At 48.0% G+C, this 144179-nt stretch overlaps 1 protein-coding gene across 5 annotated transcripts; it reads right to left on the reverse strand.

The window, feature by feature from the left end:
* Positions 1-50380: 50380 nt before the first annotated feature.
* Positions 50381-115992, reverse strand: SYT6 (synaptotagmin 6). 5 transcript variants are annotated; one of them, XM_055402917.2, is made up of 7 exons: positions 115667-115992; positions 102477-102825; positions 100574-101129; positions 62485-62605; positions 57607-57778; positions 56274-56424; positions 50381-50452 (listed from the first exon to the last, which is right to left on the reverse strand). In XM_055402917.2, the coding sequence occupies exons 1-7, from the start codon at positions 115827-115829 to the stop codon at positions 50381-50383; spliced, it is 1584 nt and encodes a 527-aa protein (XP_055258892.1). In that variant the 5' UTR covers positions 115830-115992. The 5 variants fall into 5 exon arrangements, with proteins under 5 accessions (XP_055258892.1, XP_088691012.1, XP_088691015.1 ...); XM_088834886.1 differs by lacking the exon at positions 115667-115992 and adding an exon at positions 114416-114751 and having other exon boundaries at positions 102477-102742; XM_088834888.1 differs by lacking the exon at positions 50381-50452 and adding an exon at positions 52486-52503 and having other exon boundaries at positions 56295-56424; positions 115667-115829.
* Between the last annotated feature and the right edge of the window lie 28187 nt (positions 115993-144179).

The following is a 144179-nucleotide window of genomic DNA, read 5'->3' on the forward strand; positions in this document are numbered from 1 at the left end:
CTCCAGTATCCTTGCCTGGAGAATCCCATGGACAGAGGAGCCTGGCAGACTACAGTCCTGGGTTGCAAAGAGTCAGAAACAACTTAGTGACTGAGCACAGGCACATACAATAGGCTGTTCTAAGCTTACTTAACCCACATAGCAATCCCACAAAAAGGCACTATGGGGAGATCAAAGGATGAAGAAGCTCATGAGACTTGCTTAGGGTCATTCTACTAGCAAGTTGTGAAAGCAGGATCCATCTTGGGCTGTGTGAATCTGGACCTCAACTCTCAAACCCCATACTGAACCAGTACAAGGAGACAGAAGCAAAGTGGTTGCAACTCCAATGCTCAGGGTCTTGCCAGCTCTGGATCCCTTTGGTAAAGGTAAAGAACTGCTTCAACTGCCATCAGAAACATGACTCAACAGCCTGGCAAAGGCTGGTCAGGAAAGGGTGAGTCCACACTACAGTGGTCATCTGACACCCTGGGTGACAGCTTTGATTACCCAAGCAGAGAGGATGACCAGATGGCAAGTAATTCCCCTGCCACTTGGAGGTTTGGAGGGAACTGTTGCATGGATTGTAGGGCTGGACCCAAGCTGGTGATGGTGATGCCAGTTTGACACATCACAAGGCAGCTACCAGGACAGCTGTGACAATGCCCTGGATAGCAGAGACCACAAGAGAGCTGAGCTTATCTCAGCACCCATCTGCCTACTAAGTCAATACTCAGCAGCTGCATGTGGCAGAAACAGGCCAGGGCTGAGGAGGCAGGCCTTCCAGAGGTTAGAGCCACAGACCCCTGGAGAAGAGAGGTGAAGGGCCTTTGTTCATTCATTCATCCAATCAGAAATGGTCATTGAGCAAGTACTAGAAGCCAGGCACTGTGGTGGATGGCGAAGATCCAGGACCTGGTTTCTGTCCTCAAGGTTTGAATAGTACAGATAGACAAACAAGCAAAATTCAACTGAGTATGACAAGTGGGAGCAAGTGTACTAGCTTGGCGTGGGGAGAGGTCAGTCTTCTGGTTTCGGAAAAAGTGGTGTTCAAGCTAATATCTGAAAGTGGGCAGGGGTGAGGCTGGCATAGGCTGGGGGTGGGGGTGGGCTGGGCTGGGCATAGAGGCAGGAAGGTGAACTTTCCAGGTGGAACAAATAGCATGTATCAAGGTCCATGGGTGAAACTGAACTTGGGCAACCTAGTAATTTCTGGTTGAAAGCTGATGTCAGGAGAGGTGAGCCAAAGCAATGCCATGTAGACTTTGTCACAGTGTGGACTTGAAGCCATGAAGAGACTGTTAAGAGTCTCTAGAAAGGAACAGGAAGATCAGAACTGTACTTAACAAGGTCATTCTGGCTAAGGTGTGGAGGGTAGTCTGGATGGAGACCAGTTAGGGGACTTGTGAAGTTTTCCAAGCAAGAGATGATGTTGCTGCAACCCTGTGTAGGACACCCCAAAATCAGGGGAGAAATGTCTGTAGGTGGTTTGACCTTCCTTTCCCAGTGTCCAGGGATCAAGGCACTGTCCACAGGTGCCAACATGGGTGGCTGCAGAGTTTACAAGCAGAACAGCTCAAGGTACCCACAATGAGTGAGGTGATTTGGAAGAAGGTTCTGGAAGAGACCAAAAATTTCATCACATGTGGAAGAGGTGTCAAAACAGATACTCTTGGGCTAAAGCTAAGTAGCTTAGTCTGCTGTCCAAGCAGACAGGAAGGGCAGGCAGATCTCCAGGATGAGAACAGACTCCCCTGTGGGACCATCTCTAAGGGTAGGAGGGGTCAGAGAGCCATGGAACTGAGGGTGTGGTGGTTTCAGGGAATCCCAGGGCTAATAACCTCTGTCTTCTCTATGTGAGGATGTAGTGAAAAGGATGTAGAAGATCTGTAAGCCCAGCAGAGAGAGAGCATTAGGAACTGAAGCAGATGGTACCTTGATCTTGGACTTCCTAGCTTCAAGAAGTATGAGAAATAAATTTCTATTTTTCAAGCCACCCATTATAAGAGCCAGATGACTGAGACAGGATGGGTATCTGTCCTTGGTCCAATCAGCCATTGCGCAGGGAGGCAGGCAGAGCTGTGAGGTACAAAAGAGCCATCAGAGTCCAATGGCAGGAAAGCTCCCTTTGGAGGGGCTATGAGCTATGGGAGAACAGATGCCAGAGCAAAGCCTCTCTATCATTATTTTGGCCATGCTGTGTGGCACTTGTGAACTTAGTTCTCTGACCAGGAATTGAACCTCCACCCCCTTCATTGGGAGCATGGAGTCTTAACCACTGGACCTCCAGGGAAGTCCCTAGTTTTGGATCTTGTAGCAGATAGCTGTGGTGTCTTGAATCACATCCCTTGAACCACCTCTGATTTCAGTTGCTGTAGGGGTTGGTGGTTCTGAAACCATACTCCTTTCTGGGTGGGACTCAAACCCATCCAAAACACGAACCTACGGGCTGGGACTTGAACCCATAATCCCTGACTTAGGAGGGGACTTGCACAGTGTCTTTTAATTGAAACTGCTCACATGGTATCAGGACATACTGAAGTTCAGGTCCTTTTGTCTCAGCACAGAAAGAATTCAGCAATAGAAAAGTAGCAGACAAAGAGTTTATTAACATAGGATATTTGTGAGAGAGACAGCCAGGCTAGCAATGGAGTGTAGCAGCCCTGAGAACAAAGAGGGCTACATTTTTGTAATTAAAGAAAAAGTGGGAGGGAGAAGATCACCTTCTTCCTCATCATTGGACAGATGTCAAGGCTTACATCATTAGTTCCTCCTTTGGCCCTGCATGACTTAACTGGGACTGCCATGGTGCTATTTAAATCATGTATATTAGCAAAAAGGTGGTAACATACTAAAATAGGGTAATTCATCTCAGGTTTCGTTATAATATCCCCTTTCACCTCGTTTCTTTCCCCTTTCACCCATATTTCTGTCTTGGCTACACACAGAAGTGCTATTAACTCCCTGACTTCGTGTAACAAAATTCAGACCCCATATCTACTGGGTGGTGTTTTAACACTCTGTGTTTGAGGCTTGAGTGTGTCTGGCATTGGATACACCTAGTCTTCCTTCAAGGTAGTGTAGGTTGTTGCTAGGTTACTGGATTCTTTTCTTCAGTGGTCGTTAACCTACAACAGTCGCCCAAACTCCCTTCAAATTCCCTTTCTGTCCTTAATCCCCTAGTGGGATTTCTAAGCTGACTTTAATTATCCTCTATCCATATCAGTTCTATGCAAGCTCAGGCTCACAAATCAACAACTGGTTCCACACAGACCCACTCCACCTGCTGCCTCTGAGCATCTCTGAGGCCACTGGAGCTGCTCCAGTTGAGGAGGGGTGGGTGGTAGATACACTTTGGGACAACCTCATGCAATGGAGGGGGCTGGAGCCCAGGTAGGTAAGTGTTTTATCCTCCTGTCTTTTAGGTGGACAATTCTGGGACTGACCCAGTAAGCATCTCAGGGGTCTCTGCAGAGCTGAGCCCCGTTGCCTTTGGCAGATGTGTCCTATGGCACCTCACATTGGTTTGCTCCCTTTATCTCTTTGCTCCTGCTCCCTCACTCCTACTCGCTACGGTTTAACACACTATCTGCACCCAAGTCTCAGTCTTCAACTCAGTTCTCAGAGAACCCCACTGAGATTTATTCTGAAGACAATAGGGAGCCCTTGATGTATTTTTTTGTTTTTTTCCTTTCTGATAGTAGTCCTGTAATGAATTCTGGGCACTCTGCTGGGCAGGGAGGATACAAATATAATACATCATAGTCCTTGTACTTGAGGGGCTCTTGACCACCCCTTCCTCCTATAAACTTTTCAGTGTTTTTATTTCCATGGTCTCATTTGGCCCTCTCAGCAAACTTCTAGGGAAATAGTGCCAGCATCATTATTCCCACCTTATAGAAAAAGCAAAAGGAGACAGAAAAAGGTTAAAGCAGTTTACAAGGTCACACAGTGAGCAGGTGGCCTTTGAAACAATGAAAATCTATGGCTGGGTATATAGATGATCACAGATACTCTGAGAAAGTAACATTAAAAGTGACACATTTGCTATAATTTAATTATTTGCTTGCCTTCATTATATTTTCTTCACATTCCCCGTTTCTCCTCCACTTTCCAAATATTGTACTGGCTTTTAATCAGTGCTATATAATTTCCCCTGTGAAACTAGGTCAATGTACAACGTGTTAACATAGCTTTCCTTTTACAGTTTAAACAACATTTTAGTAAAATTGAAACTTAAAAGAAGAAGGGAAAGAAAACCCTTTGACTGCCGTTGCATAATTTTAAGCAGGTCGACAAGATTGGATTTGCATTTTAGAAAGACAAATGTGAGGGCAAGATGGAGGAGAGAGTGGAAGGGCAAGATTCTATTGTACTTTCCCGCCCCTGGTGGTTTTATCCCTTCCCGTGGCTTTAAATAACATCTTTATACTGATGACTCATACATTTATTTCTCCAGTCCCTACTTCTCTTCTGGGTTTCAGATTGACATACCCAGCCCCCTAGCCGACGTCTCTACTGAAATGTCTCACAGGGGCTCATACATAACACATCCAGGATGAAACCCTTAGATTTCCATTCTTCCCTGAAACTGTCCCTTTTATAGCATTTCATATCTTGGTTAGTGGCTCCAGAAACTCTGTTCAAGCCAGAAACCTGACTGTCATCCCAGTTCTCTTCTCTCTCACCCTCTGTATCTCGTCAATTAGCAACTCTGGCAATTTATGTATTTCCCGAATACGTCTCAGATCCATCTACCAGGATGGTGGCCCATCCTGGCCACCATCATCTTTTGCCTAGACTATGGTTGTAGCCTCCGAACACTTATCTCTCTTTCCACTCTCTTTCCTATTGAGACAGGGTGATGGAGTGGGGACAGTTTTCCTTATCACTGGCTTCATGTTTCCATGTGGTGGCACCTTCATTAGATGAACAGCCCTGGTTTCTTTCAGTGATCTGAGAGGTGAGTGTATTTTTTGCACGTGCATGGTTTAGCTTCCTTGCAGAATAATCTGCCTCCCTCAGGGAGGCTGTATTGGTTTTCTAATGCTGTGTAGCAAATTACCACAAATTGAGCAGCTTAAAATAACAACATAGCTGTATTATGGCTGCTCCAATGAATTTCCTTTCCACTTAAAATATTTTGGATTTTCTTTCACTTACAACATTGACACAAGCAGTTTCAGGGTCCATCTTGGTGGAAGTGTTAGGTGTCAACTGGGTACCTTATTTTTGTTAGAAACTCAGGGCAATCTGAGCTAGAGACAAAGACTTGGGGGGCAACAGGAGCTGAAGCCAGTGGCGTGGACATGCATCTAGGAAGGAGGTGCACCCAGGAAGAAGTACACGCTGACAGGAGACAACGGTGGCGGAATGAATCTGAGCAACAGTGTGGCTTGTGAGCTGGGTGAGTAAGAAGAACCTGTGGAGGAGAATAAGAATGATCAGCCAGAGAGTTAGGGGGAAAACCAGTAGTAGGTGAGGGGAAGGGAAGGGTTAGGGAGGTGAAGTGAGGAGAAGGTATCAGGAGAGACTAGAGCCTCAGATGCTGGAGAGGTTTCAGGGATGATAAGAATGGTATATAATCCATATACTTAGCAACTAGGAGGCTGCAAGAAATTTTGGACAAAGATAATTACAGAGGGCAGAGAGTAAAGGGGAGGAAGGCAGTGGAGGCAGTAAAGGTAGACTTATTTCTCCAAAAGTTTGGTCGTGAAATGAAGGAGGGAGCTGGTAAGAGGCTTGCAGGAGTTGTTTCTAAGCCACATGCCTTTGGAGTCCACCTTTCCAGTAGTCCCAAGATAGCATGGCGTCCCAGGTAGTGCTAGTGGTAAAGAACTTGCCTGCCAATGTAAGAGACACAGGTTTGATCCCCGGGTCAGGAAGATCCCCTGGAGGAGGGCATGCAACCCATTCCGGTATTCTAGACTGGAGAATCCCATGGACAGAGGAGCCTGGCAGGCTGTGGTTCATAGGGTTGCAAAGAGTCATTCAAGATAGCATGAATTACCTAATCATATGTGATAATTTTTTTTTCTTGCTAGTTAACTAGTAGGTGAGTTCTTCTACCTAAAATTAATAATCCTGATGAAACAACGAGCTTGAGAAAATTGATGAAGATATGAAATAGTAATCATGGAGGAAGGGAGAGGGCTTTGAAATAATACAACAGTGAAGATATGTAAGTGTGGTTTGTTGTTGAAGGAACAGAACCAATAGACAGAAAGAAAGTGAAGTCGCTCAGTTGTGTCTGACTCTTTGCAACCCCATGGACAGTAGCCTGCACCAGGCTCCTCCATCCGTGGGATTTTGTAGGCAAGAGTACTGGAGTGGGTTGCCATTTCCTTCTCCAGGGAATCTTCCCGACCCAGGGATCGAACCCTGGTCTCCCACATTGTAGACAGAGGGTTGAAGATAAAAGTACTGGCTGATGGAATGGTGCTGTTGAGAGGAGGAAGGAGAAGTGGGATCTAAGGTGGAAGCGGCAGGGTTTGCCTAGGACAGGGGGAGGGATGTCACTATCACTGACTCACAGCGAAGGCAGCGGAGGTGGCTATGAAGCAAGGTAAGTGGCATGGCTGTTGTGAGGTTCAGTTCAGTTCAGTTCAGTTCAGTCGCCCAGTCATGTCCGACTCTCCACAACCCCATGAATCACAGCACGCCAGGCCTCCCTGTCCATCACCAACTCCCGGAGTTCACTCAAACTCATGTCCACAGAGTCGGTGATGCCATCCAGCCATCTCATTCTCCGTCGTCCCCTTCTCCTCCCGCCCCCAACCTTTCCCAGCATCAGAGTCTTTTCCAGTGAGTCAACTCGTCGCATGAGTGGTCAAAGTATTGCAGTCTCAGCTTTAGCATCAGTCCTTCCAATGAACACCCAGGATTGATCTCCCTTAGAATGGACTGGTTGGATCTCCTTGCGGTACAAGGGACTCTCAAGAGTCTTCTCCAACACCACAGTTCAAAAGCATCGATTCTTCGGCGATCAGCTTTCTTCACAGTCCAACTCTCACATCCATACATGACCACGGGAAAAACCATAGCCTTGACTAGACGGACCTTTGTTGGCAAAGCAATGTCTCTGCTTTTTAATATACTATCAAGGTTGGTCATAACTTTCCTTCCAAGGAGTAAGCGTCTTTTAATTTCATGGCTGCAATCAGCATCTGCAGTGATTTTGGAGCCCCAAAAAATAAAGTCTGACACTGTTTCCACTGTTTTTCCATCTATTTCCCATGAAGTGATGGGACCAGATGCCATGATCTTTGTTTTCTGAATGTTGAGCTTCAAGCCAACCTTTTCACTCTCCTCTTTCACTTTCATCAAGAGGCTTTTGAGTTCCTCTTCACTTTCTGCCATAAGGGTAGTGTCATCTGCATGTCTGAGGTTATTGATATTTCTCCCGGCAATCTTGATTCCAGCTTGTGCTTCTTCCAGCCCAGCGTTCCTCATGATGTACTCTGCATGTAAGTTAAATAGGCAAGGTGACAATATACAGCCTTGACGTACTCCTTTTCCTATTTGGAACCAGTCTGTTGTTCCATGTCCAGTTCTGACTGTTGCTTCCTGACCTGCATACAGGTTTCTCAAGAGACAGGTCAGGTGGTCTGGTATTCCCATCTCTTTCAGAATTTTCCACAGTTTATTGTGATCCACACAGTCAAAGGCTTTGGCATAGTCAATGAAGCAGAAATAGATGTTTTTCTGGAACTCTCTTGCTTTCTCCATGATCCAGCGGATGCTGGCAATTTGATCTCTGGTACCTCTGCCTTTTCTAAAACCTGCTTGTTGAGAGGTGGAAGACGCCAATCCCAACTCTCCGCTGAGGAGGAAGTAAGGCTGCTGCTCAATCTCGAGAGAATAATGTGACAAAGGATGTGGAGTATACATTTGTTATGTTATGGTTCCCTGGTTCCTTTTTCAAATTTTCTCTCTTTTTTGAAACAATTTCACACTGACAGGAGTTGCAAGTACAGTCTGAAGAAACTTTTTTTTTTTCTGATTTATTTGAGAGGAAGTTGCTGATATGGTACCTCATCACCTTCACATTCTTTATTATTTTCTACAAAAAGAATATTGTCTTATATAACTACAATAATACCTTCAAAACAGAAGAACTCAGGTAGATACTTTATTACCATCTAATTCTCAGACCCTGTTCAAGTTTTATTGATTGTTCCAATAGTGTTCATTAGAGCAAAAGGATTCAACTGAGGGTCATCAGTTCAGTTCAGTCGCTCAGTTGTGTCCGACTCTTTGAGACCCCATGAATCGCAACACACCAGGCCTCCCTGTCCATCATCAACTCCTGGAGTTTACCCAAACTCATGTCTGTCGAGTCGGTGATGCCATCCAGCCATCTCATCCTCTGTCATCCCCTTCTCCTCCTGCCCCTAATCCCTCCCAGCATCAGGGTCTTTTCCAGTGAGTCAACTCTTCGCATGAGGTGGCCAAAGTATTGGATTTTCAGCTTCAGCATCAGTCCTTCCAATGAACACCCAGGACTGATCTCCTTTAGGATGGACTGGTTGGATCTCCTTGCAGTCCAAGGGACTCTCATTTCCTTCTCCAGGGAATCTTCTTCTTCTCCAGGGAATCAAGAGTCTTCTTCTCCAACACCACAGTTCAAAAGCATCAATTCTTCAGCGCTCAGCTTTCTTCACAGTCCAACTCTCACATCCATACATGACCACTGGAAAAACCATAGCCTTGACTAGACGGACTTTTGCTGACCAAGTAATGTCTCTGCTTTTTAATATGCTATCTAGGTTGGTCATAACTTTCCTTACAAGGAATAAGCGTCTTTTAATTTCAGCATCTGCAGTGATTTTGGAGCTCAAAAAAATAAAGTCTGACACTGTTTCCACTGTTTCCTCATCTATTTCCCATGAAGTGATGGGACCAGATGCCATGATCTTCGTTTTCTGAATGTTGAGCTTTAAGCCAACTTTTTCACTCTCCTCTTTCACTTTCGTCAAGAGGCTTTTTAGTTCCTCTTCACTTTCTGCCATAAGGGTGCTGTCATCTGCATATCTGAGGATATTGATATTTCTCCCGGCAATCTTGATTCCAGCTTCTGCTTCTTCCAGCCCATAGTTTGTGTTGTCATGCCTCTTTCATGTCTTAATCTGGAAGACTTTCCTCAGTCTTTCCTTGGTGTTCATGACCTTAGCACTTTTGAAGATTACAGGCCAGTTATTTTGTAGACATTTCTTCTACTGGGTTTATCTGCTGTTTCTTCATTATTGCATTAGGTTTGAAACTTTGGTACTCATATCACGGAAGTGATGCTATGTTACTCTCCTTGCACCTTACCAGGTGGCACAAGATTTCTGTTTGTTCCACTGTTGTTGGGACTAACTTTAATCACTGAATTAAGGTGCTGTCTACCAGCCCTCTCCACTATAAAATTATTCTTTATTACTTTTGTAATTAATATTTTGTGAGGCGGTACTTAGAGACTATGTAATTATCTCCTTCCTTATCAAACTTTCAATTTATTCTTATTTTTCATATCAATGGTGACTCATTATTTTCTATTTTAATTAAAGGGTTATAATGTGTTACTCTGATATTATTTTCCCCCAGATTCTGTCATTGTGAGCCCCTTTAAACTGACTTCTGTGAGTTTTTTGGGACACATCTCCATCATTCTTTCAACATTTCCTTTCTTTTTGGAAAAACAGAATGTCCTGGGCTCAACTTATAGTTTCCCTGTCCCAGTTATGTGCTATGGACTGAACTGTGGCCCCAAAATTCATATGTTGAAGGCTTAACCCTGAAAGTGAGTATATTTGGACATAGGGTCTATGAGGAAGTAATTAAGGTTACAGGAGATCAGCAAGTGAAAGAGGAGAGTGAAAAAGTTGGCTTAAAACTTAACATTAAGAAAACAAAGATCACGGCATCTGGTCCCATCACTTCATGGGAAATAGATGGAGAAACAGTCGAAACAGTGAGAGACTATTTTTTGGGGCTTCAAAATCACTGTAGATGGTGACTGCAGCCATGAAATTAAAAGACGCTTACTCCTTGGGAGAAAAGTTATGACCAACCTAGACAGCATATTAAAAAGCAGAGATATCACTTTGACAACAAAGGTCTACCTAGTCAAGGTTATGGTTTTTCCAGTAGTCATGTATGGATGTGAGAATTATAGTCCGTATAATTCAAGTTACACAGAATTTCTTTATAGAAATTTCTTTCTTTATTTCTTTATAGTCATAAAGAAAGCTGAGCACCGAAGAACTGATGCTTTTGAACTGTGGTGTTGGAGAAGACTCTTGAGAATCCCTTGGACTGCAAAGAGATCCAACCAGTCCATTCTAAAGGAGATCAGTCCTGGGTGTTCATTGGAAAGACTGATGTTGAAGCTGAAACTCCAATACTTTGGCCACCCGATGTGAAGAGCTGACTCATTTGAAAAGACCCTGATCCTGGGAAAGATTGAAAGTGGGAGGAGAAGGGATGACAGAGGATGAGATGGTTGGATGGCATCACTGACTTAAGGACATGAGTTTGAGTAAGCTCTGGGAGTTGGTGATGAACAGGGAGGCCTGGCGTGTTGCAGTCCATGGGGTCGCAAAGAGTCGGACACGACTGAGTGACTGAACTGAACTGAGATCATCAATGTGGGGTCTTGATCTTATCATATTAAGTAGGGACACCAGAGAGCTTCCTTTCTTTCTCTCTGCCATCTGAGGACACAGTGAGAAGGCAGCCTTCTGCAAATCAAGAAGAAAGACATTATAGGAAATGAAACAGTCACCTTGATCTTGGACTTCTTCTAGCCTCCAGGACTAGAAGAAAATACACTTTTGTTGTTTAAGCTACCCAGTCTCTCATATTTTGTTATGGCAGCCCAGGCAGACTACCATATCGTGGAATTAGCTGTTCCTCTGAGAAGGTCTAGCTTTTCCCTGGAGAATGGTATTTAGAAGTCGCTATCTGGGTGCTGCGGGTGCTAATCACACTGGAGGTGTCACTATTCTCTCAGGACACTGGGCTCGAGGATTCCTGTATGTGCTCATATGCATGTGTGTTTGTGTGTGTACACATATTTACGTATGTATTTGTTTCTCTATTTATGTTGAAAACAATGAATTCACACCAATCCTTCCATTTCAAGTCTCAAACCACAGTGTTGATTCTAGTTTTCCCCCTTTTCATGTTTGTAACTCCCACCTGCAACAGTGAGAAACCTAGCTCCATTATGCTTAATATTAATTAGCTTATTCGGTCAATTTTCCTCTATGTAGCCAGTCTCCTACTGCTGCTCCCTCCACAGCAAGGATCCCTTTCTCACCCCTTCTAGGCTCTGATACCCAGTGCTGAATCACTGCAACTGCAGTAAATATCCTTCTCATTTCTCTCAGGCTCTAAGGCCTCTGCCCGAGATCAACTTCTTACGCGAAAGCGCCCTTTAACAAGTTTCAACATCCTGTACTGGGTTGTACCCCCACAAGCTTGCCATCCTCAGCCTCTTGGACTCTGACACTCTCTCCTGCATGGACACCTCCTTCCTTACCCTGCTCAGGCTCCATTATTCTGCGTCACCCACCTCCCCTTGCTGATGTTCTCCTCACACCACTCAGGCCCTTACACTCTGCACTGGATCCCCGATTTCATCCCTGGTGTAGAAAACTTCACCTGAGTTGGGCTCTGACATCCCACTCCGAGACACCACAGCTACTTCCCCTCCTCTAGAGCAGATGCTAAATTTATCTGGTCCAACTATTGGCTTTTGGATTGAATTGTTCTGGAGGGAAGAGGAGTGGAAAGAGAAAAAAGAACTCCTCATCAACGGATGTGATTGTATATCTGTGGGAATAAACTAACAGATGGCCTATAATATGGAAATAAAGAATTTGGGAACACCCCAAAGTCCACTCAAGGTGTTATGGGAGGAATCCCAGGGAGGTAGGCCAAAATGTGATAGTAATTTAGTGGATAGTAATCTAGTAATGAGATTCTAATCATCGCACCCATTTTGAGACAAATCTGTATACACTGAAGGGGATTGGTTGGGTTCAAACCTGGCTGCTTTGGGTATTCTCTGCACACAGCAAAACTTCCTAAAAATCCTTGTATCACCCCACTCATTATGGTCTTCACAAATCTCTTCTCACTCTCCTTCCAGAATGTTCCAGCCCATCTGGCACCTCCTTTATTCTTCTCTATTCCAACCTCCTTCCTCTTGCCTTCTGAGTCTCTCTCTCTCTTTTTTTTACTGGTGCTTCTTATAAAATAAATCTGATTAGTTTTTACCTTCTCCATTCCATTCATCCCTTAAAAAAAAGTAGAGGAATTTTCCTTAGAACATAGAGGTAGGAATGATTGTGAATTCACTAACATTTATATCTCCATGTAAATGTGATGACTTGAAGGACTTCCCTGGTGGTGTAGTGGCTGACTCCGTGTTCCTCATGCAGGGGACCTGGGTTTCATCCTTGGTCAGGAAACTAGATTCCACATGCCGCAACTAAAGATCCCATGTGCCACAATGAAGATGTGGAACAGCCATATAAATAAATGAATAAATATTTTTAAGAATAAAATACGATGACTTTATCAGTTAAGGTTTTTTGGATACAAATAACCAAAACCAATTCAAACCAATTAAGTTAAAAGGAGAACTTATTACATCCATTTACGGAATCAAAAGAAAAGTTGATGAATGGGGTTCCTAAAAAGGTAAGAAAAAGTGTAGCTCTAGGGTCTTCACATCATATATTTGTGATTTTTCCTCCACTGTGACCCACTGAAGAGGACCAAAAGTCCTGAAACCTTTCAGTAATTCCCAGTTTCTAGAGGATAAAGGTATTACATGAATTATCACTGCATTAATAAAATTGCAAGGGGGAATATGCATGCATATGCATATATAGAGGCGTGACAATATTAACTGAATTATGTATAGGCCTAAGTATTGAAAGATGATAGGCCTAAAAGATCACTACACACAACAATCACAATAAACTAAGCTGGTAATTATAAAGCTAAACAATCAAGAAGCCAAAATTTACAGTAATTTATAATGAATGTAATTTATAATTAATGCTCAAAATAATTAAGCTATCAAAACCCACAGTCAATTCAAAACAACACTGATGAAGCACTAACAAGTGCCATTATTCCAAATAATTCCAGCTCGCTGTGCGCCTGCTCCATGAGAGCATCTCCTCATTGCCAACTTGGCCCGGCAGACAGCTTTCTCAGTGGAACATCAAATTAGAGTTCTATTTTACAACAGTCACTTTAGCTTGCGGACCCTACATTTTAGTGATCCACAGTGACCCATTCAGTAGATTATTAGAGAAGAGTCCCTCATTATATACAGAATTTATGGCACTGAATAGAAATGTCATTTGCACATAAGAATAGAAGCAAGGCCTTGCATTCTGGGAAGGTTTGAGGCTCACCCATAGTACTTTGGGAGTCACTGCTGTGGAAACCTATCATGATTTCCAGCAACTAACAGCACACTCATCTTCCTTGGATCAAAATCTCCAAATCTCAGCTGGCCCAGCTCGAGCCAGCTTGAGCCCAGTCTCCAGCTCTTGGGGTTGGGATGGTGGGGAGGGGAGAAGAGGGAGCAGGATCTCTTCATGGGAACATGTTTTGTTTGCCTGCCCTGTGAATGTGGAGGGCAGTTCCCATAGAAAAGGAGCTCTGCAGATGATAGCACCCACTAAATCACAGTGCTAACAACGAATACTGGATGAAACTTATACCATACAAATGCAGAGGCAATTGGAGTCTTTACTTTGTCTCCAGCTTCTGTATAGCTGGAAGAAAAACCTTGATTCAGTTCAATCCAGGCAACAATGTAAACAATACCTCCAGGAAATAATCTCTCTGTGTGAAAATGCTCAGTTTCTCCCAGATTTTGGAAACTTTTGTCTCCCCACCCAACTGCCCCCTTAGAATCACGTGGTGGTGTCCCTGGTTCCTGAGTCTCCAGGGCTGTTTCTTTGTGGTCCTGGTCGCCGCTTGCTCTGCTAAATCTAGCAGCTGGACGGTTTGTGATGTGGTCCCTTTCAGGCTGGCAGGGCCCTGGCTAACTCAGCCTTCCCTTAGTGCTCCTGGGCTGGTGGAGGTCCCTTTGAGTTTCTATCATGTCCGTCACCTGGCTCCCCAACCCTGATGGTCTGTTCATAGTCTTCTCCAGACCTTCATTCTGCCTGACACGGCTGCTTGTCCTCATTGTCTATGCTTTGCCTCATAAAGTCTTTATGTCCTTAGTGCTTTTCATTTTCTGGATGTTTGAGGAGGTCAGTCCCAACAGCTGGGTGTGTGTGTGTGTGTGTGTTTTGTGGGGTATATGAGTGTAGGGTGTGTGTGATGAGAGGGGGAAGTCATCTCCTTTCTCTATCTCTCACTTCCTCTTCCCATAACGCCTCAGGACTGAAAGGAAAGCCTTCCCTCATTTTCTCTGTCATGCCCCTCGTCTACCACAGAGAGAACTTTGCGGCTTCACTGACACTCTAAGAACTGGTTCTTGTTACACTGGAGAGGAAGATAAGAGAACTTTGAAAGTGATAGCCTATGTTTATTGAATACTCGTTATATTCCAGACACTTTCTAACTACTTAAATGTATTACAGAGCTTCTTATCTAAAAGGAAGACAAGGGACTTCCCTGGTGGTCCCGTGGCTAAGACTCATCACTCCAATGCAGGGGACCTTGATTCGATCCTTCGTCAGAGAACTAGATCCTACATGCCACAATGAACAGTTTGCATGCCACTATTAAAGATCCCATATGCTGCCATGAAGACGAAGATCCTGCATGACCCAGCAAAGACCTGGCACGGCCAAATAAAATAAATAAATATTTAACAAACAAAAAACAAATTCAATTGGTTGAATATGTGCTTTGTGTGTATTAGCTTAAATTCTTATAACAATCTTCTGAGGAAGATACCAAGTCACAGAGAAATTCAGTAACTTTCTTAAGGTCACACAACTGGTAAATGGTAGAACCTGGATTTGAATCCAGATGTTATGCCTCTGAATCTGTCATTTTAGTTAATTGGCAATTCTAACTTTTAAGATAATAGCCTGGATCTAAAGATTAGTGTCTTGCTGAGAAATCTCATTTTAAATGTCCATCACAGAATATTAATTCTTAATTTCTTTTTGCATTTTTCTGCAACAATTTACTCTCGCCCCAGGCAGATACTTGGGGCTAAGTAAAGGGAAAATCATATCCTCTGAAAGGTGAAAGAGAAAAGCACATTAATAATTTTACAAAACATTCACTTCTTATCACCATCACCATCATTATAACAATACTAATAGCTCGATAAAGGACAGAAATGGTATGGACCTAACAGAAGCAGAAGATATTAAGAAGAGGTGGCAAGAATACACAGAAGAACTGTACAAAAAAGATCTTCCCGACCAAGATAGTCACGATAACGTGATCACTGACCTAGAGCCAGACGTCTTGGAATGTGAAGTCAAGTGGGCCTTAGAAAGCATCACTACTAACAAAGCTAGTGGAGGTGATGGAATTCAAGTTGAGCTATTACAAGTCTTGAAAGATGATGCTGTGAAAGTGCTGCACTCAATATGCCAGCAGATTTGGAAAACTCAGCAGTGGCCACAGGACTGGAAGAGGTCAGTCTTCATTCCAATCCCAAAGAAAGGCAATGCCAAAGAATGCTCAAACTACCGGACAATTGCCCTCATCTCACACGCTAGCAAAGTCATGCTCAAAATTCTCCAAGCCAGGCTTCAGCAATATGTAAACCGTGAACTCCCAGATGTTCAAGCAGGTTTTAGAAAAGGCAGAGGCACCAGAGATCAAATTGCCAACATCCGCTTGATCATGGAGAAAGCAAGAGAGTTTCAGAAAAACATCTATTTCTGCTTCATTGACTATGCCAAAGCCTTTGACTGTGTGGATCACAATAAACTGTGGAACATTCTGAAAGAGATGGGAATCCCAGACCACCTGACCTGCCTCTTGAGAAACCTGTATGCAGGTCAGGAAGCAACAGTTAGAACTGGACATGGAACAACAGACTGGTTCCAAATAGGAAAAGGTGTACGTCAAGGTTGTATATTGTCACCTTGCTTATTTAACTTATATGCAGAGTACATCATGAGGAATGCTGGGCTGGAAGAAGCACAAGCTGGAATCAAGATTGCTGGGAGAAATATCAATAACCTCAGATATGCAGATGACACTACCCTTATGGCAGAAAGTGAAGAGGAACTCAAAAGCCTCTTGATGAAAGTGAAAGAGGAGAGTGAAAAGGTTGGTTTGAAGCTCAACATTCAGAAAACAAAGATCATGGCATCTGGTCCCATCACTTCATGGGAAATAGATGGGGAAACAGTGGAAACAGTGTCAGACTTTGTTTTTTGGGCTCCAAAATCACTGCAGATGCTGATTGCAGCCATGAAATTAAAAGACGCTTGCTCCTTGGAAGGAAAGTTATGACCAACCTTGATAGTATATTAAAAAGCAGAGACATTACTTTGCCAACCAAGGTCCGTCTAGTCAAGGCAATGGTTTTTCCCGTGGTCATGTATGGTTGTGAGAGTTGGACTGTGAAGAAGGCTGATCGCCGAAGAATCGATGCTTTTGAACTGTGGTGTTGGAGAAGACTCTTGAGAGTCCCTTATACTGCAAGGAGATCCAACCAGTCCATTCTAAAGGAGATCAATCCTAGATGTTCATTGGAGGGACTGATGCTAAAGCTGAAACTGCAATACTTTGGCCACCTCATGCGACGAGTTGACTCACTGGAAAAGACTCTGATGCTGGGAAAGGTTGGGGGCGGGAGGAGAAGGGGACGACGGAGAATGAGATGGCTGGATGGCATCACCGACTCTGTGGACATGAGTTTGAGTGTACTCCGGGAGTTGGTGATGGACAGGGAGGCCTGGCGTGCTGTGATTCATGGGGTCGCGGAGAGTCGGACACGACTGAGCGACTGAACTGAACTGAATAACTTAGAAGTGTAGAAATAAGAAGGTAACAGTGGCAAATATGGATGGTACCCATCTGAACACTGTGTAGGGAAAGGAGCTCTTGACCAAGTAGACTTTACTGCTAAGATCTTCTTGACAAGGCTACTTCTTTCTTTTTTAATCTCTGAGGTTATTATATTACTTTCAGTTAGAACAGACAAGGCCATCAAACAATGTTTATGTGAAATCACCTTCCAAGCCCTGTCAAGGAAAATCCACGCTTTTCCCTCCCGATCCCCATGCTTCCCATTTGAGCTTCTTAGGATCAGTGGATGAAACTTGCCATGAAACAGTTGACAAAGATACTTCTTATGCCTTGAGGGGTCCTCAAGCTATTAGTACTTAGCTGAGAGACATGCCCCAAGGTATGAGACCTCCTAGAGCTGCTAGGGGGTCTAGCTAGCCAAGGGATTTCCTGGGCATGTGGCCTCTCAAGTTTCTCATCCACAGAGAGAAGAGGCACCAGTTAGGTACACTCAGGTCTCTGGCCTGCTTGACAGTTGTATGGTAACTAAACAGATGAGTACCCTATCCGGGCGAGCTTGGTTCACATAAGCTTCCCCGGGCAGAGATCCTCTCTTTGGTGGAAAAATCAAATTTTTGAACCAGGAAGGTTGAGGACAAGACATGGAGATTGGTATTAACCAAGACCAGTGCCCTCTTATGGGACTAACCTGGGCAGCCAGGCATTCCTCGGGGTTACCTTTCCTGACTCGGTCTGAGTCTGGGTTTTGCGGAAAGAGGAACCTGAGACAAAGGCTTCAATGTGAGATTCTTTTGGCAAGTGGAAACCAGAGCGTGTGAGTGAGGATCAGAGGGTGTGAAGGAAGGATGGAGAGAGCTATTTCAAAGGCCTACGTCAGAAAGTGGGCTCCTTCCTGGTTGCCTAATTGTGTGGGACTGTCTGAGAATTCTGTCTGGAGGAAAGAAAGAAAAAGCATTTCCCCACCGGTTCCCATCCCTCTCTGGTCTGAGACGTTCGTCCCTCCACCCAATTAGCCAAGTGTTGATTCTCCAGCTCATTCAAGTTCCCCTCTTTGCAGGTGAGAAGTCCTGTCTGGGGTGCAGGCAGTGCTAACAGCCTGAAGGTGGTCCAGCCCATTGAGGCCTGACTCCTGCCTACAGAGAGCTCAGAAAGGCCAAGAGGATCTGAAGAGGTGTGTCTGCAGTGCCTGCTTCTTCAAACAGCCACAACCAGCAGCACGATCTCAGGAGGGTCATTTCAGCCCGTCTGGCTTTAGTTTCTTCATCTATAAGGTGGGAGGGAAGGGAGGTGGGGCAGTAACCTCAGTCATTAAGGCCCCTTTTGGTTTCAACATTCTGCAGAGAACAAACCTTCCAAGTGGGACCTGAGGAGAAAGGATGAGCCAGATACGAGACTAGCAGGAAGGAGCAGGCTTCCTAGGGAAGGCATGACTTGGGGGCTAAGTGAAGGAGGTGCGGCTGAGGTAGGAGATATGAGAGGCTTCCATGATGCGGGAACCAGGAGCACTCGGTCTGTGTAGAACAGCTGGTCATTTGGGGATGGAGTGGAGACGAGGTGTTGAAGGCATGTGGTGTGACGACAAGAGCGTATGAGGACCCGGGGTCTGATTCCAGCTCTGCCTCTGGCCAGCTGTGACCTTGGGCAAGTCAAGCACCGGGTCCCAGGTCCTCATCTGCAAAGTGAAGAAGGTATTTCAAGGCTGTCAGGGGCTTGGGTAAGTCTGAGTGGAGGGGCCTCAAAAGGTAAAGCTAGCGCTTGGCAGCTAACCCAGGTATAGGGTGAATGTGCCCTTTCTAGCCCCACAGAACAAGAAGAGGAAACCTCTCCTGATGGAGAAGTCAGACATTGAATTCTGAGACCCCCTAATGGAACAATAGCAGGATTTCTAAATAGTGAAGACCTTGAGGGGAGGCTGGACTAACTAACAGCTGGCATGAGGGAGGTGAGTCTGGGATTAGTTGGGCTCAGATATCTGGCTGGGGTCATCATCTGGGCACCACTCTGCTGGCAAGAGGACTTTATGCAAGCAAGATGGGCTTTTGTCAGTCCTTCAGGAGGTTACTGAGACATGATGGTAGGCCGCTACTGAGAACCAAAGGTTCAAGCTCCTCCCACAATGTAGATGTGTTGTTAGGGTGCAGCTATCTAATCAGACGCCATAGTTATCTGTACCGAGGCCCATAGCATGAGCTCTAGCCCAAAGAACATAAGTAGAAATGAAATGTGTCAGTTCTCAGCAGCAGAGATTGATTATCAGCTGTGCCTTTCCCCGTCTCTTCCCTTCCACAGCAGCCTTGGAGGCTGCATGGTACAGATGGCAGCATTACGACAGGGAAGGGCTTGGATCCCCGAGTCACTGCCTGGAGGACAGGTGCTCAGCAACATCCTCATCGGACTCTTCACTGGCAAGAAATAAACTTGCATTGTATGTGTTCCATCACATTTGAGGGTTGTTGTCATGGCAGCTATCCTGTCCTATCTAGTACAACTATCCTAGAAACTTCCAATGAGCTCCAAAGCAGACACTCAGTTATTTGTGTATCTACAACTTGGGAAACCTAAGGATGAGCCCCTTGATAAGTCTTGGATGATATTTATTTTAAAATACCTAGGGCATGCTTGCTACACGCCAGATCTCTTTCTGTATTTGGGGATACAATGTCAGGATGACAAAATTCACAATCTTTTGAGGCTTACATGTGGAAGGAAAGTCATGACCAACACAGCATATTAAAAAGCAGAGACATTACTTTGCCAGCAAAGGTCCATCTAGTCAAGGCGATGGTTTTTCCAGCGGTCATGTATGGATGTGAGAGTTGGACTATAAAGAAGGCTGAGTGCCAAAGAATTGATGCTTTTGAACTGTGGTGTTGGAGAAGGCTCTTGAGAGTCCCTTGGACTGAAGGAGATCCAACCAGTCCATCCTAAAGGAAATCAGTCCTGGGTGTTCATTGGAGGGACTGATGTTGAAGCTGAAACTCCAATACTTTGGCCACACGATGTGAAGAGCTGACTCATTTGAAAAGACCCTGATGCTGGGAAAGATTGAGGGCAGGAGGAGAAGGGGACGACAGAGGATGAGATGGTTGGATGGCATTGCCGACTCAATGGACATGGGTTTGGGTGGACTCCGAGTGTTGGTGATGGACAGGGAGGCCTGGTGTGCTGCGGTTCATGGGGTCGCAAAGAGTCGGACACGACTGAGCGACTGAACTGAACTGTCAGCGGAGGGAGACAGATATCAAGAGGATGTGATAAATGCATGACTATAGGAGCAAGGGGCTTCCCTGATAGTTGAGTTGGTAAAGAATCTGCCTGCAATGCAGGAGACCCTGATTCGATTCCGGGTTGGGAAGATCAGCTGGAGAAGGGATACACTACCCACTCTGGTATTCTTGGGCTTCCCTTGTGGCTCAGCTGGTAAAGAATCCACCTGCAATGCTGAAGACCTGGGTTTGATCCCTGGAGGGGGAAATGCCCTGGAGAAGGGAAAGATAACCCACTCCAGTATTCTGGCCTGGAGAATCCCATGGACCATATAGTCCATGGGGTTGCAAAGAGTTGGACACAACTGAGTGACTATTAAACTTTTATAGGAGCAAAGTAAATTCAGTGGTGGTGATCTTTCCTGAAGTGGAAATGTGGGCATCTCCTAGGACTGTTCTGCTTATTCCCAAGTTATAGACAATCCTTTGGTCACTTTATGTTATAAAAACAGCCTTAATTTTTAAAAATTTATTTTTAATTGGAGGATAGTTGTTTTACAATGTTGTGTTGATTTCTGCTATACAACAATGCAAATCAGCCATAAGTATACATATGATTCCTCCCTCTTGAACCTCCCTCCCCATTCCAGCCCTCCTGGTTGTCGCAGAGCACTGGGTTGAGCTCCCTGTGCTATACAGCAGCTTCCCACTAGCTATCCATTTTACATATGGTAATATGTGGGCTTCCCTGGTGGCTCAGAGGTTAAAGCCTCTGCCTCCAATGCGGGAGACCCGGGTTCGATCCCTGGGTCGGGAAGATCCCCTGGAGAAGGAAATGGTAACCCACTCCAGTATTCTTGCCTGGAGAATCCCATGGACGGAGAAGCCTGGTAGGCTACAGTCCACGGGGTCGCAAAGAGTCGGACACGACTGAGCGACTGAACGGAACGGAACGGAATATGTGTTTCAATGCTACTCTCTGAATTCATCCTACTCTCTCCTCTCCCTGATGTGTCCACAAGTCTGTCCTCTATGTCTGTGTCTCTATTCCTGCCCCGCAAATAGGTTCATCAGCATCGTTTTTCTAGGTTCCATATATGTGGTGGTGCTGCTGCTGCTGCTAAGTCACTTCAATCGTGTCCGACTCTGTGTGACCCCATAGACGGAAGCCCACCAGGCTCCCCCATCCCTGGGATTCTCCAGGCAAGAACACTGGAGTGGGTTGCCATTTCCTTCTCCAATGTGTGAAAGTGAAAAGTGAAAGTGAAGTCACTCAGTCGTGTCCAACCCTTAGCGACCCCACGGACTGCAGCCTACCAGGCTCCTCCATCCATGGGATTCTCCAGGCAAGAACATTGGAGGGGGTTGCCATTTCCTTCTCCAATGTGTGAAAGTGAAAATGAAAGTGAAGTTGCTCAGTCGTGTCCGACTCTTAGAGACCCCACGGACTGTAGCCTAGCAGGCTCCTCCATCCATGGGATTTTCTAGGCAAGAATACTGGAGTGGCTTGCCATTGCCTTCTCCGTCCATATATGTGCATTAATATACAATATTTGTTTTTCTTTTTCTGACTTCACTTTTTATCACAGGCTTGAAAACTGGGATATCTGGTGCAAGATAATGGTTGAAGTGAAGTGAAGTGAAAGTTGTTCAGCCATGTCTGACTCTTTGGGACCTCATGGAATTCTCCAGGGCAGAATACTGGAGTGGGTAGTTGTTCCCTTCTCCAGTAGATATCCCCAACCCAGGGATCGAACGCAAGTCTCCCTCACTGCAGGCGAATTCTTTACCAGCTTAGCCACAAGGGAAACCCACTGGAGTGGATGGCCTATCCCTGCTCAAGCGGATCTTCCCCACCCAGGAATAGAACTGGGGTCTCCTGCATTGCAGCAGTTTCTTTACCAACTGAGCTATTAGCATTAAAGTCTCCAATTTCATCCAAAGGTTGAATTAAAGACCCTGAATTTTGGCCTGTTTCTGGCTTCCCCTTCTAGGGAAAAGGAGTGACGTAGCCAGCTTCTGCTTTCTCTTAATACATTTTCTTCCCCATCTCGCCTCTTCCTGGCTAGTATTTTGCTCTTTTCAGTGGGGTGAGGGGGAGAGGGAGCATGTGGTAAGGGGTTGGGGCAGTTCTTACTAGACTGGGAGATTCTGTGTTCTTTAGGCCAGATAGATACTTAAAACTGACTCTTTCTTTGGAGATTCCAAGCACTGGAATCCTTTGGCTCAGGTAAATGCATCTCAATTGTGAAGTTTAATTGATTTTTCTCTCTTGATCCCTAGAAACCTGGCCTTCTCTTCCAGCTTCTTGCTGCTGGAATCACTAAATCCTCTGGGGGACCCCACTGGGCAGAAGAACCCAAGACAACACTTCTTTGATTTTTCTCACCTGGTTCATATTGGTCCCTAAGAAACACTCAAGCATCTCATATGCCAGCAGGCTCTGGAAGCATAGGCTGAAGCCAGTTCAGCACCCTCCACCCTGTTTTCCCAGGCTCACTACTTGGGTTTTCTTGGGTGAGAGTCGGGCACAAGTCCAATATCTAGCACTCCTCCTCCTCTCTTGCCGACCTGAGAGAACACAGAGTAAACCCTCTAACTGGTCCCCTAAAGCCCTCTCTCCAGGCTTGAAGGAGACAGCACTCCCCACCCGATCCCTTCCACTTGGGTGGAAGGAGTTGGTTCTCTCATGAAATCAACAATTCCTTCCAATGAAAGCCTCTGTAAATCCCTCCTTCTACATTTTCTCACCTCTTTTCTATTTTCGTGATCTGGCTGACAGGACCAACAATCATGGAGATGTCCTTGGCCATTTGCTTTGTAGATTTTTTTAGAAATTTATTTATTTGTGCTGAGTCTTTGCTGCTGCGTGCGGGCTCTGTCTAGTTGCAGCGAGCAGGGGCTACTCTCGAGCTGTGGTGCACAGGCTTCTCTCATTGTGGTGGCTTCTCTCCTGGAGCACAGGCTCTAGGCACGCAGGCTTTAGCAATTGTGGCTCACAGACTTCGTTGTCTTGGATTAGGGATCAGACCCACATCCCCTGCATTGGCAGGTGGATTCTTCACCAGGGAAGCCCTCCTTTGTAAATTTTGCCTATGGTTATCTAGCTTAGATATTTCACATCTGTTCTTCCTTGGTCTTTTGGTAGAAATTTCTATTTTAATATCTTGTTACACAGGTGAACAAACAAATTAAAGGGAAGATAGTTTCAGAATGTAATAAGCTGCATGAAGAAATGAAAAGGGGGTGATGTGATAGAGGGTGGCCTGGGGGAAGAAGAACTCATTTAGAATGTGTGATCTGGGAAGGCAGCTATCTGTGAGGATGTGGCAAGCTGAGCTGTGACCTAAAGGACAAGCAGCCAGTTCTTCCAAGATGTGGGGGTGTGGGGAGTGAGGGAGGGTAAAGGATTTCAGGCAGCAGGAACAGCCGGCACAGAACCCCAGGTGGGAACAGGTTTGGTGTGTTCAAGGAAGGCCACGGGCTGGGAGTGAATGGAGCAAGTGATGGAGAGGACATTGGAGAAGTGAGCAGGCCAGATCGTGCAGGGCCGTGGGCTTGATGAGGGTCTTGGGTTTGTTTTAACTGTGCAGGGAAGTTGTTGCAGTGTTGTGAGCAGGAAATGACCTGATCTGATCTATATTTTAAACATCAATCAGTGATATGGAAGGAAAGAAGTGGAGGGAGATATAGAAAAAAACCAACCTTACAGGCCTAATGAGACTCTGTATAGATCTGCTCTGAATCCTGTTCAAATAAATTGTGAAAAGAGAACTTTGAGACAACCCATGAAATTTGAATACAGATGGTCTCAGATGATACTAAGTAATTACAGTTAGTTTGGCTGAGTGGGATAATAGCATGATTCTTACAAGAAATTCTGTATTCATCCGAGATGCACAATGCACAGGTGTTTATGGGTGATGTGCTATGCTATCTGAGATTTACTCAGTCATATTCCACACACACACACACACAAACAGAACAACAAAAAGCCCAGGGCTTCATTATATTATGTTCTCTACTTGCTGCTGCTGCTGCTGCTAAGTCACTTCAGTTGTGTCCGACTCTGTGACCCCATAGACGGAAGCCCACCAGGCTCCCCCATCCATGGGATTTTCTAGGCAAGAACACTGGAGTGGGTTGCCATTTCCTTCTCCAATGTGTGAAAGTGAAAAGTGAAAGCGAAGTCGCTCAGTCGTGTCCGACCCTTAGCGACCTTAGGTATCTTTTTAAAAAGGCATATGATATCACTCTTCTGTGGAATCTAAAAAATGACAGAAAAGAACTAATTTACAGAACAGAAACAGACTCACAGACATAGAAAACAGACACGGTTACCAAAGGGGAAAGTAGTGGGGATAAAGTAGGGATCTGGGATTAACAGATACATACTATATATATATATATATAAAATAAACAACAAGAGTCCAGTGTATAGCACAGGGAACTAAATTCAATACCTTGTAATAGCCTATAATGGAGAAAGAATCTGAAAAAGAATACACTATACCATATATATATGTATATATATACACATGATTGAATCACTTTGCTGTATACCTGAAACCTTGTAAATCAACCATACTTCAAAAACACTGGGGAGAGGGACTTCTCTGGTGGGATAGTGGATAAGAATCTGCCTACCAATGCAGGGAATATAGGTTCAATCCATGGTCTGGGAAGATCCCACATGCTGCGGAGCAACAAAACCCATGTGCCACAACTACTGAGCCTGCGTGCTGCAACTACTGAAGCCTGAAGCCTAAAGCCTGTGCTCTGCAACAAGAGAAGCCACCAAGGTGAGAAGCCCGTGCACCGCAGCAAAGAGTAGCTCGGCACAACTAGAGGAAGCCCGCACAGCAACAAAGGCCCAGTGCCACCAAACATACATACATAGGATCTAAGGAAAAATAAAGGTCACTGGAAGAAGTTACTTTCCCTTAGGAGTTGCGGTTCTACCCTTTAGGTAAAACCCTTGTTTTATCCTCTCCTGGAAGAAATTATTTTTTCCACACTAGGCCATTCCATAGTGCATTTCTGCAGTGAAACCCAGAAACACAGACCTCACATTTACTCTTGGTGAGATCAAGGGTGCAAACATCTGTTTAGCCGCTCAAACCACTGTGTCAGCATTGAGGGAGCTTTAACACAGCCACAAGTACTGGTCCCAGCAAAGGAACTCCTGACTGTCTGTGATCTGCCCAGAGGCAAAGCTATTTGTGGGTGGCTCCTTGTTTTTGGTGTCGTCCTTTTCTTTTTCCTTTCTGTACAACTGGTAAGACAAATGGAGATGCTCATCTGTCACTACAGATCCATCAGTGGCTTGGATTTCCTGGATGTAATCTTGTTTAATGGAGCCAGGTCTTTTATTGCCTAAGATTTTTCTTCCCTATGTATACAGCATTGTTGTTGCTGTTGCTAATGTACTCTGATGTCCTGGCACTAAAATATACAAAATACACACACATTCTCTCACACACACATACATGCACAGAGTGCTTTTATTGCTCATCAAGAGTGGAGGCTCTGCCTAGCTTGGTGTTCTGTGATGACCTAGATGGGTGGGATGGGGGCGGGGCTCAAGGGGAGGGGCTATATATACATATAATTATGACTGACTTGCATTATTGTATGAAAGAGACCAGCACAGCATTGTAAAGATATTATCCTCCAATAAGAAAGATGTCATACCATTAAAAAAAAAGAGTGGAGGCTCTGAATGACGCTTAGTATGCAATTGAGTTAGGCAGGCCTCATCCCTCATAGGCAGCAGCTGCTTGGCCTGTTTTGTATTCTACCATCCTCCCTGATCCTTGATTTCCTCCCTCGGCTTGGCCTACCCTGTCATGTTGTTCTCTAGAAAAATCAGGTCACCCTGTACCCAACTTTCCCCAGTCAATGATTTTTAGCTGCTTACTGAGCTTGTTGTGTTGCATCCGATCCTTGCTCAGCCCAGCCCTGTGTGCTACCATTAGAGAACACTATAAATCACCTCTTGAGGACTATAATATCCACCCTAATGGTTAGAACACAAGGTCGCCCTCTCCCTTGTGTCCAAGTAGCAGTTGTAAGCTCCTGGAATAGGTTCCTCATTGCCTCCTGAACAACTTCAGTGTCTCCTGAGTTGGGGTCTTAAATCTCACTCCTCATCACATAGTTTTCCTTAGAACAGGCCCATTTGGGAGCTTTTTCTGCTACCAGAGTTTGGCATCTCCTCTCCAGCTGTCACTTACGGGATTTCCCCAGTGGGAATGATCCCTAACCACCTGCCATCAGGCAAGTCACTTATATTTGAATCATATTTCCTTCTTATGCAAATAAGAGTAACATTCCTTTCTTCCTTCTCTCTTCTTTTTAAAAATAATTTAAAAAACTTTATTTATTTTTGGTTGCTTCGAGGGAGCTTTCTCTAGTTGTGGCAGGTGGGGCTACTCTTTGTTTGGGGCACGGGCTTCTCATTGCGATGGATTCTCTTGTTGTGGAGCATGGGCTCTAGGCCCGTGGGCTTCAGTAGTTGTGGCACTCCGGCTTAGTTGCTCTGCGGCATGTGAAATCCTCCCAGAACAGGGATTGAACCCATGTCCCCTGCATTGGATGGCAGATTCTTATATGCTGTACCACCAGCATATAAGGGAGTCTTCTTCCTTCTTTTGTGATATTGTGCCAGGGCTGGCGGCATTTGCTGGGATGATCTGAGACAGGACTTGTGGCTATCCTTTACAAAATATAAGACCCTGCACTAAAACTAGCAATCACTGTAATAACCAAGAAGCCTTTCTAGGAGGTGGGAAGTGTATATACAGCAGTAGCTGTAAGTCTTTTTAATTCAACAAAGCCTGTATTGAGTATGTGCCAAGCACAATGATCAGTAAGACAGAGTCCCTGCCTAAGAAACTTAAAATCTTACGTCGTATACAGGCAAGAAAACAGGTGCTCACAATTCAGAGTGATAAGAGCTTTGGTAATACTAAGTCCTTTATGCAAATACACAGAAAACACATCTAACCTAGACTAAGAGACCTCAGAGAAGACCTTCTGGAAGAGGTGTGGGGGACATGCAAGCTGAACCAAAAGAGAGACTGGAAGACAGTGGCTCAGTGTGGCTCTGAGAGTGAAGGCCAGTGGTAAGGCTAGAGAGGTAGGCAGAACTAGATCATGGGGGCTTTGGAACATTAGGGTGCTACTGAAAGGTTTTAAGAGTGATGTGACCAGATTTGTCTAAAAGCCATCTGAAGAATATTTTGGAAAAAGAGAAGACTGAATGAGGAAGATCAGTTAATAGGCTGCAAGGATAAGCTAGCTAAGAGATTATAACAGCACTATCTAAGATAATGCTGGAAGGTTGAAAAGAAGTAGGTGGATTCAAGAGATCTTTGGGTAAAAGTCCATAAAATTTGATGCTGAATTAGATATGAGGGTTAGAATAGAAGAGATAGTAAAGGGTAGCACCTTTATTTCTAGCTTGAAGAGCTGTATGGATGGTGGTGCCATTCACTCAGGTCAAGATCATAGAAGGAGGATGGCCATATTGAAAAATTATAATTTCAGTTTGGGCTGTGACTCACTTTCAGGGTCTTTGGAGTCCATGTAGAGACAGAGATAGTATTTGCATGTTCTGATATGATGCTTGGCTCCTTCTAAATCCAGGAAAGGACAGAATTACACAGTACATGGTACTTAAATGGCTGCTGATGCTGGCTCGACACAGGATTTAGCAGAGACTACACTAGCTGATCCCTGGGAGGAGGAAATGGCAATCCATTCCAGTATTCTTGTCTGGAAAATCCTATGGACAGAAGAGTCTGGCAGGCTACAGTCCATGGTGTCGCAAAGAGTCATACACGACTGAGCGACTGAGCAGGCACGCATGCACACTGGATGACCAGCAACTCTGTGTGTGTAGTCCGGCTCAAACAAATGAGTTATGCCAATCAGACTTTGTCTGGAGAGTTTCAACCAAGCCACTGAGCACAGAAGGTCACGAATGGACATTGGTGTTCGAAGGTCTTGTGGAATCAGGGGCTATGGTAGCAGCCATGTAAGTTGCTAAGAGGGAAGTGAATTAGCCTCCCATCGTCTTCCTGAAAGGCCTGAAAAGAGAGGAGGATAGAACAGACACAGATTGATGAAAACCTGGATGTCATGTCACCACCCCTGAGATAGACATACAGAGACAGAGAGGGTGCCGAGTTTATTTTCTAATTTTTACTTCCAGTTTCCTTGAGCTTGCTGTCCTTGCACTTTCGCTCCTTTAGTTTCTCTCTTTCTCTGCACACACACACACAAACATGTATATGTACACACACATGTACACACATATACATATAAATTATTGTGTTAAATAAACATATCATGTCCATTGAGTTGGTGATGCTATCTAATTATATCATCCTCTGTCTCCCCCTTCTCCTGCCCTCAACCTTTCCCAGCATCAGAGTCTTTTCCAGTGAGTCGGCTCTTTGCATCAGGAGGCTAAAGTATTGGAACTTCAGCTTCAGCATCAGTCCTTCCAATGAATATTCAGATACCTTTTAGGATTGACTGGTTTGATATCCTTGCAGTCCAAGGGACTCTCAAGAGTCTTCTCCAGCACCGCAATTCTAACGTATCACTTCTTTGGTGCTCAGCCTTCTTTATGGTCCAATTCTCACATCCATACATGACTACTGGAAAAACCATAGCTGTGGTTATATGGACCCTTGTCAGCAAAATGATGTCTCTGCTTTTAAATATGCTGTGTAGGTTTGTCATAGCTTTCCTTCCAAGGAACAAGTGTTTTTTTAATTTCATAGTGAAGGACAGAAAAGCCTGGTGTGCTGCAGTCCATGGAGTCACAAAAAAGTTGGTCATGACTTAGTGACTGAACAACAAACAACAAAACATATTTAAAATTTTTACTTTAGTTCTTTTAAAAGTACACAACCAAAAAAGTTGTAATTAGAATGGAAATTGGTACCAGGAATGGCATTTCAAAGTGCTAGAACCTTAAGGCTTGAGGTTTGAAACTAGCTATGGTATCACTGGAATGAGATATAATACAAATTTTTTTTTTCATTCAGGATAGGAAGCTTGCAGTCTGTGATTTTTTGGTGGAAAAATAGCTAATTAAGTTGTCACCTACTATCGCTTGAGACCCAGACCACAGGCACACCAAAGGTAAAGCTTTGGGAGGCTTGATGCCTGAATGTAAGGATAATGAAGCAAATTATTTACTGCTTGTCACCTTAGATAACAGCCAGCAGCAAAGACGTTTATGACCAGAATGTCTGTCTATGAGCAAATAAGAAAAGCAGGGTGATTATGTAATGCTGGTGTAGGAAGCCCATTTTGCCTGTAGCTGGAGCTGTCTGATTACTTAGAGTCAAGTCCAGAAACTAATGGGCCCTGCCAGACTTTGGTCTGGTCCTAATTTTCTGTCTCATTGAGTTTCTAGTGCCAAAGTTAAAAGCTCTGATTGACAAAGATGGATGTTCAGGCCATTGGGGAAGAATTATTTGGGAGGAGAAGGAGTTGCTGGGGAAGATGACATCCCCACAAGCTCCCCCTAGGCATTTCCCACTCTGCCTTCTCCAAGAAGAACCCTCCCACCAAGCGGCCAGTCTCACAGCCAGAGTTGGAATTTAGCTTAGAAAAGACGTATCTTGTGTTTTTCAGCTACATCCCTTCTGTACCATGTGACATCAACCATTAAAAGAAGGATTGTCAGATTGAAGAACTAACAACCCTGTGTTCTAAAGAATAGAAGATGTATGAGCCTGGTCCTCAGGATTCATTTAGGATGTTAAGTATAGGCAGTGTCTTGAGGACATTGGCCTTCTTGTGTCAGCTACGGGTCCCTGTTGCTTTGGGATCTGATAGGATTTAATATATGCTTGGGTTTCCCAGGTGACTCACTGCATGAAGAATCTGCCTGCAGGGCAGAAGATTCAGGGGACACGTGTTCAATCCCAGGGTTGGGAAGATCCCCTGGAATAGAGTATGCAACCCACTCCAGTATTCTTGCCTGGAGAACCCCATGGACAGAGGAGCCTGGTGGGCTACAGTCAACAGGGTCGCAAAGACTCAGACGTGACTGAAGCAACTGAGAGCACACACACACGCAGGCACACACACACGCAGGCACACACACACGCAGGCACACACGCTTAGACCAGCAGTCACAGTGTGATTCTTGTCCTAGAGATTGCTTTCTTCCTCTGTTTTGCTAAGTGAATAATTTTTCCCCCTGCTTTCATCCTGTTTTTGCTCCTTTGTTGGATATTAGGGAAATGGCAGAGGTTATATATACCATTTAGTTCATAGACTGTGAGAAAGTGAGCAGTCTTATTTGGACATGATCTCACAGAAAAAGAAGAGGAAGAGACAGAAGCTGAATATTATAGATTCTGAGGTAAGCAAGCAATCTTTGAGACAGCCTACTGATACTCTGGATGAGGAGCAGAGAGTGACTTCATGTTGCTTCTGTTGAGGTGATGTATGATTTGTAGCTGTAAATGTGATCAAGTTAGATGACAGCAGCTTTGAAAATGTTCGAATAGGGCAAAGATTCTGTGTACCAGGCAGGCAAACACAAGAATGAAATTGACAGGCCTTTGTTATTTGTCCTGTCCAATGATGCTGGAAGGGACAGCTCTATCTGTCCCATGATTTCCTCCCTCTATAGTGTCACAGCTCCTGGCCCTGTGCGGGACACCTAACCTCGGGCAGCCAGTCCTGTGACTTTGGATTGAGTGGATATGCTCATTCAAGCAGACTCTCTCTCCCAACACTTGAACAAGGATTCATGGACTCTATTGCCCTCTAGCATGGGCTCTGGAGTTGGGTCCTGTACTCTTGGGGGTTAAGGAGTGGGCAGAGAAAGGTGAAGGGGTATCAGATGATAACAGAATAGACCCTGGAGAGCGGGAGACAGAATTGTTGCTTCTGTTCCTAATGAGTTCCTCCTGACTTCAGTTCCAGATCTTCACATTTCTGACAATGGTTTATTTTCTGTCATTGGAATTCACTGGATTTCTGCTTCCTTAAAGTCAATTCCAAACTGTAACAGAAATCTAGAGTTTGGGAGACAGATCTGGGTGGAGATGTGATTTTCAGGCCCTCCACATTTCTATGGAACCAAGACTCAGTGAGAGATGAAACCACCTAAGAAAGGTATAGAGGGAAACAGAAAATGTTGCTATTTTAATCATTTTAAATAGTTTACTTGCTGTTAAACACACTAGCACAGAGGTAAAGAATCTGCCTGCCAGCGCAGGAGACGTAAGAAACTCGGGTTCAGGCCCTGGGTTGGGAAGATTCCCTAGAGAAGGGCATGGCAACCCACTCCAGTATTTTTGCCTGGATAATCCCATGGACAGAGGAGCCTGGCAGGCTACAGTCCATGCAGCTGCAAAGAGTTGGACGTGATTTAGAGACTGAGCAGGTACACAGGCAAGTGCTTTATTTTCCGAGAGTTGGACTGTAAAGAAAGCTGATCGCCGAAGAATTGATGCTTTTGAACTGTGGTGCTGGAGAAGACTCTTGAGAGTCCCTTGGACTGCAAGGAGATCCAACCAGTCCATTCTAAGGGAGATCCTGGGTGTTCATTGGAAGGACTGATGCTAAAGCTGAAACTCCAATACTTTGGCCACCTCATGCGACAAGTTGACTCACTGGAAAAGACTCTGATGCTGGGAAAGGTTGGGGGCGGGAGGAGAAGGGGACGATGGAGAATGAGATGGCTGGATGGCATCACCGACTCGATGGACATGAGTTTGAGTGAACTCCGGGAGTTGGTGATGGACAGGGAGGCCTGGCGTGCTGTGATTCATGGGGTCGTGGAGAGTCGGACATGACTGAGCGACTGAACTGAACTGAAACAATTCTGTGAGACAGCTGTTAGTATTAATATAGTTTTATAAGTAAGGAAAGGTGATAATAAGAGTTGAATCACCTTGTCCAGGTCACACAGCCTATAGCAATAGCAGTGGTGGGCCCTGTCTTCTGACCGATCTGATTTTAATCCCCCATTAGGAACAGATAGGGATCCACAGAGCCAAGCTATTTGGTCTGGGCTGGAATCCAGGGGAATCATTCTCCCCTGAGGTGGGTACCACTGTTCACCTGCTCTTTGCAGAGAAGCTGCTAAGACAGTAAATGAAATAAGGGATGTTTTTCCCTGGAGCCCCTCGTTTCCCTTTGTAGGTTTCCTCCTCCCTGGTCCCCATGGCCAGCCGGCTGCTCTCTAGAGCCTTTGAGGAAGACCACTGATCCCCCATCACAGGAGGAGGGAGGGGCCTGTGCTCCAAAATTATCCCTCCCTGGGACCAAACCTGAGTCTCTAGTGTCTTCTGCACTAGCAGGAAGATTCTTGACCTCTGCGCTAGTGTCTTTAACAGCAAGCTATTTAAAATGATCAAAATAGCAACATTTTCTGTTTCCCTCTATACCTTTCCTAGGTGGTTAGGACTCCACCCTTTTACTTCAGGGGGTGCAGGCTGGATCCCTGGTTAGGGAACTAAAATTCCACATGCCCCGCAGCCAAAAAAACCCAACAAACTTATCCTTCCCGAGGTCAATTCCCAGTCTCTCAGAGCTGTGTTTAATGCCGTCACATTTTACTAGTTGGGGGTCAGTAGTGGGGAGAGATGGAAAACGGTATATTTTGGACAAAGGGTTAGTTTGGGAAATCCTGAGTTAAATAAACACAGAGATTTCTTAACCACACTTCTTCTCAGAGTGTTAAATGTGTTAATGTGCATCTGCCCAAGGGGCATATTACGGGAAGAATTTCCTAAACCTACTTGACCACAGAACACTTCCGAATGTGGTCGTTTTCTAGTGGGGCAGGAGAGAAAGATATTGTGGAGGAATGTGTGTGCATGTGCTCAGTCGATTAGTTGTGTCCAACTCTTTACGACCCTATAGACTGCAGCAGGCCAGGCTTCTCTGTTCATGGGATTCTCCAGGCAAGGATACTGGAGTGGTTTGCCATTTCCTCCTCCAGGGGATCTTCCTGACCCGGGGATAGAACCCAAGTCTCCTGCATTGGCAGGCAGATTCTTTACCACTGAGCCATGTGGAGGTGGGACACCTCAAATTCTCCTCCAAGGTAAACAACCATTTCTCTCTATTTGCAAACTACTGGCCTTGACCAGAAATCTCCCGACTGCAGTGTGTATTTGTGTCTATACACTCATGCAGGCAGACAGAATTCCTGATTATCAGCTCAAAGGTAGGAACCAGATTGATTTTTATAACTTAGCTCTTAAGGTCTTCCATCCTCTAATATTTGCTTGAGTCCTCTTGAGGACTCGGTGTGGACTTGCTATTAAATAAGGCGAAGCCTGCCTCACAGGGTGTGGGTGTGAGTGGTTCTGGCTGGTTGGAGTGGAGCAGGGCGGGGCAGAAGAGCTTTTCATTCTAAAAAGGCCTGGAAGGAGACCAGGCAAGGTCAGAGGACACCTTGACCCTTGCCACTGGCCCTGACCCCTTGGGGACCCTTTCTTTGGTCTGCCCTACCTACTGAGGATGAGTCCGGAGGAGCCTTGCAGAAAACTGCTCTCAAACTGACACCCTCTGTTTATTTTTGCACCCCTAATTACCCTTTCAACTTGCTCTGATTTATTTTTAGAGGTTTCCCATCCACCTCATTAACAGTTGATAAAAGCTCCTGTCTCATATTTCTACCGTTTATACCCTTAATTAAACACCGTGGCCTTTGTTATCTCTGAATACCGGCCTTGTTAGAATTTAAATGGGATGACTCCTAGCTATGGCCTTACTGATTTTAAGCATTCCCTCCTCTTCCTACAACCCTTTTGTGTGCCCCCTGGGGTTGTCTAGAGCCCTGTCTCCCCAGGGTTCTCTCTGTTCCCTTTGGTTATTCTTTTTCATAACCAAGGACTGAACTTGTAAAAGCAGAAGGCTTGAGATTCTGGCTGCCCTGTTTTGTGTTTCCCTTTTGTTGATTTTTTTGTGGGGGCATCCTTCGGCTCCTTCTTCCACCCTCACCTAAATTATGAGGAAAGAGGTTGGTTGGGATTTTTTCAAGCTTTGCCATCCAATGTGTAAACAAAACAGCCGATGCTTAATTAAATGCACACCAGGACTCAGATCCCTGATCTTCCACCTGCTGATCCTCTCATCTCATCAGAAAAGTGCTGCCTAATTACCTTCTCCTGCTGGCCTAGTTTACATTCAAACCTTCTTAGTGCGACCCGCCAAAGTATTAAATGCATCTATCATCAGAGGCAGGGCTTCCCAGGTGGCGCTAGTGGTTAAGCATCCCCCTGCAGGAGACTTAAGAGATGTGGGTTCAATCCCTGGGTGGGGAAGATCCCCCGGAGAAAGAAATGGCAATCCACTGCAGTAATCTTGCCTGGAGAATCCCATGGAGAGAGGGAGCCTGGCGGGCTACAGTCCATGGGGTCACAGAGAGTTGGACACGACTGAAGTGACTTAGCACACACACACACATCATCAGAGGAATCAATCCCAGGGACCACTTTGCAGAGGAAAGAAGGCTGATGTGGGGCAGAAGGAGCACTTTCAATCTGGTGGTGGCACGGGTCCAGGTTTCTGAAAGGAAGATGCTTTCTGGGAGGTGTTTGGGGGCCTGTCCAGGAGCTGAACTTTGGGCAGGGCAAGCAGTCAGTAGTCCGTCTTTCATGGCTTACGCCCAGTTTGCCTTGTGGACCTCACAGCCCCCCCGGCAAGAGATAAACCCGTCGTCTCTGTTGAAGGCTCAGGGGTACAGGCTGTGGTGGCCCCCCCCACTCGCTAGAAGCAGGAGAGAATAGTTAGGGTCAGACTTTTCCAGGTTTTATTTTTATTTTTCTGTTTTTCGGCTGTGCCGTGTGACATGCAGGATCTTAATTCCTTGACCAGGGTTCGAACCAGTGCCTCCTGCAGTGGAAGTGCAGCATCTTAACCACTGGACCACCAGAGAAGTCCCTTTTCCAGGTTTTATTCTCAGTTACCCTCGGCCTTGGGCAAGTGACTTTACTTCTCTTGTTTCCTAATCTGTATAGAGAGGTAATACTAATAATACCTACCTCATGAGATTGATATCAGAATTAATCAGGTAATGCATGTAAAGTAACTGGCATGATGACTCATCCATCGTAATCAATTAACAGGTAATAGCCGCCAGTGTTTGGCCATATGGTCCTAATTGGCCACTCTGGATCATAGGGGTAGTAGGAACACTTAGAGAACCTTCCAAAGATATATTCTCTTTAGCCCATTTCTCCCAGAGAAGACCCCGTGTTCTGTTGATGATGTAGAATAATTCTGGGTCATGCTGATGATGCTGATTTCAGTCTGAGGAGAAGTCATCTGCTCGTTCACTCACATCCCAACTTATCCAACAGACATTTATCAAGCATCTACTATGCAAACCACAGTGAAGACATCAGCTCTCAAGCAGCCTCTACTCTGATGGGAAGACGCTAACTATGATGTACATCAGAATGAAGTGTGATCTAGGAAGGAGATACAGACACTAACCTTAGAGGAACAGGAAGAAGGAACTGTTCATTTTGATCTGGGAGGTACAGAACTCAGGGAATACGGAGGAGAGACATTTGGACAGTAACATAAGGGACAAGAAAGGTTTCACGACAAAGGAAGAATGGAAGAAGACTCCAGGATGAGGGAATAGCATTAACAAAGTCACGGAGAAGTGGAGATCCATAGGTGTTTGGGCAATGCAGCGTGCATGGAGAGAGTGGTACACGTTGCTAGACTTGAATGTCCAGGAAGGGAGTCTGAAGGATCAGGGTGGGGGTATGCAGACAAAGAGAAGTGGCTGTTTCAGAATGTGACATTTATTTCGGAGAGATGGCTAGCTGGGTCTGTGTGACAATAGCTCAGGTCCCAGTATTTCACCACCAGGAAACCCCTTTCATTACTTTATCTCCGTATATCTCACAGTTTGATTTTGGCCACTTACCAAATTATATTTATTAATAGTTCATGAGGCTGTATTGCGATAACTGTGCAGTTCCTAGTAGTTCCTTTAAATACTGAAGACCCATAGATAATCTGAAAGTGCCAGGTTGGGAACCAAGGGCATCAAGAGAGTTCAGAGAACAGAGATCTGCAGCCCCCCTGGTAAATGTCTGCTGTCTCCTGGGCCATTGTCGGGGGGCCTGAGCTAAGGCAGGGCTGCAGAAAGCTAGGCACAGGTTGGAGGCAGTCTGTGGATACAGAGAACAGGGCATGTGAGTAATTGGGGCCAAGGGGAGGGAGGAATAGAAATTCAGAGATTCAGAGGCCTGGGCATGAGACTATCAGTGGTGTATTAATCAAGGGAGTGGGCCCAGGAGCCCTAGAGGCTGGGAGGGAGGATAGTCAGTGGAGAGAGGGAAGCAGACTGTAGCTTCCTAAGTCATCCACGTGGCGTTCTCCAGCAGGAAGTTGGGAGCTTGGGAGGTATGGCAAGACTTTTTCTTATGGGCAGAAAAACTGTGGCTCTATTGTCCTCTCATCCTCAGGCTCAATGCACGGTACTAGGGAGTGGGACTAGCGCCCTCCTGGACAGACCTCCACCTTATCTCTTAACATCTGCTCCAATCAGTCCCTGATCACAGAGTCTACTCCCCCAAATTCTCCTGCATCGTCCCTTGGCACCTGGACCATGCTATTGACTGTGTGAGTGTCTGCTAAGTCACTTCAGTCATGTCAAACTCTTTGCAACCCCATGGACTATAGCCCACCAGGCTCCTCTGTCCATGGGATTCTCCAGGCAAGAATACTAGAGTAGGCTGCCACGCCCTCCTCCAGGGGATCTTCCCGATTCAGGGATCGAACCTGCATCTCACGTCTTCTGCATTGGCAGGTGGATTCTTTACCACTAGCACCACCTGTGAAACCCATGTCGTTGACTATGAGAAGACCAAGACTGGGTTAGGAAGCAAGGTGGATGGAGGAGCTCTGGACAGCACTCTGCCACCACCTCCTGTGTCCATGCCCAGCTTGCAGTTAGCCTAGTTTGGAGCAGTTGTTCTCAGTCATGTCCAGCCTCTGCTTTTGCTCCATGGTGACAGAGCAAGGGTGTGAAATGGGAAGAAGATGGTTTGCCCTAAGTAGTTGTGCCTGAGCTGCAATATTGTTGGTGGCGGGGTTGGGGGGATGTGACCTTCAGGGCACAGGGCAGAGTTTCCAGAGTGGGTGCCTTTGCTGCTAATACCCACTGCTGGTCAGGTGACAGTGTGCTGCCCATGGGACTGCCAGATAGATCCTGGGTTGGGGGGCATAATCCCACCCCAAGACTGTCCATGAACTCAGCCCTCTGTGATTGCCTGCCTTGTGGAATCCAGGAATTCAGAGCACAGTCACCCTATGAGCTGGGTCTGGGTCAGGGTTTCCCTGTTTAGGAACAGCTGTCCTACTCCAGGTAAAGCCAAACTCTAATTTTGGGACCAAATGGTCCTCCATGCATGGGCCTGGACTTCACTGGCATCAGACCCATCTGCTGGCTTGTTGAAAAACAGATTCCTAGGCTCCACCCCATGTCTAGTGCATTAGAATCCCTGTGGTAGTGATTTACATTTTAAACAAAGTTTCCAGGTGGCTTGAATGCACAGTAAAGTTTGAGGGTCATTGCTAGAGATCATCCTTATTACCATGACTCTTGATTTTCCATAGACCATTTCCTGAAACACAGGCTTGTGTTCTGATATGGGTACTTGACTCTAGTCTTGGCTCATAAATCCTCTTGCTCTGGCAGTAGGTGTTTTCTCTCTGGCAGGCCTGCCATGATGGGGCACCGGGACATGCAGGGGAGCAGGGGAAGCTGTAGTGACAGCCCTGGTCACCTATGGAGGGAGAGTTGGGAGCCAAGGATTAAACCAATGGGCCAATGCTAAAGTTCACGGAAAGCCAAGGGAGAAGTTTGCTTTGGGAAATACTGGGTTTAGGCTGCAGCTGGATGTCAAAGGCCTTGTCTGTGGCAGGTGGCAGTTTGGGCCTGGTGGGTCTTGGCAGCTGAGACCACCACCAACATCTGCACAGAGACAGGAGGTGGTGTGAAGGTGGTGGTGGTTAAAATCGTCCAGGGAGAGGTTAGAGAGTTGGAGAGAGGCCAGGCGCTGGGCCTGGGGGACTTCTTAGTTCTAGGGGTGTAGGTATGAGAGTTGGGATGGATGCAAAATGGTCCATGAAGGAGACCAGAGTCAGGTAAGGAGAGAACCTCAGGAAGGGAGGGCTGATTATGCAGGAAACACTCCATCCGGGAGCCACAGAGATGGAGTGGGAACATTTACTTTAACAAGCCATTGGCTTTGCGTCCTGGCGAGGAGACAGTGGAGGCGAGTGTTCGTGAGCTTTGGCTCTGCTCTGGGTGGGGGTACGCCTGGGCGGTGGAGCACCTGTGCGTTTGGCTCTCCTGAGGGTCTGGCATGGACTCTTCCACTACCCGGCTGCAAACCGGCGGTAGCCCCTCCTCTGGCATGTCACCGTGTTCTCCCTGCGCAGCTGGGCTTGGCCAAGCTTGAGCTGTTCCCCCATGATCATCCTGTGCTGGCTCCCCCTGCCCTGCCCCACAGGCAGCCTAGAACAGCCTGGCCCTTCTCTGCTCTTCCAGCCAGAAGCTGCACTGTGCTACATGAGCTGGAGTTGCTGGAACTTTCCAGGACTGCATAGGCCACTTAAACTTCCAGGTCGGTTGGAGACCAGCCAGTTTTCCACTTGGATTTGAGTTGTCCCTCCTCCTCTCACCTAGGTACCTGGGGAGGCTGAAGAGACTGGCTGCTCAGCCATGGCTGAAAGCAAGGAGGCTCGCTCCAGGGGGCAGGCATGGAGTTGGGGAGGAAAACCGATCGGTGCTACTTGGTTTCACGTTTTTTTCTCCCCAAAGTGAAAATCCAGCTGGCTCATTCCTCCCGTTTGCCTCTGAAGCTGTATCTGGTATTTATAGAGGACTGAACCAAGGGCCAATCAGCTCGGAATGGAAATTCCTGAGCCTGGAGTTCTCTGGAGCAACCGGGCTCTTGGCTTTCTCTCTTCCTGGAGTTCAGCTAAGGTTTTCTCTTGAACACTTTGAAGTTCTGAGAAGTTTGAGGAGGTACAGATGGGGGGTGGACATGAAAACACACACTAACTGTTTTTCCCTGGGTGTGGACACCTGGTGTGTGTTTTTGGAGTTGATGGCCCGAAGGTGGAAGGGCCAAGAGAACTGAGAATGGATCACTGGGGCCCCAGGGAAGCAGCTGCGGCGCCTGGCTCTCCGGGCGGTGACGGGCATTGTCTTCTGTTCCAGCCTCTTGAACCTCCCACTTCTGACATTACCTGCCCCTGCGGACCTACTACTGGGCATCAGCCAGAATTGGCTGATGTTAGCATGAGCCTTCCAGCAGCAAGGGAAAAAAAAAAAACTGTGAGAGATTTGACATTTAAAGAGACAGCTGGAACGAGTGAGATACGGACTGACACATTCATTAAATGTCACCATTTTTGTTTCTTTTCAGCATTTAGTGCTTAAGGTATTCTAAATTAATTACATAGCCACTTGATTTATTCCTTACCTCCCCTCTCCCTGCTCCCTCCGACCCTCTCCAGGCTTAAGAGCCACACAGAGGCTTAGCCCCTTTGTTCTCAAGTCACCCAGTTGTGAAAGAAACAGGCCTTCACTGCAATAAGCTCTACTGCAATAAGCTCTTAGGGTGCAGATTTGAGGCAGAGCCTGACCACTGCCATCAAAGCAACTATGCCCAGTTTTATGAATGAGGGAAATGAGGCTCAGAGAGGTTCTGTGATCCACTCAGGGTTGACTGGGGAAGCATAATACAGGACAATGCAGATCTTTCGCTTCTTGGCTCTTGGGTTTTCCAGATGTATTGGAGTCATAGATGAATACACCCTCACTTGGCAAATCTGGCAGGAAACAGGTAGCTGCTGGGATTAAAAGACTGGAGAAAGTAGTTCTATCCTCACCCCTACTTCATTGCAGGGGAGAGAGCCCCTGGGAGCATCGGGGCAGCTCTAGGTTTGAGACCAGAGGTTATAGGAAGAACTTCTCTGCATAGTAAGTCACTCAAATTTGGATCATCTGGGAAAGAAAGTTCCTGGTAATTGAAGGAAGGCAGTGTCTGAAGCTCGTCTGGCTTTTTGATTTCACAATCCATTTTAACTGCAGTGTGTCATTGTCAGTAATTTCTCCATGGAGATGAAAGACCATGGTATAAAGGGCCATAGCCCTTTCAACCATGATTAGCAAGTCCTCTGTCATCTCAGGAACTCACATTTCGAAAAACACTTAGAATTCCTAGCCACGGGTTGTCATCCCTTATTGCTCCACAGCTGAAAGTGTCCCCACAAACCTGAGTCAGGCACAGATTGCAAGGTGAAGCCACAGAGGAAAGAATCGCTACATGTCTCAGGGTGCCTGAGGCTCCTGCCCACTCTGGCGTGCTGTGTCTCTCTGGATAATCCCTGATGTGTCACCAAACCTCCCCAATCTGTGCAGAAAAAAAGAGGCACCTCGGGGGAAAGAGTCACATAGCTCCCCACTCCTCCTTCCCCAGTACTAATTTACCGTCAGCTGAGATCCCTACAGGAGGAGGCTCACTGCTCTGGTTCTGAAAGGAAAGAGATGCAAGAAGACATCTCACATGCCTGAGTCTGCAGGCTTCCTCTGAATTCTTCTGTCTGTCCTCTAACATGGCAGTTCATCATCAGTTTCCCTTTTCATCATTTAACGTCGTGGGCTTTGTAAATGGCAACCCACTCCAGTGTTCTTGCCTGGAGAATCCCACGGATGGCGGAGCCTGGTGGGCTGCCATCTATGGGGTCACATAGAGTCGGACACAACTGAAGCGACCTAGCAGCAGCAGCACATCATAGAGTGATGAGCCCTTTCCAGCAGAGCTGCTGAAGTACAGCCTTCGCTCTTCCTTGCATGGTCCAACATGGAATACGTATATGGGCTGACTGGCTGGAACTGGGTGTGATGGGCAGACTCCCCAGGTCTTTGGCTGTCTGTGGAGGAGTAACTGATAGGGAATCAGATTAGTATGTGTGACTGAGGGTGCGTGAAGAGGCTGTTGGAGGGCTCTCTCCAGAAAGGATGAGGCTGAAGTCTCAAAGGGTGCATTTTGGGGTGCATCATGAAGGGGATATGCGCGAATGGCTGGGTTAGGCAGTCCTTCTCTGCTGTTGTTCAGTCACTAATTTGTGTCTGATTCTCCATGACCCCATGCACTGCAGCACGCCAGGCTTCCCTGTCCCTCACCATCTCCCGGTCTCTGGTTTATCTCTAGCACTGCCCTGACCAAATTGTAATTTTCTATTTATCTGTGTCCTCCTCTGAATTGTGAGCTCCTTGAAGAGCTATGTTAGAAGGCAGCTTGGCATCACGTTTAAGCATGTGAACTCTGGAATTTAGATATCTTGGTTCAGTTGTGTGACCCTGGGCTAATTTCTTTTTTTTAAAAAAAATTAATTTATTTTTTATTGAAGGATAATTGCTTTACAGAATTTTGTTGTTTTCTGTCAAACCTCAACATGAATCAACCATAGGTATACATATATCCCCTCCCTTTTGAACCTCCTTCCCATCTCAAGTTTCTTAATCTCTTAGGGCTAGAGGAAAAATTAAGTGATATAATGGATATAAAGCCCTTAGAACAGTGTCTGGCATATAGGAAATGCTTCGTGTTTGTTAGTTATTATTAATTTGCGTGCCTTCAGCCCTAGTGTGTTACCTCATATATTCTATGTACTCAACATGTGTTCTTGAGTGAATACCTATGTTCACGCAGAAAGAGATGAGTCTTCATTCATGGGAATGAGTCCAGCTGAAGTTCTTGTGTCTTCTGGGGCTGAAAAGGGCAGGAAGGAGAAATTGGGCTATAGGGCTGAGCTGGGTTGGCAGGTTGAGTTGGGTCAGGACATGGAGAGTTACGGGAGATGACTTCTACAGAAACTTGTCAAGAATTGAGTTTAGTGTAAAAGGTCTAGTTAGCTGATTTGACCTCCATAACTTGGTCCAGCACCAAGTATTACAATAGTACCACTTATCACAACTACTGCTTATCAGTTGATACCCCAGATGCAAGGATGAATTTGTGGACAGACTGTCAGCAAATGGCACTTGTGGGTGATTATAGTGTCCTTAAGAGTTGGACCCATATCAATACTACTGGAAGCACTCTACAGAGTCAATCAATTTGTAACCCTCATCAAGGTCCCAATGAATTCTTTTTTTTTTCCAGAAATAGATTCATCTTAAAATTCATATAGAATCCCAAGGGACCCCAAAGAGCTAAAAGAATATTGGAAAAGAACAAACTTGGAGAATTTATACTTCCTGACTTCAAAACATAGTACTTTAAGCTATAATAATCAAAACAATGTGGTACTGGCTAAAAGACAGAAATAAAGACCAGTGAAGCAGAACAGAGAGCCCTAAAATAAACCATTACACGTATAGTCAAATGGTCAAGGTTGCCAACATCATTCAATAGGGAGGAGACAGTCTTGGCAAAAGATGTAGGAAAAACAGGATATTCACATGATAAAAGAATAAAGCTGGACCCTTACCTCACAGCCGACACAAAATTTAGCTCAAAATGGATCAAAGACCTAAGAATAAGGACTAAAACTATAAAACTCTTAGAAGAAAACACTGGAGGAAATCATCGTGGCATTAGATTTGGCAGTGATTTCTTGAATATGACACCAGAAGCACGGGTAGCAGAAGAAAAAATAGACAAGTTGGACATCAAAATTAAAAACTTTTGTTCATCAAAAGGACATAATCAACAGAGTAAAAAGCCTACAGAATGGGGGAGAATATTTGCAAATCATACATCTGATAAGGGATTAATATATTGAATACATAAAGAACTCTTAAAACTTAACAATAACAACAGCAAAAACTCAAAAGTAACCAAAGGACTTGAATGGACATTTTCCCAATGAAGAAATACAGCCAGCCAATGAGCACTTGAAAAGACACAACATCACTAATCATTAGGAAAATGCAAATCAAAACCACAAGATACCACTTCATATCTATTAGGATGCCTAACATCAAAACAATCAAAAGATAACAAGTACTGGTGATGATGGAGAGAAATTGGAATCGTCGTGCACTGCTTGTATAAAATGGTGCAGCTGCTATGGAAAGCATTGTGATGGCTCCCCAAAATATTAAAAATAGAATTTATCAAGGTTCAGCAATTCCACTTCTGGGTATATGCCTCCTCAAAATTGAAATCATGAAGAGATACTTGTGTACCTGTACTCACAGCAGCATTATTCCAAGAGCAAATGGTGAAATGTCCACTGTGGATGAATGGAAAACAAAGTGTGGTACATACACACAATGGACCATTCAGTTCAGTTCAGTTCAGTTCAGGCGCTCAGTCGTGTCCGATTCTCCGCGACCCCGTGAATCACAGCACACCAGGCCTCCCTGTCCATCACCAACTCCCGGAGTTCACTCAAACTCATGTCCACAGAGTCGGTGATGCCATCCTGCCATCTCATCCTCTGTCGTCCCCTTCTCCTCCTGCCCCCAATCCCTCCCAGCATCAGGTCTTTTCCAGTGAGTCAACTCTTCGCATGAGGTGGCCAAAGTATTGCAGTTTCAGTCCTTCCAATGAACACCCAGGACTGACCTCACTACAATTTAAAAAAAAAAAGGCACAAGCATAGCTGAAGAGGGGAAAAAGGATAGGGTGAAAATAGATGGGTGTCAAGTTACATTAAAGCATTTTGGATTAATTAGTTGTGAAAAATAATTTTATGAAGCCCTTGACTGATGTTTTTGTTCACTAACATTTTCATCGATCAGCTTTGCTTGGGCACATCTCCATTATTATTCACATCGCTTCCATTCTTCTTGACCTCTGAATGTTGACGGGTCCTGAAGAACCTCTCTGTAAGACTCTCCTTTTCTGCTTGTATCAGCATGGCAGCATCAGCCTTCTGTTTTCACATCTCATTTTGGTGTGTGAGCTTTCTATAAATTAACATCTCATGCCTGACCTCTCTGCCAAGCTACATGTTGACTGCAGCTGTCTGCTAGACAGTCCTCCAGCATCTCAAACTCAGGTGGGCTCAAACTGGACTCATCAGTTTATCCCTTGTTCTGCTGAGTTTCTGGTTTCCATGGAAGGCGCCATCACTTTTCTGGTGCCTCAAGTGTAAGACCAACTTTGAATCCCGTGACCCTCTCCCTTCTTTCAGATCTCAACTATCAGCACCATGGTGTTTTCTGTCTGTGAACATCACATCCTGCACAGGCGCCCTTGTTTCCCTGTGCACTGCCTATGCTAGCCCAGCCCTAGGTCCACTTGTGAGTCTCTGCCTGTGGACCTGCCACATCCATGCAGGGGGTGCAGCTGTGACTAGCCAGAGGAAAGCCAGGGAGAGGCCAGTCCTGTTCCCTCTGGTATAAGATCAGACACTTGGATAGGGCTTACTTCAAAGAGGAGCAGAGCAGGACACAGGACAAATTGTGAAGGCCCAAGTGGCTTGTTGGAGAAGGGAATGGCAACTCACTCCAATATTCTTGCCTGGGAAATCACACGGACAGAAGAGCCTGGTGGGCTATAGTCGGTGGGGTCGCAAAGAGTTGGACATGACTGAGCGACTAAACAGAGTGGTTTGTGGCTGAATAATAACCTTAGAAGGTGAGGCTGGGTAAGTGGATGAGGTGTGACAGTTAGATGAGGTGTGACAGTTGGACCAAGTCTCAAATTCAGGCGAGTCTTGAAGTTCCAGGTGATCAGCCCTTTTGGGAGAAGAAGTCAAGCCTGAAATGGAGAAGGGAGGAGCAGCAGGTCCATTTCCCAGGGGAGGCAGCTGGCAAGAACTAGGCAAGGGCCAGGGCAGGGGAAAGGAGTATTCCTTGGGAGAGCAGTCCAGCATCTTGCCTGGGCAGACAAGGCAAGCAAGTGTTCAGGGGCTCCTTGTCTCCCCTAGATGCAGGCTGAGTGACAGCTCTGGGAATTCCACTGCTCTGGGTCTTTACCTGTATAGACTCCTCAGTCGGGAATGTGCCTCCTCCTCACAACTTCCACGTCCGCCAGTTCTCCCCATCCTAGATCAAGGGCGCCTCATTCCTTGAGCTGTCACTCAATCTGCTGCTGCTGCTGCTGCGTCACTTAAGTCGTGTCCGACTCTGTGTGACCCCACAGACAGCAGCCCACCAGGCTCCCCCATCCCTGGGATTCTCCAGGCAAGAACACTGGAGTGGGTTGCCATTTCCTTCTCAATGCATGAAAGTGAAAAATGAAAGTGAAGTCGCTCAGTCGTGTCCGACCCTTAGCGACCCCACGGACTGCAGTCTACCAAGCTCCTCCATCCATGGGATTTTCTAGGCAAGAGTACTGGAGTGGCTTGCCATTGCCTTCTCCAACTCAATCTGCAGAGTTATGTTATTCTTTTTTGTATTTCCATAGTCTTTTATTTCATCTCCCTTCCGATACTGACCACTTTCTACCTTGGATTAAGAGTTACTTATGTTACTAGACTAGAAAGCTTTTTGTGGGCAAGATTTAAGTCTGAGGCTAGCACAGTTGTGTTGCCCAACATACATCTGCGAGACTTGAGGCACAGTTCTTGATTTCATGCAAAAATAAATAGACTACAGTTTCCCTTTATTAGTGTCTCTGAATCAATCCTTCAGTAGCTGTCACCCTTCATGGGTCTGCAAAGTTCACAGTGGTCTTCCCACATGCTGATGATTAAATATTTCTACTTCCTTTTCCTCTGGTTGCTTGAACCCCTTATGTTTTGGAGGCCACACAAATAGTTTTGGGCAATGAACTGTGAAGGGAAGTGACGTGTGTTCCTTTTAAGCCAGAGCACTGAACCCAGGATGAGACCTTTCCACATGCTCTTTACCCTAAGGCGTGGCAACTGGCATTGTCTAAGGCGTTGGCCGCTTTGTTTCCCTGAATCAATCCCATGAACAGAACCTCCATGATGAACATTAAGCTTGAATGAGAAATAAGTCTTTGTTGTTTGCAGTTGCTGAAACATGAAGGCTGTTACTATTGCATAACCCAGCCCAGCCAGCCCAACCCATTTACCCTGATGGCTGATCTGCTTTAGATGTGACTAGCACATCATCAAACGCCAGTGGCTAGCGGGTGATCTGATGGGATGGCAGAAGCAAGAGGAAGCCGCCTCTTTGGGCAGCAGAGTGCTTCTCTCAGCAGTTCAGCTCCCTTGGTGGCATCTCACTGTGGAGTGCCAGTAATTTTAGATGCAGATGTGCAGGAAGGGAGAGAACTTTCCACTCTATGGGCTGCTTTCTAAATTAATTAAAAGCTGGGGGTGAGCAGAGAGGCTATTCCATTAAGTTTTTTTTTTTTTTTTAATTTCGAGTCTGCAACAGGATTTTCTCATCTAGTATTGCAAAGTAGACGAAAGCACCTCACTTTCCCCACATGAGTATGTGACCCGCTTCCCTGGAGAAGCTTCAGCATCTGGAGGGGCTGCTTGTTGAGCCAAAGAGCTGAGGAAACAGCAGAGCCCTGTGTACCAAATACTCTGTGAGCCACATGTCTGACAAAACTCCAGGTATATTCCAGCCTTGCAGGGCATGCAGGTATTCCTCGGGCAGAATAAAAAACAAACAATTCCTTTGCTGTACTTTGAAGGGAAGTGGGTTACCTATGTGAAACAGAGATTAAAAGTAAACGCTTTGCAGTATCCTGTGTATGTGCTGACTTGCTAAACCTCAGCAATGTACAGTGACAAGAGAAATGGGCAAGAGAGAGAGATTTAATTGAACAAAAACTCCAGGCTGTGACAGGGGTGGGAAGACACAAAGCAGTAATTAACAATAATTTTGTAAATGACGATGCAATTAATTAACATCCTGAGGATAAGGGGACACAGGGAGAGAGGCATTCTTCAGCCTGGAAATACTGCTCAATAAAAGAAACTTTGCATTTAAAGGGCTTCCCTGATAGCTCAGCTGGTAAAGAATCTGCCTGCAATGCACGAGACCCCAGTTCGATTCCTGAGTCAGGAAGATCCCCTGGAGAAGGGATAGGCTATCCACTCCAGTATTGTTGGGTTTCCTTTGTGGCTCAGCTGGTAAAGAATTCACCTGCAACTCAGGAGAGGTGGATTTGATCCCTGGGTTAGGAAGATCCCCTGGAGAAGGGAAAGGCTACTCCAGTATTCTGGCCTGGAGAATTCCATGGACTGTATAGTTCATGGGGTAAAGAGTCGGACACGACTGACTTTCACTTTTGCATTAAAAAAAAACAAACTGATCTGCAAAAGGCCCTGGTTATCGTGACTTTGGGGCCTCCCAGGTGGCACTAGTGGTAAAGAACTGCCTGCAGGAGACACAGGAGATGCAGGTTCAATCCCTGGGTTGGGAAGATTTCTGGAGGAGGGCATGACAACCTACTCCAGTATTCTTGCCTGATTCACACTGATCACACTCTGTTCTCCAAGAAGGAACTGCTCTAAGGCAGCATCCTCATCTGCCTCCAGGTTTGAAGATGATGGACAGTTGCATGTGCATTTTGAGCTCACTTCTAGAAGGACTCCCTCACATAAACTTCTGGGCTCCTAACCCAGGAAGCCCACTGCCCCCTTCATAGTGGCAGGACTTGCAGCATCTGCCTAATGATTGAAATGGCCATCTTGATGGGATCATTCTAGAGTCAAGAATGATCCCATGGACAGAGGAGCCTGGTGGGCTACAGTCCATGGGGTTGCAAAAGAGTTGGACATGACTGAAGTGACTGAGCACGCATACACATGTCATGACTTCAGCAAAGTTCACATCACCAACCCAAGAAAGATGTTTCTCCTAGCAGAGGAAGATGACAAATGAATCAATTTTGTATGTCATGTCATTCTGCAACTTGTAATCATTGTATTCTCATCTGTGAGGGAGAAAGATCAGGGTAGACAGTGAAATTGGCATAAATTCACACTTTGGGTTGAGTACTGGTCTCCCTTGAGGATGTTGGGGATGGGGTTCCAGAGCTGAGAGCCTCCCTGGGGTGGGCTTCCCAGCCTATAGACATTTATCAAGACTGCTGAAGCAGGAGTGGTAGCAGTTGGTCAGGGTGGTGTGGAGGCTGACCATAAGCTGCTCAGGGAGCAGCTCCAAAGGCACTTCCAAAGGCTCTGGGAGGCTCACTCATGTGAGACAGTTGCTTGGACATAAAAGGAACGTCTAAGAGCAGTAACTCTTACCTGATTCACACTGATCACACTCCCTTCTCCAAGAAGGAACCACTCTAAGGCAGCATCCTCATCTGCCTCCAGGTTTGAAGATGATGGACAGTTGCATGTGCATTTCGAGTTCACTTCTAGAAGGACCCCTTCACATAAATTTCTGGCTCCTTCATTGTTTCGGGACTTGTAGCATCTGCCAAATGATTGAAATGGCCACCTTGATGGGATCATTCTAGAGTCAAGAATGAAGCTCATGGCCCATTGGAAGTCTTTTCACGACCTGGAGTTTTTCCTCACTCTCAAGAGAATCCAGCTGCAAGATGACTTGATTGAGAAGCCTATCAATCACAAGACATTTGGGGAGAAAACCTGTCTTTATATCAGTGCCATATTAGCCCCAGCCTAGAGCTCAGTACAGGGTGAATTCTGGGTTTACCTACATTTTTTAAAGCTGAAAACCTCTTTTGCCACAATATCTTGTTACCTCCTGCCCAATTTGGTCATCTTGAGGATTAGAAGACACTATTCAAAGTTATATCAACACAGAAATCTGATAACTTGACTTAAAACAAGGGTAGCTTTATTGAGTTGCTGCTCCTAAAGCATGTGTCACATATAAAGAGTAAGACACAAGGTGTGTGAACAGTTTTTACATTCTTGACCTTCCATTGTTGAAAGAAGCACTTCTTCAGCAGACCTGCCTCTTGCAAGTTACACACACAGCTCTAGAAAGCCTCTTGCAAGTTACACACACAGCTCTAGAAACTGGCATTTCTCAGCTACACACAGAAGGGAAGACCCACCCGCACATTTACCAGACTGATGGAGCAAATCAACCTAGTTCTAGAGGGTTGGTGGGAAGGCCACTAATTAACTCAACAGAAATGTACGATTACAATACAGAACAGTTCAAACATACTTTTTTTCCTAAACTGAATTTGACCTACAGTAGAGATTTAAAGAAAAAAAAAAATCCTTCACTACCACTGAAACAAACACTGAAATACTTAATAATTCATAGAACTAAAGTTTAAGATGAACATTGTCCCAGAGCCAAGGTGGCTGAAATAGACTTAAGCTGACTTGGTTTCAATCAAGAAGGTACTCTTCATAGAAAGATACACTCCACCTACTGGATTTCAAAACTTCCCATTCAGAAAAGAACATTTTATGTAGGTTTTTCTTTGATCTGTTTAGGCATTTTAAACAGCTGCTTGATACTTCATGGAATTAGAAAGCTATGTATAACACAGAAATCATTCCAGAACATATGTGCTTCCTTTTTTTTTTTTAACAACGAAGGTTATTTTTGAGAACAAAGATTCTGTTTTCAAACAAATGTGGTCATTAACTATGGTGCACCAGAAAACAGATGGCATGTTTTGTTTCAGCAGAACCATTCCTAACGAAAGCGACTCAGCTCCCATGAGGGATCGAGTCACGTTCAATCCAGGAGGAAAGTTCACAAGGATGGGGAGCCAGGAGCCCTGCACAACCAACCAGTTGAAGGTCCACAGATAGCTCTGAGTGCTCGCGATTTCAACATGGGACCAGGAGTCTGCACCTTGGTTTATGTCACATCAACAAAGAGCTTCTAAGAGTCATAAGTCACCTTTGTAAAGGCTCTTGGCCAGATGTGCAGCTTCCCATGGGCCACTGAACAAAGCAGCCATTGCTCATCCTTCTCCTCCGGGGTTATGGAGCTCAGTGGAGACACAAAATTTCAGAAATTCAGACCACCTTCCCACCAAAGACGATTATTTTACATTGTATTTAATAGAACCAACATCTGGGCTCTCCCCTCTTTGTTTTTCTCTTCTTTTCTTCTTGACAGCAGATCCATAAAAAGTGAAAGAACCATGAAAACATCACCTTGGGAGACAGAAAAGACTAGGACAGCTCTGACCACACGACAAGTGTCTCTGCCTTGACTGACACAGGGGCAGCTAAGACTCTGGAGTGAGAGGCGTGCTGCCCCCGCTGCCTGCGGCGCAACACTGTATTTAGACGGTTGAACGACTGCAAAAAGAACGCTGCTGAGTCTCGCCCGTGCAGCCTGGTCGCCGCTGTGCAGCTCATGGTGTCGGAGGTGGTTTCGGAGACGGGCACGAACTCTCGCTGTCGAAGCTGGCGGCTCGGCCTTGCCACTGTGAAGAGGGGGAAAAAGCACTTAGCCAATGCCAAGGGAATGTACATCTCAACTTGCCAGACTCATCTGGCCCATGCACTGAACCCACTTTTCTCCAGCTTTTTGTAAGCTTTTGTGAATTTTGCTGTTAGCCATGCAAAAACAAGGAAAACAGCTTTAGGGCAGGGGGATGAATCGGGAGATTGGGATTGACATATACACACTATTGATATTATGTATAAAATAGACAACTAATGAGAACCTATTATATAGCTCAGGGAACTCTACCCAGTGTTCTGTGGTGACCTAAATGGGAAGGAAATCCAAAAAAGAGGAGATTGTGTATACATATAGCTGATTCACTTTTCTGTACAGCAGAAACAAATACAACAATGTAAAGCTACTATACCTCAATAAAAATTTTAAAAAAAGAAAAAAAGAAAACAGCCCGGAAGACCTGATTTTTAAAAAAAGATTTGCTGTAGAGATAATGAAAGCTTTCTTTAGCGTGTGGAGTGTGTGGATGTGTGTGTTAATGAGGTGCATGACTGGACCATTTCTGAATGCTTCAGCCATTTTTCACACTGAAAATCAGATTCTGTTAGCAGCAGAAGAGGCCGTCTGCAGAGTGTGCCCTTACTGCCAAGAACCCGCAATCATGAATTATTAGCAATTTGTCTGGGAGCTGTTAGTACAGCTAAAACTCTGATCGTGCTTCAGCGCCCGCCTCTCCTCTTCAGTCTCTGCTTCCTGGGGGGCTTTCCATTCGACTTGTGAAGAGGTAGGAGGCAGGAGGAGATGGCGGCTCCCGCCCTTTCGGGTACCCCCACCTGTTCCCCTCTTACCCTCCTGTCTCACAGGCTGCCACCCCTCAGCCCAATTCTCGGCCCTCTGTGAAGACGGTGATACAATGAGGCGTAGTGGAGGGAAGAGAGGACTGAGAGTGGATGACCCGCATTGGTCACTGAGCCCTTCTTTACACTTCAAAGCCAGGCAGAGCTGGAGCAATGCTTTCTGGGCGAGGATCTAACCCTGTGAATATTCTAGACCTGCTGTGTAACTTCAAAGTGAGTCAGTGTCCACTGCATACTCCATCCTTTCTGGGAGCAGAGGAAACACAGGCCAAGGCTCCAGGGAGGGAAGTTAGGCAGGTGGGTGAGATGGCGTTTCTGTCTTTCTTTTCTTTCCAGCTGTACCATGTGGCATGCAAGATCTTAGTTCCCCGACTGGGGATCGAACCCGTGGCCCTTGCAGTGGAAGATCGGAGTCTTAAGCACTGGACCACCAGGGAAGTCCTGAGATGGCCTTTCTGAACCTGAAGCTCAGCCCCTCCTGCTTCTCTCGGGCTTTCTGGGTCTCATGTGGAGTGACGGGGCTGAGGAGAAGCGGACTATGCCTTTGCGCAGTGTGTAGGGGTGGAATGGGGAAGGACAAGGTCCCGCCTCCAACCCCCACCTCACAACACAGCCTTTCTAGACAGAGCTGAGCCACTTCAGAATCAGACATCCCAGGCAGCATCTCCCGTGGGAGCCCACAACACGGAGTTGAGACCCAGGCCTATTGATCACTTTCATGTTCCCAGATTGAAGGAAATCCTCTCTTTCAGTCCCCAGGCTCAGTTCTTCATGGTCCATTTGTACCCCCGGACAGGCCAACCTGCAGATCTTTACAACTAACCAAAAAAGGCTGGTCCAGAGGTATTGACGACCACCATTATGTGACCTGAGCCTGAGCTATCTTAGCATGTGGGACCTAGAGACCGGCTGGGAGATCGCCCTGGCTAACTCTTTCGTTCTTGCAAACAAGAAAACAAAGATGCAGAGGAAGCCAACACAGCCAGTTAGGAGCAGAACTAGGATCTGAAATCAGGTTTACTAACTCCACACTCAGTGTTCCCTCCACTCCATCCTGCAGCCACCTTCCCACCTGGACACACCAGGAGAAGGAGACACATGATGGAATAAGAAACCTAACCTCTTTGGGTCCACACCAGGTACTTACTCCTAACTCCAGGTGGCAGTCTCTCTGCTTGCAGCATCCACGTGAATGAAATCACAACCGAGGGTTTCCCTGGTGAAATATTTTAGATAAATAAATGCCTGGTTGTTGAGCCCACTGTGACTTCTGACTCACGAGTTCTTAACCAGAAGGTGCCAAAAGACGGTTAACAATGCTTTCATTGAATAGACCTTCATTTTAGAAGTTCTATGTTTTTCTGTTACAACCTTTAACGTCACTTTTAACGTCAGTGAAAGGTACACTGCAATTACTGGCTTCTCCCCTGGGTAAGCATGCCACTTAAACAACCTGATGGATAGGCCAGTCCACAGGAGAAAAAATGAAATGGCCACATAGAGTATTTCTTTTTCCCTTTACATAATAGCTCAAAGAGAAGTCACACAGAGCATAACTGTTTATCCAGAACAAATGAAGAAGGCACACTGGCTCCCCTGCCAGCCTCTGATTTTTCTATGAAGATAAACAGAGAGGAGATGGGGTTCACGGACAATGGGAAGGTGAATGATTCCTGGCAGGTTTATTGTGGCGGCTCTGAAATAGCAGAGAACTGGTCCCCAGCACACCAAGGAAGGTGATTAGTCCAGGGTGGCTGCGGTCCAGTGAGATCTTTTATTGTTCTGAAACGGGTCAGGTTCCAACAGATAGGTCCCATCCCTGGCAGGCGGTTTGGATTTGTCCCTTCACAGTAAAACACCTTGGAGAAGATGGCTGGCCAACCTGGGCTCTGTATGTGGTGACAGCGATGACACGCAGCATTGGGCAGGAGTGCTGAGAGGCGAGCGGCCACAGTCACTGCAGGGGAAAGGTTGTTCGCTGCAGCTTAATCAATTTTTATTTATGAAAAAAAATCCCAGCAGGGAAAAATACCTTTTCAGTTAATTTGTTCCCTCAACCTGATTTTAAAACCCCAAACAAGTAAGTATGGTGCCCTCTGTTCTCGTTAATAAAAAAGTAATGATCACAGAGCTTGAAACCCCTCTAAGAATGGTGCAATATAAATACAGTGCTTTCTAGATATGATGCCATTCATCTTCCCAGGGGTGGGAGAATAAGTTTTGTGTTTTTTTTTTAATGTATTATACAAACGGGAGAAACAAGTTCCAGAAGCCAGGTTCTTGCTCAATGTCCAGAACAGGACCAAAAAGTAGACAGGATGTAAACTCTAAGGATGATTGAGATGATAAATATTCAAGTGCAACGCATCACATGAACACAAAAAAGGCTTACTTTATATTATCCTGATGGGTTTTAGATGCATCTTTATAAAGGGACTTCAACTGTGGGTACTAAAAGCATAGGCATGCATTTTTATAAATTTGTACTGAAGAAATCCTAAGTTGCCAAGATGAATGCCATTCTCAGCTTCTTCGTACAGAGACATGATCAGCTGAGCAGAAAACGGAAGGCTGGGGAGTTGGGGAGGGGCAGTCGCAGGAACCTGGTGTGTGAGGTCAATAAAAAAGTAAACCCAAAGGATATGAATCAATTTATTCTTTTCTCGTTTTCCATATACTGTTGCTTTCCCTTTACTGTCTCATCAAATATTCATTTTCAAGGGCTTGGTTCTACTTTATCTTTCTTTTGTAGTCTGGACCAGGGAGTCAGAGTTCTCAAAGAAACAGGACTTGGAATCAATTATTTGGCTTAATTAGGTTGTATTCATTATGGAAAATGATTCTGGGGCTGAGTCCCAGCCCCACTGTACTACCCCGCACCCCTCTTCCGACTCTAGCCACCTCTGACTGGTTACTCCAGTTCATGTGGACAGACTAACCCAGTAACAGCAACGGGTTATTGCATCTTCAAGGGCAGAAAGGTGACACAAGATGTGGGCTCACTCTTCGCCCAGTCATTTTAGGTCAGAGTTTCTTAGAAAAGCTGAGATGGGAAAAGCTCACCCCTTCATTTTACCAACTAGGACACTGAAGGCCAGGTGGGGCAGTGAGGTGCCTGAGACCTCTCAGCTCCCACTCCTTACCCCTGCCTCTGTGCCTTCCTGAACATTTTAGTGTACCTATTCTATCATTAAATATCCTCAAAGGATTTTAAAGGGGGAGGACAGTTGCCATGCCCCATCCCTAGATTGAATAAGCACTGCAGTCAGTGAGGTACTGGCTTCCCACTGGAGGCTCATGTGTAGGTGGAGGCTGATTGTGGGTACCTTACCCACACTTTGCAGAGAGGGCCTTCTGGGAAAGCAGGAGGGCCCAAGAGTTGGCCTCCCTCAATAAAGTTCCAGAGCTGTGGTAAAATCCAGGTAACCAGGAGATGGAAATGTGAGGTTTCATGCTGCTGGAGCACCGAAGAATGGATGCTTTTGAATTGTGGTGCTGGAGAAGACTCTTGAGAGTCCCTTGGACAGCAATGAGATCAAACCAGTCAATCCTAAAGGAAATCAACCCTGAATATTCATTGGAAGGACTGATGCTCCAATACTTTGGCCACCTAATGCAAAGAGCCGACTCATTGGAAAAGACCCTGATGCAGAGAAAGATTGAGGGCAGGAGGGGAAGGGGTGACAGAGGATGAGATGGTTGGATGGTATTACCGATTCAATGGACATGAATTTAGGCAATCTCTGAGAGACGGTGAGGGACAGGTAGGCCTGCAGTCCATGGGGTCGAAAAGAGTTGGACATGACTTGGCAACTGAACAACAACAAATGCTGCTGGAAACAGGCTTGACCACCCTGAGCAAGAAAGGGAGATGGTAGCTCCTCTGCGTTTTCTGCCCACACCTTTTCTGTGTCACAGAACATGGGGAAGGAGTTATTCTGTTTTTAAGGAGACTCTGCTTTTAAGCTGAGGGGCCATGTGGTTTATTTTTTTATTAGTAGATTTTCCAATTTTTATACAGCTCTTGAGACTTCCTGGCTTGAAACCTATTGCTAATAAAATGGGTGAATGATCACCTTGCTTTCTAGGCTATGGACTGGATTCTGAAAGACTGAAAATGAGATTTAAAACTTTCCTCAAAGTTTTAAACTCCTGCCCTTAGGCTTCAACCACCCTAACCCTGTCCCAACCCATTTAAGAAAAAAACAGGCCAAGGGACCATTGAGGTGATAAATGGCAGGATCTTAAACTGGTGGACTTTTGTGGAGGTGAGGCAGATTGTAGGTGTCACTGGAAGGAACATTTTCTTTGCAGTCAAGAAAGAAACAACTAGCTCAGGATTATGCAGCAAGTGGAAAAGGGCCAGGCCTGGAGCCCGTTTCGGGACTTCCAGGCAGTGCTGTGTCCATTACATCTCTGTTAGGACCTGGCTGGAAAGTGGGTCCTTGAAGCCACACTCTCTTCTCCAGCAGAGGGGAGAACCCACATTCATGAGAGCAGAATCCTCTCTCTGGCCAGCTCCATCCACACAGTGAAAACCGCCACAGGATGGCCTGGCTAGAGCCTCAGGGAACTTACTGCTTGGACAGGGGTGGGATTTCCTGCCAGGTTCTGATCTCATCCTCTTGGGGCTCTCTCCGAAAGGGCTGACTTGGCTCAGGGGCTCTGTGAAAGCAGACTAGCCTGGCCTGGCATGGTGAGCAGCTAGCCAGGCTTCCTCCAAGTTTTTATTTTCCGTTTAGAACTCAGGGTCACTTTCAATATACTCCACATCAAAGCCTTCTTGTCAAGTAGGTTCCCACCGTCTTCCTCCATTTCCTTCCAGCCTGTTACACCCTGGGTGAAAAGCATGTGCCCCCCACACCCAGCCACCTCCACCCCCACCAAGGACCCACAAAGGCGAGGTCTCACAGCAGCCGACTGCCATTCTCTAGCCCGCGCTGCCATGCAGCAAACATGCCAAGGGCCAAGCGCGACCTCACCCACCTCTTTGAAGGATTTCTTTACCTCCACCAAGGAGTGCCAGTGTGCGATGGGCTTCCGTGGGTACGCCAGCATCTCGTTCCAGTGGTCCCTTCCCAGGCCTTCAGCGTTGATCCCCACACGACAGACTCCAATGATCTCGTTGTGACCCACTCTAAGGGAGAAACAGAGGGCCTGGCATCAGTGACCAGACATGCTCTCAGAAAGGGAGGTCCTGCAGTCTGGGCCTCAACCCTGCTGGCCTAATTCAGAGTGCTGAGCTCTTTAAACAGATGCTTGGCAGGGCCTCAGGGTGCCAGCTGCAGTAAGACATTCCCTGGCCTCCTTGGATGGACTTTGGACACAGACAGATGAGCAAAAAATTCTAACCTTGTTTGAAATCTCAGGAATGGTGGGCAGATGGCTTGACTTTGGGGAGTGGGCGTTTAAGTCTCTTCTTTTATTTGACTCAGCGAGTGCTTGAGACATCAGCGCTATTTGGAAATAAATCAACCTGCTCTGAGTACCATTTCTCCATACCCAGCAGCTATGATTTGATTTATTCACTCAGCAAGAGCATCAGTCATCACTCACATTTATTCACCAAGCACCTACTATGCCTTGAGAGCTTGTGCTAAAGATCCTGGATTGAGGCTTTACTGCATGTTTTGTTTTTTTTTTCCCCTCCTTCAAGCAAAAATGACAACTGGAGAGAAGGAGGCACAGTGGTTGGAATAGTTGGAGAATCTGTTTGAGTCAGCCTTGACAGGCGAGCAGGATTTGAAAAGTGGAAGAGAAAAAACTCATACAAGGTGAGTGAAGTCAAGTTGGATGGATACCCTGGGTCTAGATCTGGAAGGTCTTAAGAGTTCAGGGGAAGAGCTTGGACAACAGGAGCCATTGATAGTTCTTGAGAAGGGCAGGCCCAAGAACAAAGTGATCTTTCAGGAAGGTGTGGCTGCGTTGAGGCAGGGAGTGATGACGGCAGGGGTCCGTTCGGAGGCTGCACAGCCATCCCCAAGCGGGAGTGGAAGCAGCAGTGGGAATGCAGAGGAGAGGGAGGGGTTCTCAAGGACAGATGCCAGAAGGAGGAACGGGAATAGGCAGGAGTGAATTCAGGGAAATTGATGGGTGGGGAAGCCCCTGATGGCAATGAACACGCTGGGAAGTGAAGCTTGAGCTTCTTTGGAAATCCATGCTCTTCCTCAAACTCTTGTACCTTCCTGGGTGGAGCCAGATTTGAGGCCATTGAGTGCCTGAGTCACATGAACCACAAGGTCCAAGGTCAAAGAGCCCTGCGTTGTATTGGGGTGGGAGTGAGGGGCAGGGAATCATGGCCCCCTGGGACCTTACCTACCGATCATAATCCATAACGGAGATGAGCAGGCTGACTTGGTCCATGTTCTCCGGGGGAATGTCAAAGATGATGGCCTCATTGTAGACGGGGTTGAGGGTGTTCTTCTTTATGGTGGTTTTCTTTTTCTTCAGTCTCCGCCCGTCACAGAGCAGGGACACTTTGACATATGGATCTGTGCCCGTGGGGGCAGCGGGAAGGGAAGGGAGCGTGTTAAGCAGATGTCCTCAAGCACCATGTGTGGCAGAGGGATGGAAGCCCCAGACCTACTGTTGTTCTCAGATGGTATCAGTGGGATGTTAAAATAATTAAACCACCTTGTATTTATGTCGCACACCTGTCTCCATGGATGCTCTGTGCTTCATAAACACAGAGTCTTTAGCGACCTCAGGCTTTCTAGGAGAGTGTTTAATGGACTTTCGCTAATGGGGAAGCTGGCTCCAAATCAGACAGGAAACCTGCGCATGGGTATTCAGTTCATGACCCTAAATCTCAGCTCCATGGTGGCTGGCTGGCTCCAAAGGGTGCTGAAGCTGAACAAAGGCACTCTCCTCCTTTTACCTACTTGGAGGCTTTTCTCTAAGGGGTTCTTGTCAGCATTAGTAACCAGAGGATAAGATGGGTAAAAATAGAATTGATGGCACCCAAGGAGTAGTCACAAGACAGAATAAATGAACATTGACAGTTACAATGCTTGTGGGGTCCTCCCAACCTGACAACAGGATTATGGGTCTCATTGCTCCTTCAAGCTCGTTTCTACCTGGCATCAGGGAGAGGAGGAGTGACCCTGCTCTTGGCCTCCCTGGAAACTATTTCCTGCCCACTCTTGGCAGTGGAGGAGGAGGGAGCCATGACCGGGGGACTGAGTGCCTCAGCCTTCTGGGACTCGGGGTGGCTGGCTGCCATTTCCTTTCTCAGTGTGATCTTGAAATCTCTCCAGCCCTCAAAGAGATGTCTTTTTACTGACCTCCCATGCACCGCCCATCCTTGTCTCTTCTTTAGTTTTCTGAATGGGTATTTCACGGTCAGCTTCCTACCCTGAAATTTTCTGCTCATCCAAGTGAAGTGACACCTATTGTATCTCACCCTGCAGGTGTCTCGGTCACCATCATAATTGTTATTTATGCTGCACAGCTCAAGACACAGGAGGGCAACTCACAGGTAATAACAGCTTTTGAGACACTGATGTGCTGAGACAACTTCTTGCCCAGAAGCCAGGGCTCATGCGACTCTGTCAGGAGGTGCAGGCCCAGCAGCCTGCTCCCTGGCTCCTCATTCACAGGCAAGTGACTCTAACTCCTGGGCACCCAAGTACCCATGAGGACCTTACGCTCCCTGGGGAATCGTTCAGGTGGTGGAAGAGGTGCCCAGCTTTGGGGAAGCTACAGAGAACCTCCACACCTGATCAGAAACTCAAGCCTAAAAGGCAGTTCCATAGTCGCCCAGGCACGCTGCTGACTAACCAACATGATGACAGCAGCTGTGCCCTAGCCATGGGGGTGCTCGGGTTTATGGGGGACCTGGGGAGATCACCAGGTGTTTAACCACCCTGCTGTGTCTGACGATCCATTGGCAAGGTTTCTCTTAGGAAGATGTTCAGTAAAAGGGAAGGAGGAGTTCCTAGAACTGCCGTGAGACAGCTTTCTAGTGTCCTCAGGCTCTGTTCTCTATGGATATGCCCTGGACAGTGTTCAGGCCCAAGCAGACAAGTGGGAAAGTTACTTCCAAGACCTGCTGTTGACATGGCAACCTCTACGCTCCTCAAGTGTGAGCGTGGCCTTGGAGAGTGTCTTCAGACTTGAGGCTGCCAAGGACCGCTCATCCCCTCCCATGCCTATGTCCATACACTCCCACAGCAGAGCAAACGCCCAGGTGGCCAGACTTAGAAATGTTTGACAAAGCCACCTCCCCTGGTGCTGCCAAGTCACTTCAGTTGTGTCCTACTCTTGCGACCGCTATGGACTTTAGTCTGCCAGGCTCCTCTGTCCACGGGATTCTCCAGGCAAGAATCCTGGAGCGAGTTGCCATTTCCTTCTCCAGGGGATCTTCCCAACCCAGAGATAGAATCCTGTCCCCTGGGCCACGAGGCACATGCCTGATGACTAACTGGGAGGTTCTCAGCTTCCTTCCCCACCTCTATTCACTCCTATGAGGCATATCTAATTTATAAAATTCCGTGGGTATTTCCCTTGAAGGAACACATAATCTCACTATCGTCCAAGAAGCTAAACAGAGATAGGACGGTTCCCAGGGTGGTTTGCACTGGGGCAGAAGCTTGAGCTTCTAGTGGAAAGCTGGCTCCAAATGACCTTGAGGTTCTTTCCTCTCCAATAAGCTAGGATGCAGCTGAGGGAGGGGCAAGAAGACCAGCAGTGTGTTTCAGCCTCCTTGTCATGAGGGCCACCATAATTCGGTATTTAGTATATGCCATGCATTGTGCTGAGAGATTTATGTATATCATGTCATTTAAAATGTCAATCCTATAAAATATTTATGATTATCCCCCTTTTATAGATAGAGAATTTGATATTTAAGAGATTAAGAAACTTGCCTAAGATTTCAATTTAGGTCTGGCTCCAAAGTTTACATTTGTAACCACTAGATTCAAAGTAGTACTGACTAGATGTGGCAGAGATGGGTGGGTGTACTCACTCACCATCCTTTTTGGGGATACTGATCCTTATGATTATTTTGTATTGTTTTTTATGGTCATGGTTCCAGTGGATAGGCTTAGGGGATTGATTCATGACTAGTTTAGATCAAGGAGAACAGAAAGATCCTTGGTTTTAGAGGTCAATGTCATATAAATCAAGAACAGGCAATTAATGAGCTCCATGCACCCCTGAGTTTAGTCCAACAGCAAAGCAATCTGGGCTGAGGGCAAACTCAAACTTATCCTCCAAAACAGGAGATCGAGTTTGAGAGACCCCTGGCGTGAATGTCCCAGGTGCATCACCCTTTGACAACGTTACCCATTCATTCATCATTCAATACATCCTTATTTAACGCTTATAATGTTCCATGAACTGTCCCAGACACTCGCTTACATCAGTGAACAAGATGGAAATTGCTAGCAAAACGAAGACCCTTGCATCGTCAGAACCAAGCTGGGATGTAATACCAGATTCCAAATGAAAACAAACAAAATAACCAATTCCAAACCCAGGTAGAAGAGAGAGGCAATCGTGAGAGAGGTTGGAACTTAGCATGAGAAAAATCTCTCACCCCCAACCCTCTGATGTGCAACAACCCACATGATTATCTTGGTGGCCTCGCTATAAGCCCTCTCTCTCTAGCTCATCAACTTAATTACACCAGAGAAGACAGCGTGGGGACTTGGGCAGCTAAATCCTATTTCCTTCAGCAGTTTTGAGAGGCCTCAGTGAATTTCTGTCCCTGCATACACTTATTTTATTAAAATGAAATCTACATTGGTTGCATTTTTGGAGGAAGGCAGCTTGCTGATGCCCAAGAGCCTTGTACATGTGGGAAGAGGTTCTTTAAGCTCCCCACCATGTTCTGATGTGTGGTGGTAGTGTCTGTGGAAGGAAAAGCATCAGGGCAGGCGCTTTCAGGGGCAGCTTTCAGCCTGGAAGGCGTGAGTGATGCACAGAGACGCGGGGGTGGCAGTAGGGGGGAGCTCTGGGAGCAGAGGCATTCAAAGCCGACACAAATACACCTGACTTCAGCATTTCTTGACCACCCTTTCCTGAAACCTCATTTTCCAAAGCCTAATATCTCGTCTTCTTCCAACTGCACCAGGTTGGGTCTGGGCCCAGGTGTGTTCATCTGGATCATCACCTCTTTGCAACTGTGATTATACTAAGGAAATAAAGAATGAAAGGGAAAATCTTCCACACACTCTCAGCCAAGTTCAGAGGCACCTCTGGAGTGGATTTATGTTGTAATCAGAATCTGGAGGAGAGCCTCTTAGGAGGGAGTTTTAGGGAAACAAACCAAGCATCTGCATCTGAGCGTGGCTCAGGCTACTTATTCTACGTGCCTGCTCCTTGGAACGCTCCACCCTCTTTCACTTCTTGGGCTAATTTGAGTCAACTCAGGGCAGAAGGTTCCTGAGACTCTGCTGTTAAATTACAACCCAAAATCCTGCATAATAACAACAACTTGCAGAATTGTGGGAAAGGATCAAACCTCTGACACTGTGTCCAGCCTGCAGGCTCTGAGGCAGCCTCCAAACAAGCATCTCCTCAGTTGCTAGAACAGCACTTGTCTCTCCTGTGGTACCTAGTGGCTCTCCTGGTGCTGAGACAGAGGCCCAGAGCCCTGCAGGAAAACCTCAAATACAAATACACTTTGCTTTTCAGTGATTCTATTCCTCTGACTCACTACAGGGCTGCTGCAGGGCTTCGTGGATCAACAAACACTTAGGACACTCAAACCTGACATAACCCTTGGAAGTCCTGAGGCCTCACACCAACTAGAAAGATTTTTCCTCCTTATTTTTTCCTCCCATTTATTTGCTTCTTATCCTCTCCATCCTCCAAGAGAAAGAATGATTGTAACAGCTAATATCTACTGACTGCTCAGTCGCAGAGCTGGACACGACTGAGCGACTGAACAACAACAGCTGACAGCTTATTAGGTGTCTGGCTTATTTCTAAGCATTTACATGAATTAACTTGTTTATCCTTAAAGCAACCTGTGTAAGGTTTTCTTGTTCTGTTCAGATCAGGAAACCAAAACATGACACCGCAAGGAAATGGCAAAACTGGTATTCAAAGCCAGGCCATTTGCCTGCAGGGCTGTGCTCCAATCGAAGAATATTGGCAATTCCTCCCCTTTCTCTCTGAACATCTCTCCATATCCTAAAATCTGGACTGTGGAGAGGCCATGTGACAAGCACCTGGGTGGGAGAGGTACCTGAGTAGCCTGTGATGTCCATTGCCTTGAGGTTCCGGCATTTGATCACGGTGAGGGTGAGCCTGCCTGCTGTGGGCAGGTAGCAGAGGGAGAACATGATCTCGCCCAAATCCACACTTTCCTGCAAAGAAGCAGACAGGAGGGCAGGTGAGGGCCACACAGCTCCTGTGCAGTCGCAGAGCCACATCGGAGCCCAGGAGAAGCTCTCCGAGGCAGAGTGCTGTAAGGCCGGATGGTCTGGCCTCTGTCCTGGGAGTAACTGGGTATAAAAGGCAGTGATGACGACATTGGCTCTTCAGCAGACACTGTCCTCTTCAACGTTCCTTCTCAGCTCTGATCAGACTCTGGTCCCGGTCCTCTCCCTCCTGCTTTGGCCTCACCTGCCCTACCTGTGCCCTTTGGCTGCAGCCCCTCCAGACCACCAAGCCCTTGGGGGCACAACCCTATTTTCTAGCTTACCCTTCTCGGTCACTTGAGCCCTTGACTCCCCACCCTGCTGGCCTGTGGTCATAACAGTATCCTGTACAAGACCCACTCTGGCCAGCAGGGGTCCCCTCTCCCAGTATATCTGATTCTAGCTCTCAGCTCAGGGATTCTTCATGAGGCCCTCTGCCTTGAAAGCTTCTTTGTGTGCTAAGTCGCTTCAGTTGTGTCCAGTTCTTTGTGACCACATGGACCATAGCCATCAGGCTCCTCTGTCCATGGAATTCTCCAGGCAAGAATACTGGGGTGGGCTGCCATGCCCTCCTGCAGGGGATCTTCCCGACCCAGGGATTGAACCGTCCTCTCTTGAGTCTCCTGCATTGGCAGGCAGGTTCTTTACTGCTAGCGCCACCCGGGAAACCCTGGCAGCTTCCTGGCCTTTGCTGAAACACACCTAGCACTCCAACTTTCAGGCTTGCAAGTGGAAGCACAAGGAATCAGGACCTGCCCAGGACATGGTACTGACCAAGAAGACATACACTTGCCATTCCATGTCTGTGCCAGGTCTTGGATCCACTCTGTCCAGCCTGGAGCATATACCCTGCTGCCTCTCCTGACCCCAGAAGCATCATGACCAGGAATCCCAGAAAGTTTCTGAGCAACAGGGAATAGGAAAACTTCAAAGATGGTAAGCATGTCCAACTGTTGAATTAAACAGCACTCAGCTGGACTGCCTCCTCTTCCTGTTCCCCAGCTGACAGAGGAGGGTGCTATCACTGCAAAATCCCTCTCTCAGGCTCTGAGGCTGATGTGGGGCTCCAGGATATAGAGATGTCTCCTCCTTAAAACCCCCCAGATCCAGGGTGGAAGGAGAAGAGGTCAGGGTTTGGGGTGGCTCTGATTTCAGGCTGGCTGGGGAGGCCTCCTGGAGGAGGTGACTTCAGAGAAACAGAGCAGTCAAGGATTGCGCCAAGATTTTTGTCTCTTCTCTTCACAAAGAACCACCCTCTGCTGGGGACTCTGAGAGACTCCTGACACTTGGCCCCTCCTGCAGAATAATTCCCCCACCCCTTCCAGAGCACGTGGACCAATGCTCTCCTCTAGGTGGCACTATACCCACCCTTTCCCTAGCCTGAAATTTGTCCTTTTTCAACCCACTCCCAAATCAAATCCCAGGAGTAGCAGGTGAATCCACCCAGCTCCATGGACAAGAAGGGGATGGGGGTATTGTGGGCGGGGGTGAGGGGTGGAAGGGTGGTGTCTGGCTGGGGCAGAGCTGGACGCACTGTAGACAGAGCTATCCCACCCCCCTACCCACCACACACACACCCTAGTACATGGCGCCCAGACCAGAACCCACAAACGGCGCCCTGTGAAGCTCTTCTGTGATGGGCATTCCAACCTTTGAGGCTCACAGTGACTCTGCAAGGCAGGGGGTATTGTCATTATTCCCTCCATCTCACAGACAAGAACTCAGTGGTTAAACTCAACTGTAATGTCCTGACCAGGCTTGTGCAGCTGGTGGGAGGCACAGCTGGACTCCGACCCTCAGAATAGCAGCCCACCTAGGGAACATCTCAAGGTAACCCTGGCTCCTCTAGACCTTAGACCACAACTTCGCCTGTTCTTTCCATTTGGATTGACTGAGATCCTGTTAGAGGCTCCATGTTTTGTGGAGAGTGTGCTGTCTCCCTCAACACGCATGTAGCCTACAGGGGTGTAACCAGTTAAATGGAAGGCGCCAAGAGGATTTCCTTAGTGGTCCAGTGGCTAAGACTCTGTGCTCCTAAAGAAGGGAACCTGGGTTTGAGCCCTGGTTGGGAAACTAGATCCCACACGCTGCCACTAAAGATCCCAAATGGCAGAACTAAGAAAGACCTGGTGCAGGGGAAGGGAGGGGAGGAGGGAAAAGGAGGGAAGGGAGGGAGGGAGGGAGGAAAGGAGGGAAGGAGAGGGAAAGGAGCCAGGATCTCCATCTCGCTCAGGTGCATCTCCTGTCTCCCTCCGGAGTCCCCTAGTCCAGGGAGAGAGAAACAGGAAATGGCCCGTGACAAGTGGCACAGGGAAGCATGACTGTCCCCTCAGGCAGGAGGGGTCAGGTCAGCAGTGCACCTGGCTGAATGTTCCATCTCTAGAGGAGGCACCGAACTACAAGGAGGCCCCCAACTCCCTTGATTTCCTTATAATCCTCCAAGGTGCAATCCTGCCCAGTGTTCAAGAAACCCGTTCAGCCTCAATAACAGCAAGAAGAACCAAGGTTATTGCATGCGTACTGTGTGCCAAGTCCTTTGCTGAATTACCTCCGTGAGTCTCACCACAGCCCTGTGGGATGGGTGATCTTAGTACCCCCACTGCATGTAGGAGGGAATGACTGGTGAAGTTAAGTGACTTGCTGAGGTCAAATGAGTGCTGTGGGGCCAGACGTTTACAGGCCAGGGCTGCTGCCCGAATGCTCTCGGTTGCGCCCCCTGTGCGGCTTCCAGAATCAAGACCCATCCTCCGAGCTTGCATTCCAGACCCTTAACGATTAGTCCTGTCCTACCACCTCACCTATTTTTCTGTATCCCTCCTTGCCAACCCTCTGCTCCAACCAGCCGGTGTATCTTTGGTCCCTTTGGCCAACATGCCTCCTCCTGTCTGTGTTTGGATGACAATCCCATGCATCTTGGAGGGCCCAGGGCCACGCCCCTCACAGGGACCCTTGCCCAGGGTCCAGCCCATAGTGAGCATGTGTCCCCACGTCCCTGCTGCACTTTCTGCCCCTGAGGTGCTCACAGGGGTGAACAAGTCCCTGCTTTGCTGCAGCCAAGCCCCCTTGTAGCGCCCAGGGACTAGAGGCCGCTTTGGGGCAGGGCCTTCGCTTTACACCTACTGTGCTTCAGAGATGCTTGATAGCCCAAGAGGAGCTACACAGACGGTTACATTTTAGGCAGAAGAACCCTCAAAAGGAACAGTTCTCCATATCAATGTTACCATCAAGTTAGGGCCCTGGTAAGCAATCTAGAAGTTCCCAGGGTCCCTGTGAGCGTGTGCTCAGTCACTCAGTCACGTGTGACTCTTTACTGTGAGAGGAGTGAGCATGAGGCTGTTGTCACGTTTTCCCACTCAGCCACCTGACAGATGCAGAGTGAAGCCTTCAAAGGCAGTCTTTTCGCAGGAGTCTAAGCTGGTTTGTTTGTGAGCTTAGGAGACTTGCCTGGAGCTGTGGGAGAGCCCTCAGGGTGAGCAGAATCCCCTGGGGCTCTGTAGACCGCCCTCAGAGATGGCTCCCTCCAGGGACAGCACAGAGTCTCTTCCTCAGTAGAGCCGCCCGCTGGGGGCACAGCCAACTGCTGAGTCCGCAGCCAGATTTGGAACTCCCCACCCCGCCTCCTGGTTCCTGCACCCAACAGTGAGCTCCAACCTCCATCGCTTGGGCCCCAACAGGCAAAAGGAGTGGGTCAAGAATCCACTATGACTTGGGGGCAGAGAGGAAACTGGGGCCAGGTGGCCCGGAGTCCGATCTTGGACCTTCTGCTGTGGGTGATTGGGCCTGATGGCAAAACAGCTACTCTTGGCTCAGTGGGTCAAGGCAAATATTATTCCCTTGCACATGTAGACAGCGGTGTGTGATCAGTCGCTTCAGTCATGTCCGACTCTTGTGACTCCACGGACTGTAGCCTGCCAGGCTCCTCTGTCCATGGGGATTCTCCAGGCATGAATACTGGAGTGGGGTGCCATGCCCTTCTCCAGGGGATCTCCTCTACCCAGGGATTGAACCTTCATCTCTTATGTCTCTTGCATTGGCAGGGGGTTTCTTTACCACTAGAGCCACCTGGGAAGCCCTTGTAGACAGCAGAGGACCAGGTTACTTGATAAAGGAAAATAAATAGTTTACTTTTGAGTACATAGATGGGGCTAAGCAGACAGAAAGTCAGCATCTCCTGGAGGCACCTTCTTCTCTGGAAAGCCAGGCCCAGCTTGGCCCCATGGGCAGCCTTGCTGAGTCCTCTCGGCACCACCTGCTTTCTCAGGAGGTTTCAGCCTCAGATCCTGAACACTTGCCAGCCTTTTATCCTCACTGAGGATGTTTGTGGCTTTGGCTTTAATATAACTAGGGGTGACCAGGGGCTGCAGAACAGCCAGCACATTATTGCTTTCATCTTCACCTTCTGTCAAGAGAGGCCACCATAAGGCCCCTGACTGGCAATGAGCTCCCTGGTGCAGAAGAGGTCACTGCTGTCCAGAAAGAAGCAGACTCCAACTTAGCCCTCTGGACTGCTGACCCAAGGGGCTGATAGGGTGGGTCTGAGCCCAGGAGCAGCTGGTGAAAGTCTTGACTACTGCTTGGAGAGGGGCAGGCCTGCAGCCAGGATGTTGGCGCTTAGAGAACCCTGTTCTTAATTGCATGAAGCCTGTCTACCTACATTATTGCCTATACTAGAAGCAATGTCCCCTGGCTGCCGCGCCCAGACGTCTGGGCAGTAAGATCTGTAAAGGCCCACCCACTGCACCACGTTGCCCTTGCTGGTTCCCCAGGAGTCCACCTGCAACAGCTCATTAAAGCACTTTTCTCTCCTTGATGCACTCACACAGCCCTAGGTGTAGAAAAAAAATGTCCTCTCTGTGGCCTGCCCAGGAAAGAGCGGGACTTTATTTAATCCTGCCACCACTAAGTACTCAGGCCTGTCATTTCACATCTCTGGGCTTTGGTCTATAAAATGAGAGCATTACCCCAGATGCTGTAGCCTTAAGGTCCCTACCAGCCATAAAAATCAAGCATTCAAACTAGAAAAATCCATCATCAGCCATCACCAATTAAGATGGTCCAAGGATGCCTAAGGGCTTCCCTGGTGGTTCGGAGGGGAAAGAATCTGCCTGCCATACAGGAGACCGGGGTTTGATCCCTGGGTAGGGAAGATACCTAGAGAAGGGAATGGCAATCCACTCCAGTATTCTTTCGTGGAGAATTCCATGGACAGAGAAGCCTGGTGGGCTACAGTCCATGGGGCTGCAAAGAGTCGGACACGACTGAGTGATCAGCACTTTCACTTTCACACTTTCAAGGATGTCTATTTACTCACCTCAAGGTATCCAGGAACTTTGTTTTGAATTTCATATGCTTTCATTCCTTCAGTTCCCACTGCCCCTCACCTGTTTTGTTATTCTCCAGGGCTGACCTTCTTCCTCTTAAATAGGCAATGAGTGGCGTCAATGCCTCTGCGTCTGTCTGGGGAATCCAGGCTGAGTGAAGCAAAAACGATGCTTCCCCATCTCTTAGAGAACACTTCTAGTCTCTCAATCATTAAGTGGCTTGTCTGAATCACTCAGCATCAGCAGAGAAGTATCTGCTACACTTTCAGAAAAGTCACAGGAGAGTAAAAGGATCTTTGAAGCACTGGGCAGGAAGTGCTGTTACCCTGGGGCTGGGGGGCTGGAAGGGAAAGGATGGGGTGGAAGCCAATTTGGCTTCAACGGGTAAAGAAAGAGCCAGTGAGCAATCGCTCTGTGTAGGCCTGGGGCTTGGAATTGGGGGTAGAGATGAGTCAGATGTGGAGGCTGGACGCCAGGACTGATATCCACCCCCACGGCCCCCTAGACCTCTTCAGAGCCCACGCCATGACCATAGCTTCTATTTAACTGTGGGGATTTTATGATGAATGCAGTGTTCTCATTAGATGGGGCCTCTGTGGGAGCAGGTATACGGGTTGGTTTTACTCATCAATCCCCCATGTCTAGCCCAGGGCCCGATTCACAGTAAGAGCTCAGGAAATACTGGCTGATGAAGGAATGGTTGAGCCTGTGGACCTGAGGTCAGGAAACTCAGGGTCCAGGGTCCAGCTCTGTTTATGAGGAGTGTGACATACTTTCATTCTTTTCTAGTCTTGGTTTTCTAATCTGTGAAACGGGGCTAACAACAGTACCTACCTCCTAAGGTTGTTAAATAAAGATTAAATGAGGTAATCTGTGCCAAGTGCTTAGCATAGTGCCTTCACACAGTAAGCACTCAGAAAGCATTGCTGCTGCTGCTGCTAAGTCGCTTCAGTCGTGTCCTACTCTGTGTGACCCCATAGACGGAAGCCCACCAGGCTCCCCCCGTCCCTGGGATTCTCCAGGCAAGAACACTGGAGTGGGTTGCCATTTCCTTCTCCAATATGTGAAAGTGAAAAGTGAAAGTGAAGTCGCTCAGTCGTGTCCGACCCTTAGCGACCCCACGGACTGCAGCCTACCAGGCTCCTCCATCCATGGGATTTTCTAGGCAAGAGTACTGGAGTGGCTTGCCATTGCCTTCTCCGCAGAAAGCATTAGCTGCTATTATAATTTGTTACGACCATCACAACTAGTATTATCGCGAGCTCACAGTCTTGGTATAAGGCAGGAGAGAGAAAGGCACATAGGTAAGCAGCAGTGTCTGGCTTGATTACTGCTGTAAGAGAGCTGTGGAGAAGATGAGGGACCTACAGGAGGAAAGAAGAAACTGCCAGGAATTTGTCACCCAGAGAGGGTGACACTCGGGAGGCTCTAGCAAGGTGAGTGAATCTTTTCTTTTGCTTACAGGAGAAGAAGCAAGCAAGCAGTTCCCAGGCAGGTGTTACCGGGTGCATAAAGACACAGAGCGGGGGCATGGAGGTCCAACGAGGCCAGAGGGCGATGCGGACCACAGGGCAGGCTGAGAACAGCCCAGGCCAGGCTGGCGTGTCTGCCTCAGGGCCCACACCGCACAGTGTGCCCTTGACTCAGCGGGCGACCGAGACCTCTCGACACCTGCTCTTCCATCCCTATTTGCCTCTCAGCCCATAGCGTCACCTTCCGCCTAGACGCCCACACCAGAGGCCATCTTCACCTGTGCCATCCATTCGGTACCACCTACAAAATGTTTCCAGATACAGGGAGACAGTAGTAGTGAGACAGAGTCCCAGCCCTCCAGGGGCTTGTGTTCTGGGGGAGGGAGACAAAACTAAAGTGAGCAAGAGAGCATTGTAGAGCGCTGAATGAACCTGGGCAGGGACAGACGGTGAAGGTGGGGGCAGGGTGGAGGCTGTTTAGACAGAGTGGTCAGGAGGCCAGTCAGACCCGAGAGAGCGGGGAGGTGGGTTGCCACCAGGGGACAGCAAGTGATGCCAAGGGAGTGGCATGAGGGGAGGGAAGAGGTGGTTGCTGTGCTGGGGAGCAGTGGGGAAGGGAGGCAGGGCCAGGTCTCTGAGGCCCTGAGGGGTGTTTGGACTTTCTCCCCTGTGGAAAGCAGGACTTCAGCAGAATTGCAGGAAAAATGGGTGGCCGGGGAAGAGTGGATCCCCAGGTCGGGAAGATCCCCTGGAGGAAGAACTGGCAACCCACTCTAGTCCTCTTGCCTGGGAAATCTCATGAACAGTGGAGCCTGGCGGGCTACAGTCCATAGGGTCACAGAGTCGGACATGACTGAAGCGACTTAGCACGCACGCACGGGGAAGAGACGCTGATAGGATCCCAGCTTCCCAGCCCTCCTGTGGTCTCCATAACCAGTCAGTTTCCCAGCCAGGCTGTTCTGCCCTGTAAGTCTGCAGACTCTGAGGCCTGCTCCTCCCCTCCCCTCCGTACTACATTAGCTCTGACCCATACCAGGACCTCCCAGTTTCCTGACTCCCTCCTCCAATCCCCTGGAGGCTCACATGGTAAAGACTCCGTCTGCAACGAGGGAGACCTGGGTTCCATCCCTGGGTTGGGAAGATCCCCTGGAGGAGGAAATAGCAACCCACTCCAGTATTCTTGCCTGGAGAAGCCCCATGGACAGAGGAGCCTGGCAGGCGACAGTCCATAGGGTTGCAAAATGTCAGACACAACTGAGCAACTAAGCATAAGCACAGCTCCCAACCCCTCGGATCTATCCTCCTCGCTGTAATCAGAGGGTTCTCCTGTCCAAACTGTTCAGTGGCCCCCCCATTCCAAACTAGTTTTGTATCTGGAAAACTCTTCTTCAAATGAAATATACACAATGGATGAAAGTGGCTTAGAAATGAGGCAACCCTGAATATTTGTTGGAAGGACAGATGCTGAAGCGGAAGCTCCAATACTTTGACCACCTGATATGAAGAGTTGACTCATTGGAAAAGATCCTGATGCTGGGAAAGATTGAGGGCAGGAGAAGGGGACAATAGAGAATGAGATCAGTTCAGTTCAGTCGCTCAGTCGTGTTCGACTCTTTGTGACCCTATGGACTGCAGCACGCCAGGTATCCCTGTTTATCACCAACTCCCGGAGCTTACTCAAACTCATGTCCATCGAGTTGGTGATGCCATCCAACCATCTCATACTCTGTTGTCTCCTTCTCCTGCCTTCAATCTTTCCCAGCATCAGGGTCTTTTCCAGTGAGTCAGTTCTTTGCATCAGGTGACCAAAGTGGCTTCAGCTTCAGCATCAGTCCTTCCAATCAACATTCAGGACTGATTTCCTTTAGGATGGACTGGTTGGATCTCCTTGCAGCCCAAGGGACTCTCAAGAGACTTCTCCAACACCACAGTTCAAAAGCATCGATTTTTCAGCACTCAGCTTTCTTCATAGTAACTCTATCCATACATGACCACTGGAAAAACTATAGCTTTGACTAGACAGACTTTTGTGGCAAAGTAATGTCTCTGCTTTTTAATATGCTGTCTAGGTTGGTCATAGCTTTTCTTCCAAGGAGCAAATGTCTTTTACTTTCATGGCTGCAGTCACCATCTGCAGTGATTTTGAAGCCAAAAAAGTAAAGTCTGTCACTGCTTCCATTGTTTCCCCATCTATTTGCCATGAAGTGATGGGACCAGATGCCATGATCTTAGTTTTCTGAATGTTGAGTTTTAAGCCAACTTTTTCACTCTCCTCTTTCACTTTCATCAAGAGGCTCTTTAGTTCCTCTTTGCCTTCTGCCATAAGGGTGGTGTCATAAGGGTGAGGTTATTGATATTTCTCCCAGCAACCTTGATTCCAACTTGTGCTTCCTCCAGCCCGGCATTTCGCATGATGTACTCTGCATATAAGTTTAAGCAGGGTGATGATATACGCCTTGACAATCTCCTTTCTCGATTTGGAACCAGTCTGTTGTTCCATGTCCAGTTCTAATCGTTGCTTCTTGGCCTGCATATAGACTTCTCAGGGGGCAGGTCAAGTGGTCTGGTGTTCCCATCTCTTTAAGAATTTTCCACAGTTTGTTCTGATCTACAGTTTGTTGTGTAGAGGATGAGATGGTTGGATGAAATCACTGACTTGATGGACACGAGTTTGAGCAAACGCTGGGAGACAGTGGAGGACAGGTAGCCTGGCATGCTGCAGTTCATGGGGTCACAGAGTGGGACAGGACTTAACATCTGAACAGCAACACCCAGAGTTAACTGTCATGAAGAGTCGGACACGACTGCACCCCCCCTCCCCAGCATTCCTACCTTCAACCCCTCAGCCTTCTTCCTTGGAGCGACTAGGAGTCAGAGTGAAAATCACTCACCCACAGCATGCAGTGCACTCAGGCTTCTTCATGATCTGGCCCTTGCCTTTCTTGCCAATCATTCCAGTCCAGGTGTCCTATTATGGGCCATTCTGTCCTAAGTGCTCATACATGCCGAGTCATATAAATTTCACAGAAGACTCATGAGACAGATACTATGATTATCTGCATTTTCTTCATGGGGACCCTGACGTACCTCGAGGCTGTTCCTCCAGGTACTCTGTGGCAGAGCTGGGATGTGACCCCAGGCAGCCAGGTTCGAGAGCCCACAGTTTCGGCTACTACAACATCCTGTCTGTCTACAGCTCTCCCTCCTGAACCCCAGGTTCTTCTGCACCTTCACACCTTGACGCTACTCTTTCCACTGCCTGAAATAACCTCTCCTCCCTCCTGACTGTCCTGGACAACACTCGTCTTGCCAGTCCAGCTGACCTGTACTCTCCCCTTGGGTCCCTTCTCCTCACTCCTCTGGTCAGGTTTGGGGTGTCTCTCATGGCCTGGGGACAGGAGTTACAAAGGCCTTGAAGCAAGGCAAGGCACATCTGAGATGCAATCAGCAGGATCTGGGAACCGACTAGATGAGGGGGCTGCGGTGAAGGAGGGCAGAAACCAACATTCCAGCCACCCCGTACATCCCCCAAGGCTGGATCAACTCTCTGCTGGGGGAGAGGAGCCAAGAGGGTGGGTGCTTCTCCTGGAGTGCCACCAGGGGGGCTCCTGCTGTGAGTGCCAGGCTGGCTGATGTGGGCTGTTCCCTGGTCCTCTGGGGGCCTGGGTTTGCAGGGCTGGGGAGAGCGCCCTGCTGGGGGTGGCCGGGGTGGAAGGGCGGGCTGTGTCTGTCGTGTTGCTCGGGCTCCCTGCTGGGAGCTGGGGCCGCTTCTGTTTGTTCTGACTTCCATGCCTGCTTTTTTCAAGTGCTTTCTTCCCCAACGGCTTTGCAGCATTATGAATAAATGATCTAGCAAAATGGAGGCACCTTAAACGAACTCCATACACTCCGGCTGCAGCCTGTGTTGTGGACACAGAGAGCCTGGGACCAGCTGATGGAGAAGAGAGAGACCCTCAGGCTCACAGAGGGCGGGGATGGGAGAGAGGAAGTGGGTGAGATCCTCGAGGTGGGCTCCATCCCAGGGACACCTCCAGACACAACAGCACATCAGTGGGTGGCAAGTGCTTCTCTATGTGAGCATCTTCAGGGAAACAGCTGGTTTTATTTAGGAAACTTTTCCACAGCCTCTCCTTCAGGAACCTGCCCTTGAAAAGAGGTTTAGCGTTTGGCATGCACCATTACTTTTGGGCAAATATCCATGAGTCAGAATCACACTGGGAGGTACAGATCTCTTCCTAATGACTTTTTAAAAGGTGGGCGGAGAGGGAGAGGGGCTACGAGGGAGCAGAAGGAGTTTGAGGAGAGCAGAGTTTGGGGAAGTTCCAGAAGAGATGGAGGCCATGCCTGGTCAAGCTGGAGAGGCTGCACCACTCGTGCCTGTCTGGAGAGGCCAGGGCCAAGGACCTCACATCCACTCTGGTCCATTCACAGGCATCTTCACTAATGACAGAGAGGAGTAAATGGCACATAAATGAACTTAATGATGAGCATCTGTCTTCATTTCTTGCCTCAAATGGTCCCACTGCATGGCTGTCAAACAGCTGTCAGTTTCCCCCAGAGGGGGCGGGTGGCTCAGCAGTGAGTGATCTGCTCTTTGCCTGGGCAGGGCTGCAGCAGCAGGGCTCTCAGAGGAGGGAAGATAGATGACTTGGTCCCGGCAAGATGATCTCCTGGGGCAACGGAGAAATGTTTCTGCAAACAGGTGTCCTGGGGATGCCAATGGGCAGGGGTCTGGTTCCAGACAAGGGCTCCAGCTTGAACCACGAGTGATGGGGGCTTTAGCTTCTCCATCTCTTTGCTGACCTGAAGGTTTAGGTTTTTACCTGTCTCCTGTTCCAGACACTCTGACCTCTGGGCCTTGCTCAATGAGGCTGCTCTCTGAAGACCCTCTTCTCAGTCTTGTGTGGAGTTGCCCAGGCTGTTCTGAAAGCATTCTCTTCTTTCAGTTATCCTCCCACCTCTGCAGCCATTCCTTCCAGTTTCTGCTGGACCATCCTTATGTCCCTGCCTCTAAGCAGTGGGTTCAAAACAGTCATTCTCTCCTCACTCACCCATAATGTCGACGCCCACCTCCACGCTCATGGCCCCCGAATTTACGGCGCCTTCACAGACTCTGCCTCTAGACTCCGTGCTCATATGTTCCAATACAACATCCCAACCTGGACATCTCACAGAAACTTGAGAAACTCAAACTCGAGATTCTCAGGGAGAACTCTGAGCGTCTGCTCAGATTTTCCTCTTGCTTTCTTCAACTCAGGAAATGGCCCCTCCATCCACCCAGTTTCTCATGGCTGATGGCTGCCTTCCTCTCTCCTCTGCGTTCAGTTCATCACGAAGCCCTGTCAGTTCCCATCACCGAGTCCTGTGGATTCTATCTTCAAGTCCGATCTCGAGTCTGCCCACCTGTCTCTACCTCCAGGGCCACGAGAGGACATCACCTTTCAGCTGCCCGTGCCACACCTCCTAACAGACCCCTTGCTTCCCTTTGTTTTCCTGCTCCATTTCCCTCACAGCAGGCAGAAAGTGCTTCCAAATCTGTAAGATGGACCATGTCACTCTACTTAAAACCCTTCAGTGACTTCCTCCTGTGGTAGAATAAAAGCCACAACCCTTACCAAGACCTACAGGGCCCTACGTGATCAGGGCCCATCCCTTCCTCCACTCGCCCAGGCCTCATCGCCTTGCGTTAGCCCCGCGGGCTCTGCCAGCCCCTCAAGCGTGCCCCCACCCTCACCCTGCACGCTGTGTTCCCTCTGCTTGATCATGCTCTTCCCACCTCTTCACACACAGCAGGTGTCCTCTCATTGTTCAGGCACTTCCTCCAAAGCCACACCTCCTGCTCTAGAAGGCGTGTTCCCAAAGGACAGGGCCTGTTTGTCCAGGACCGGGACTAGGGCCGAGCAAACCAGGGGCCCAGGGTACAAAGGCAAAGTTGGTGGAGGCCCTCACTCAGCTTCACTCATAAGTGCCTCCAACATGAATGCCTCCTTGAATCCCACCCCCTTGGGGCCTTGCTCACCCTGTGCTCCCTCCCATCCTGTAGTTTACTCACCATTGTATTCCCAGGACTGAGCACAGTGCCTGGTCTATAACACAGGCTCACCAATATCTGGGGGCTTCCCAGGTGGCCCTTGTGGTAAAGGACCCACCTGCCCATGCAGGAAGGTGTAAGAGACGTGGGTTTGATACCTGGGTTGGGAAGATCCCCTGGAGGAGGGCATGGCAACCCATTCCAGTATTCTTGCCTGGAGTATCCCACGGACAGAAGAGCCTGGTGGGCTACGGTCCATAGGGTCACAAAGAGTCAGCCACGACTGAAGCGACTTAGCATGCACGCATGCACCAATATTTGTTGAATTAATGAGCAGCTTGGCTTTGTGGGGGTACATGTAGTTAGAAGGTGATGAAAAGGACAGGTGTGGACCCCTGCTTAACCTCAGCCTCAGGTCTGTCCAGCATTGTCTCTGTGGCTAACAAGACGTGGGTAACAGCTCAGGGTGGTGCCTCATAAGGCGCTGCCCAGGAAGCGGTCTGGAGCTCTCCTGTTCTGGATTCCCGTGGGAGGTGGGGACTCGCCTCCGGAGTGGCACCCCAGGTCTGTGCAGTCAGGACCTCTGAGGCCAGGGCCTGCATGAGTGAAGGACTGACAGGCTTCCCCAGAGACTCTCATGTATCCTTGGCTTGCAACATAACGCAAACAAGAGATTCCGAGGCTGCCCAGGACGAGACCCGTGGTAGAGTCTCTGTGACCACGAGCAAGGTGATTCGGTATCAGTGCTGCCAAGCAGGAGTTGGCATCACAGAAGGGCCTCCTCGCCTTTGTTAGGCGCAAACAAGGTTGCAGTGGATCAAAGCCAGGTCAGTTCCCCTGGAGGGCTTGCTCACTCTCGCCTTCCATCGTTTCCCTTTGCCCCTCAGGCACACTGCTTAGCTGAATTTTAGTCAGAAGGTGCCTCACCCAAATTTAGATGGTTTAAGAAAACTGGATAGTGCTTTGAAAATGTGTGACACCATTTTGTAAATATTCCTTATCGTGGTAGTTCTCCAAGTGTGGTTCCCTGACTACCACCAGCAGCAGCACTTAGAGCCTGCCAGAAAAGCAAATTATTGGGCCCACCCTCATCAGGTGTGGGGCCCAGCACTCTGCGTTTTAACACGTGCTCCAGGGAAGTCTCTGCCTGAAGAATCCCATGGATGGAAGAGCCTGGCAGGCTACAGTCCATAGGGTCGTAAAGAGTCAGACACAACTGAAGTGACTTAGCATGCGCTCAGGGAAGGTCTTAGGGGCTGAGAACTTCTGCCATGTGGAGTTAGAAGCAGCAACTGAGCACACATGCTCTGATCAGGATTCTGGCGTTTCTTCCCCTTCATCTACTTATTTTGGTGATCAAAGGCAAAGTCAAGAGAGAAGGGGACTGAGAGACATGCAGCAAAAGCTTGTGTGTAGAGACCATGCAACACACTGGACTTAATTCATTTTGTTCATACGGCATTCCCGGGAGGACCCGTGATTATTGCCATACCGAAGATCACAGAGGTTAAGCAATCACCTAGGGTCTCAGAGTGATCCACCAAGTCTGGGTGTGGACTCCCAACTGCTGACTCTGAGGCCTTGCTCTTCTCCTCCATGCCACGCAGTCTCCTTTGGAATTGTGCTCCGTGCCACAAATTCACAGTAACCTTCGGCCCCTGGTTAACGAGGCTCAGGTGAGCTAAGGACCCGTGTGGGTTTTGAAAGCGAAATTTCTTGGTGTTCCAAAAGCAAAAAGCACTAAAGAGGAAGCCCCTGAGATTTAAAGTTGTGGCTTCCCTCTGCCTGCCCCTGTCTGCTTCCTCTTGAAGGGGAACAAGTATGATACATAGGGCTCCATCTCCTGCTCACTTCAACCAGCCAGCGCCCACATCCTGGCCTCAGTCAGCCGCTCCTCGTGAAATACCCCTGTGTGTCATCACCTCACCCAGTGCTGAGTTGCTCCAATGGACACTGTCTCGTGCAAGAAGATGGGCGAGGAGGAAGCTGGGCCAGCATGGAAGAACCCTGGGCTCTCTCTGCATGATCTTCCCCACTGAGCTTCTCTGGGGTGCAGACACCCTTCGCGAAGATGTTTCAGGCATATAAAGTGTTTCCCTCTGTCTCCTGCAGAGTTGGAGCTATTTTCCTCATTTTTGTCTTCTTGCTTCTTTAGGTCTGGAGGTGGGGCAAAGGGACAGTCTGCAGTCCTTGTGGGCCTCCTAGGAGAGCTGCAAGTGGATTCACTTCTTTGGTGTGTGATCTTTGTGGAACGGAGCAAGACAGCCCCAATCACATGTCACTAGGCAGCAAGAGACCACGAGTGATTGGTCAACTCATCCAGTCCTTGCTCCCAAGCAGGACCACATTAAATTCAACAACTGTGGTCCCTTAAGAAAAAACAAAAAAAACTCACTACCACCTTTTCCAGTGTTGCATCCTCCTGGAACTCAAAATTCTCCCTGATGTCCAATCCAGTGCCTCTCAGGTCACTTATGCCCTTCCCTCCTAGTCCACATTTGCTATTTCATCATAACACAGCCATTATGCCTTCAGAGTCTTGAAGACAGTATCAGTTTTGACTGCCTTCCCTTCTCTAAAACTGAGAAATCCAGGGTCCTTGGCCTTCTAAAGTTTCCAGGTATTTCAGCGGCCTTCTTCTAGACCCACAATAGTCATCAACAAAGAACTCTCGATTGCTGGGCTGGTGGGAAGTTGAGATCTTGGCTCTTCATCCAACCAGAGGGCAGGGAAATTCTGGTACAATGGAATGAGTACCAGCAACCCAATGGGGGATGCATGGAGTTTGGGGCAGGGTTTAAATCCCTGCTCTTGTGTGTTCCAGCTGCATAACTGTGGATGTCATTGAACTTGCTTAGCCCTCTCTGACAACGAGCATCAGAGGTGGTTCCCCTAGGCGGCATCTGCTCTAAGCCCCTGATCTGGAGGCATATGAGGAAACCACAAGGAAGACTTTGCCAGCTGCTAGTAGATAAAAAATCAAGATTTACGTGCAGTAAGCTCACAAGGGTTATAAATCTCTCATTCTCCTGCCATATTAGGGCAGGCAATGGCCCAGCACCTGGTGGGCTGAGGGGCCAGGTGTGCTCTGTGGATGTCTGAGTCAACAAGAGGAAGAGGGGCAGTTGCCTTGGGTGCATCCCTGGAGGAGGGATGAGAGTGGAGGATCCCTGGGTGGAGGGTGGGAACAGGACATCTTCTAGTCTGGATTTCAGAGGCCACAGCTCCCGGCTTCATGAGGAGCTGTGCTGGCTGGCACACTGCCTCTTTTTTCCTCCTATCCCAGCGCTTCCCCACCCAGCAGCATCTTTAATAAGTGGGGCACTACGGAAGGGCATCTGTGGGTGACTTCTTGGACTCTAGGCTCCAGCTCAGGTGTCCCCAGCAACAGGATAAACCTAGGGGTGATGTGAAGTGCTGACTCATTGGAAAAAACCCTGATACTGGGAAAGACAGGGCAGGAGGAGAAGAGGTCAACAGAGGGTAAGAGGGTTGGATGGCATCACTGACTTGATGGACAGGAGTTTGAGCAAACTTCAGCAGATAGTGAAGGATAGGGAAGCCTGGCATGGCACAGTCCATGTGGTCACAAAGAGTTGGACACAACTGAGCAACTGAACAACACTGAACTTGGAGCCAAGAGGCCTAGGTTCAAATGCCAGCTTTGTTAGCCTACATGTTGTTACTGGGCCTCCCTGAGCTGCAGTTTTCTCAGCTGTAAAATGAAAGCGTTATACCAGATGACCTCACCTTCTCGTCTATAAAATGGGCTTAACCATGAAGATGAACAGATGTGTGCACTTAACCCCCCCTGGATGGTCTAGTGCAGAGCAGACTCTTCACACGTGGCTGCTTGCCAAGTTGTTTCAGTCGTGTCCGACTGCATGACCCTACGGACTGTAGCCCACCAGGCTCCTCTGTCCGTGGGATTCTCCAGGCAAGAATACATACAGGAGTGGGCTGCCATGCCCTTCTCCAGGGGATCTTCCTGACCCAGGGATTGAACCCAGGTCTCCTGCATTGCAGGCTGATTCTTTACCATCCGAGCCACCAGGGAAGCCCCAGGCTCTTCATACACCTCCTCCAGCTCTCAGCCCCCTTCCTGCTCTGTCCTGCTGTGGACATGCGTCTGGCTGGGGTTTGCCTCGGTGGTCTCCAAGCTGCATTCTGACAATCCACCTCTGGAAGGAGAAGCTACTGGTGGGAGAGGAGGGCAAGGGAGGAGGGAGCCTGGCTCCAGGACCTCTAAAGATACCCAAGGAAGCACAGAGCTCTGTGCTGGGAGGTGATGGTGAGGCCCCAGGCCTCCCCTCCCCCGCTGCTCACCCAGGAGCATAATGATGAAACACCAGATTAGCTCCATTATTGTAACTCCTCCAAAAATCACAGGCTGCATGCTCTGCCAGAGAAGCTAATGTCTCCCACTGGTGAGCAGGTGACACTAATGGTTATTTCCTCTTTTCCAGGCACCGAGTGCCCAGTGCCAGAAACAAAGAGCAAGGCTCAGGCTGGGAGGCCGCCCGGGGGTGGGGAGGAGGGGATCATGGAGCCGGGGCTCTCGCCTGCCCCCGTTATAGAGCCACACTGGGGGCCTGAGCTCCACAGGGGAAGTTCTTTCAAATCCTTCCTTCCCTCTCCCAGAGGGACTGCCTCTTGGCACTGAATGAGCCTGAACAGCCCCCAGGCTCAGGAACAGGCCAGCCTGGCATCAAGGCAAGGCCATACTCCCCCAAGCCTCAGGGCATCCCCAGGCCGGGCATCCCCAGGGTTCTCACTTCTCCTGATGTGGCTGCTGCTGCTCACACGGGGGCCTGCTGCTCCCTGGACACACTCCCCACCCCACCACCCCCCAACTCTCAGGCTCCTTATCCAAGTCACCGCCCAGCTTTCCCTGCTTCCACACAGAGCAGAGCCATCCTCCCACCTCCGCCTCCCACCCCACCCTCATTGGCCTCCCCCTCCTACCAGACAGCTCCATCTCATGTCTGTCAGAGAGGCCACTCTTCCTCAAGGGTGGTAGGACATGCCCAGGCCAGCCCAGGCCCCTTCCCTCCAGGCCAGGCCATGGGAAATCACTGATTCTGGGACCTCCGCTCACTGCCATCCAGATGCCCCATGGCTCTGCAGGGCACCCACGACTTGGTTCTAGCCCACCCCTTTCTTAGAGATGAGGGTGGGAACTGGGTCTATTATGGAATTCCTAGCCAAGCACCTTCTCCAACTACTGCAATTATCAGTTTGAGAGTAAAGACCTCTCTGTGATTTAATCAATATAAGAGCTCAAGGGGCCTTGGATATTACAAAGATCCCTTCTCATTTTACAGATCAGAAAATGGAGGCTTTGAAAGGCTGGGTGGCCAGTTGGTGCTAGCTGGATTTCTTCAATGCCCCTGTCTCTCACTTTCCAATTTCATTCCTCATGTATAAATTAAGCACCTGCAGGATGAAGGCCATGGTTAAGAGCTACAGCATGTACACATACTGCATACTCAGTCACGTTCGACTCTGCAGCACTATGGACTATAGCCATGCTCCTCTATCCAGGGAATTTTTCAAACAAGAATTCTGGAGTGGGTTGCCATTTCCTACTCCAGGGGATCTTCCAGACCCAGGAATCAAACCCGGGTCTCCTGCATTAGCAGGCAGATTCTTTACCACTGAGCCACCTGGGAAGCCCTAAGGACTACAGGGAATGTACAAATAAACAAGACTGAGTGGTGGCAGTGGAAAGTCGAGAATCCTGGATTTCAGAAACTGTAGACGTCTACCACAGTAAGGATAATGACAAAGAAGAGCCTTCAAGACACCACTCATAGCTCACATTCATCAAGCACTAGCTGCATGCCAGGTATTTGGCTAAGAACTCTGGGCTTATAGATTATAGGTTAGTCTTACCCACATTTGACAGATGAGGAAGCAAGCATAGAGATACTCACAAAGATATTAACCAGCTCAGTTTGCTAAAGAGGAGAAATGTGGTTCAAACCCAGACAGCCAGACCTCAGGGCCCCGCCTCTCATCCACTGTGCCAAACCCTACTGGTCTGCCGAGAGGTTGTCCTCAGGAATCATATAGCTCCACTCATTACCCGGTGTTCTGGTTTCCTCTAATGCTTCTGGATCCCTGGTTAAGCAGTGCGTGACAGTGCTTGACATCTGTTTTCTCAATTACTTGTTTTTATAAATCTTTTAAAAAGAATCGCATTTAGTGCCCCACAAATTCATGAACTAGGTCTTATGATTACCCCCACTTTGCAGATGAAGAAACTGAAGTCCAGAGGTATTCATAAGGTTTTTGAATTTGGAGACCATGCTCGGAACTGTCCCAGTGATGTTGTTCATTATCTTCTCCTGTTCTAGGAGCAGGAGTAGCTCTGTTTTCCTCAAGCATCTGGTTTATATTTATTTCACGGACACAGAACTCTGTGACCAGGCTTCCTTTCTCATGCAGCTGCTAGAATGCTTCCAGGCTCCAGTGTGAGTCGGCTCCGGGCAGCGTTCGGATGGTGGGGCATGGGTGCTAGGTAGTGGCCTCCTTGGACTCCGTTTGACTTTCTTTTTTTGCCACATTTGAATGATATCTTAAGTTTACTTTGAATCATATCATATGTCTTGTGAGCTAGCTAAATCCTTTAGAGGAACACAGAATGACAGACACAAACAAAGGAACGTTTATCGTACTTGTTGTGCAATCTTCAGACAATTCAGTCTGTCTCAGCTTGATTTTCTTCATCGGCAGAATGAAGACAACGTCCCTACAAAGACTTGCTGAGGACTGAATGAGACAATGTGTGCCAGAGGGTTCTGTAAATTCAGTCGTGCTATGTCAGGGCCAGGCGGACTTATTGGTAATATTGTTCTTAATATGGTAACAAGATGGGATCCTGGCCCCCGGGGCACCTGACCCGGAGGCTGGTGAGGGGCCCTGGCTAGCTGGGACCCAGTCCTGCGTGTTGGGAAGACACTCAGAGCTGCGGATGGGTTTCCTGGAGGGGCCCCAGGCTGCTGTGGTGGGGTTAGAGCTGTGCTAGACCACGCCGCCCTTACCTAGAGGCTGTCCCCGGGTCTCTGGTCACTAGGAAGCCAGCTGACTGAAGAAGGACAAATAATATCGCCAGGGCCACCCCCAGTCCCCAGAAGGTCAAGTGTTCACTGTGAGGTTGTCGGTCTCCCCCTGAGGGTCTTCCAGGTTGTTCCAATCTCATCAGCTAGGAGGAGGAAACCACTCCTCACCAGGGAGCTCAGGGACTCACTGATAAAGATGAGCAGGGGCCAGGGTCCACGGTGAGAGGCAAGTCTGGAGGTGTGGTAGGGGCACCAGATTCCTGAGTCTGTCATCACCTAACCCTGCTCACCTAACAGCCTCCTCCTCCTGTTCTCCACACCACATCCTTCCCTTCAGGCCAGCATTCTTCCAGCATCTTCATCTCAGAAACTTCCAGGCCTAAACCAGACAATGTATCAACCCTGTCTCAGCCTCCACAGCACTCCTGCCCCTCATTGCATTCGTGTGATTTTTCTAAGTAATAGGAAGATTTTCGGATTTCATAAAAGTGTTAATGGCGGTTATCTCAGGATAATGGGCTTATGGTGAATTGGATTTCTCTTTTTGTGGCTTTCTGTATTTTCCGGAATATCTAAAACTAGAATATAATGCTTTGCCTTGAGGCAAGGAAGGGAAAAATATATTACAGTTGTGCAGCTTTTAAAGCAAACAATCTGTTTTTGTTCTCTATCACTTTCAAACTGACTCCAGGGAGTCTCCTCAGTGTGCTTCATCTATAAAGCTGAAATGCTGCTTTCTTACTGTGTTGAGAGGGTTAAATGAGATGTATACCTGGAACACGCTCTATAAACATGTTAGGTATTGTTGTTAGACATGGGAACAATAAACTGTAGCAAGAACCTCTGGAGGCCCTTTCTCATGGATAGTTCACTTCAACCTTGTGAAATATGAGCCTATATTTCCCACATTTTACTAATGAGGAAACAGGTGATGTGATTTGTCTAAGGCCACACTGCAGAGGCAGGATTCACGCTCTGGTTTCCTGACTCCAAGTCCTGCTGACCTGCAGGTTCTTGCGGGCTGGCACCGTGTTTGCCAAATGCCTTGCAGAAGCCTCCTGGAGCCTGACTGACAGAACAGAGCTGACCAAGTGGCCTTGAACAGTCCTGCCCCTTCGTCCATGCCTCAGCTTCCCCAGAAGTGAAGAGATAATCCTTATCCCCGCTTCTCAACGTGTAGGGCACAGTCACCCATATGGGCATGTCAGAGCTGAATGATCTTTAGGACACAAGGTCTTCCTGAAATTTTTCTTTTCCAAATGCAGTTTCTCAGGGCAACCAAAAGATGTCCCTCTCCGGGGGCCTGGAGTCCTCAGAGGGGAGGTGACAAAAGAGCCAATCAAGCAAGGCTGAATGGGTAGAAGCCCCTTTTTGGGTCCCTAGTGTCTGAGGGACACAGTGTGTGTTTGTGCGACTGTGTGTGTGTGTGTGTGCAGCGGTGTCCGAGGTCTGGTCCGGGGAAGACCAGGCCAGCTCCAGCCGGCCAGACCCAAAGTGGTCAGGGGACTCTGTTGAGAGGCTCGCTTCCTCTCTCATGCAAGAGAAAACAAGTTGCTCAGCCAGAGTTTCTCTGGTAAACACTGCCCAAATTGGGTCGGGGGAATATTTTTCCTTAGGGAACTCTCACTCTCAAAAGAGAGCTGGGTGTCTGCCCAGCCTTGGATAGGATTTACTAATATGAAAAAAAAAAAAAAAAGCCCTGTCAGCAGGAATCAGAATTACAAAGGCAGTCGCTATCTGTCTTTTTCTCTGGCCTCTTTTCCTTCCTGCTGATATGCTAAGTCACTTCAGTCGTGTCCGACTCTGTGCGACCCCATAGACGGCAGCCCACCGGGCTTCCCCGTCCCTGGGATTCTCCAGGCAAGAACACTGGAGTGGGTTGCCTTCCTACGCCTACCAAAATGGCCCAGAAGCAAGAAGAAAGTTTGTTCCCCTGTTTTTCCTCTTAAAAGTCACCTCAGAGGGCTAACCCCCACTTTCAAAATGCCTGTGCAGGGTCTGCCTCCCAGGACAGCACGCGGGATGCAGAATTCTTGCTAATTACACTGCCCTTCCCCCTGCCCTCCAGCTGCTCAAAACTCAGCTGTTCTGCGTGTTTTCCTCCTGCTTTTTCACTTGCTGGCTAACTCTCAGTTAGTCTGATGTGCTGGTCTTGGGGAGCCAGGCGTCGGGGGCAGGACCCTTGGGGAGTGACTCAGCTGGAGACGGTTTCTGACAGTGTGGGGGAGACATTTTCCAGCAGGTGCTTCCAGTCACACAGCCAGACTGTCCCCAACTTCTCATGTTTTCATGACACACCACCAGAGCTGTTTTTCTCTCTCTGGAATTTGGACTGATCTGACCACATGATCCAGTGTGTCACTCCAGGGATGTGAGTCAACCAAAGGCTCTCGGAGAAGGTGGACTCACTGGGGCCCTGGGGGAAGGAGCCCCAGGCCAGTGCTGTTACAGGGCTGGGCTGGGGGAACCCCGCTCCCCAGTCCTCCCACAAGGACTCTGGCGAGGATGAGCCTGAAGCAGTACTGCCCTTATTTCCCATCCCAAGCTACCCCATCTTCCTCTTTCGGTTTTCTCTTTGGGACTAGCTGCCCCATCATGGAGAATGAGTAGAGAATTCAGAGTAGAGAAGAATCAATTCAGTCCTAAGAGGAAAACACGGCTATAGGGGATGACTGATGAGGATGAATGAGGGCCAGATGGGCACGGAGTTGGCCAGGGGTTGGCACAGGGGTTGGCTGTGGAGTGGGGGGAGGCCTGTTGGAGAGGCCACATTTATCTACATTGCTGCTGATACACAAACACCATAAAAACATGCTAACACTTGGACATGGTTGACCCAGACCCTACAGCTAGTTCTGTCTCCTCCCTCGTCCCAGGAAGAAAAACGTATGTGTAGGGAGAGGCTTGGAGGTCAGGGGTTAGTTGGCTTAAGGTCCAAGGCACTCTGATCTACAGCTTCTGTTTCCTCCTTGGTTTTCCGGCTGACGCTGCTTGCTGCTTTGCCCATCTCCATTCCCAGTGGAGACCGGGAGTCTCCTGTGGGGAAGAGACTAACTTTGGCAGAGAGGGTGTCGTCTTGGCTCTGTGCCCCTTTCCTCACCCTCTTTAAAGCTCAGGCCAAGTGGAGACCCAAACCTGGTCTACTCCTGGCTCCACGGCGTCCCTGAGACAGCCTGGCAATGTGAAAAAGAACTTCTCCAGATGCTGACGGTGAGCAAAAGCAGCAACCACAGAGGGCACAGCGGCACACTAACAGGTGCTTTCAGAACCTTTCACCAGCAAACTCCAGGCCCAAAGAGCCGGGACGACTTCTCAGGCCTTCCCCGGCAGCTCTCTGCCCATTTCTGGGGCGCAGCACCCTCTTTTTTCTGGATACTCGTCTGTGTACTCCTAAGAGCCTGTATCCTTCTTGACGGAAACCTCATCCCGTTCTCCTACCACCCGGGGCCTCCCTCTTAGGCCTCACTTTGGTGGGCAGGGTCGTTTCATTCTCGGCCTACTGCAGAACTAGGAGGGCTGAGATGGAGAGTGAGTCCCGCTTCCTATCTCAGGTAGCAATTTCATCTGTGCCTCCCCAAAGAAGGGCCTCTCCTGCATATACAGGGATGGCCCTAGATGCTCCTTTATGAGCTCGCAGAAGGCCAATGACCATAGCCATCCTTAGGTAACAAGAGGCAACAAATGCTACTTAAACCCACAATTGCCTTCTATGGATGGAGCCTTCCACACTGCAAAGACAACACACCGATCAGGTCCCACCACTCATGAGGAAGGTGGTCCATCATTTATTTGAACACCTTCTTGGTTCTGAATGTTTGAAGATGGGGCTGGAACTGAGTCTGGGCTTAGAGGCTGCTGCTGCTGCTGCTGCTAAGTCACTTCAGTCGTGTCCGACTCTGTGTGACCCCATAGATGGAAGCCCATCAGGCTCCCCTGTCCCTGGGATTCTCCAGGCAAGAACACTGGAGTGGGTTGCCATTTCCTTCTCCAATGTATGAAAGTGAAAAGTGAAAGTGAAGTCGCTCAGTCGTGTCCGACCCCTAGCGACCCCATGGACTGCAGCCCACCAGGCTCCTCCATCCATGGGATTTTCCAGGCAATAGTACTGGAGTGGCTTGCCATTGCCTTCTCCGGGGCTTAGAGGCTAGCGAGAACTAAATTCCCCAGGTCAGTTTAAAGAGGGGCATGCTTTGTTTGTAACTGAGGCAGGGAAGCTGGGGAAGGTGGAGAGGAGCCAGCCAGCTGATAGACGCAGGCATTCTATGGGAGGCATGGCGGGAAGAACCTCAGGGAGCAAGTGCCCCCTGAAGCCTCCCCAGGTGGCCATGGATCAGGCAATGGGGCAGAGATATCCAATTCCCATGAGAATAAAACTCCGATCAGAGCGCGGCTACTCACTTTGTGTAACTTGGGGTGGGGTGGAGCCAGGCTTGCATCTCATGACCAGGTCAATGAAAGAAGAGGCCAAGAGGGGGAACCCTTCAGAAGAGGCAGGAAATTAGAGCCAGAGGGGACTAGGAGAGCAACTGCTGTCCCCATCCCAGGAAGAGGCAGGCTCTCAGGGAGAGCCCCCCAACCCCCACCCCCACCCCCACCAGAGCCAGCCAAGAGGGGAGTAAGGAACACGTTCAGTGGAGCCAACGCACCCGGTTTGACCCCTGGCTCAGCCTCCCACTGGCTTTGTGACCTTGAGCAGGTTGCCTGAGTTCTTCCATCTGGAAACCAGATAATAACAGTACTCACCCTGCAGGGTGGCGGTGAGGATTAAATATAAGCACATAGAGCCTGGCATGTGGAGGCAGAGAGGCCCCAGCTGATGCCCCGCTTCCACCTGCAATCAGAATTCTGCACACAGACGGTGATCTTGTGAGTCTAGTTCTCTCAACCGGCCCCATCTCACCTCGACTCCCTCCCACTGGGCACACACTCAGACTCACAATTTCTGATCACAGTAGGAAACAGCTCCTGGAGAAACAAGGTTCATTGTTAAGGATGTTGGTGCCCTCCCTGAGCACCAAGCTGCTCTAAGTCCAGAGCATCGGCAGGAAGACAGGGAGTTTTCTGAAGCAGTCGCTGGTACTTGTCAGGCCATCAAGACTGGGTGACTCCAGCATACTGGCCAGAGCGACACTTCAGAGAGGGGTGGGCTTTTAAACATCCTGCTCAGTCCCTCCCATCCCGGGTGCTGTCTCTCTACTCAAGTTCCCAAGACCAAGTGGACTCCATGGAAAACCCTCTGTCCCAAGTTTTGCTGCAGCCCTAGAGAGACCGTCTTCGGAGATCACCGATGCAATGGATGTGCAAACTCCGGGAAATGGTGAGGGACAGGGAAGTCTGGCGTGCTGCAGTCGATGGGGCCGCAAAGAGTTAGACATGACTTGGCGACTGAACAAGATCAACAGAGTCACCCTCAAGGTCTCGGAGACTTTGTCCAGAAAGGGAGGCATTAAACATCCATGGAGAATGAGTAGGTGTCAATTCAGACCTGAGAGGAAAACACAGCTACCGGGTGGATTGATGAGGACGAATGAGGGCCAGATGGGCACGGGGTTGGCAGGGGTGGGGGGCGAGGATTGCAGTGGGAGGCTGCCTCCTGGAGAGACCACTGTTATCTACGTTGTTGCTGACACAGAAACACCATGAAAATATGCTAACACTTGGGCAAGGTTGACCTAGACTCTACAGCTAGCTCTGTTTCCTTCCTCCTCCTAGGAAGAAATACGTACGTGCGGTGGGAGACTTGGTGGTCAGGGGTTAGTTGGCTTAGGGTCTGAGGCTCTTTGATCTATAGCTTCTCTGTCCTCCTTGGTTTTCTTGCTGACGTTGCTTGTTGGTTTGCCTATTTCCATTCCCAGTAGAGACTGGGAGTCTCTTTGCGTGGAAGAGACTAACTGTGGCAGAGAGAGTGCTGTCTCTGTGCCTGTTGAACTTCATGCCTTGGGCTCCAAGTCTTGGCCCTTTCCCTTATAGGACAGAGAGGCTTACAGGGAGGGAAGGGGAGAGGGAATGAGTGAAATAGCCAGGGAAGAGAATTTCCTGTAAAAGCCTAGAGATAAGCCCGTGAGAAGAGCTTGGGGCTGGGTCTCATGAGACCGAGGTTCGGGTCCAGAGCTACACAGACTCACAGAGCCACCCCATACAAGCTCTGTGATTTCTCTGGTCTCATCTTGCTCATCTGTGACAGGAGGACACTGGGCCAGATTATGTCCGAGGCCCTTTCCAGCTCTGACTTTCCCTAAGTCCTCGAGAAAACGGAGTCATAACACCAGGGACCAAAGAAATTAGACACCCCTCGGGACAGCCCCAATTCTTCCCAGTTGGTTGCCATTTTAGTCATGGCTACACCCAATGATCTGAGTCTCTTTGGATTGCAGCTGATCTAGGGGACTCGCTGTAATCCCTTCCTCTGGAACGAATCCTGCGGTCTGAATGTCCTTGACAGTGTCCAGAGGGGATGTTTGCCTGTTGCTTCCCTGCGTGTCTGTACTCAGTTGCTTAGCTGTGTCTGACTCTTTGTGACCCCATGGGTTGTAGCCCACCAGGCTCCTCTGTCCATGGGATTTTCCAGGGAAGAACACTGGAGTGGGTTGCTATTTTCTTCTCCAGAGGATCTCCCCAATCCAGGCAATGAACCTGAGTCTCTTGCATCTCCTTCCCTAGCAGGTGGATTCTTCACCACTGTGCCACCTGGGAAACTGGTGACCAAATAATATCTCTCCAGGAGAAAACGTCGCCATGGGTTATTAGGTGGTAGAAGCTTCAAGACAAGTGTGTGCTCTGCACAGCAAGGTTGGGGGAAGTACATCAAATGCACCAGTGTTGGAGAAATAAATTTTGGTTGATGCATGAGCTTGTTGCCTAATGATTTCCCATCCATTCTCTTGCAAGGGGAAGATTAGATATTTATACCATTGAGATGCACAGCATAAGAATGAGGAGCACATGGGGCCAGGGCAGGGCAGGATCGGCTGGCCCAGCCAGCATGGAGCTATCGCAAGGTGCCAGCAGAGGATGGAGGCAGAACGGGGCTGTGGTCTGGTTGCCTGTGGAAGCTGGGTTCTGCGGGCAGTTGACTAGGGTGGGCAGTGGGGCTGTCTGGATGCTAGGAATTTATCAAGGGTGAGGAGGGAACTGTCTCCATGGTTCTGAGCCTCTGGCAGCGTCTTAAGGCCATTTCATCTGAAGCTGCAGAGATGGACCTATTGTGAAAGGCTGAGTTTAGAAATGACTTGAAAGAGAACACCCAAGGCCAATGGAGCGGTTACTGAGCAATTCTGCTTATAGCCAGGTCAGAGCCCTGTCTGGACTGATTAGCTTTGTTTTCCAACCCCGCTGGGAAACCTTTAACCCCATGTACCCAAGAAAGGCTACTGGTCCCAGGTGGCCCAAGTGAGAGGTTGTGGAAGGCCGGTGCAGCCATCACCTCTGCTGAAGGGACAACTTGCAGGTCTGGGGCTCTCGCTTGCAGTGCGGGGACCCTGTGGCAATTCTGGGATTCTGTCCCCTCTCTCCCCCGAAAAGACTTGTTGCCTGCAGGTTGGAGCTCAGACCCACACCCCGCCTCTCCCCATTGCTGCGTTCTTGATGGATTTTCAGCAACACTTGGGTAGAGGAGCCTTGGCCCTTTGAGTAGTTCCCAGAAGAGTCAAGGTCACATTGGCTGCAGAACCTGGGGCCTGGTGGGGAGAGTCACATTCTCAGGACCTGAGCTTTGAGCATTGTGGGACCCCTGGTGCACCCCTTTCCTACTTCCTCCCAAAGTAGAACAAGATCTCGGAAGGCAGGGCTGCAGGTCTCAAGGGAAAGCACTCCTGGCTTCGACATCCCCATCATCACTTGGCATCCTTGAGGGAGGCAAGCAACCAGGCCCTCCCTCTCCTCCCCTCTCAGAGGAGAGATGCTGGCCAGCTGCATTCTACATTGGCAGGGACTGAAGCAATCAGCTGTGTGGGGTCTGGTCTGGACATTTTCGCCCTTATCCCAGCCAAAGAATTGATGCTTTTGAATTGTGGTGCTGGAGAAGACTGTTGAGAGTCCCTTGGACTGCAAGGAGATCCAACCAGTAAATCCTAAAGGAAATCAACCCTAAATATTCATTGGAAGGACTGATGCTGAAGCTCCAATACTTTGGCCACCTGACACAAAGAGCCGACTCACTGGAAAAGACCCTGATGCTGGGAAAGATTGAAGGCAGAAGAAGAGGGTGACAGAGGATGAGATGGTTGGATGGCATCACTGATTCGATGGACATGAGCTTGAGCAAACTCTGGGAGATGGTGAGGGACAGGAAGGCCTGGAGTGCTGCAGTCCACGGGGTCGCAAAGAGTAGAACACAGAGACTGAACAACAACACAACGGCCTGACGGTGGAGGTGCAGGAGAGCTCAGCATTCTTGGGAATAATGAGGATAATGAGGCCAGGCCCCAGGGAGCGTGGGGTAAGTGAACATGAGCAGAGACAAGTAGCTCCAGCTGAGCAGCAAGTAAACATGGGAGGCCTGCAGCCCTGAGCCACGCAGGGGCTTCTGACTCAGGCTGGCGTCAGGCTGCCAGGAGGGCAAACCAGGGCTCACAGGGACTCGGCCACCAAAACAGTGGGCAGGGCTGGCTGGCTTCATACATTATTCAGAGCAGCTCTGACTGGAGGGCCTGGGGAGCAGTCGTCATGGGTTTGGGCACGCAGCCCGGGCCCAGGCCCAGCTTGCTCCTTTCACACCTCCTGGAGCCTCCATGTGACCCTGATCTGCCCTGTGCACCTCTCTTGGAAGGTTCTCTCTCTTGGCTTCTCTCCAGGCTTAGTCCTGCTTGCAAGAGTCCAGTCCAGAAGGCAGAATTCCAGGGATACCTAGCCTTGCTGCAAATCCCTGATGCAATGTGCTGTCTTGGCCTGATTTGCTCTGAGTGGACTGGGGCCGCTCACCCACTCCCCCCAGCTCCATCCCACTTCTCCCCAAGTGTGGCAGATGCATACATGCACACTGCAAAACCAGCCTGCCAAGTCACTGAGAGCTCACTTCCCTAAATGACACATAAATGAAAACAAGAGTTCCTCTAAAATGACACACACAACCATGTCCCAATCTTCCACCAATGACCTCATCTCCAATGGGACTCCATCAGCTCTCAGCAAGGCTGATGCTGAGCAAAATGGTCACGTCTCAGTCTGCATCTAACTTGATCCATTGCAGGGTCTGATGTTGATGATCCTTCCCTCTCTCATCCTGGACACACAGCCTTGGTTTCCCAGGAAACTGTACTTTCCTGGTTTTTCCTCCTAATTAACTGGTTGTTGGTTATCAGCCTCCTTTGCTGACTTTTCCTCATGGTCCCCACAGTCTAAACAGTAGAGGGTCCCATGGTTCAGTCTTGGGTCTTTCCTCTTCTCTAAATTCAGGATCTCAACTAACCTCATGAATTTTAACACCATTCTACATGCTGATATCCCCTATACTGAGTTGTTCAGCCAAGGCTTCTCTTCTGGTACATTCTTTATCCAAGTTACTAGCCAACACCTCCACTTGAATATCCCCAGTATCTCAGCTACCACATGTTCAAATCTGAGTTCTTAATCTTCCTCCTCATATGGGTTCTCCCTCCAGAATTCCCCGACTCAGTTGATGGAGATTCCCTCCTGAGTTGCTCAGGCTGACAACCTTGATTCTTCTCTTTCTCTACACTTTAGACCCTGTACCCAATCTGTCAGCAAATACTACTAATTCTGCTTTCGAAATACATCAAGAATCAAGAACAGCTTACATTTCTACCCCCATCCCTGTCCAAACCACCACTGTCTCTCTTTCACGGCAACAGCTTCCCAATGGATATCCCTGTCATTGCCCTGGTTGTATAGTCTATTTCCAGTCTGTCAGCCCTAGTGATGCTTTTAAACTTTTGACTGTGGAACTCCAAGAACTTTTCCTGCCCCTTTCCCCCTCTCACTTCATCTTTTATTCTCTCTCCTCTCCAGCCCCATTTCTGCTTCAGCCACATTGAACCCTTACTTCTTTGAACAAGCCGGGTGTTCTCCCACCTCAGGATCTTTGCATTTGGCATTTTCTCTGTCTGGACCTCTGCATGGCTCTCTCCCTCTTATCTCTCAGGCCTACTCGGCTGGCCTCCTCTTGGGGATATCTCCCCTGGCTAACCTGCTTAACCCTGTGATTGGGCTTCCCAGGTGGTGCAGGTTGTAAAGAACCCACCTGCCAATGCAGAAGACGCAAGAGGGATGGATTTGATCTCTGGGTCGGGAAGATCCTCTAAGGAGGAAATGGCAACCCACCAGTATTCTTGCCTGGAGAATTCCATGGACAGAGGAGCCTGGCGGATTACAGTCCCTGGGGTCACGAAGAGTTGAACATGACTGAGCAACTGAGTATGCAAGCGTAGGACCTCTCCTCCAGCCATCCTCCCAACTCAACATGCCCCACCACACTTCCAGGCTTTATTTTCTCTAGGCCACTCATCACTCTCAAACATACTATTTATCTCACTTACTCATTTGTCTCCCCACACCAGGGTGTAAGCTCCCTGAGAGCAGGGGCTTCATTTACCATGCATCCACAATGTTTTTTTTATACTGTTCACAGGGTTCTTGCAGGCAAGAATACTCGAGTGGTTTGCCAGCTGAAGCTCCAATACTTTGGTCACCTGATGTGAACAGCTGACTCATTGGCAAAGACCCTGATGCTGGGAAAGATTGAGGGCAGGAGAAGAAGGGGACGACAGAGGATGAGATGGTTGGGTGGCATCACCGACTCAAAGGACATGAACTTGGACAAACCCTAGGAGATAGTGAGGGACGTGGAAGCCTGGAGCCCTGCAGTCCATCGCGTCACAAAGAGTCAGACACGACTTAGTGACTGAATAGCAACAACCATCCGCAATGTCCAGGACTGGGCTTGGTACCTTGCAGATGCCTGAAGAAATCACCGCTGGATGAACAATTCCTGAACCACCCCTCCTTGGCTGTCCTCACTTCTCTTTTCTTTGCGCTCTCCCCCTGCTTGGTATCCTGTGCTGGTCCCTCTCCTCTTTCTTCTTGACTGTGACTGTTCCCCAAACTCAAATCTTACTCTTGCATTCTCTTTTGCCATCTGCACCCCCACTCCACTCCCTCACTCTTCCGGCTTCAGTATCACCTCTGTCTTCCCCCATTCCCTTTTCACGCCAACTTAAGTAGTGTTCTTTTGGTTACATTTTTACTTGCTCTGAAACCTCCACCCAACCGTCAGCTCCTTGAAAATAAGGACTATGTTTGTCCTTCAATATCCAGCGCTCTTGGACCCAAATAAGTTCTTAAGAGGTTACTGAACACATGTGGGTGAAATTTCATTATGCTTCCCTCTTGCTCCTGCCCTGCCTCCTGGCCAGGGTAGAACTGGGAGCCTGAGATCCAAGGTGGGCACTTTGAAGGTGTTGCATCAAACTGCTAGTCAAGAGTATCTGGGAGGCTTTGTCCCAGGGTGATTGAATGAGTCACAGTGACTCAGTTTGGCAGATTCTTTGACTCTAATTGAAAAGGCCTTTTGTAAGCTACCCTTGGATCCTGCTGGACTCAAGCACATGGGTGTGAGAAAAGGATGCAACTAACACTTTTCTGGCAAGGAAAGCAATTTCATTCCAGGAGGCCAGTCTTCCACCAACACACTGGGACCTGCATGTCCCCCTGGGACAAGAGAACTGCCTTCCTACCTCCCCCTTCAGAATGTGAAGCTTTGAGGACTGGACCGAGTTGAAATTTTCATATCCCCCGGGCTAGCTGGTGTCTGGTACACAGTAATTATGCCACAAGTAGTTACTGCACAAAGAGAAGAAACCCACCATATGCGAGAGAGGTTCTTTCTAGATCTTTCCCCCAATCCAAAGAAAACAGAGAAACACACTCCCTTCCCTCTGACTCTCAATACTCTCTTCCTTCACTGCCATCAATGCCTAGCCTAACATTTTCTTTTTCTAAAAACTTTCCCAAAGCAATCTCGTCTGACTCTGATTTCTTTTCTCCATCTCTCCTCAACATTTCTGCTTACGACTGCAGTACAGCAGCTTGGGTAATTTTGTTTGTGGACATCTGAATTGGTCTGTCCCCAAGTGTGTGCCCTCTGTGTGAGAGGGTTGGGAGGTTGGCAGGGGGGTCACTGGACACAATTCCCATTAGCCTAAGCTGTAGGAGCTGCGCTCTTTCTTTGTCATCCTTTCCACAGCCCAGCCAGGCTTCTATACACAACACGTGCTCAGTGATCAAACTGACAGCACATAGTTGACACTCGGTACGTGTTTGTTGACTGAAAGAGGAATTAATGTCAAACTCAGTGCCCACAGGAAGAACACTGGGGAGATGGTAACAGAATCCAGGTGTCAGCACAAAAGTCCCCTGGAACAAGAGGAATGAACCAGGTCACGAAGAAAAATCCAAACCAAACACTTCTGGATTTCCTGACGAGCCGCACAATTTCAGGGTCTGTCTTCTGCCCAGGGAGCAACATAATGACACTTACGCCCCTCTAGCCGCGCCAGGACGTGGGCTCTGCTGGAGGCCTGGGCTTTCTGAAGGCGCTCTACCACTGTCTGGGTGACAGTGGGTGTCACTGAGCCTGCAACCTTCATTTCTTTGCTTACATACGGGGCACAGTAGTAAGGCTTATGGTGAGGATGAAACGGGGAAGTTGCCTGTGCTCTTGGCTCCTGGTAGGAACTCAAGTAATAACCTCCACATTAATAACTGGTAGATGGGGGACCTGAAAGGTGGGGAGGGCACTGAGGCCAGGTGAAGGACTGTTTCTCAGAGGAAAAGGAGGAAGAAGGCTTGTTGACGGGGCCTTGCTTGTGGTAGCAACTCCCCGGAGGACATTCCCCAGGGGTCCGAAGAGAGGACTGATTCTTATTGACACTGAGGGAGGGAATTCTGCCCAGTGGCCGATCAACCCGGTGTTTAGGCCTCTACTAGTGGGACCACACTCCCGCGCACTGGGTTTTTGATTTCAAATCGCTTCTTTACAGGAGAAGCTGAGAATCTCAGAATCTCAAACTTTGAAACTGGTTTCTGAGGAAAGTGTAGCCCAGAGAGGGCAAGTCATTTTTCCAAGGTCACACAGAGAACACACGGTAGGACAATACATAAAAGAGGGAAATAAATAAAATAGGAATTAATAATAGCCAACCACCTGTCAGAATAGATGGTCTGGACCAAAGCTGGGGGTGGTACAAATAGTGCCCTGGAGGCTGAGTTAGAAGAAAGGCACTGTAAGAACGGAGCCCAGCAGGCTGCCCTGAGACAGTGCTGCCCTAGGCATCTTTGCATTTTATTTAATTGACTACATATAATACAAGCTAGGTACCATTATTACCTCCCACTTTCCTGATGAAGAAACTGAGGCACGCTTTAGACAATGTCCCTAGGGTCTCAAAGCAAGAAAGTGCAAAAGCTAGAATACAACACAAGTATGTCTGGTACCAAAGCCTGAGCTCTTTGTACCCAGCTCTGCCCATTTCCAGGCTAGAGAATAGATTGTTCCACCATACAAGGCCTCCCTTCCCCCTGCAGACTGAGTCCAGGCTCCCTAATAGTCTATGGAGCGCTGCATTGCCACCGAAACACACACATACATGCACTCATATATACATACACACGCACACGCACATGACCACACACGCTCACTCTGACCTATGGGGAACCCGGTAAGGCAGAAAGATGGCCAAGTCCATTAATGCCACCAAGCATGGCAAGTATTTATGGCCCCAATTACAGCCTCCATGAAGGAGCAGGAGTGGGGACAGGAACAGTTGTGTGCGCTGGGGTCTGAGGCCTCTGTAGCAATAACTACAAGATTACAGAGATGTTAGCAAACCTTGGTGACGGCGGCTCTATTATAATGATAAATCTACAGCTTTATATAGAAATAATGAGACTGGGGGCTGAAGGGGGGAAGAGAAGAGCAGAATGATCTCAGCCAACGGAAGTTCTGGGTGGAGAGAAAAATGGCAAACCGCAGGGAACTCCCAGGAGACCTCCAGGGGACCTTAGTCAAGCCTGCGAGAGGAGGAAGCCTCAGTGGCAGCCTGAGCATCTTGATTCCGGGGAACAATAGAGGGCTCGGGCTCGGATGGCCCCAACATGTCTGCTATGCCTGCTTCTCACCCTCCAGTTGAGGGGGAGGGGTAGCTCTGTTACAGCCTAAGCTTCGCCCAGAACAACCTGGGGATGCTGAGGCCAGTGTTCCTTGGGCCTTAAGGGTTTGCGATTAAAAAAGCTTGCCTAATTGGATGCATACCTTCCCTTCACTAGCTTTGAAGCTCCACGTTCAGTGCTTGTAACGAAACAACACAAATGCTCCAGGCTTTGCCACTCTAAACCACCTTAAGCACCGGGGCAGGGACCAAAATAAAGAACCTGCCTGGTTCCACCTGTCAGGGCTGCACCTGATCCTCCCATATGGGTGCGAGGAGCAACAAGCAGACAGCATTCGTAGACTGGTGTGACCTCAGAGCAGCCTCCCCAGCCCGCTTCTTACAGGGCTTCTCCTTCTACCAGACTGTGAGTCACTGACCCTCCACTTCAGTCCAGACCACCCGATCCGACTGGCTCATTTCTTTGCTACTCCAGACATCAGCCATCTACCCGAACCATCACTCTGAAGGAATGCAGAGCCATGCCTAGCTCTGCTCATTTTCAAAATACTACTTGACTTTCTCCTCCAGGAAGGCTTCCCAGGTTAACTGCACTGCTTCTTTAATAATCCTTTCTCTGTGCACCAATATGTAGTTTCATTTGAATTAACTAAGCCGTCGGTCATTCAGCAAGAAGGTGCTGAGTTCTTAAGTTTGCATAAAATGACACGCTCAGTCCTGAGGGAAAATAAAAAAGTCAAATGTGGGACACAAACCATTCCTAAGCCACTGGGTGGACTTTGCAGGACAGTATGATTCCGTGTATAACTGAGGGACCCAGAGAATAAATCCAGGAGTGACTTTTCTGAGACTGGAAGGACTTTGGGGGAGGCTTTCAAAGGTGGGTTGGTTTGGGTCTGAGAGGTGGGCGAAAGGCCTCCTGCCAGAGGGAACCTTGGCAGCAAAGGCAAGAGGCAGAAATGCCAGGCGTGTTCAGGGACCAGCCTGAAGGTTACAGGAGCTGGAGGCCAAAATGCAACTCTAAGAACGGAATCTGGCAGGAATCTGGCACAAGGGAGAGATGGGAGCCGACTGGGCTCATCCACACTGGCCCCCATGGCGCTAGCTGCAGGATTTCACATACATGGAGTGTTCAATCATTCCCCGTCACTGCAACTTGGGCCTCTCTGGCCTCAACGTAATTACAATTTTAGAGTCAGCTCAAGCAAAAGCACCAGCTCTTTATTTCCTTTTCCCTTTCTTTGCCTGAATCCTCATCCCCCCAGGATAAAGAGACTGCCCCTGAGAGCCAGCCTGCTGAGAAGCTGCAGAGAGGAGGGCCCTGGTGGCCTCACCAGACAGAACATTCATCCCACAGACTGCGAGCAAGATGGGTATATGAGCAAGTCACCCCATCTTCAGCTTCGGAAACTCCTGGTCCCAGACTCCTCCTGCCCTCGGCTAGAATGCGTCCCCTTCCTCTTTGCACATCAAGTTATGTATATCAATCCCTCCTCATACAGCTAAATTCTCTTTCACCCAAGAAACCGTCCCTGACTGTCCTAATTCTCAGATCTTACAACCTCACACGTTATTTGCTACTTTGCATCACTAGCTACTGCATGAACATTTCTTGTCTCTATAATTCGAGTTCTGCAATGGGTCAAAGAGGCTGTCTTCTATCCCAGACCCCCCTTCCTCCCCAGTGCTTTGCACAGGGTCCTGCTTAAGAGAAGATGGAGGAGGACTATAATGGTACTGACTGAGGGTGATGAGGATGGTGAGGGTCTGTCCTTTTCTCAAGCTGGGCTGGGGAAGAGGTGTGGGACAAGGGTAGGGACAGCCACGGAATTCTAGGAAGTTAGCATTCAGGTGAGGGGCGTCCCTGAGCGCAGACTGCCTGCCTGCTCCAGGATGGGGGCGTCCATCGTGCCTGGAGCTAAAGTCACAGGAACGGGAGGTCTCTGGGGAGGAGAAGGGAGGCTCCTCAAAGGGCTGAGTTGAGCCCTGCTCCTCACAGCCCCTGGCCCCCTCCCCTCTCTCTCTGAGCCCCTGGGCCTCAGCCATAGATTGGGGAGGACTAAGCTGCTCTTCGCTACCTGTACAGTCACCATAATGAAGCTGCTGCCATTCGAGACCACAAGGGAAGAGCTGTACCAGATGTAAACTTCACAGTGATTTATAGAGCAGAGCTCCTGAGCTTGGGGCTGGTGCACAGCTGCTGTTCCAGCCGGCCCCGTCTGCCCGCCCCGTCTGCAAGGCCCCCTGCCTGTGCTATTCTCTGTTCTTGGGAATGATGTTTCAGGAAAGCAAAAGTAGGGGAGTCACTGGGACACCAAACTGGACCAAAGTTAGCACCAGCCAGGAGAATGGGCTATCCCAGAGACCTTCCCGGAGCAGAAACAGAGCCCACCAAGCTTTCTCTCCTTGAACAAATCAATTCCTTTTCCCACCTGAGTGGGGTTGATTTTCCCAGCCTCTCTCCTTACAAATTCAATACATAGATATTGAGCATTGATTGTCCACAGGGAGAGTCTGAACCCAGAGAAATAGTGAAAGAAATATCCCAGGGGACACTCAACCACTTGGTGTTCAAGACACCAGACACAAGGCCTTTGGCATTTGGTGGCAACACCCCTTCAGGGCTCTTGGATGCCTGGCTGGACTTAGAGGTACATCCCACACCTACATCTGTGGGATGCAATTACACAGCTTCTTCAACAGCCACCCAGGGCCCTGGAGAACATTGTCTATGCTGGACCCAAGGGTTTTGGAGATGCCCTCTTAATTCTCTGTGCCAAAACTGCCCTCCAATTAAAAAAGCCAACTCAAGCCTTACTCATTTTCAAAATAGTACTTGACTTTCTCCTCCAAGAAGTCTTCCCGGTTAACCGTATCCAACTCCCATTGCTTCTTTAATAATCCTTTCCTTGTACACCAATACATAACCCTTTCCTTGTGCACCTTGAAACCTTCCTGGTTAATTCTAATTGATCATAAAGAGCCCAGCATCTGGCTCTGTAGTGTGTGAATTAGCCAGGTCTCCTTTCAGGCTGGCCTCCTCCCCTACCAACTTCTAGATGGCCCAGGCAGGCAGGGCCTGAGAGCAGGGGCTCTGCTGCATGGTAGTGTCTAGTCCTGATTGTTAAGGACTTCCAGTCCCCCTTCTGGACATGTGGTAGGATTGCTTTGCCCTGTTCCCTTAATATTAGGAGTCACATGTGTCTTGCTTTGGCTAATGAAACATGAGTGGAAGTGACATGTGTCATTTCAGCATGGAAGCTTTAAGAAATAGTGCACAATTTGCCATATCTCCTCCTTCCTGAGGTGGTAACTAGGAACACAGGGTCAAAACGGAGCCTCTGTAAACTTGGTGACAAGGTAGAATGGAACCCTGGTCAAGCTGCAAACCACATGTAACATGAACGAGAACTAAATCTTGGCTGCTTTACGCTACCAAATCCTAGGATTATTCGTTGCTGCTGCATAACCTGGTTTATCCTGATTAATACAACCTGTCCTTGATCGCCTGTGCCAGGCTGCACGTGCTGCTGTCTCTGAGTCAGTCTGTAGGCCTGGCCCCATCCTCACCCATGATAAAAGACATACATTATAGGTGGTAGTCCTGAGGCCTAGCAGGTAGAGGCAACCACTACAGAAGATGCATCAGAAGTAATAGATACAAATTCCCTTTCCTTCCCTTTCCAACCACTTGAGAGCTCTGCTGTCACCCTCCCTCCCCTCCCACCTGGGGCCCAGTGCAAGGATTTCTCCGGGGTGGGCTGGGCTCTGAGTCGGGGTCCCCTTTCACATCCTGAAGGGCAGAGGCCCATTTGTCTCTAGGGGCTCGGCGGTTCAGGGACACATCCACTCAAATCCAGAACTATAAACCCTCAAGAGGCCCCCGGGGCCAGCGGTACTCACACTTGTGGCATACTGGATGTCCTTCCAGATGGAGGTTTCCCGGGACAGGTCGGAGGCCTCAAAGAGGTTGTCCAGGATCACCTCCCCGATCATGTCGTGGCGGGAGAAGCGGTCAAAGTCGAAGACGCTGAGATGCAGCTTGCGGTCAGCCAGCTCCTCGTAGGGCACCGGGAAGTGGAAGTTCTCGTCGAAGGTGGGGTTCAGGGTTTTGCGGTGCACCCGGGTCTGCAGCTTGCACTTGCGATCCGGCAGGAGGTAGATCTTGACGTAAGGGTCGGAGCTGCCGCAAAAGTCCTTGGCTGGGAGGTCGAAGGCCTTCAGGATGCGCACAATCAGGGTCTCGTTCTCGTAGTCGTAGCGCAGGCTGAAGTTGATCTTCCCGCAGCTCTTGGCCTCGGATTTGGCGTCGTCCCCATCCACCGACTTCTGCTTATAGAGTTCGGGCTTGATGCGGCCGATGCTGGTGGGCTGCTCCGCCGCTGGGGGCAGCTCGTTGCCGTAGTCCATGCTGGACACATGCATCTGCCGCGGCAGGTGGCGCTTGAAGGACGTGTGCCTGGAGGAGGCGGGAGAGGGCAGAGTGAGGTCGGGGGAGGGGAGAGAGGGGTTCAGGCCACATGGCTCAGGGCCCCGGCTCATCCTACCCCTACCCCGTGTGAGGACCCCTTTATTCCTGCCGGTTGACCCCTTTTACCTCTGCTGCACTTTGAGCGCATGTCTTAATCCACGTAAGGCAGTTGGCATGGGGCCTGGTTCCTAACCAGCTTTAGTAAATGTTTGCCATTGTGATCATTGTCTTTTCCCCTGCTTTTCTGCTTCTGGCTTTCTAGGTTTCCTTCCTGGTAGACGTGACTCTGGTTCACCTACTTAAAAAGCTCCCCTATTTAGAAGGACTATCCTTTCCCACCCTCCATACAGCATTCCTTCAGGATCATCACCCCCTTTCCCTCTGCCACTTTCTAGCTACATGACCTGAGATACATTATTTAATCTCTCTGTACTATAAGATATGAAATAAAAGTAGCAATTGCAGAGGATTGCTGTGGGGCGAAGTGAATACACACAAAGTGCTTAGAACAGAGCCAGGTATATAATAAGCTCTTATTATCTCATGGATTCTTACACTGGCTCCTCACAGCAACCTTATGAGCATCATTAGCCCTGTTTTACAGTTGGGAAAACTGAGGCTTAGGAAAATGAGCAATTTGCCTGATGTCAAAAAACAGACTCCATAAATGTGACCCAGCACTTGAACCATTTCTGGCTTTCAATCTGAAGACCAGGCCTGCTTCCCTTTGGCCAGTCCGCTGGGATCCTGGACCCAGGAATCCATAATTTTTAATAAATACCACACCTTATGCATACACGTTCCACATCTTTTAAAAGTTTCTGAATTTAGAGTAGGTTTTTGTCATTACATGGTGGGTTTTTTTTGTCATTTTGTTTGTTCAGATAAAGAATGTCATGTATACAATTTCTGTAAGGCAGGGAACTCTGTCAAAGGCTATTCTCCTTCTCAAAATGTTAGGAATCTCTTGTTTCTCTCCCACACACTGCAGACTCCATCTCAGAGGTGGTACGGACATAGAAACATCATTAACTTTTATGCCTCTGCACCTCTGCATATTCTTTTCCCTCTGGACAAGCCAACACCTTCCGCCCACACACATCTCAAGGTTGACCACCTGCTCAGCACCCCATCTCAAAGGTTCTCCTCTCCTGAAGTCACTTCTGGTGCCCACCTCCAAGCTGATCACCTACCATGGAAGACATCATCTGACATATTCTCCAACCAGAATACACATGTGAGTATTTCCGGTCTCTGATCCTCCCAGGCTGGAATCTCATTCATGGACTGGATTCAAGAATGTGGAGGGAAGGAAGGGAGGGGTCCACTCCTCACCTGGTGGACGAGGCTGGCTCTGTGGTCTGTCGCTGCAGCCGTGTGTGACGCTTGATGTGCTCTTTGACAGACATCTGCACCTCGGCCGGGATATCTGGGGACGTGTGGCTGATCTTCACAGCCGCCTCGAGGAAGCCCAGGGTGTGGGGGTCCTTGAGCTTGTCCGCCATGTTGCCTCTGGAGCTGGGGCTCTGGAGGGCCTCCGGGGAGGGGTTAGCAGAGGAGGGGCTGGAGGCCTCCTTGTTCCTCCAGGGCATCCAGCACAGCTTCCAAAAGAGAAAGAGAAAAACTGCCACCAGGGCCACGCCACACACAATAACTACCACGGCGAAGAGGCTGACAGAGGTGCCTGCCCTCAGCCAGGCAGGGAGGGACAGAGACAGACAGAGGCGGGGAGAAGCCGGGAAGGGGTTTCAAGGAGGGGCCACACACAAGGGACAGAGACGGAAGAAGAGAAAAGAGTGGTCGTGAGAAGGCTGCCCAGGCAGAGGGGGGACGGTTGTAGGGTCAGTGCTCCACATCCAACTTGTGAAGTATCTGCGGCCTTGTGTTCACCTCAGGCTGACTGCGCCAGCTCCGCCCCGCCCCCCGCCGCCAGATTGGGGGGCACCTGCGCTGCCTCCCCGACTCCCTGTTGGCATGTGCCCGGGGAATGGAAAGTAATTTAAATAGCAGCCTAAGCAAATGTGCAGATTCGTGAAGCGTTCACATTTGGATGCTGTTTGAATTTCTATTAGAACTGTTACTATGGCCAGACTTATAAGAGTAGTTTTCTGCAGACAGTTCTCTTCCTCCACAGGTTGTGAGGCATTGGGGGCCCCAGGCTGAGATACTTGACTCTCTTCGCTCACCCCAAGCCCGCCAAGCCCACAGCAGGAGCTACTATATAGTGAGTAGGTTGACTTGAAGAGAACGAGATCAGGCATAATCTCCTTGAGGGTGGGGATTAGGTCTAATGCTTCTGTATTCCCAGAAGTGTGCACATAGTAGGCTCAACAGATACTTGCATGAAGTTGGAATCTCCCTGGAGAAGGAAATGGCAACCCTTTCCAGTATTCTTGCTTGGAAAATCCCATGGACAGAGGAGCCTGAAGGGCAACAGTCCATAGGGTGGCACAAAGTTGGACATGACTGAGCCCGCACACACCACACCAAGTTGGAATCTGATCCACACAGTTTCAGTTCAGTTCAGTTCAGTCGCTCAGTCATGACCGACTCTTTGCGACCCCATGAACCACAGCACGCCAGGCCTCCCTGTCCATCACCAACTCCCGGAGTTCACTCAAACTCATGTCCATCGAGTCGGTGATGCCATCCAGCCACCTCATTCTCTGTCGTCCCCGTCTCCTCCTACCCCCAATTGCTCCCAGCATCAGAGTCTTTTCCAGTGAGTCAACTCATCGCCTGAGGTGGCCAAAGTATTGGAGTTTCAGTTTTAGCATAAGTCCTTCCAGTGAACACCCAGGATTGATCTCCTCTAGAATGGACTGGTTGGATCTCCTTGCAGTCCAAGGGACTCTCAAGAGTCTTCTACTTCAGAGCTAAATACAAACAATTCCGATAGCTGTCCTTTGCCCCCATTCCTGTGGCTATGTGAGAGCTCTGCTGTAACACTGGTATTTTTGAATGTCATGGTTGATTCAGAGTCAGGCACTCACTGTTCCACCCGGTGCCCCAAGTAGGATGTCCATTACCCTAGGAGGGTTGTGAAGGATGCCTCTCTCTGGGAGAAGTTACTAAACACACCCCCCACCCCCACCCCACCTTTAGGAAATGAACCTTTGAGCTCAAGGCCTCTTCTTACTCTAAGACACCAGGAAGCCTTGAACCAATGGGTTTGCACAAAGGTCACTTGTAGACAAGCCAGAAGAGGAGGCTTGTTGGGCTTTCATATGACTGAAAAATCAAGCAGTTCCATCATCACTATTGTCATCATCACACCAGATTCCTGGCTTCTCTGGAAATGGCCTGAGGACTTGGTAACTGGACCTGTGTTCCCACATACTGAGAACTGGCAATGCCCTTCAGAAGGCTGTGTGCTCACCAGCTCCTATCCCTGTTACTTGCCTGCCACTGCGGGCCTATGAGCTTGCAGCCTCTGAATTATCCTGTCCCAAGCCTTAAGAACCTTGGGATTTAAGGTGAGGAATGACCCTACAAGTACCAAGGTCAGGCTGTGCTTTTGCAGGTGGGAGCAGTGTTCCAGACGAGGGACTTGCCTGTGGTCAGAGATCACAGAGTAGACCAGGGTCCAGATGTCCACTGCCCACCCAGCCTGGGGCTCATTCCACTGTCCCAGACTGTTTGTCCTGGATTAAACTGTAGGTTACTATAACCCTGTGTTATTTTTTATTTGTCTGACTCAAGGCTCAGCATAGAAGTTGACACATGAGAATGAATGAATGAATCAGTCGATCAATGTCAAATAAAACAGCTGTCATTATCACTCAATCAATATTTACTGAGCACTTGCCAAGTTCCCGGTACTAAACTAGGCTGGGAGATGCTTGGTCCCTCTTCGGGGGATCAAGAGAACTCCCACAGCACAGGCCCCAGGGAAAGCTCTCCTCCTTCCAGAGGGACCTGAGGAAGAGGCCAAAACATCAGTCATCCTCTCTGGGGAGCTAGCACTGCCTCCCGACTCCCTGGCTATAGGGTATTGGCCTTGATCAGCTACCACCTTCAGGACTAAGGAATAAGAAAATGGGACCCTCATGCCTTTTGCCACCTTCTCCAGCCCCCAGGCCCCTGCACAGAGACCTGGGAGCCTCTCCCCAGCATAGGAGCTGAGGTTAGTCCACCAGAGACTGCTAGGGACCAGACAAACTGACTCTAAGTTAACTTCTAGACTAAAGGTCTCCAATTACGGTGTGCATGCATCCTGGGAGTTTAAGAGAAAAATATCAGATTTCTTGAATATTTATTCATTATCTGAAAAATAAAAAAATCAGAATTGTAATATACAAATTGATAGTAATGAATTTTGTTACTGAATTTAGTCAAGTTATGAACATTACAATGTCCAAGGTGCAAAGTGCTTTTTATGTATTCACTCAGTTAAGACTCTCCAGTGAAATAGGTGAAGATTATTATACTCGTTTTGCAGATGAGGAAACTAAGGCACAAAAGGTTAAATAAATTACCCAGGGTCACACAACTGCTGAGTGTTTGGAGAGTCAGCTTTACAATACCCCTTTTGTACATGTGTATAGAACATGGGAGCAAATAAACACATATTGGAAGTATTAAATAAAAATAAATTTTGCTGTTATGATCTAAATAGTTTGGAGACTGTTTCCTTAAGCCCTGATACCCTTGGGGTTCACAGGAATGCTACCACAGATATAGCTAAGTATATATCACAGATGTGTGTGTGTGTATTTAAAAGTATCTGGCCATCTCTGAGCTCTCCACATCTGTTCTTTGTTACAGCGGCATTCTCTGCAATATGAGTCACCTTAAAACAAAAGGTATTTCTAGGGTTTTGCTTTCCTTTGATCATACATCTCTCTTGCTCTGGTAATAATTAGAATTTTAATGAGAAAGGGGGAGAAATGGGGGGAATCCAGAGAGCAGAGAGTGCATTTAAATGTCAGTCTGACAAAAAAAAAAAAAACACTGAATTCATAAATGAAAAGAGAGGTGGAGGAATCAATTTTTCCTCGGCATGGTTGCTATTTGGAATGTGTCTCCACATGACCCCTGGCTGTTGTTCCCTCAGCGCTGTGAGATTATTGGGAATTGGCACCCGCTGCTCAATACTGGTTATGTAAGGCCAGGAGGCCCTTCCTCTGCCTGGAGACTCTTCTTCCAGGATACCTCACAGGTGGGCCATGCAAAGAGAATTAGGACCCCATGCTGAATGGGTTCACACCACAGGGGAACGAGGTGGTGAGCAAGGCTGGTAAGACCAGAATTAGGCCATGGTGGGTATGATTGCAGAGGATTTAGCTCCATTAAAATCACTGCATGTGGCCTGGAATTCAGCCTGCCCCTAGAGCCTGGCTGAAAATGTGTCACAAAGGGCTGTCCAAAGGTCCAGGTGACCTAAGAAACTTGCCTTCCTACCCCGGGCCTGCTGGGACCAACCCACCAGGATGCATTGCCTCTAGTAAACTGCAGGTGCATACACAGCCTTCAAAGCCTTTTCCCCACTCAAGTCTTGTTTGAACCTCAACCCTGTGAGGCAGATAGCATTTTGATGGGCAGTTTAGCCACCTTTTGAGTTCTGACCCAGGGCTCTTCATATTATACCATACACTAGTTCATGGTAAGAGAGACGGACACAGTGGGGGAAGGAGAGGGTAGGACAAATTGAGCAAGTAGCACTGACATGTACACACTATCATGTGTAAAAGAGACAACTAGCGGGAAGCTGCTGTGTAACACAGGGAGCCCAGCCTGGTGCTCTGTGGTGACCTGGGCAGGTGGCAAGGGGAGGGAAGCTAAAGAAGGAGGGAATGTATATATATAATATATACATGTATATAATTATGACTGAGTCATGTTGATGTACGGCAGAGACCACCACAGCACTGTAAAGCAATTATCCTCCAATAAAAGAAAGAGGTAAGCCTCTGGTAAGGGAGAAAGTCCTACACATTGAAAAAGAGGATGAACTTCCTAAGTGTTTGTATTTTGTATTCTTCCTTCCTCTCCTTTTCCTTCTTTATTTCCCCTTCAGCCTGGAGAAAAAGAAGCATTGCCTTGGAGTCAGACTGGGCTCATTCAATGTCCATCTCCACTGGTTATCAACTGTGACTCTTAAATTCTCTCAGCCTCTGTTTCATCATCTATAAAATGGGTAGAGTAATAGTATCTACCTCATAGGGTCACTGTGAGATTTGAATGAGATCAAGTGTATCAAAAGTGCAAAGGACAGTGCCTAGAATGTAGTAAGCCATATAATAAATATTTGCTATTTTTATTAGAATTATCTAGTTCTGCCCAGTCTGATTTTGAACATCTTTTAATTTTAAAATTTGTTTAGTGGGCAGAACACATGCAAACCATGAACACTAATAAGAGAGATAGCTTTAACTTTATCATTACAAACTAGGAATAATTTTACCAGTAGAAATAATACAATTATTTTATTATATAATATATATATTCGTTGTTGTGAAGTCGCTGAGTCATGTCTGACTCTGTGTGACCCCATAGACTGTAGCCTACCAGGTTCCTCCCTCCATGGGACTCTCCAGGCAAGAGTACTGGAGTGGGTTGCCATTTCCTTCTCCAAATATATATATTAAAATAATACAATTATTCTATTATGTCTATATATACTATAATACGAGAAGGCAATGGCAAGCCACTCCAGTACTCTTGCCTAGAAAATCCCATGGATGGAGGAGCCTGGTAGGCTGCAGTCCGTGGGGTCGCTAGGGGTCAGACATGACTGAGCGACTTCACTTTCACTTTTCACTTTCACACATTGGAAAAGGAAATGGCAACCCACTCCAGTGTTCTTGCCTGGAGAATCCCAGGGACGGGGGAGCCTGGTGGGCTTCTGTCTATGGGGTCACACAGAGTTGGACACGACTGAAGTGACTTAGCAGCAGCAGCTATTATGTATTATCAATTCAGTTCAGTCGCTCAGTCATGACCGACTCTTTGTGACCCCATGAATCACAGCACACCAGGCCTCCCTGTCCATCACCAACTCCCGTATTATAGCTAGATATCCCTGTATCTCAAGATGTAATACATACTATGTGAAAGATGTCACATCTCCAAGTTTTTCTGTCAATACTCATTGTTCAGTTGTTTTGCCATTACTGTCACCAACCAGCTGGTGAACAGAAGCAAGCTCCAGAGGAATAAGAAGAAATTCATGGAAGAAAAATGTACAATTCAGAACGTACTATGCTTTTGCAAAGTCTGCTTGGAAACTGGGGAAAAGAAGTTCACTACTCAGTATTGGGTATCAGAGACCAGTATTTTATGGGCACCTGGTTTGGGGAACCATATTGACCAATTACCCAGCAGCCTCTGGGAGAGCAGATAGTGATGGGACTTGGCTTCAGAAACACCCAGTGATCTGGTGCTGTGCAGGACACATGGGTTCTAGCCTGGACTGGGGAAGTGCTCAGAGACACGAGGCAAACATCTTCACTGAGCACCAGTGCCAGAATGACCACAGAGCACGCCCATCAACTGTGTGACCTTGAACAAGTTACTTAACTTCTCCAAACATTGGTCTCTTCTTTTACTTCAAAGAATCACTGTAAATGTTAGATAAAGTAAGGCTTTGAGAACAATGCTGGATACATGGTGTGTGTGTGCTTAGTTGCTCAGTCATGTCCGACTATTTGCGATCCTTTGGACTGTAGCCCACCAGGCTCCTCTGTCCACAGGATTTTTCAAGCAGGAATAATGGAGTGGGTTGCATTTCCTCCTCCAGGGGATCTTCCCAACCCAGGGATTGAACTGTGCCTCCCGTGTCTCCTGCATTGCCAGGTGGATTCTTTATCCACTGAGCCATCGGGGAAGCCCAATATGTGGTGAAAGTTCCCAAAGATAAGTTGCTGTTATTTCTTCCTGGTTTTTTCTTTTGTGGTGGGTAATAGTTTACTGGGTACAGAATGGACCCAAAGCTTGGTCATTGAGGCAGGGAATGGGGACATGGGACCAGGGGGCAAACATGTGAGAGACCTCAAAACCCTTCTTTCCTGGTGATGATGATCAGGCCCCTTCTTTCCTGATGATTCCCTGAAGGCCATCAGGGCAGGATCTGCCTGTCACCTTAAGTCAGATTGTCTGACAGGGATGGCTCATGGCCTCCCTCTCGCTCTGGAAAATGGTAGGCTATTAATTAGCAACCCAGGCCTTTCTTATCTCCCTACTGACGCTTCTTTCTCCAGAGACGGAGCCCTGATACTCCAGTGCTCCCTCCTCTTCTCTCCACCCATAGTGTTAGGATTTATCAGCCTTTCTCATCACTTGCTATTGTTCCCATTTTTCTAATGGGCTCCCATGTCAGGAAGATCCATTTTGTAATAGTAACAGACATTCTTGCTAACAGACTGTAACCTGGAGAGAGAAGTGAAAAGAAAGGACCATTTCCTCTGCTCCCCTCAGAGCTGGAGAAGGCTGGCTGCAGGGTCTGGGGTCGCTGATGGACCCTCAGAAATGGGCCATGTCAGGCTCTGCAGAGCGAAAGCTGCCTCAGTGAAGGAGCTCCCGGGCAGACACAGCTGGAGGCACAGACCCGCACAACTCAGGGAGCAGCCAGCAAGAAACTCAGATGCCCCAAAACCTGGAAGGTGCGGTGTCTAATCTAGGAAGGGAAAAGACTCTGGTCAGAACCATTAATACAAACACTAGTAATGAAAGTGTTAGTTGCTCAGACACGTCCGACTCTTTGTGACACCGTGGACTACTGTAGCCCACTAGGCTCCTCTGTCCATAGGATTCTCTAGGCAAGAATGCTGGAGTGGGCTGCCATGCTCTTCTCCAGGGGATCTTCCCAACCCAGGGTCAAACCCTTGTCTCTTACATCTCCTGCATTGTGGGCAGATTCTTTACTGTCTGAGCCACCAAAGAAGCCCTAGTAACAGTATTTGTTATTTATTTCTATATAGTAAGTGCTGTGCCCCTTACAAGATCTCTTAATCTTTACATCCTCCCTAAGGAATTAGTATTCATCTCTCAAAGAAGGGCTTCCCTGGTGGCTCAGAAGGTAAAGCGTCTGCCCGCAATGCAGAAGACCCGGGTTCAATCCCTGGGTCGGGAAGATCGCCTGGAGAAGGAAATGGCAATCCACTCCAGTATTCTTGCCTGGAGAATCCCATGGACAGAGGAGCCTGGCGGGCTACAGTCCACCAGGTCACAAAGAATCGGACACAACTGAGTGACTTCACTTTCACTTTCTCAAAGATAAAGTAACTAAGTTGAGAGATATTAAGGTAGTAACTTGTACAAAGTGTACCTCAATTAAGCGGAAGAGTTGGGATTTGAACTGGGGACTTTCTGATGTCGAAGTCCAGGGTCTTGAGCAGTTCCCTGAGGGGCCTGGAGGTGAAGCTGAAGTATTCCACAGGCAAAGTCTGGGCAGAGAAGCTGGGGAGGCATTTCTTCACTATAATTAGGAGAGGGTGGGGAGCATCATTCAGGTTTTTGGCCTGACCCTCTGAACCTGGTCAGAATTCTGGGGGTCAGACTCCTCATCCCCCATCTCTTTCTCCTTCCCTGGAAGGTGCAGAAACTATAGCCATTAGGCAAATAATCAGTGGCCCCTGGAAAAGTCTCATCCAGAAATGTACCTGAGAAATCCCTGAGAGAGAGAGTGTGTGTATGTGTGTGTGTGTGTGTGTGTGTGTGTGTGTGTTGGGGCAATGAAGGCTATTTTGTCCTGAGGCTCACAGACATCTTCCATTAATAATAAGCTCTGCTTGTAAATTTATTAGGAGAACCTGGTATAATTAAAATTCAGGGTTAGGGGGAGGGGAAGCAGGAAGCCTTTGCTTCCTTTCCTTCTTTCAGAGATCCAGGCTGAACTACCGATGGGGATAATTAGTGGAGTCCAAACAGAGAAGGAATTAATGCTCTTGGAAAAGCTGTGATAAGGAGAGACAATGCTGGACTAATTACGGCTGCACCAAGCTTTATGACTGGGTGCCTGTTTCCACCATCATTAGAGGATTCAAGGATAAATCGGAGACTAATATGGAGTGTCATAGCTAACAGAGCATTGGCATTAATTTAGGGATTATTTTAGTAGTATTATTTTGGTGGATGGTAACTGTACCTTTCTGCCTGGTGGTCAGGACATGTGGCCCCTCTGAATGGAGCAGTCAAGGCTGGGATGATGGGGAGAGGGGCAGACAGAAAGTTGGATTCTTTTTCTTCCACCGCCATCTCCCTGTTTATACCTGCAACCAGTTAGAAAAGAGGTCTGCCTGGTCCTCATGGAGCAAGAAAAACAGTTCAGCCCCCACAAAGAGAGAAGGGAGGGATAAGGTAGTGGAGAATATACCTGGAGAATCCAGAGCTGGATGTACTGCTCACTTCCGCTTTTCAGCCCCTCTGCTTTCAGTTCCTAACTGTGGCTATGTCCTTCTGTTTTTATTTTTAAATTTTCTCCCCTTTTTTCTCCACCTTCTGTTTTTAGGTGTGTTTTCCTAAGTTGGACTAGCTTAGCTGGGTCAGGACTTTTCTCTTACCCTATGTTCCCCCTCCCCCAACCCCGCTCCAGACAGTTCTGTGGGAAAATGAAAGTGTTACTCACACAGTCATGTTCAACTCTTTGCAACCCCATGGACTGTAGCCCACCAGGTTCCACTGTCCTTGGAATTCTCCAGGCAAGAATACTGGAATGGGTTGCCATTTCCCTCTCCAGGGGATCTTCCTGACCCAGGGGTTGAACCTGGGTCTCCTGCATTGCTGGAAGATTCTTTACCATCTGAGTCACCAGGGAAGTCCTACACAGAACTAAAAAAACCTGGCTTGATCCACACGCTTCAATCCTAGTCCTCATCATTTTCAGTCACACATCATACCCCAACTCTGTGGACAGGGAGGACACAGTCATGCTAGAACAGTTAGAAAAGAACACATCTTTTGTGCAGAGCTTGGGAGGATGGAACATTATCTACCATCCCCACTCTTGAAGTTCCCACACAGAGAGAAGGCAACTTCTAGAACTGTAAATCCAAGGGCTCTACAACTCCTAGATCCTCGATTCTGGTTCTAGAATCTTAGAGCCCAAGACACACCATAGTCTGAATATCATCTAAAGGATTCTAAAGGATTCTGTATTGCACTTTTCCCCAGAGAGGGCAAAATCTGCAGAATTCCTTCCTTCCCTCAAGGAGTGAGGGACTGACTCAGTTACAGAAACAGAACTTTTTTGTGTGCTTGGATGAAATACTGTGCATTTAATTTGGCATCACAAGCAGGAGAAATATTATCTGTGCTGCAAAAGGCCAACTTCAAAGCCAGGTGGCTGAATCACAGAACATCTCCAGAGTCATTAGAAAAGTGAAAAAACATTACATACATCTCATGGCCATAAGTACACCAGAGAATAATCATTCCTGCCTACCAGCCTGGGAGGGGCAGGGCCGCTCAGGCTCTCTCAACAGATCCTTGCATTTTCTGGAACAACTCTGTACTTCTTACTACCTTGAGAATGCTATCAGAACCCAAGCTATCCACACCTAACACTCTGCAACTTGGCTTACGAAAAAAAAGTTTATTCACCTCCATAAGGCAAAGGACACAAAGAAAGGTGAAGAACTGCCTGCTAGTATCCCTGGGGTGGGGGTGGGGGGTGAGGGTAGGTGGATAGTAAGAAGGAAAGCAGACCCTTTACCTTCAGAGTTTTTAAAGAAAAGATGGGACTTGCTTTTAGCTCAGATAGCTGTGTACAGATGTTTCCAATTCAGGGTCTGATTGAGATTTCTTGTGCAATTCATATCATAGACCTTGGCATATAAGAGGGTCCCCGAAAATGATACTAGAGTCTGAATCTCAGTTGTTGAATCTCAAGGTGTTACTTGAAATCCCATGAGCTACAGACTTACAGGAGTAGAAAGGCAGAGGAAAACATTCAATGGCAAAGGGATCTGGGAATACTCTCATCACTTGCATTTTTCATGAAACTGAAAATGAAAAGATGCAGCATTTCTCTGAATGGAGAATCTGGACCCAGACAGTTGTTCTGGAATGCAGTTGTTCTGGGATGCCTGGGAGGTAGGATACCTCGGGGCCTGATCCCAAATTCCACAGCATCACCCCAGACTCTATGCACACCTAAGCCTCCAAGATCCTAAAGCCACACTTAACCATTTTTCTTTTTCCTGCTCTAATCAAGGGTCTTCTTCTGCCTCTCCCATCCCTTTCAGACCCCTCCCCCCACAGCTTGGCCACAGGGCTTGTGACTCAGCAGCCAAAGTTAAAGTTCCCCAGGGCTGACAACTCAACCTTGCTCTCTGAAGCAGCCTGCAGGGAAGGCATACTGATTCATCTGGGCCTGCTGGCTCTTACTACTCAGCTTTCCCTCATCCCCAGCCTGGCCATCCAGGTACCTGTCACTGCAGACTATGGGGTGTCTCTCTGGAGTCAGAACACCAGTGCCTCCCTGTATCAGGATATGTACACATGTATGCCAGCTGCCCTCCACCCTTAGCATTTCTGCTGTAAACAGACAGGAGGAACAGCCTCCATCCAGAACTCGACAGGTGTGTTCTCACCTTGAATTAGCCCCTTTAGGGTCTGAGGGGGTCAGAGCAAGCATTAAGAGACCCTCTGGAGAAGGATCATTGAAGCAAAGAGGGGAAGGGAGCTGGGGAGGCAGACAGGAAGAGACTCCCTGACTTGGGGGAAATTGTGTGTCTAACAGGCATACGGAGTTGGGTAGTGCAGGAGGTGATGGCACCTGAGAACCAAAATCTGATAACACTTACTGGGCCTAATTTGTTCAGAGATTCTTCAAGAAGAATCAACCTCCATCGCCGTACCACCCTCTAAAAGTTCTTCTGCATATCTAACCTCAGTTCTTTCTGCTGCAGTAATCAACTCATTGATTAAACACTGCCAGAACCAGAGTTCGGGGTGGGGGGAGCAGCTCCCCCTACAACCCACACAGAGCCAAAGTGGGTTCCACCCGCCCCACGGTTGGACACAGCCCCCCTCACTCACACAAGCCTCCCCGGGGCCCACTACCCTCCTCCCTCTCCCCTATTCCCCAGCGGCACTGTTCCTAACCTAGGACCTAGCTACATCTCCGACCTTTAACCTCAAGTGAAAACAGGACTCTGGAACCTACGGCCTCTGAAGAGCTTACCCCACCTGTACCTCCTCCCAGAACCGCGGCTCCGGTCCCCGTTTCTGGTCCCAGGAGAAGTGCGTGGAGATAAAATTCCCGCCTCTCGGGGCCCCCTCCTCGCTCTCCCGCGCGGCTGATGCGCCGCCGCGGGGCGACCCCAGCGTACCTCTAGGCCCAGCGTCACGGGGGTCAGGGTTGGGGTACAAGGAGGGGTGGAGCCTGTGGAGCCAAAGGAACCCCGGAGCTCGGGTCCCTGCAGGACCTCCCCACCCCCACTCCGTACTCTCTCTCGAGGCTTCACACTGCCCCCAGCCTCTCCCGATCGCCCGTTACCCGCTCCCGCCCTGGACCCTCCAGACATCGGGATCCGGACAAAGAAGCCCGGCTGCCGGGGGCGAGCGCGGCCGCGCGGCGCGGGTGCGGCAGGTAAATACCCGCGGCGGGCCGGCCGACACGCCGCCCACCCTCCCGCGGTTCCCGCCGCCAGGGCGCGACACGCCATTCCCGCTGTCGCGACTCCCGGGAGACGCCGCAGTTGCGCGCCAGGCCCGGGCCCCGCGGGGCTCGCGCTCCGGACTCACCGGCTCCGGCGAGCTCGACCCGGCTCGGGCTCCCTCCTGGGCTCGGCAGCCGCCTGGGACTGCGTCCGGCGCAGGGTCCGCGCCGTTCGGGCAGGAGGCGCCCGCTTGGCTAAGTCGGCAAGAGACACCGGTTCGGTCGCTTATCGGCCCCGAGTCCGAGTGAGTCAGAGAGAGACCGAGGGAGCGAGTTATAGGGGTGGGGAGTGGGGGGTGCGGCGGGGAGGATGCCGAGACACCCTCCCCCACCCCGCCCCCCGCCCCCCAGCGGAGACGCAGAAAGCCACTCGCAGTCGGAGACACCCGGACACACAGACCTCGTGCCAGGCGCAGACCCAAGTTTCTCCCTGAGAGACCCGGGGGGCTGGGGCCACGATCCCCGAGAGATCAGATGAACTGACGGGACAGACCGACAGGCGCACCCAGGGATCTTGACACCTTCCGAAGAGACGAGTTACTTCCTCAGCCGGGATGTCCCTGGTCTCCTGCTTGCTCCACGGACCCCCTCCCCTGAAAGATCGCCCGCGGGGCTAGCAGAGAGAGCAAGAGGGAAACTGAGGCCCCTCGGGGAGCCGCGTCCTGGGAGCCCGGCTTTCCGCGGGGGCCCCGCCGAGTCACACAGGCTTGTGCAGGGGGTATTCTCTCTCCCTCCCGGATCCCCTTCGCGTCTCTATGCTTGTCCTGCGAGCGATGGCCAGTGCACTAGCCAGGGCTGGATCCGAATCCAGAATCCTGAGCTAGAGTTCTCCACCTAGGCTCCGGGGTTCCCGAGGCTGGGGCTTTGGGGAGCAGGGACAGCCAGGGCGAGACTCCAGGAAGGGCCTCTGCTTTCCTGTTACCTGAGTCGGCAGCGCTCGGACTCCGCTCTGGGGGCTCTAGCTCGAAGCTCCGACAAGTCTCCACGTCCAGCCCAAGAGGGGGCGGCCGGGCCCGGCACAGAGAGGCCAGGACCGCGAGCGCCGCCTGGCACCGAGGCTCCCCGGTCCCCCGCACCCCACTCATGCCCCGGACACCGCAGCCCTCCAAGCAGCCGCCGGAACCCGCGCCGCGGCCGGACTGGGGCGGGGCAAGGCGGCCCCAAGAAGACCCTCCCCGCAGCGGCCCCCTCCGGCTCCGTTCGGCTTTTAATCACTTCCCCGCAGGGTCTCCGCCCCTCACGTGGCATCCCGCGGCAGCTGGCAAGTCTGGCGCCTCACGGCCGCCCCCTCTACACTCAGCGACCGGTCTGAGTCCGGGCGGTTCAAGGCGGAGGGACCGAGTTGTCCCGCATCCTGGAGGGTTCAAGATCTGAGAAGGAGCCTGGGATCCGGCTCCGCATTCACGGCCTGGTGTGACCTTGGGCCTCCCTGAACCGCAATTTTTCCTCTCTGTGAAAGGGGTACAAGTGAAGACGAGTGCTTCCCGGGCCGCGGGGAGATGTAAAGACAGTGGCTGTGAAAACACTGGGTAAATTGCCACATGCCACACAAGTGGCAACGGAATGGATAAACCTATTCTAGAAAGATGGATGACCCTGCTAGGAGTGGGAGGACTTTGGCCAAGCTTCCTAGTCGGGGAAGTTAGTCAGACTTGCCCCCTGTCCCAGCTTCGAAGGCAGAAGACCCCAAGACTGTGGGGAGAGGCGAACTGCAAAAAGACTTTCTGAGCCCCGCATTTCTGCTGTCCGCGGTACCCGCACGTTGCTATGGCGACGGGAGGCAGCGGCCGTCTCTCTCCATGGCAACCGGAGGGGAAAGTTTCTGGCGAATAAGAACGGGGGGCGTTTCAAGAGGGCCCTCGGTTCCCGCCAGACCCATCTCCCCGCTTCGGTGTAACACTACCGATGTTACGCTTGCTGTTAAGCATAACAGTTAGAGCCAAAAAGACCGAAAATTAAACGGATGGATTGAGGCTAGACTGGGCAGAACTCCCCTCTCGGAACTGTGGCGTAAGGTCCAGAAGCAGGTTGACTGAGGGGCTCTTAGGTGCCCCTTTCAACCTAGAGGTCTGTGGACAGCCGCCAGGCCCCTGCGGGGCCTGTTGCAAAAATCTTGCATTCTCGGCTGGTCGGCGGGTGGGCCTCTTCCTCTGTGGGGTTCACCCGAAACTTCAGGTTCAAGTCTCTTTGCCTTCCCGGAGCTAAGAAGGAAACTTTAACTGCAGCCTCTGGAAGCGAGGGGGCTGGTGTGTGTCCGGGTGGCGGGTGGAGGAGGAGGGTCTTTCCTCCTAATTAACACGCTAGTTGGAAGTGGCTCCGGCGGTGACTCACTTTCCGGAGGAGATTTGGAGCCCCAGCTCCTGGCGGTCTCCATCGTGCGCCGTCTGCGCTAGCCGGCCCTTGACAGCCCTGGGCAGCTAGTGCCCCGGGTACGGAGGGGCAAGACGATGCTTAAGAGGACTCTGGCAAACGGCCTGCGCTTCCTAGCTCTGTCCACGGTGCTGAAGGCTCCGTTGATGCAACTGGTGGCATGGGCTCCCCATTAGGAGAGGGAGGTAGGCCGGGCAATTGCGGCGGGTTCGAAGCTTCCACTCTGACTTCAGGAGCTCGCGATAGGGGGAGGACTTGGAACTCAGGGGGAGTGACTGAGAAGACATGATCCCGGCCACACAATGCAATCCAGGCCACCTCCCTGTGAGAGGTGCTCAGTTGCAGTGCCAAGAATGAGTGAGGTTGTGGAGTCCCCATTCTCCTCCCAGTGCTTTAAGAACCCACCTGAGGAGCCCAGAGGTCCCATCAGTTTTCCCTCCACCACCTGGAGAGACTGGAGCTCAGAGGCCCCTTATCACACACTCATTAGCAATGAGGGGATAGGTTTGTGTTTATATAAAATAACAAATGGAGACTAACCGCTCTTTGCCCCTGTTTATGGCAGCTCTGTTACTCAGCAGCGAGTTCTCCCTCCCCTTCTCCAGTTCCTGGGGAAATTTGCAGAACAAAGCGCCTTGTTTTGCCTTTGCAGAGAAAGAAAAAAACACTGGTCCGTTCCAAGGGCCCAGGCCTGTGATGCAGGGAAATCAATATTTTGCTTTACAACGAGTGGGGGAATTTGCATCCAAACTGAAGGCAAAGGAGCCTGTTCGGAGCGGAGCAGGTGGCAGGAACTGAGAATTAACAGATAATTTCTCATTGTTCCCGGTTTCTGCCTCCACACTCGGCAGGCAGCTCTGCAGCGTCTCTGGCGTCCCAGCAGCAGCTCCGGACCTGGCATTTCTCAACCACACGGGGAGAAAAAGGTTCGCTCTGACAGGGCTGCGGGCATGGGGCTCAGGCTCCCCGTTCAGTCAATAACTATTGAATTTGGACGGTGTAAGTGATCGTGTGTGTGTAGGAGAGTGATGAGAGGGACAGAGATAAGAGAAAGAGGGACACGTGGAGAGTCAGAGGATGAGAGGGACATGTACCGAGACAAACATAAGAGAGAGATGCAGAGAACAGAGAGGCACAGAACTGGCATGTATATAAATGGGCCCACAAAGAAACACTGACTCAGAAAGAGAGATAAAAGAGAAAAGTAGTTATTTAATAATTCTTACATTAAGAGAAAAGCTCTGCCCTAGTTGTCCTCTTCCTGCCCTCTGCCCCCAGGTTAATTGCTGATACATCTGGTCACATAACCAGCCACAGAACAGAAAGAAAACATCCTCCAAAAAAAAAAAAAGAAAAGAAAAGAAAACATCCTCCAGTAAAGATGGGACTGTTTCCTCTTTAGAATCCCTTTAGAATGCAAGCCCACTCCCAAAACACATCTAGGTTCCTTTCCATATGAAAAGACTAAATTCAGACTCCAGAGTCCTATTCAGACCTGGGTAGGGAAGGAGAAAAAGAAGTGAAATTGTTATCCCTCAACTCTTACCTCTCAGAAGATTATTCTTTGTCCTCTCTTTGGCTTGCAGGATCTTCTTTCCCTGACCAGGGATCCAACCCACACCCCCTGCAGTGGATGTTCAGAGTCTTAACCACTGTACTGCCAGGGAAGTCCCAGGAAGACATTCTAAGTTTTTGGGTTAAAGATGAGAAAGTGAAGGAGGCACAGAGTCAGCAAGGCATAGGCAAACAAGGGCACAGAGTTGTATCCCAGGGGGCTGGATCCCAGGGCTGGTGCACCAAACCAGCCCCGGGGGAGTCATGCTCCCGTAAGAGCCGTGGTTTCTTTATTGACGAGATGACTAAGGGGGATGAGAAGCTCTTTGAGGCTTCGTCTAGCAACCACACTCTAGGATTTTACAGGAGAGGAAAGGAGAAAACTGAGCAGGGAAAAGGAGGGAGTAAGGTTTTTCTGGCTCTGAAGAAGAGGGTGAGTTTAAAATGTCCAGACTCACTTTGGGCTTCTCCTCCCTCATTGCTCTCATTCCTATACAGTCATGGCTGGAGCATTGTAAGCTGGATCCCCCCCCCGCCCCCCAGGCCAGACTGCTCAGAAGCAGGAGAAGCGGGTGGAGGTGAGGCAAGAGGCAAAGTGAGAGGAGGTTTGAGGGAAAAGCCAGCGGCCTCCCACTCCTATGCTCTCCTTTGATCAGAAATAACTGAAGCACACTTCCCCTGCCCCCCACCCCAAGTCTCTTAGGCAGTGGCCTGACTGCCCTTGGAAACTTCCCACCCTGCTCTGAGCTGCAATGTCCTGTTGAGTTATGCTACAAATAAAATAAATTAAAACAAAATAATAATTTCTAAAAAATTAAACCTCAGTAGGAAATTGCTAATGCTGTAGGCGGGAAGAATGAGCTCCTTTGACATGAGCCGATGTGTCATATTGTCTTTCCATCTCAATGCAATTTCTAAATAGGGAACCCTTTCCCCATTCCCTCCTCCCCTCCATACCCCCAGCAGAGATGTAAAGGGAGCAGTCTGACATTCATAGATACAGAGAAACAGACACAAGCAGACCCACCGCTTTGCCAAGCAGATTGGAGCAGAGAGGACTCTGACCCAGCCTTGAGGACCACTGATCTCCTCTCTCCATCTCTCCCATCTCCTGCTTACTGAAGCATCTGGCCACTTTTGTGAAGGTTTTCAATTTTCTCTAAGAAAACAGACATCAGCTCAACCTGTTCTGCTGGTGAAGAATTAAGTTGATGTCCTGAATTGGGGAGTGGGAGTAACTTTATACCATTATTTGGAACATACTCTTCCATGGAATCCCAATGGGGTTTCTGACAAAACAGCTTTATCAGTATTTCCAGCAGATGTCACCCTGTACTCCTCACCCCCACAACAACATAGCAACTCTAGGCAAAGCTCCGTGACTTTTGCAAACCTTGCCCTTCCAAGCCATTATAAGAGTTTCCAGGAATTCCTCCTTGCCTAAAAGATAAAGAAGACATTGCAGAGTGTCTCTAAGCCTCTAAGTCAATGCCCAGGTGTTTTTGAGAGTCCAGTCTTGCTTTTATTTTAAGAAAGGTCCTCAACAATTCAAGCTATCTAAAGTGAAAGTGAAAGTCATTCAGTCGTGTCCAACTTTTGGTGACCCCGTGGACTATACAGTCCACGGAATTCTCCAGGCCAGAATACTGGAGTGGGTAGCCTTTCCCTTCTCCAGGGGATCTTCCCAACCCGGGGATCAAACCCAGGTCTCCCGCATTGCAAGTGGATTCTTTACTAGCTGAGCCACAAGGGAAATCCAAGCATACTGGAGTGGGTAGCCTATCCCCTCTCCAGTGGCTCTTCCCAACCCAGGAATCGAACCAGGTCTCCTGCATTGCAGGCAGATTCGTTTCCAACTGAGCTATGAGGGAAGCCGTCTCAAACTACCTAAGCTAAGGGTATATTTGCCCCTCTCTCATTCCTCCTGCTGCTGCTAAGTCACTTCCCCCGTCCCTGGGATTCTCCAGGCAAGAATATTGGAGTGGGTTGCCATTTCCTTCTCCAATGTGTGAAAGAGAAAAGTGAAAGTGAAGTCGCTCAGTCGTGTCTGACCCTTAGCGACCCCACGGACTGCAGCCTACCAGGCTCCTCCATCCATGGGATTTTCTAGGCAAGAGTACTGGAGTGGCTTGCCATTGCCTTCTCCGCATTCCTTCCTAGGTGTCGCTGATGGTAAAAAACCTGGCTGCCAATGCAGGAGACAGAGACGTGAGTTCAATCCCTGGGTTGGAAAGATCCCCTAAAGAAGTGTATGGCAATCCACTCCAGTATTTTTGCCTGGAGAATCCCATGGACAGAGGAACCTGGCAGGCTATATATAGTCCATAGGGTCAAAAAGAGTTGGACACGACTGAGCAACACACTTGTAGGCCAAAGCAGTCTGGGAACCAGGAAAGCAGATAAAGGTTCAAGGTCAGATATCACCATCTGTAATCCAGACTACCTGACCTGCCTCTTGAGAAATCTGTATGCAGGTCAGGAAGCAACAGTTAGAACTGGACATGAACAACAGACTGGTTTCAAATAGGAAAAGGAGTACGTCAAGGCTGTATATTGTCACCCTGCTTATTTAGCTTATATGCAGAGTACATCATGAGAAACGCTGGGCTGGAGGAAGCACAAGCTGGAATCAAGATTGCTGGGAGAAATATCAATAACCTCAGATATACAGATGACACCACCCTTATGGCAGAAAGTGAAGAACTAAAGAGCCTCTTAATGAAAGTAAAAGAGGAGAGTGAAAAAGTTGGCTTAAAGCTCAACATTCAGAAAACTAAGATCATGGCATCCAGTCCCATCACTTCATGGGAAATAGATGGGGAAACAGTGGAAACAGTGCCTGACTTTATTTTGGGGGGCTCCAAAATCACTTCAGATGGTGATTGCAGCCATGAAATTTAAAGATGCTTGCTCCTTGGAAAGAGAGTTAAGACGAACCTCAGTTCAGTTCAGTCGCTCAGTTGTGTCCAACTCTCCGCGACCCCATGAATCACAGCACGCCAGGCCTCCCTGTCCATCACCAACTCCCGGAGTTCACTCAAACTCATGTCCACAGAGTCGGTGATGCCATCCAGCCATCTCATTCTCGGTCGTCCCCTTCTCCTCCTGCCCCCAACCTTTCCCAGCATCAGAGTCTTTTCCAGTGAGTCAACTCGTCGCATGAGGTGGCCAAAGTATTGCAGTTTCAGCTTTAGCATCAGTCCCTCCAATGAACACCCAGGATTGATCTCCTTTAGAATGGACTGGTTGGATCTCCTTGCAGTATAAGGGACTCTCAAGAGTCTTCTCCAACACCACAGTTCAAAAGCATCGATTCTGCTTCATTGACTATGCCAAAGCCTTTGACTGTGTGGATCACAATAAACTGTGGAACATTCTGAAAGAGATGGGAATCCCAGACCACCTGACCTGACTCTTGAGAAACCTGTATGCAGGTCAGGAAGCAACTGTTAGAACTGGACATGGAACAACAGACTGGTTCCAAATAGGAAAAGGGGTACGTCAAGGTTGTATATTGACACCTTGCTTATTTAACTTATATGCAGAGTACATCATGAGGAACGCTGGGCTGGAAGAAGCACAAGCTGGAATCAAGATTGCTGGGAGAAATATCAATAACCTCAGATATGCAGATGACACTACCCTTATGGCAGAAAGTGAAGAGGAACTCAAAAGCCTCTTGATGAAAGTGAAAGAGGAGAGTGAAAAGGTTGGCTTGAAGCTCAACATTCAGAAAACAAAGATCATGGCATCTGGTCCCATCACTTCATGGGAAATAGATGGAAAAACAGTGGAAACAGTGTCAGACTTTGTTTTTTTGGGCTCCAAAATCACTGCAGATGCTGATTGCAGCCATGAAATTAAAAGACGCTTGCTCCTTGGAAGGAAAGTTATGACCAACCTTGATAGTATATTAAAAAGCAGAGACATTACTTTGCCAACCAAGACGAACCTAGACAACATATTAAAAAGCAGAGACATTACTTTGCCAACACAGGTCTGTTTAGTCAAGGCTATGGTTTTTCCAGTAGTCATGTATGGATGTGACTGTTGGACTATAAAGAATACTGAGCACAGAATTGATGCTTTTGAACTGCGGTATTGGAGAAGACTCTTGAGAGTCCCTTGGACTGCAAGGAGATCCAACCAGTCCATCCTAAAGGAGATCAGTCCTGGGTGTTCATGGGGAGGACTGATGTTGAAACTGAAACTCCAATACTTTGGCCATCTGATGCCCTGAGCTGACTCATTTGAAAAGATCCTGATGCTGGGAAAGATTGAGGGCAGGAGGAGAAGGGGACAACAGAGGATGAGATGATTGGATGGCATCACTCACTCAACGGATATGAGTTTGGGTAGGCTCCAAGAGTTGGTGATGGACAGGGAGGCCTGGTGTGCTGCAGTTCATGGGGTGGCAAAGAGTCAGACACAACTGAGCAACTGAAATGAACTGAACTGAAAGCAGTTTTAGAGCTGGACTTAACAATGGTGAGCCTAGGGCGCTCTCTGCATTACCTGAGAAGTGAGAATGATCAGAGGGGAAGGGCTAGGAAAGAAGTCAAGTGTGCTCTTCTCCACACTGACTTTGTGTAGAAGAAAGAGCATGGGTTTTGGAGCCAGACACACCTGTGTTCATCTCTTGGCTCTGTCACTTACCAGCTGTATCATTTGAGGCACTGTATCTTAGCTCGCTGAACCTCAACTTTTTCATCTGTAAATTGGGACATATAAGGTCTGCTTTATAGTATACAAGGATTAAATGCCTGGAGTTAAATGCTTATTTTTTTGTGGCTGATTCATGGCAGGTTTTCAAGTAAACGACGGTTCCTACCCCTTCTTCTTTCTGTCAGACCATAGAGGGAAAGCCAGCAGGTGCATTGTCTAGAGATTAACCCATAAACTGAAGATTGTCAAGAGAAAATTTCTCATATATTTTTTTTTTTTTTGGCTGTGCCAGATCTTCATTGTGGTGTGAAGGATCTTTTCGCTGACCAGGAATTGAACCCAGACCCTCTGCATTGGGAACACAGACTCTTAACCATTGAACCACCAGGGAAGTCCCCTCTCTCATTTAATTTTATAACAACCCTAAGGCTAGAATGTAAGGGTGCTAGTAGTCCATTTGGTGAATGAGGAAATTAAGTAACTGGTCCCTGGTCACACAAGCTAAGAAGTAGCAGATAACTGGAATCTGGGCCTTCTAGTCCATTTGGTGAATGAGGAAATTAAGTAACTGGTCCCTGGTCACACAAGCTAAGAAGTAGCAGATAACTGGAATCTGGGCCTTCTGATCCCTGGTGAGGGTATGAATAATTTTTTCTTTTACAAAAAGTATTATAATATTTTAAAATTGACTTCATAATAAAGAAAAAGTACTTGGAAAGAAATTACAGAGCAGTGAAAGATTCACTTCTGTCTCTTTGCAAAGGTCTTGGCCCTCTAACCTTAGTCATCCAATTACCCCTAGGACCCAGTTGCTAGTCTAGAGAGAACAGCATCATTGATGAAACAGAGGGCTGGGGCCAGACAGCTTCATGGCTTGGGACATGCTTGGCTGCTCTGCTCTTGACAGAGACAAGACTCCTCCGAGGGCAGCTTAGGGAGTCTCTGCTGCAGCTGGCTTGTGTCCTGTGGTCATAGCACAGCTTCCAGGAAGGGCCAAGTCAAGATTCTTGTAAGACCAGGACCCCAAAGACTGGAATTATCCCCCAGGAGCCTGGAGGGGGTTTGTAATCTCAGGACTCTGGCTGTTCCACTTATGAAAAGAAACCAGATAAAATGCCAAAACTAATTAAAGTGACAAATCCACAAAAGGTCCTGTCAAAAATAGAAAGTCTTAATCCTTGATTTCAACAGAACCCAAGCAGGAGGACTCAACAGAGTGAGTTTTGGGTCAGGGGCCTACCACCCCCTGTGAAATTGAAGGGTTGTACCCCCTGGAGAGAACAAATCTGTTTCCTAAATTGTAGCCACCATCCATTCAGTAAAATAAAAATCCTTTTTTATCCCAGCTCCCAAGCCTCATCTATGTGTCTGTTTGCTAGAGGTGCCGTGAATGACTTTACTGACTCAGTCCCCACCTTCATTCCTACTCTTGTAAAGTGGTACAGTTTACACAACACGCTCTCGTAGGTTGCCTCACTTCATACCTGCAACAGCCCTAAGAAGTGGATATCATTATCTTTTACAAGGTGAGGTCTCAAGAGAGGCTAAAAATAACCCTTGGGATCACACTAGCAAGTGGCAGAGCCAGAACTTGAGCCTGTGTTTTCACATCATTCATTGATTCAGCATTTATTGAGATCCTACTAAGACCCAGTTCTGTACCAGGCATATGAGATACAGTCCTATTTCGTTTCCCGTAAGCACTGGCCTCCAACCACACACAGTGTGCAGAGCCCTCAGCCCATGACAGGCTCTGTCCTGAGAGAATGCCCGTAATCACTTGTGGAGAGAGGCCACACGTGAAATTGGTTTAAAATTAGTTCTTTGACCTCTTTGTTGCAGAGGTGCCCAGGCCCACATCAACTGTGAAATTCTCTTCTGTGGCATGATTCCCTCTGGATTGCTTCCTCTCCTGATTCTCTCACTCTCTCTCATCTGCCTCCTCCCAACCCTTCCTTTTCTCCAGGGTTCAATTCTCATCCCTTCTTCTGTCCCTGCACATTCTCTTGCGTGATCTCATCTACTCTGAGGGCTTTAAATACTAAGTAATACTAACAGTATCAAACACTAAGATTTATTGTGTTTCAAAATCTATGTTGCTTGCTTAATATGTGCTGTGCTGTGCTTAGTCGCTCAGTCATATCCAACTCTTTGTGACCCCATGGACTGTAGCCCACCAGGCTCCTCTGTCCATGGGGATTTTCCAGGCAAGAATACTGGACTGGGCTGCCTTGCCTTCCTCCAGGGAATCTTACCAACCCAGAGATTGAACCCAGGTCTCCTGCATTGCAGGCCAATTCTTTACCGTCTGAGCCACCAGGGAAGCTGCTTAATATGGATTGCATCATTTAATTCTTACAACAACCCTATTATTATGTGCAGTTTATAGGTATTAAGTGATAGAGCCAGAATTTGAACCCAGGAAGTCTCACTGCAGAGCCCAGACTGTATGGGCTCCCAATTCTGAATCTGACTCCTCACTCTCCCCTCGGTTCTAGGCTTGCATTCCTAAATTCTTCTTGCAAACACTTTTACCCCAGGCCTCCTGAATCAAGCCTGTTCAAGATGTAATTCATATTTTTCTTCACAAACCTGCTCTGCTTCCTTAAAGAAGGACATAACTAAACCAAACTAGACCTAAATCTAAGGGCCCTCCTTGACTCTTGCCTCTTCCATATCTACCCACCTTCAGTCTCTCACAAAATCATCATGTTTTAATCTTTAAAATGATGAACCCCTGTCCTCTTCACACTGTCACTGCCCCAGCATAGACACTCAACATTCCTCTTCTGGATCATGGAAGTCACGTTATGGGATATTCTAATTATGTCACCCTCTCACTTAAAACCCTTTACTGACTTCCCAGGGCCTTCAGGATGAGGCTGATACTCTCTAGTACAGCACTCAAGTCCCTTCCAGACCTGGTTTTGGTCCACTTATTTAGCCCTCTCTCCCAGAGACTCCTTCTACCCCTATAGGCTGCTTGTGCTAGGGTCACAGAGTGATAATCCCTGTTTCTCATCCTCACGTCCCACCCAACCTCTGTGCTTTTGCTGATGGTTCGTGCAGATCCTCTCTTCTCTACCACAGCCCTCTCTAGATTCTGGAACTTTGCAATTGCTTGTCCCTCTGCCTTGAACACCTTTCCTGTTTTCCTTATTACTCAGTTGTTTCCTAGAGGACATAGTGGGGCATGGAGGTTAAGACTGTGGGTTTGGGAGCCAGGCTGTGTGGGTTCGAATCTTAGATCTGCCATGTAGTAGTTGTGTGACCTTGAGCAAGTTACTAAACCTCTCTGTGCTGCAGTTTTCCTGTCCTTAAAATGGAGATGATAATAGTAATATCAGAGTACACTTTCTTATCAGTATACTAATATACCAAGAGGTTTAAATGAATTGAAATACATGAAGCACTCAAAACAGCCCCTTCCCTTAGTTCCAAAGCTGTCTCAGATGTTCCCTTTCTCATCAGCCCAATGCTCACTTTTTTTCACAGAGTTTAGCAACAGTACATCATTGACTTGTCAGTAGGTTGTGAGCTCATGGAGCTGGGGTCTCTGTCTCATTTATCTTCATCTCCTCAGTGCCTTAAACCTAATTCACACTCAGTGAGTGACTACTGCTCTGAAGGCAGGTAGATATGTGAATATAATACAGTGTAAAGCAAGGGTGTGAGTGCTGAAGGAATTCCAGAGTAGAATTAAACTAGCCAAATCAGGGAAGGCTTCCTGGAGGAGGAGAGTTTTGAGTTTTTTAGGCCGGTGAGACTGGAAGGAATAGGAGAATGGGAAAGCCTTCCAGGCACAGCCTGGGACAAATCTTTCTGGCAAAAATAAGTGCTCCAAGTAAAGGGGGAGTGAGCAGCTTTCCTCGGCTGGAGCGCAGTTGAGGACAGGTGGGGAGAGGACCATCAGCCCTCGTGCATCCTCACATTCACGGCTGGAAGCTCAGTTTCACTTGCCTGGATTTTTACCAAGAGCCCAGGTTGTTCCAGCCAGTCAGGAGACCAGCCAAGGAAGACCAGCACCTGGCCCTCGGAAGGAGTATGATGAAACTACAGGAAGTCGGGGAGGACAAGATCCAAGCCATTCTGTGAACACACTGTAGTCTAGGTCCTGAAAGGTTTTTTTGTGAGAGGAAATTGCTCATTTTTCCAAGTATCAAGGCATCACTGGAAAGCAAATGTATATGCTGGGGCAGCTAAATGTTTTCCAGGATATTTCTGATGATAATACCAATTACTGTCCAATTAGTGCTGCTAATGGGGAGTGCTGCTAATGGGGACTGCTAATGGAGAATGCAAAGTCAAGCGGGCCTTAGGAAGCATCACTACCAACAAAGCTAGTGGAGGTGATGGAATTCCAGTTGAGCTATTTCAAATCCTAAAAGATGATGCTGTGAAAGTGCTTCACTCAATATGCCAGCAAATTTGGAAAACTCAGCAGTGGCCACAGGACTGGAAAAGGTCAGTTTTCTTTCCAATTCCAAAGAAAGGCAATGCCAAAGAATGCTCAAACTACCACACAATTGCACTCATCTCACACACTAGCAAAGTAATCCTCAAAATTCTCCAAACTAGGCTTCAACAGTACATGAACCGTGAACTTCCAGATGTTCAAGCTGGATTTAGAAAAGATAGAGGAATGAGAGATCAAACTGCCAACATCGGCTGGATCAGCAAAAAAGCAAAAGAGTTCCAGAAAAACATCTACTTCTGTTTTATTGACTATACCAAAGCCTTTGACTGTGTGGACCACAATAAACTCTGGAAAATTCTTAAAGAGATGGGAATACCAGACCACCTGACCTGCCTCTTGAGAAATCAGTATGCAGGTCAGGAAGCAACAGTTAGAACTGGACATGGAACAACAGACTGGTTCCAAATAGGAAAAGGAGTACATCAAGGCTGTATACTGTCACCCTGCTTATTTAACTTCTATGCAGAGTACATCATGAGAAATGCTGGGCTGGAAGAAGCACAAGCTGGAATCAAGATTGATGGGAGAAATATCAACAGCCTCAGATATGCAGATGACACCACCCTTATGGCAGAAAGTGAAGAGGAACTAAAAAACCTCTTGATGAAAGTGAAAGAGGAGAGTGAAAAAGTTGGCTTGTAGCTCAACATTCAGAAAACTAAGATCATGGCATCTGGTCCCATCATTTCATGGCAAATAGATGGGGAAACAGTGGAAACAGTGGCTGACTTTATTCTGGGGGGCTCCAAAATCACTGCAGGTGGTGACTGCAGCCATGAAATTAAAAGACACTTACTCCTTGGAAGAAAAGCTATGACCAACCTAGACAGCATATTAAAAAGCAGAGACATTACTTTGCCAACAAAGGTCTGTCTAGTCAAGGCTATGGTTTTACCAGTAGTCATGTATGGATGTGAGAGTTGGACTATAAAGAAATCTGAGTGCTGAAGAATTGATGCTTTTGAACTGTGGTGTTGGAGAAGACTCTTGAGAGTCCCTTGGACTGCAAGGAGATCCACCCAGTCCATCCTAAAGAAAATCAGTCCTGAATGTTGATTGGAAGGACTGACGCTGAAGCTGAAGCTCCAATACTTTGGCCACCTGATGTGAAGAACTGACTCATTTGAAAAGACCCTGATGCTGGGAAAGATTGAAGGTGGGAGGAGAAGGGGAGGACAGAGGATGAGATGGTTGGATAGTATCACCGACTCAATGGGCATGAGTTTGAGTAAACTCAAGGAGTTGGTGATGGACAGGGAGGCCTGGCGTGCTGCAGTCCATGGGGTCGCAAAGAGTCGGACACGACTGAGTGACTGAACTGAACTGAACTGAATGGGGACTGTGCAGTCCACTCCCCTATTACACACACACCTCCTGTGGCCTCCGTCTCTTTCTACTTTGTACGCTGTTTCCCACTCCTGCACACATATTCTTTCCATCTCTCCCTCCAACCGCTGAACTGGCTGTGGGAGAAGAGAGGGCCAAGGGTGGGGCTCTCAGGCCTCCTGAATTAGAAAAGTGCAGCAGAGCTGGGAGGAGGGCAGAGAGCAAAGGGTGGAGGGTGGGGAGGGTGGTAGAGGTTGGCCTTGGGGAGAACATCTGTAAAGTTCATAAGGGAGGGCCCCGTAGCCTGTGAAGGCAACCTGCTCCTCAGGGTATGTAATGACTCTTTGCCACCCCCACCCAAGGAACTTGTTGTGCCAGAGCCCTGGTACTAAAGGGGTTCACCCCAGCAGTGTGGAGATGGCCTAGTGCCGAAACCAGGTGATGCGTTGTCTAGGCTGCTGGTAGGAACATCAGCTAAGCTTGATAGGAACATGTTTTGTTTCATTCTGAGTAATTCTTTCACACACGCGCAGTCTACCACACAGACACACACACAGAGGCCACATTCAGACACATGTACTCAGGGGGATTTTTCAGCCCTGCTTCTGAAAGCACTGACAGTTTCTCTGACTTGCTCTCCCTCTGGAAGGCTTTGAGCTTTTAGGAAACCTCAGCGGTTTTGGTAGAATGGATGAAGTGGGAAGTTTTCAAAGTGCTGAGAAAATCATGGAGGAGTGGCCCAGAGCCCACTGAAGTCTTGGTTCCTGAGTGGGCTTCTTCACGGGGGTTTGGGGGGAGGTGGAGAACCACCCACTGACCCACCCCAGTGAGCAGAAACCAACAGTGGCTGATGGAGCTCAACACTGGAGCCCCGGGGAGAGACAAGGCAGGAGGAGGAAATGTTACGCCTAGGGCTTGAGAAGGAGGAACCAGGAACAGGAGGTTGCTGAAGTGCGGCCTGGATTCAGAGGAAACTTCCAGATAGAGGAGACACGGGGGTGGCAGCGGGGCCACAGCTCTGCAACCCGGGGGGAAACCATAGACTGCGAGCGTGCCTTGGGCCCCGGCCGGAGGGGTGGACAGCCTGGCTTGTCTCATCTCTTTCAATTCTCTATGATTCTTGCACATGAAAATTGCCAAATACCAGTTGCTTTCCTCACAGCTGTGGTCACCTGGGGTGGAAGGTGGCTGAGAGGGGGTGGGTGGGAGGCAGGGGTTTTTCCATTATTCATTGGATTAATTGTTAGAGCAGCCAAATGGCACAACAAAGGGAAGTCAGTTCCTCTCCCTGAAAGCCATCCTGATCGTCCAGGAGGCTGCCTTGGGGTTTGTGACCAGAATGTGGGTTCCACTTTCCTCAGTCCCCTCTGGCTACCCTCAGACTGTTCCTTGGCCAAGAAAGTAACTCCCATGCTCCTCTCTCCCCCAACCTCCCCACAAGGCCCTTGAGTCTTTCCTCATTTTGAGCTTCTGCATTAAGAGAAGGGTCCCATCTTCCTATCTTGGTTAGACTCCTGAGGGCCCTTTATAGACTCTATATTTCTGCTGCCTTAACTGCCCTCAGACTTCCCGGGAATGATTTACTTAATGATCCATCTCCTAGACCAGAGAGGGACCAGACCATCTGTGATGTGAAGGCAAGGCGTGCATCTGTTTTGTTCACTTCTGTTTCCCAGACCTTGCTTAGTATCTGTTGCATAGTGGGTGCTCAGTCAATTTTAATCGGGTGGATTCACTGACATAAGGCTTTAAAAATTGGTGGTGGTGATAGGGGGAGTTGCTTTTAATTTGACCGATTCCTCCTTGCCAGGAAAGGAAGGAATAGCCATGAAGTGTCTAAAGGAAAACGATAGGTTCGTGGACCATAGGATGGAGAAGGGTGTGTCCACAACCTGCAATTTCTAAAGTAGTCTGCACAGTGAGAGCAACTGCTTTGAGGATCTAACCACTAAAGCTTTTAGATCAGAGCCGGGGCAACCCTCCTAGGCCTCCTAGGAGGCCTTTGCCTCCCTCCCCTGATCTCACTGGCTCTGATGCTAGGTGCCTCCAGAGATGTAACTCAGGGCAAGTGCTGCCTGACTGGCTCCACACTCAGCCATTACTCACTTGGCATATCTGATATCTTTGCAACCCCACAGACTGTAGCCTGCCAGGCTCCTCGGTCCATGGGGATTCTCCAGGCAAGATCACTGGCGTGTGCTGCCATGCTTCCTCCAGGGGATCTTCCCAACCCAAGTATTGAACCCAGGTCTCCCACACTGCGGGCAGATTCTTTACCATCTGAGCTACCAGGGAACCCTGGCTCCACATTCTGGAAATCCTATTCTTGGACCAGGGGCCTCATCTCTTCTGCTCAGTTTCTCCTGGGAGCTGTTGCAGATTCCTACTGCCACCTCTATGTTGTGTTTCTAAGAGGAATGTCTCCATCCCTAAATGGCTCTACCCAAATGAAGACAGAATTTTATGACTTGAGTATTCTCAGGGTGCAATGACAGTCCAGCAGTTTGAAAAAGAGCCTCCAGAACAACTAAAGGAAGGAACTTTAGATGATACAAAAAGTTTTGTGTAGTTAGATTCTCAAAGCAGAGCCTCTGATCAGAGTTACCACACTTAAGCCAGAAAGAGCACATGCATGTCATTGGCATTCACAGAGGTCCTGGGCTTGTGGGGTTGAGCCAGTAGGGCTGGGGTCTCAGGGTTCATCAGCAAAATGGCAGAAATGAGTCCTTCCCATACAGTGAATGGTTCCTGACATTCACTGTAGGCTCTGCAGTGGCAGTTCATGGGTTGCTTGTGCAGTAACCAACAAGAGAGTCCAAAGCTAAAGGCCACCAGGACTGGAACAGGAGCCAAGGCCCCCACTGTAGACCCAGAATGCCAGAGGCCAACAGGGGTAGGGTCAACACATGGTAGGCTGGGACCCAGGCAAGTGCCATGAACACTTACAAATGTTCACAACTCGCCTTTACAGGGAGGGGGTGTTGAGCTATGTGGTTGAGGGCTGCAAGCAAGATGAGAGTTTAGGGCCGAGCAGAAAGCGTCCTTTCCTTCCAGCCACTGCCCATCTTTGGATGAACTGATTAGGCTACACTGACCTCTCTAATCAAAACATGAAATAAATAGGACCACAGTAAACGTTCACCTGCTTCCCAAGTGGCTCAGTGGTAAAGAATCCACCAGCAATGCAGGAGATGCAGGAGACATGAGTTCAATTCCTGGGTCAGGAAGAGCCCCAGGAGAAGGAAGTGGCAACCCACTCCAGTGCTCTCATCTGGAGAATTCCATGGACAGAGGAGCCTAAAGTCTACAATCCATGGAATCACAAAAGAGTTGGACACAACTTAGTGACTAAACAAAAACAAACTGTCATCCAGAGAGTTGGATGACCTCCATTTCAGCCCAAGACAGTTGTCACTGGGCAAGACCCAGCAGAAGTTAAGAGCAGAGGCCTTGGAGTTAATCAGACATGGTTATAAATTCTAGGGATCTGGTTAATTCAATGTATATAAACCACCTCACCCCACAGTTAACCTCATTTTCTTCTTCTGTAAGAGGGGCTAATATGGCCACCTGCTAGAACTATCAGGAGGATTGAATGTGGTAATACCTGGGAAAGACTTAGCACACAGTAAGAGCTTATTAAATGGTAGCTTTGTGAAGATTATTCAGACTCGGTAAGTGATTACGGAGTGAGCTCAAATACAAGGGGATGGCCTTGATAAAGTGCCCTATTCCAGATGCCCAACTGAACACATTAACCACATAGGAATGTCATGCATATTCCTGCCCTGGCCCCAGATTGTCCTCAGGTCCAGCAGGAGTACTCTGCCCCCAGGTAATACAGGCAGGTGTCTTTGCAGGCCTGGAAGTCTTCAGATGGTCCCTTTCCCTCAACATTGAGATAGGCACTAGTGGAGGAGGGGGCTACTGGTTAAATCAAGCCATTTGACATGAATTATGAATCGGTGACCTTTCTCAGCTTAATTACTCCCTCTGCTGCGTGGTCCAGGCTCCGGTGCTACGTCCCCGGGGGGCAAATTTTGCTCACAGTCAGCAAAGCCCAGAGCATAGAGCTTCTGCTTTCATCCACTCTGGTTTGTGCAGCTATTTCTGTGGGAGGAAAGTTCTCTCACTGTGATGAAGGTCACGCCCTAGGTCAGCAGTTGGCCCCCTTTTGGGCTCTCCTAATCCCTGACCTTTGCAGAATGAGCTTATCATTCTTTTAAGCTTGATATAATTTCCAGTTCATTTTTTAAAAGTTGAAGATTATTAATGAAGTTGAGATACTAATAGATCTGTGGGTTCTTGAATTGATGCATACAAACAAGCACATTGAGACAAAAAATTCACAGGGTACTCCATGGCCCGCTGGAACCTGAGGGGGATTCTGTTAGTTTGCAGCTTTGAGAGGAAAGAACCAAGATGTTGAATTTTTTTTTTTTAACTAGAAAAGTTCAAATATATGTAAGAGTAAAACGAAATTCCATGCACCTGTCCTCTAGCTTCAAAGATTATCAACATCCTCCCAATCTTGTTTCATCTCTTCTCCCAACTCTTTACTTTCCTAAAGTATTTTGAAGCAAATTACAGATATTATGTCATTTCACCTGTCAACCAATTCTTCTGTATGTGCTTCTAATAAAATCATATATATTAAGCATATATAATGAAACTAACAAAATAATAATTTTTAGTATTACTCAGGCCATATTCAAATTACCCTGTGGTCTGAAAAATAATGTCTTTTTATAGTTGCCTGGTTTCAATTAGGATCCAAAGTGGCTGGTTTTCAATGGCTTTCTCTATTTAAAGTTGGTGATCTGATAGAATGACCTAGAGAAAAGTCTGGTAGTCATTAATATAGGGCATGGCTGGAGACATGGGGGAAGATTTGCATTTTTCAAAGACAAGTCTTGAGCCCCAGAAAATTGTTTTATGCTTGGGCTGTTGGGGAGTGTGCCCTGGAGCCTTGGGAGCAGAGATATTCCTTTGACATAGTATCAGTTTAATAGCCATCTTCTGGGGTAAGTATCATATGATTACTGCCAACTGGGCTGGGACCTTTGCTAGAGCCTTTGTGCTGCTCCGGTCTCAGAAGCTGCATCTGTGTTGTCCATTCATGGGCTTAAGGGATAGTTATGGGCATGTGTTCTGAGCTGAGAGCTGAGGGAACAGACAAGGAGCAGACATGGACTGGGGGCCACAGGAGCTCACCACAAGAAATGTCTTAAGCCCTTTGGCAAGTGTATGCAAAGAGCAGAGGGAGCCAGCCACTGTGTCTGCTGAGAGTCAGGGAAGACTTCAAGAAGGGGCCACACTGTGAACTGAATCTGGAGGTTTTGAAGTTTCCAAGAGGATCAATGAGTCAAATCTCCAGATTTTAAATCAGAAATAGACTTGGAAATCAGAAAGAGATCAAATATCTACTTTATTACAGGTGAAACTGAGTTGGGGTTCTCAGTAAAGAAGGTTGAGCACCGAAGACTCAATGATTTTGAATTGCAGTGCTGGAGAAAACTCTTGAGAGTCCCTTGGACTGCAAGGAGATCAAACCAGTTGATCCTAAAAGAAATCAACCCTGAATATTCATTGGAAGGACTGATGCTGAAGCTTAAGCTCCAATACTTTGGCCACCTGATGGGAACAGCCATCTCATTGGAAAAGACCCTGATGTTGGGAAAGATTGAGGGCAGGAGGAGAAGAGGGTAACAGAGGATGAAGTGGTTGGATGGCTTCATCAACTCAATGGACATGCTGCTAAGTCACTTCAGTCGTGTCCGACTCTGTGTGACCCCATAGACGGAAGCCCACTAAGCTCCCCCATCCCTGGGATTCTCCAGGCAAGAACACTGGAGTGGGTTGCCATTTCCTTCTCCAATGTGTGAAAGTGAAGTCGCTCAGTCATGTCCGACCCTTAGCGACCCCACAGACTGCAGCCTACCAGGCTCCTCCATCCATGGGATTTTCTAGGCAATAGTACTGGAGTGGCTTGCCATTGCCTTCAAGACTGCGCAAACTCCAGGAGATAGTGAAGGATAGGGAAACCTGGTATGCTGCCGTCTATGGGGCTGCAAAGAGTCGAACATGACTTAGTGACTGAACAAGAACAATAAAATGATTTAGAGAAAACAGCTTAGATCCAAGTCCTGAAGGGCTACCTGCTCCTCATCCTGAGTGATTTTAGGATAAATGCAATAGGAAAGCATTGAGGATGTAAAGAACAGAATGCAACATTAAAGAAATAACAGGCAGTTTGTAAAATGCTATTGTAAACAGGTCAGAGCTTCATTAGAGTGGACCCTGTACAGTGATGTTGGGAAGTTTATCTTACCATGGGCCAGGAGCAGTTATGGCTTCTCAGTTCAGGGAGGTCTCACACGTGAAGAGAGAGGAAGGCTTCCAGTCCGGTCTGTGGCCTCAGTCTCCTTGCTCAAGTTGCTATCCTGGCTTAGGGACCCTGCCTAAAACCTTTCAACCATGTCCTGCCCCTCACACACTCTTCCTTAGGAAAGCTTCTCTTGCGTCACTTTTTGCTCTCCATGCTAATCTGTGCAGAACCTCCCACCTGCACTGCACTCAATGGTTGCAGTGGAGGGCCCAGCACTTCCCACAGGATCTTCCACGTTATACAAGTGCTTGTTACTAATGATGCTATCTCCCACAGACTTCTGGATGTAAGTGATTAGGTTAAGATGAGGTCATGGGAGTGGGGCCCCTGAGATGGGGTTAGTGCCCTTATAGGAAGAAGAAAGCACCAGAGCATGCTCGCTCTTCCTCTACCATATGAGGATACAGCAGGAAGGCCACTGCCTATAAGCCAGGAATAAAGCCTTTACCAGGAACTGAGTCCCCCAGCACCTCAATTGTGGACATTGTAGCTTCTAGACCTTTGAGAAATAAATATTTTCTTTTAAGTCGCCCAGCCTCTGGCATTTTTAAAGTAGCAGCCTGAGCTGAGACAAGTGGGGAGCTTGACAATGACCCCATGGGTGGAGCGGTTGGAAGAAAACATGATTGGGGGCATATAAGAGTGAGTAGTTGTGGGGGTGTGGAAATTACGAGTATGGTCAAGTTTTTCAAGGAGTTTTGCTATAGAGGGGCACAGAAAAAGGAGACAGCTGCTAGAGAAGATTGTGGTATCAAGGGACACCTTTATTTTAAGATGAGAGATATTCCAGTATATTTGTATGCTGATAAGGATGAGCCAGGAGGGAGGGGAAAGTGATGATGCAGCAGAAAGAGGAGTCTGGCAGGAATGATGACCTTGAGTGGGAGTAGAAGAGATCCAGGGCTGAGGGAGAGGACTTGGGCTTTGATGGCATTATGGCCACTCCATACCTGGTAACTGGAAGGAGATAGGAGGGGATGGACTCCATGCATTCACTGTGAAGGCTGGTACATGGACATAGCCATGGGAATTTCTATTCTTTAATGACGCCAAGTGATTGACTGAGAGTGAGGATGAGGTCATGGGAAAAGCGGGTTTTGAGGAGGTGGAGAAAGTATGAAAAAGTCCTCATGAAGCATATAAGCAAACTAGTTGAATGTAGGAGCACTTCCCAGAGGCACTGAGGGCCCACTTGATGTTTACGGTCATGAATTTAAAATGAGACAAATCAATATGTGTTGCGGGGCGGGGTGGGAGGGGAGGTTTAGCCATGATTGCAGGGAGGAGTAGGCAGAGTTGGATTTAATCAGGATTGGAATTTTGCCAGCCAAACACTAAGAAAGAGATAGGGGCAAGAGAGTTTATTACAAGTATGCAAGGTGTCACTTCTATGGATGGACTTGAGAATCTAAGCCAGGTAAGGCATGAGGCAGGCACAAGCTGGGGAATGGAGATTCAGGAGTGTTAGAGTGACATTATAGGTAAAGATGAATGGGAGCAGGTGGTTAAGGAGGACGGGACTGGGGCAGTAAACAAGCCAATGAGCTGAAAGGCCAGAGACTTTGATATGGCTGTGGAAATCACCAGGAATCATGACAGGTAGAGAGGGCAAGTAAACCAGGTGACAAAGCAGCCAGTGAACAGGAGCGGTCTTTAGGAGGGACTGAGCATTCGTGCTTAGACGCTTCAGTCGTGTCCAACTCTGCCACCCCATGAACTGTAGCCCACCAGACTCCTCTGTCCATGTGATTCTCTAGGCAAGAATACTGGAGTGGATTGCCATTCCCTCCTCCAGGGGATCTTTCTGACCCAGGGATCGAACCTGTGTCTCCTACATTGCAGGTGGATCCTTTACCCACTCAGCTACCTGGGAGGCCCAGGAGGGACAGTGACAATTGCAAAAAGGGAGGATACTGAGTAGTATCATCTGATGACCTGTGCTCCAAAGCAGCTGAGAATTCTAAGAAGGAAAGAGAGAAAACCGTCTGAAAGTGGCAAAAAGGAGTGAGGGCACTGACCCTAGGTCTGGGTCAAGGGAGGTTACATGGTATTGTACGCCTGGTGTTGGGCCTATGCTGTGAACCGGACAGGCATGGATTTTTATGGAGATTAAATTTCAACCAAGTAAGACAGATAACATACAAGTACATAAATAAACATACAAGATAATGTAAGAAAATGAGAAGTGTTTTGATATAAATGAAAAGGGTGTTGTTATTGATGGTGTCTGGCCCTTGGGAGTGGAGGGAGCTGGCTTCTAGTTAGAGTGGTCTCAGTGAATTGGCCGTAGGGATCAGATGTCCCAGGAAGAGGAAAAAGCAAATGCAAAGACAAGTTCAAAAGCATGGTATGCTTGAAGCAAGATCAGAAAAGATCAGGATCCTTCAGAATTAAGGGGCTAGGCTCTAAGTCTGAAAAAGGGACTTAGCCAAACAGAGCGCCCAAGAAGCAAGGATCTGAGCTGGAGTTGTTTGTCCACAATGCTTCAGGATATATTACATTCTAGTTGAATTTCTGTGTGGCTCTGAAAAGTTACAGTATTCCCAATCCCTGTTTTTTATGAAGTTCCACATTTTTTTTTTTTGCCCTTAACCAAATTCTTTTTTCTTTGTCTAAAATTGAAGAACATTTTTATTCTCTTTGCATTGTTGGCTGAACATTGTGTTGTTGGTCTTCTCTCTCACGTGTTCTCATTTTTTATTTTATTGGTATTCAGAGCAAAACAAAAAGCTGTGATCATGAAAAGGCAATAGAGGGATGGCTGGAGGAAGCTTGTCAAAATAACCTCCTGGCTAGTACTTTTGCTTCTGCTCATCCCTATGACTTTCATATATATAGAAAAGCCAAAAATTTTCACAAATGGTGGAAAATTGCATTCTATTAATTTCAGAGACTGGCTCTGACAGCTCACTCTTCAAAAGTGAGTGCTTTTAGGGTGTTCAAGAAAACAGCACATTGAAATAAAAGCTATTTTGCTTATCTGTTTCATAGTTTAGAAAAATATATTTCAGTACATTTTCCAGAGAGATTTTGCTCAGAATCTTATCAGTTTATTTGGACTCAGCTTGCCTGCACAAGCCCTTGACTTCAACTTGATGACAAAAGCTTAGAAACTGTGGGTGAGGCTGGTGAAAGAGAATCTCTTACAGAAACCAAATTAAGAAAAATGAAATGCTTTTCAAAATGAAAAGAATTACTTGAGAAGAAGAGACTGAAGAGAAAACTCAGAGCCTTAGAATTAATACCCCTTCCCACTGTATTCCTGATATTTGTTCATTCACCCTCTGCTTGAATTTCTCTGACAAGGAACTCAGTACCTGAGAAGACAGACCATTCTGTTTTTAAGCAGTTTTAACTAGGAGAAGGTTCTTCTTCTGTAAAGACAGAAATGAACTTTCTGCCACATTCACCTCTGGATTCCAGTTTTATCCTCCAGAGCCTTCCCCACACAATAATTCTTCATGGATCACAAGGCAACTTTTCCATCTCCCTTGGGTCCGGCATTTCTGATTACTTCTCTTTGCCATTTTCTAAGGTCTCTTCTGCTGCCCATGGCCTTCTAAAATCCAAAATGGTAAAACTCAAAGATTGCAACTCCATTTTAGACCTGTATTGATCTCATTGTGTTAAGGAAGAAGACACACTGGGCAGAGTGACACATGATCTGCAGAGGATAAGGGCCTGAAAGTGACTGTCTACCACTCAGTATCTCCAGCAGATGGCTGGTGCTGCCCTGCAAAACCAGAGCTCATTCCCATCCCTCCTCCTCCACAAGGGTCAAGGCCACAGATTACATAAGCACATGAATTTCTTATGCTCTTTTTGTGTGTGGTCATGAATCATTTTGAAAAGCTGATAAAAAGCTCTGAGCACCTTCTCTAAAAAAAAAAAATGAGCATATGTGTAAAATATTGTAGTCAACTTCATCAAATTTATCTACTTCACCCTGAATCCCATCCATGAATCACACCCCCTCCATTGGAGGTACCAGGAGTCCTGCTCTAAACAAAGCCTACACAGCTCAGCATTAGGTCCTCTATGGCATTTCAAAAGAGTTTTCAACTGAGGGCTTGAAATGAGTCACCCCATCTACCCACCTTTTCAGTCAAATACATCAACTGTGTGTCACGTGTCACACCCCAGGGGATAGCACTGAATAGGATGCAATCTCCCTTCTCGGGGAGTTTATAGTCCAGTGGGCAGAGAACAAGTAAGCAATCATGCTTACACAATTATGCTATTATAACAACAGCACTGCAATAGGTATAAGGATGTAGCACACACAGCAACAAGGCTTATAACCTTGTTTGGGTATTTCCAGGAGGATTTTTTTTTTAATTGAAGTATAGTTGATTTACAATGCTGTGTTTAATTTCTGCTATGTAGCAAAGTGACTCAGTTATACATGAACACACACACACATATATATATATATATTCTTTTCCACTATGGTTTATCACAGGATATTGAATGTAATTCTCTGTGCTATACAGTAGGACCTTGTTTATGCATCCTGTATATAGCAGTTTGCATCTACTTATCCCAAACTCCCAATCCTTCCCTCCCCCACCACCTCCCCTTGGCAACCACAAGTCTGTTCTCTATGTCTGTGAATTTGTTTTTGTTTTGTAGATATGTTCATTTGTTTTATATTCCACATATAAGTGATATTGTATGGTACTTGCTTTTCTCTTTCTGACTTACTTTGCTTAGTATGATAATTTCTAGGTCCATCCACGTTGCTACAAATGGTATTATTTATTCTTCTTAATGGCCCAGTAATATTCTATTGTATCTAACACATCTGCTTGATCCATTCATCTTAACAATAGACATTTAGGTTGTTTACATGTGTGTGTGTGTGTGTGTGTGTTAGCAGCTCAGTCAAACTCTTTGCGACTCCAAGAACTGTAGCCCGTCAGGCTCCTCTGTCCTGGGATTCTCTAGGCAAGAATGCTGGAGTGATTTGCCATTCTCTTCTCCAGGGTATCTTCCCAACCCAGGGATCAAGCTGCGGTCTCCTGCATTACAGGCAGATTCTTAAACAACTGAGCCACTAGAGAAGTCCACTTAGATGTCTTGGTTATTGCAAATAGTGCTACTATGAACATAGGGATGCATGTATCTTTTTGAATTAGAGTATCATCTGGGTATATGCCCTGGAGTGGGATTTCAGGATCATATGGCAACTCTGGTTTTTAGTGTTTTGTGGAACCTCCATACTGTTTTCCATAGTGGCTGCACCAATTTACATTTCCTTTCCTCTACACTCTTTTCAGTATTTATTATTTGTAGACTTTTTCATGATGGCCATTCTGACTATTGTGAGGTGGTACCTCATTGATGTTTCAATTTGCATTTCTCTAATAATTAGTGATGTTGAGCATCTTTTCATGTGGCTACTGGCCATCTGTATGTCTTCTTTGGAGAAATTTCTATTTAGGTCTTTTGCCTATTTTTCAATTGGGTTGTTTATTTTTCTGTTATTGAACTGTAGGAGCTCTTTGTATATTTTGGAAATTAAGCCCTTGTTGGTCACATCATTTGCAAATATTTTCTCCCAATCCACAGATTGTCTTTTTGTTTTGTTTATGGCTTCTTTTGCTTTGTAAAAGCTTATAAATCTGATTAGGTCCCAGTTGTTTATTTTAGCTTTCATTTCTATTGCCTGGGAGATGACCTAAGAAAACATTGGTACAATTTATGTCAGAGAATGTTCTGCGCACATTCTCTTCTAGGGTGTCATGTCTTATATTTAAGTCTTCAAGCAATTTTAAGTTTATTTTTGTGTATAGTGTGAGGTTATGTTCTAGCTTTATTGATTTATGTGTGGCTGTGCCAGTTTCCCAACATCACTTGCTAAAGAGGCTGTCTTTTCCCCATTGTACATTCTTGCCAATTTTTTCAAAGATTAATTGTCCATAGATGTGTGGGTTTATTTCTGGGCTCTCTATTCTGTTCCATTGATCTGTATGTCTCCTTTTGTGCCAATACCACACTGGTTTGACTACTGTAGCTTTGGTGGTTTTGTCTGAAGTTTGGAAAGATGCCTCCTGCTTTGTTCTTTTTGTGCAGGACTGCTTTGGCAATTCTGGGTCTCTCATGGTTCCGTATAAATTTTAGAGTTACTTGTTCTAGTTCTGTGAAAATGTCATGGGTATCAGAAGGACTTTTAAGAAGAGACTGCTAAGTCCTCCAAAAGTTTCATATTTAGATAAATGTCTTTATCTTTTTTAACTTTTTATTTTGTATTGGGGTATAGACGATTAACAATGTTGTGTTAGTTTCAAATGGACAGCAAAGGGACTCAGCCATACCTATGCATGCATGCATTCTTTCCCAAACTCCGTTCTCATCCAGACTGCCACATAACACTGAGTAGAGTTTCCTGTGTTATCAGTAGATCCTTATTGATTATCCATTTTAAATATAGCAGTGTGTACATGTCCATCCCTTGGACTGCAAGGAGATCCAACCAGTCCATTCTAAAGGAGTCCAGTCCTGGGTGTTCAGTGGAAGGACTGATGTTAAAGCTGAAACTCCAATACTTTGGCCACCTCATGCGACCAGTTGACTCACTGGAAAAGACTCTGATGCTGGGAGGGATTGGGGGCGGGAGGAGAAGGAGAAGACAGAGAATGAGATGGCTGGATGGCATCACTGACTCTGTGGACATGAGTTTGAGTGAACTCCGGGAGCTAGTGATGGACAGGGAGGCCTGGTGTGCTGTGGTTCATGGGGTTGCAAAGAGTCGGACACGACTGAGCGACTGAACTGAACTGAAACTGAACATGTCCATCTCAGACTCCTTAACTATCCCTTCCCCACCTCCAACCACCCCCCACTGGGGAACCATAAGTTTGTTCTCTAAGTCTGTGAGTCCCTTTCTGCTTTGTAAATATAGATAAATGTCTTTAAATCCCAGCTTTGGTACTAATTCAATAGGCCAAACTGGTCATACTCTTGGCCCAACACAACTCCTCAAAGCAAAGACTCGCTTATTCATCTGCTCACGAGGTTGCCAGCCCCCAGCATCACTGTAAATACTGCAAGAGCTGCTATTCCTTGCCCATCATGCTGTCTCCTTCCTGAGGAGCAGCTGCTGCTTCTTTCAAACATCACTGGCCCCCAGGCAGGTAAAATTGGGACACGACTCCGGTTGCTAATGAAGAGATGATGTTCCTCTAATGAACACAATGGCGCTGAGATCCCACTGTGGATGAATAATTACCTCCTAATTAAACATTGCCTCATTTAATAGTGAATAAACTCATTTATTCAGTATTAAATGTGAATGGAGTTTGCTTCATGTAAGACTCAGCTCTGACACCTTCCAATGGCATCACCAAGAAGTTTTTTCTCCTGTGATGCTTATCATACCACCTGATGCTCTTAAAAATCGGAATGCATATGTAATCTTTGTAGGTGGAAAACTTTGCCTTGCAACTCTGGATTCTCTTTGGACAGATGATCTGAACTGGGATTTTTTTTTCTTTTTTCTTGCCTCCAGGTTCTGCTTGACATGATCCTCTTCATTGCTTAAATCCATTCTTCAGTGTGATATTGACCAAGTTTGTTTATTCTTCATGCCCCTGGAGCCAGGAAGGGAAGGGCAAGGAAAGATCTCTTTTTAGCTCAGGTTTTGGTGTAGGTTAAAAGGAATGCAGTCATTTTCCGGCACAGAACAGCGCTGACTTGGGAGACAGGCAAGTTTTGAAGGACTTGTAGGTTGTCTTCATGATTTGACTGTATCATCTGTTCAGAAACTTTGCAGTTTCTCTAAACATTAGACATCTTCATACTCAAATACCTTTAGAAGCCCAGGCAGGATTTTTTCTGAGCTATATAGGTTTATCTGGGCAGCTTTCTCTGGCAGAGAGCGTCCAGATTTGTCTGTATTTTGCGATGATTGTGACCTCAGATGCGTAGGAGACAGCACAATGGGAGAAGAATGAGGACTCAGGAGCCAGAGCAGTTAGTGGGCCCGTCTGCCAGGACAGCATTTCCAGCTCTCCTTGTGTCTGGGCTCACGTGGCAGTTTGGGCCAATGAGTTGGAAAGCAAAGAAACATGTAACACTTTCACACCAGGGCAATTAATTGCTGGTGTGAGAGCCTCCAGAGCTCTGAGCTGGTGGTGGCTCCATCAGTAAGGGTCCTTGGGCTCCTGCAATGAGCAGACCCACTCTTCCTAATGTGAATTAGCACACGCATCACCCTAACTAGCACACACTCCAAGTTCCCAGGGGTGGGAGTCACCCCTAATAAAACTGAACGTGAGCCCACATTTCAGAGTGTTCCTGATCATTTCTTTCTTTTTTCTTCTTTTGGTTTTTGGCAATGTCTTGTCAGACTTGATTAGATCATCACTGTTGTAGCGGAATGTGGCAGATGCAGAATGCGTATCAGGAGCAGAAATGTCAGTTCTGCCTCTCTTATTGCTCATTCAGGCTTCCATTATTGGTGTTAACTTCTAACCACAGGAATCCTTCTAAACCATTTGTCTGTTTTATGAGGGCTCTTTTAGCTAAAACTAGATATCATAATCTCTAACTCAATAAAAACTAAATATTATGGGAAAACAAAAAGGTACATTGACAGGTGAGGATACCACTTTTGTGGGGACCCTCTGGGTATGGGGCCCCCACTTTTGCTTC

The sequence above is a fragment of the Moschus berezovskii genome, chromosome 4 (assembly GCF_049115385.1).
Source record: "Moschus berezovskii isolate FMDL1 chromosome 4, NW_MosBer_1.0, whole genome shotgun sequence".
NCBI lineage: Eukaryota > Metazoa > Chordata > Mammalia > Artiodactyla > Moschidae > Moschus > Moschus berezovskii.

Bases quoted from the DNA above. Each gene is read 5' to 3' on its own strand.
- SYT6 (XM_088834886.1), bottom strand. From the start codon at position 114,751: ATGGCGTGTCGCGCCCTGGCGGCGGGAACCGCGGGAGGGTGGGCGGCG. The intron at 62,606-100,573 runs GTGAGTACCGCT...GCTTCTTTGCAG, and splicing joins ACATCCAGTATGCCACAAGT to GAAAGTGTGGATTTGGGCGA. The intron at 50,453-56,273 runs GTGGGTGAGGTC...CCCTCTTCACAG, and splicing joins TAAAGAAATCCTTCAAAGAG to TGGCAAGGCCGAGCCGCCAG.